Here is a 112484-nt window from a genome sequence, read left to right on the forward strand (position 1 = left end):
AAGCAGGTCTTTTGTTATTTTTATTACCAGGACTTACTACATGGTAAAGGTCCCATACATAAATAAGTGAATAAGGGAATATCTAATCACTATATATTTCAAAGCATACTATCCAAACTTGTAGCCTTCTAGAACCTCACAAATTGTTGTTGTGATTCCAAACTTGCAGTTCATGTAGAAATAGTTAGCTCAAGCTAACATTTTATCTTTGAAATTGCTGTCTTTGTTGTTACCATTCACACCAATGTTGAAAGTTTCTTCTTGCTAATGAGGCAAATTTTCCCTTTGCACAGAAATATTTTTTTAAAGGTTTACTTATTTGAGAGAGAGAGAGTGTGTGTGTGCATACACACATGCATGCATGAGAGGAGGAAGGGGCAGAGGGAGAGAGAGAATCTCCAGCAGACTCCCCATTGAGTGTGGAGCCCAGTGTGGGGCTCAGTCCCAGGACTCTGATGTCATGACCTGAGCCAAAACCAAAAGCTGGACGCTTATCTCTGAGCCACCCGAGCACCCCTGCATAAAAGCTTTTTTACAATTTAGGATAACTTGAGAGCTTTTCTTGGTAAAAATAACATGTTCTCTTGCTTTCTAGTTGTTTTCTAGACTCTAATACATCTGATCATTTCATCTAACAAGCTTTTCTGAGCACCTCTTAGTTTCTAAGTATTTTAATTACTCCAATGAATAAGATTCATCCCTGAAAATGCTCAGTCTTCATGTACCATAGTCACATTCAGAGAGTCTGAAAGTTGAATGTTGACTCCTGCAAATCCCTCACAATAAACTACAACTGCATTGAAGACTTCTGAGTCTACAAATAACTCTTCTGTACTCCCATCAGTTAGATCCTACTCCCAAACTTCCTTACTGTCATGTGGATTTTTTCTATTTTATTCATCCATGTTCCTTTTTAACACCTAGACAACCTATTTCACAACAATCTTTCTTGAAATGTGGAACATATTTCTCTGAGTTTCCTCATCTCTAACAGAAGGATATTGAGAATTTGGGACAATGAATTTGGCATACCAAATAGACAAATAGGCTAACAAGGAGAAATAATCCCTGAGTGAACAAAGGAAAACCCAACACAACTCTGACAATTTTGAGAAAACTACTTGTATTTTCTCCTGCCTACTTGAAGAAATTCTCCCACTTCTCTTATATCCTGCTTGCACTAGATTCTCATGGAAGTACTAAGACAAAACAGACCCACGGAATTTTAGAGTATGGAAAAGTCTTTGCAACTCTCTACTTCAACGTGGATTAACCACAAATATAATGAAGTTTAAGCCTCAGGGTTCATTGTTAGCATTGGCCCTGGAAGAGGTCCAAGCAATGTGTTCACATGTCCATATTTTTAACTAAATATCAAAAGTAAGCTATTTTAATCATTATTGGCTCTGCAGCCCAACATACCTCCTTAAAACTCCCCCTCATGCTAAAGGAACTGGGAAAGCTGTGGGTATTTTTGTTGATCTGGCTAAGGAGTAGTTGAGATGGAGAAACCATTGGCCTGGGTTTACTGAATTATATCCACACATATGTGGATCACAGCCATTTCAGTGTGTGGTTGCTCCTTTGAGTTGTTCCAGTGTAAGGACGGATTCTAGACAGTTCCACTGCCCATTAGGCCCATTTACTGGCATCATGTCACAAAGATGTAGGACTAGAGGCTGTTTCATGATGCATATATGTCTTAAGGCATTTAGCACTGGAAATGTATGGTAGGGAAAAGATAAAACTATCTTTCTATTCTCTCTAGAGAAGATAATATTGCAAAAATAATTGTCATATGAAGAGGAAATGAGCCAAAAAATGTAGGAAAAATGCAATAAAGGGTAGTATCAGATAGTTAATTAATAAACATTTATTTGGATTTTGTGATGTTTATGGTGTTTTTACCCTTTTAAAATTTGTTGTGATTTTGTTACTGATTTTAAGTCAGTGTTCATTTCACAACTAATTTGCATCTATAATTTTATATTCTTTTCTTTAAAACTCATTATATAAGCTTCAGTCTTCCTAAAACATGGATTTGGCCTTGGCCCTACTTAATCACCACTCCACATTTAACAGATGAGGCCCTACCATATCACATGGTTCACAGTAGTACTGAACTAAACTTCAGGTCTCCTGACTTTCTGTCCATTGCCATTTTAACCCACATTATCTTACTTTTGAGAAGTAACCCAATAATTAATGATCTCTACCAAAATCAATCAATCAATCAATCAAATTAAAAAATCCCCTGACCACAGTATATAATAATAGTAAACACATATATAGCATTTCTTACATGCTAAGCATTGTTTGAAAGTGTCTTACATATAGCTCATTTAATCTTCAAAACAACTCTGTCACTAAGCTAATATTAGTATCCTCATTTTCAGAGCAAAAATTTATACATAGATTGGTTAAGTGAATAGAGCAAGGTCATAGTTTGCTGAAAGCATGACATCCTTCGTATTGTGGAGCTAGCAGCAAACATTTTTTATGGCCTTACAAATATTCTAGTGTGCATTATTTCACTCAATCTTTACATTCACCGGCTAAGATATGCAACATTATTACTCCATTTTAGACACGAGAAACAGAAGTGTAGAGAAATTAAGCAACTTGCCCAAGGTCATATGTGTAGTAAGGGGCAAAGTCAGTACTCAAATCCAAGCCTGACTCCAGGGCTAGGGCTCTTAGTCTGTACATGATAATGCCCATCAAAGAAGACATCCTCAATGTCCTTCTATTATTGTCACATTCCCTATAGTCCCCAAAGTTTCAATTAGAATGGGTATGTGGGCCAATTCAATTAAGAAGCGGGGTTAGCAGCATAAAGGACATTGCAGGCCTCTCCCCCCTTAGACAACTATCCTCAGCCTTGTGTAATGCCATTGTACACACACACATACACACAGACACATTTGGATCTTAGTGGAATATTTGTTCTTTGGAAAATGAGCTTTGGTAAGAATTTTCTTGGTGGAGATGAGGGTGTGTGTGTGTCAGGGCATGTAACTATCATGATATTCCGTGCATCTGATGCCTGTCATCAACTTTTGCTGTCCCTTAGAGATGGCAAATTTATTTTTGATTCATATTCTGTGATAAAGAATGACAATCAGCAGCCCAATGATTTAGAAAGTTTATAGAGGTGGCAAATCCCTCCAGATGGCAAGAAGAGAATGTAAAGAAAGTGGCAAAAGTAACCCCTAGGGAGTGACAAAGACCGCCGTAGAGAGTACTTGTCCAGAGCCAGAGAGCAGGTACTGGGCTCCAGCAAAAGGTTGTCATGAAGCAATATGAGCTCGGTGTGACAATTTTTCTGTGATCTGACAATTTTTCAAGATAAACTGGAAATCTGGATTTGGGGTGTAAAATCTCCCAACTTATAAAAATTTTAAAGTGATTCAGTTTTTGTTTGTTTGTTTGTTTGTTTGTTTGTTTTAAAGCACTGTGCTGGCTGACATTGTGTAGGCCAAACAACCAACAAGAACCCCACATCTGTAGGCCTCTCCCTGCAAGTCTGTTTTGTATGGGGTTAAATGCAGGGACCTCTGAAATGGGAAATTACAAGAGATAGCCGAGAGAAATTTGGATCTTGGTGGAATATTTGTTCTTTGAAAAATGAGCTTTGGTAAGAATTTTCTTGGTGGGAGTGGGTGACTCAGGGTGTGGGATGGAAATGGGCACTAAAGCAGTAGTCCTTTTGGATCAGATCCTCTTAATTTCTCCTTTGGAGTAGTATTGGTTTGGGACCTTGGAAAAAAAATAGCAGGAATCTAATTAACAGCTCAAAGGGAGCAATCAATTTACAATTGTGTGAAGTGCAAATTCCTTTGTGCATGAAACAAATTACAGTATTCACAAATTTGTAAATAATGCAGCACTTTCTGCTATCCAAATGCTTTGGGTCCCCCCAGGGAGAAGGAGAAAGAAGTCTGAGAAGGCAAAATGTTAGAAAATGACCTATTGTCTCAAGAAATGGAGTTTAAAAAAACATCTTTAGTAACTGATTTTTTCCAACTGAATCCTTATTTAGGAACTCTAAAGGGGCCCAGTCCTTAGGTCAGTAGAATATCTAGAGAAGTAAACAATTTCAAGTCCAAAAGTCACAGCATGTTATTAACAGGGTACCTTCTTTCAAAATTACTGAACGGGAAAAGTTGCCCCCAATCCTCTCTACACCATGAGTTTGTAGCAATAGCCATAATAACCATTATGTTCAATGTGAGAGAAATAATTGGTGACAGATAAGGACAAGAATCCAGCCGATCTGCTCTGCAGCAAAGGTTTTGGGAACCGCTCAATTCATAAATATTTACTGGGGCCCTTTTATAAGATGTTATCACTGTTATTCAAGATTCAAAAGATGCCCTGGAAGAATGCATGGTGTATTTAGGAAAGTAAGAGTGAAAACTTTTTTTCCCCCCAAGATTTTTAAAGCACTTCTCTTCTGGTTCAGCTAGGAATTAAGAATCCAAAGCAAATGTAAGTTCATCACCACCCTCAAGGTGTTCACAGTCTAATGAGAAAGGAGAATTTAAGCCAATCATTTCAATACTGAGATTGACGCTAAAGAAGAGATAAGAGGGTGACACCATAGACAACTATGACAAGTGCTTGACTCCACCAGGAGATCTTTCAACAGGAGATGAAAATCACCAGGCAGAAGGGAGAGGAAAGCATTGGAGGCAGAGGTGAGTGGACTATTTATGGGCTTGATGTAGGAGAATGACAGTTCAGATTTGTGCTTTCCAAACGATTCTCTCCCCTGTGTTCTCATTCACTGTGGGATGAGTACAAATTGGTTAAGCCTTTCCACAAAATATTTTAGCAAATTGTAACAAGAGCCTTAAAACATATTCACATCCTTTCAGTTAGAAATTCCATATCTAGGAATCAGAGGTGCTGCCAGAAACTTATGTATGAGGAAGCTTATCACAGCATTATTTATAACCATGAAAAACTGGAAACAGTCTCCATGTTCAATAATGGAGTAATGGCTAAATCAGTTATGGAACATCTGAGCCATATGATTTTATGCACTATGTGGAGGGAAAAATCACATTTTAAAAGAATATTTCAAAACAAGCGAAAATTATTTAAAAAACAATGTAAAACAGTTAATAAAGTATCATCCTAATTTTGTAATAAGTTAAAAAGTAATTCTCAATGTTGATTGTAACTTTCACCCATATCTTACTTTTCTGAAGTTCTTTCTTGTTTTATACATACTAGACAACAAAAGGGAGGGAATTTCTCCCTGTCCTGTGTGAAATCAAAAGAACGGCTTTTTGTTTTCTTCTGTCTTGAGTGTGATGCAGGATTCACAAGTCACTTATTCTCTTAGGTCACATTCTCTTTATGATATCCAGGATGAGTAGAAAAGGAAGGGAGGCCAGGATCCAGAAGGTGAATGTTAGAGTACTCAGGAGAGCAGAGAGCAAGGATGATAGGAGTGAAGGTTGTGAGGACCAGAAAAAAGGGTGGTGGTTGTGTGCTGAAAATGAGTTATTGGCTTGAAGATTTCAGGGTTGAAAATATAGACACATATATAAGGGTTCAATATAAGAATGTCACAATGCAGTACATAGTCAAATGTCAAAAAAATAAATGGCCCTCTGGACAAACAATAGAAGTCTGGAGGAGTCTGGTGGAGAGATCCATCCTTTGGTCACATACATGTATCTGACCATATATCAGTGAAGCTATTCCTCTAAAATCTCCATTTAGCAATCTTTGTCAGAGGGGGTAATGGTAGAGATTACACTATCTTGGCCATCCTTTCTGGGGAATTTAGTTACTGAAGAGCTTAAAGAACTTCACTGTGAAAGGATTTTAACTACTAAGAGGAAAGGTTATATGAAGAATATGATAGAAAACAGTCTGACTCTAAAACACTATTTGAGAAAATTCAATCTCTGCACAAAAATTCACTCCATCCTTCAATATCTCCTATCCTTTAAAATGTATTCACATAAAATCTGCTTTACAAGAGAGAACCAGCCAGGAATATAGCCCAAGAAATTTACCACTAAATGGGGACACATATGTGTTTCAGTTCTTAGGAAAACTGTGCCTTGTTAACTTTCTCCCTGGATTTCTTGGTTGTCTACATTGAAGAGCAGGTGGTGATTTCTCTCCTTACCTAATTTTCTCGCTTTTTACAGTTTCTGTTAAGCACTTTCCCCACACTACTATTCTAGGCTATATATGTCTACAACAGCATCAAGTGACCTTTAGCTATCTCTGGCTAAATGGATCAACACATTTACCCAACCACATAGCTCAGACCCTTCAGGGGTTTTCCAGTCAATTTTAATTTATTTAAACCTGACACTGGCAGATTTCCACTTCCTTTGTTCCTTGTGTAGACTGGGTTTATGTGTGTTGGTCTCTAAAAGGGACAGAGGAGGCAGCTGTTGAAAAATGAGATTGACAGTTTTAACCACACAATTTGGTCTAATAGCTTTGATATGCTAAACTTGCTAGCTCCTCCAAGTGTACCTTCCTGATTTTGCATTACAACGCCACACTGAATCCCTAAGGAAACCGGGGAGGTGTGTGTGTGTGTGTGTGTGTGTGTGTGTGTGTGTGTTTTAATTAAAAAAAAAGAAAGAAATGCAAACCAGCGAAACCGTTCTTTTACATTCTCTCCAGATTCATTCTGCGGACTGCAGGCCTTCAGAAACTCCGGTCCGCTAGAGACCTGTATGAAAGGAGAAGCTGAGAATACAGATGGTGTCCTAAAGATCGAAAACAGGTGATGTCATAACGCACAGTCCTGTGCGGTCACCGCCAAGGCCGGTGGGGATGTGGGGCTCCCGCGAGCACGGAGCTCCGCGCCCGAGGGCCAAGCCAGTTATCTCCGCGGCCGGGAGGACACCGGGGGGACCCGGCACCAATCAGGCTCCTGCTCGGCGCCCGCCTTTGTTCTCACCGGGGAGCAGGTTTCCGTTCCGGGTGTCTCGCGTCGGGACCCGCACTGGACCCGCACGCGCGCTGCTGGCTTCCTCGGGAGACCTGCCCTCTCCTGCGCCCCACACTCTGCCAGCCGGAGCTTCCCCCACGTCCATGTGCCCTCTCTCCCTAGAGCGTGCACGCCAAAATCCTGACTCACCATTTTTAGCTTTGAAGGAGGCAAGTCCAGCCCCATAGTTTACAGACGAATTGTTCTCTGAACCCTCCTTCCCGAGCCAGCCTCTGAGCTATCCATGCTTCGGATCAACTGCCTCAGAAAGGACCATGGGGTGGGAGGATCAACCTGTCTCTGTGGCCATCTCCTGCTGGACAAATAAAGGAACTTTACTTGCTGAAAGGACTGCGAGAAGGTGCTTCAGATGGCGGAGGAAACCGCTACACTAGAGAGGTTTCGTGTCCCCCCCCCCCCAACTCGATTAATGGTGTAAATGTATCTCCCAACATCTACCCCTGCCTCCCGCCCGTGTCTCAGGTAACTGGTCTTTTGCAAAACAAGGCTCAAGATAAACGATGCATAAAGTTCTTTGAGATCCCTGGGTGCCAAGGGCTACGTGATTGCAGTCTTCTGTACAGCTAAGCTAAGATTCTGGCCGCGAGGAAGCTTAATCACTGCCCTGACAGTGTGAACGTCCGCAACCCTTCTCAAGAAACCAGGAAATATTCAGCTCAGTTTTAGACTCTCTAGCCAGGCTCTAGCGCCCAGCTTTTTCTCTCTCACTCTCCTTACCATTTTTTTGCAGGGACCTAGGGAAGGGGGCGTGGCTTGCCTCCGGGGCGGGGCGGGGCTTCCGGGGATATTTGCATGCGACACACCCTCTCCGTCCCATTGGCGGGGCCGCACCAACTGTAATCCCTTCCCCCCGACTCCCTAACTAACCCGCCATCTCTCTCCAGTGCCGAGCCTCGGAGACAAACTTAACTTGCCCGGAGATTCAAGGCGTCCTCGGCCTCTGTGATTGGCCGGCGCCGCTCCCCGCGGGCTCTGGCTGCTCATTGGCTGCGGGCGGGCGGCGCGGGGGCGTGGCCGGGGCTGTCCGCCGGCGGGAGGGGGCGGTCCCGGAGCGTGGAGGTGGTGAAGGTGGCGGGGAGGCGGGGGCGGGGCCGCACTGAGGCGCTGCGGCGGCGGCGGAGGCGGCGGCGGCAGCGGTGGCGGCTGCTCGGCCTAGGCTGGCGGGGGCGGGGGTCTGAGGATGGGGGCGGGAGGAACAACGGGCCGGTGAGGAGCAGCCGCCGCCGCGGTGGTCGCCTCGGGCAGCGCCGCGCACGCTCCGGCCGTCGCCTCCCGCAGCCCGCCATCCCGCCCGGGGGAGGCGGAGGCTGAAGCGCGGCGGGCGGCAGGGGGACCGTCCGGACCCGCAGCGGCGCGGGCGGCCGCAGTGAGCCCGGCCCCGGCCCCGGCCCCGGCCCCGGCCCCGGCCCCGCCGTCCGCCTCGGCCCTCGGCGCCCGCAGCCACCATGCACCGGGGCGGCGGCAGCCCGTCGGCCGCCGCCAACTACCTGCTCTGTACCAACTGCCGGAAAGTGCTGCGGAAGGTACGCGCTCGGCCGGGGGTGCAGCCCGCAGCGGCGCTGCCGGCCGGCGGGGCTCGGGCGGCTCGGCCCCCGGGCGCGCGCGGGGCGAGGCTGGAGGGGACCCCGGGCGCCCTGCCCACGCGACACCGGGAAAGGGGGCGTGGGCGGGGGTGGAGGTGGGCACTGCTGCCTTCCTGTCTCCGCGGGGACAGATGCTGGTCCCGAGGGCTTGGGGATTTTTTTTTTTCCGCATTTCTTTTTTGCAGCCAGGAGTCTGTTTCTGGGCTCCCCTCCGCGCCCTGCCACCCCCGGCCTGGCCTCCGCGCGGAGGGAGGGCGGGCGGGCGGCCGGCACCGGCGCGATCCTCCTCCCGGAGCCGCGGATGGAGGTCGGTGTGCAGCCCGAACAGCCTGCGCTGCTCGGATCTGCAGGAGCCTGGCTCCCTCTCGGAGGCGGCCAACCCTCGGCGGGGGCGGGGGGGCGTCATTCGGTCGCCTCTGGCTTCCCTGCGCTCGCCCTGAACGCCCGTTTGCCTTCCTCTGACGGCAGTCCTGTGTCTGTAGTGCAGTCTTGGAAGGAGCTGGGGAAGCAGCTTGAACTTTATGCCCGTGGGAAATGCTGATGGACCTTACATGCTGCTGGGGCTCGGGGTCCTGGAGACTTGAGGTGGTCGAGGGTTATCACTCCTTAGTGCTCCCCCTCCCCCGCCCGTGTAGATCCAGAGAAATCAGAGGTGCAGTCAGCGTACTGCTTCCCAGACTGACGGATGGAAAGTTTACTCCAGGATTCTTTAGCTTACTTGGCTTAATCACTCCGTTAAGGGGTGGGGGAGGGGAAGGAAAAGAGGTCGCTTTAGACAGAGAAAAGCTTTTTCATCAGACTTGAACAGCCTCCGCTTGGTAATGCTATGATCAGTTTTTTTCCCCCCCAAACTCGATTTTTACATTTCATTAAGTGGAAGCAGTCGTTGAGATGCCCCTGTTTGTCCAGTACCAATGAATTAAAATTGCTGAGCTGTGCAAATGCATCGGGACTGAAAGACTGAGATGAATACGGTACCGTTTTTAGTCAATTTCTCTAAATACAGTTCTATTGGAATTGTTCTTTATATATTAAAAGTAGAAAGAAAGCATGTAAGTAAGCAAGCTCAAATATTTGCGCTCTTTGTCCAAAAACTGTTTTTCTTCCTCTGTGGGTCAGGCCAAGTGCCAATCAAAGTTGTTTTTCAAGCCTCTTTTCCCTGCAGTAGGGCTGCTGCTATTCCCCCCCACTATTTTATTTGAGAGCGTGAAGAAAGCAAAGGAATTGCAGATTTGAAGTTAATCGAACAGTTAAATATGCCTTAAATTGTGTTTATTGGACATGTTTCTCTTGAAACCGATTTTTATTAAATGTGCATGTTGAGTATCTGCAGTTATTTTTTTCCATAAACTCGGATCAAATTACAGTTGATACTTGCTCAGCTCATTGTAGGGCAGCTTGTGAGAAATGTAATGGATCAGAAGCACAGATCTGCTTAGTTGAATGTTAACTCTTTCACTTCAGGGTCAGATGTCATCCAAACCGAGCTTTAAATATATATATATATATATATATATATATATATATATATACACATACACACACACACACACACAATAATTATTACTTCCTAACTTCAAACGTGGTAAGTTATGTCTTTAAGATGAAAAAAAGATGTTGCTTGAGACACGTTTGATTAAACTCAAGCCTGGTTAAAATAACAGCTAGGGAGGGTTTTTTTTGGCGGGGGGAGGGGTTGTTTTGGTTTACTGAATAAGAAACAAAAGAACTATTGACTTTGGCTTCTTTTTTTTTAAAGACTCTGTCAATTTGGTAGGCTAATGAAATGTTTGGAGGTGATATTAGGCTTCACAAAATCTAGTTTTTCTTTAAAGAGAATCATGGCTATGGATCCATCACATTTTGCTGGCGTTCTTTGTAGCTTTCTCTTAGCTCTTATGAAACTATTTCTATTTACCTAGAAAGAACATCCTCACTTCTAGTCATTCTTAAAAGAAAAAGGTGTATGGGAAATGGACATTCACCATTTTCATATTTTGTGATTGCTATGTATCTTTGCCAATATACCAGTTTTTAGTGACTCCAAGATGTTTAATATTGATTCATGCAGTAGCATGAAATAACTTTAGATGGAAATGGGATTGTTTGAGCCAGTTCTGACATGACTTGGTCACATTTGTAGCTTTTAAAGGCTGCTCTTCTTAAGTTCTCTTAAAAGATATCAAGTGTTTAGCATTTTAAATTCATCATTCTAAAAAGAGCATGTAAGAATTTATTTCTAATAAAGGTGGTTTATTTTTGATAGAAAGTATATAACTTGGAAATTCATCTCCAACTCTGAAAATGTGATTCTTTGAATTTATCTTATATTTTCCTCTTAATAAAGTGTTCAGTAATAACCAAGTGAGTCATAGCATTTTGAATTTTAGTTCAGTGTAGTTCATAATGAAGAATGAAACTCATGCACACTCAGTGTGAATTACTCTTTGCTGTAACAATCCTCATTAATGATGGGGGAAAGAATCACCTTTTATGCAGTAGGGAACCTTTTTCTTTAAGTAGCTTAATTTGTTGCAGTGTGTTGAATTTGGGGGGAACTTCAAAAGGAACTGGCTTCATCTCCAAATAGAATAGCTTGGTTTAGCCCAATGTCTGAAAATTGAGTTATATATTATATGAGAGTCACATTTATTATTAGAAGGGCCTTTGCAATTTTGATTCAGCGTCTTCTAAAATAGAAAGATTTCTTAAAATATTGAATTTCCCTAGTTTGGTATCCTAGGTTAGAAAAGGAATATATTTCCCATATGGGGAAACAAATGAACCAGCAAACAAAAACTATCCTCACATATGTAACTCCTGGTAGGTCTAACTTATTCTGTTATCAATGAAGTAAGTCAATAAAGTTTTTAATAAAAGAGGAAATGTTTTCACTTACTTTGGAAAAGTGAATGAGTTTTGAATTAAGATACATTTTACTTGAAGAAATTCCAGGGACAACTAGGTAAATTTCAAAGTGGAGTACCAAACTGCATTAAGAAAGGTAGGTAACTGTCAGTGCTCATCTCCTGATGAATAAAAGGGGGCATATTGCAATGTTCTTTGAATATGGAGAAGCCAGTGCTACTGAAGTGAATAAAACTGCACTGTAAGTTAGGACATTTAACACTTAAAAATTCTTAATGTGTTTAGGTAGTTCTAGTGATAGATCTTTGTTGGTTATTGCATCTTTCCACTTTGTTTATATAATCACTTATTTTGGCAACTTTTGATGGGTTTTTAAGTGAAAAGACTGCGAGTATAAAATGGGAAATATTAAATGAGCCTCATTTTTATAATTGAAATTGCCAATTGCAATTTTATAAGTTTCGACCAATGGAAGGTGGTGGCTTTGACTGATATTGTAGCTATATGCTTCGTTAATCAGGTTTCTTATATATATCTTTTTGATTGTCAAAGCCAGTTTTTCACTTATTTAAGTGAACTAGGCAGAGACCAAGCAGTGAATTTATGATAGCAAACCATTATGCAGAGGGAGCCCTAAAATGTTTTAGTGTTCAAAATGCAAGAGTTGGATTGTATTTTTAAGTACATTTAAAGTTGTTCTTAAGTTATAACTTAAAAATACAGCTACCTAAAAATGTTTTGCCAAATTTTAACAAATTGTTTTAAAAGTTATCTTTTATTATAAGATTATGAATAGCACAGGTCTTGAATTAAAAACTTGTTCTGCTACCTTAGTATATGTATTTGAACTTTTTGGTTAATAGGATAATGGTAAGAGAGATAGTCATTGATTTTGATTATGAAGGCTTTGACCTTCAAAAAAAAAAAAATCCTTCCCCCACATATCTACTCAAGTTACATTTCTACTGTTATATTTTTACTTGTTGACAAGCTTATTAACAGAAATTGTTACTTTGTAGCCAAAACACATTAGAAATCATTGTTATGTATATTTATATGTTGCATAGTTTGGGTGCAATTAAAATTTCATTTGTCAAAAAGATTATGCTGTGACTCCCACTTTCCTACCACCAAATAAGTAAACTGCTAAAACGTAACTGCTAATGTAGTGATGCTGGAAGCCACCAGGTGTGCCCATGGTCTCTGATAGGTCTTTTACAGGTCTCTAGTAGGTCTTTTAATTTGGAGCAAATTAGTTACTTTCTTTGAAGCCTAGTTTTCTCTGTAAAATGTAGATAAATTCTATTTGACTTAGAGGTTGCTGCATACATCTAGAGAGGTAATGTGAGTTAAACTCCTTTGTAAACCATAAAGTATAACTACAAATGTAAAGAAAACGTAAACCTGTTTATTTTCCCAGAATACCTTAGTTCTTTGTGAGTTGTAGCAATATATTCCAATACATATTGAGTAATTTGGTTAGTCTTCTGCCCTTTTTAGTTATTGGCTGTAAATGAGAGGTAAAGATATTATGCTTTGGTTAGAATAATCAACATACTGATTTTTGATTTGCATATTTCTACTTATACCTATTCCTCCCCCTCTTACATAGTAATCTAGTACATTGCTTTCATTTTTTCCCAATAATTAAATAAAATGAAACTGTCTTTTTGACACTTTAGCAGATGAAGGAAATTAGTATTTAGTTTGAAAAGACTAAGAGTCAGAATTGATTATACTTAATAGAAGTTGGGCAAAGAATTAATAATTGTAATTTAGGAGAAAAGTTTTAGGAGTAAAAGTGTCTTAATCTTTTCTCCCTATCTCTATCCCATCTATCCTTTTTGAAAGTATTGGGTTATGACTTAAGTTTGTCTAGACTTTTACAATTTTTAGAGTGCCTTCACATTGTCTCAGTTGATTCTTACAAACAAAATTTTAAGCGCCTTGATCTCTGTTATACAACTAGTAAAAAAGTTCATTTAATTCTTAGAATTGCCTTTATAATAAAATGATATTCTAAGAGTCCCCTGCAGTACTGAAGCTGCCAGGGAATAGCCTCACATCCAGCTTTAGATTCCCAAAACTCTCCATCTGACCATTCTTTCTCTTACTAGCAACGATAGTTGTCAGTGGTTCTTCAATTTTCAGGGTTTCTTGTCTCATTTTTTAGCAAACATTTATCAAAATCAGACCTCAATAAAAGATCCATTGAAAGTGCATGCTAGATAATAGATTTTAATATAATAGGGTATAGAAAGTTAAGTTTCCTGATAGGGTTTCAGATTCACATTGTAACTAACCATTAGGAAGCTCTACTTGTGGACTTTTGGTGTGCTATCAAAGAATATTCACAATTAACTCTTTCATTTCCCAACTTCTTATGTGTATGAGGCCAGATTTTCCTTACATAATTCAGTCAAAACATCACAACAGATTGAATACAGAATCAGATATGAAATTCAGCTGTCTTCTGTTAAACAAACACTAAAGAGATTTGCAAAAACCTAAATGTCACTGCTCACTTTTTTTTGTTTTGGAAAATAAAGTTATTTTCATAAAAATATTTGCCTTCTGTTAACATGGAATGGATTTATTATTTTAAGTAATTTAACATTTTCTCAGTTTTAATTCCTAATACAGTAAATATTGAGTTATAGCCCGTATGCAAACAAAAGGTCTTCTGGTTCCTCCATAATTTTAAATTTAAGAGCGTGAGGGAGTTCTAAGACCATTGAAAATAGCTAAGCCAGAGTTCATGTAAATGTACGGTACATGTAAATATAATTCCCAGGAGTCCATGTGGAATATAAAAGGCTAAATACCACTGACAGAAAATGTAGATAAGGCCAAGCCAGACAACTCTATTTTGTGTGAGGATCACACAAAAAAGTAGCCAGGTGAGCCTTTTTTCTTGAAAGCTGAGACATGTGGGAGAAGCAACAGAAGAAGAGGAGACCAGAAAGAATCAGAGAAGTATCAACGTAGACTGCTGATAACAAGCATTGTTAGAATAAAGAAAAGCACCACTGTAGAGAGGAATTAGGATCGCTCTGAATGTGGGAGTCCCTAGATTCTGCAATCCTCAAAGACAGGGTTTTTTATATTTTATGTGGAGGGGATGTAGTTACCCTGTCCATACAAGCTATGACACACAACAACTACCTGCAGTTCCTGAAGGCATGGGGATAAGGATCTATTTATTTGATTAGATCTAGTGAGACCTATAAATGACTACCAGTTTCTAGACTGTCCCTAAGATATTACTGTGGTCAGGGCAGGGATGGGGGAGGAGGTGGGATTCACCATATAAAGGTAAATATATGGCAAAGTCAAAATGTTTAGTGATGCGTCCCACACAGCCTTAAATGTGTAAGTATGTGTGGTATAAACTATTTAAAAGTATATATCCTATACCATCTAAAGTTACAGTAAAAATGTAGAAATCCTATTTGTCTTTGAAAAATCTTCTTCAAGACTTGTGACATCTCAAAAGCATTTCCTAATCTTTAAACTCTTGTCCTTTTTGTCTCCTCAGGACTTCTGTTCTGCCCAAAAATATACTGCAGTTTTCACACTTAGCATGTTAAATTATAATTAACAATTATTTACATCTATCTTTCCCCTACTAGGGGAAATCTAGTTATCCCAAATCTCTTATTTGGGATCTGGTTAATAGTTTATTTTTAGCAAAATTAGAATTCTGATTTAAAAATCTATCACTCATAGATATTGGCAGTATACTTATATTGGGTAGAATGTAATCTGATATAATGAGAACTACTCTCATTTTCCAAAACATGTTTGATATTTGTCTGATATGCCTTTACGGTCATATTTTGTTCTCTAGAACAACCACTTTGAGAAGTTCAGTGGCAAAGATGATTTTTATCATCTTTGTGGCCATGGGAATGTTTCAGTGAAAAATCCTACTTTTTGGAGGAAGTTCTAGTAGGGAGGAAGAATGTCAGTTCACTAAGAGGGTCAAGACACAGGCCTTAGCTATTGGTCCTTCTCTGAAATGCGAAATGGCCACTGCTTTGCTATGGATGCATGTTGTACCTCCTGGAATGTGCTAATGTTCTGTAAGGGATGGCAGTTTGGGAGTACTAAGGACAGACCTTCAAACTTCGAAGATTCTCTGTAGGCCACCTCCTAAAGTTCTTTCACTTATTATTTTGGCTAAGGCTTTCCTTCTTCTACTTCCCCCAAGTCCTTTATTTTGGAAATCTCCCAAGCCAGCTGTGATCCCGGTGGCCAGCAGGCACTCCCTTGGTAACTGAACCAGAGAACTATTCCTGGGCCTAGACTGCCCCTTAGTTAGCTTTTACTTTTTTAGATCCACCCAGAAGTGAGTCACTTAATGGTCCATGGGTTAAGATATTGACTGCCCCCCTGAGGGACACATGAGTATTATGGGATATTTAATGGTGGGTTGGAATAAGTTTGCCTTTTCTTGCTCAAAGCTTCTAATAAGGAGTAACAGGCATTTTGCCTTTCATTTTGTGAAGAATGTACTGAACATAGCATATATGAATAAGTATGACCAAGTATAAAAATGGCTGATTTAGGGCCGTATTATTTCTTGCACCAGAGATTTCTTAAAGTATATACATTGGAGTGAGACTTATTTTTTTCTATTAATTAACAGCTGCTTGTAATGGAGGTACATATTCTCATTTCTAAAACATTTTATTTTTACATCCTCTATTGCAAAGATGAAACTAGTCACTTGAAGAAATGAAATCTCTCTTACCAGTTATAGATTGAATATTGAGAAGGCTGAAATTAACCTCAAGGCTAACTAAAGCTGGATTTCATGGAAGATTATTGTAATTATCTGAGATCGTAACTCTTAGTTTTGAAGTGCATTTTATAACGTCAATAATGATACTAGTTTCTTTTGAATACCACCTCTGTACCATAGACTGCTAAATATTTAAACCCTGCATATGTATCATATTTAATCATCACAATGAACCTATAAAGGATTGTTACTCACATTTTATGGATGAAGCAATTAGAGTTCAGAGAGCTTTAGTTACTTGATTAAGGTCATAGTACCAAGAGGTGGCAGATTCAGGATTTGAAACCAGGTCTAACTCCAAAGCCTGGCTCTTTATACAGATATAAACACTGCATTTTCTTACATTCCGTGTTTTCTATATGAGAACAACTTTTACAAAATATGAAATTAATGAAACTTAATAGGACTTGATTATTCAAGAGATTAATAAGAGATTTCAAATTCAGATATTTTCTACTACTTTATTTTTACATTAGAAATGCAAATTTCTTTAAATGATTAAATCAATTGAGAAACAAATTGAGGTTCTCATTGACAGTTTTGACCTATCTAATTAGCTCTTTTATCTATGTCTGTTGTTAATTATGCGATCATTCTTCCTAATCCTAGGATGTGTTTTTTTTTTTCCTAATTTTCCAGCACTTTATCCTATTTCTTTTTGCCAACCAGTCATTCATTAGTTCAGTAATGTGGATTTATTCAATACTGCCAACATATCTGACAGAAGACATTGTCTGGTAACATTTTGAATTTAAGTGTTTTGTTTCTTGAATAAGGACTTCTAAGAAATGTTCTCAGTTTTTAGTAATATTTTGCAGTAGGAAACAGTTATTCGTGAAGATAAGAAATAACATGAATGCTCATTTCCACCATTCATTTTGGCTCTCTACAGTAAGGTGAAAATGATACTAAAGGGAAACACAAATCCCCTGGGAATGGTGTCCTGCAACTGGCCTCCCCCATCTACATTTTGTATGCACTGTCTACAGAAGGTTTACAGAGGAGTTTCCAGTTTACAAAGGGTTTATGTTGAGGAGAGGAGTTTGTGGGAAGATGTGGTTCACTAAAGGCACCTCAGCCCTAAACCCCAAGTAATATTAAGATTCTTTTATATAAACCTTTTTGTATAATATATTAGTTGAAATTGGTGACTTCCCAGGTAGGGTGCAGAATATCTGTCTGTGTTATAGTTTTATTTTTTAATGGAATATTACCTATATAGTTAATAATCTTGTAAGCTATCGTTTTATATCAGGTAGCTATTAAGATAACCACAAGGCCTAGGTTTTAATATTATTTAGGCAACACACATTGTTGAACACCTGAGATTAGCATGAATTCGTAGGTGTTCATTTATGCAAGAGACCTACTTCGTATTTAGTGCCCTTAAAAATGAGGAAAAATGGGCAACCCGGGTGGCCCAGTGGTTTAGCGCCGCCTTCAGCCCAGGGTGTGATCCTGGAGACCCGGGATCGCGATCGAGTCCCACATCGGGCTTCCTGCATGGAGCCTGCTTCTCCCTCTGCCTGTGTCTCTGCCTCTCTCTCTTTCTCTCATGAATAAGTAAATAAAAATCTTTCAAAAAAATGAGGAAAAATATATGTTTAGACAAACAATGTAGAAACAATTCTCGTTTGCTAAAAATATATACATTGCCATTTTATGCTTATTCTTTATCACAACGTTACTACCCTTTCGTGGTCTTCATACTCTTTTTTTTTTTTTTTTTAAAGATTTTATTTATTTGACAGGGAGAGGGCACAAGCACAAGTAGGCAGAGTAACAGGCAGAGGGAGAAGCAGGCTCCCCACTGAGCAGGAAGCCTGATGTGGGGCTCTATCCCAGGACCCTGAGATCATGACCTGAGCTGAAGGCAGACCCTTACCCAACTGAGCCACCAAGTGCCCCGGCCTTCATACTCTTAAACAGACAAGAAATATAAAGGCTGTTAACATTTGTAAGCCACTCACATACCATATGAATATCTGTCATTCATTCATTTATTCATTCAGGAGACCTCAAATGCTGACCTCCTGATGTAGATGATAGTACAAGGAATTTGGCATCAGAGGCCTAGATTAGGTGATCTTTCTGAATTGTATCTGCTCATTACTAACATAGATAGATAGTAACAGTACCCATTAAAAAATACATTTCTATATCATGCTAACTATACTTTCATTGGTGTACAAAATTAATCAAAAGCCGACTACTAATAATGCATTTGTAAAAACATCTAATTAGAATGACCTATTTAGTCCCTGGATAGATAACATAATTTGGATGGATCTAAAGTAAAACTTTTTAAAAACTCTGTAGATACTAAATATACCTGAAAGCGCATTTGTCAGGTCATTAAACACTTATAAACACAGAGTGCTGTTTTTACTTCTTTTGAAGTAATACCTTGTCACACCTTGTTTGATTTTAGAAACATTATGTATCACATAGCCTTACATTTTAATGACAATTCCATTTTGAGAATTTTGCAAAACCTAATTTATATAAATGGTTTGGATTGATACACCATAATGCAAAACTAGTTACTCAAGAGTCTGAATATTTTGTGTGCTGATCAGAGTCCTTATGTTAGGATTTCAGAGCTCTGTCATTCATATTATCTTTGAGGTCTTGAGTGAGGAGACTATATGATAGTTCTATAGACATTTCATTTGACTACAGATAGGCAATGCAACAAGCATAGTACTTTTTCTATAGTAAATTTTAAAGTGTTGAACTCATTGTCTTATTCTATTAAAGTCCTAACTACTTTCTTCCATTAACATTAACATAGTGACACTCAAGAACTGTGTCATATGGTAAGGAAAACAAACACGTACTCCAGAGCTGACAAGGGTGGTACCCGAATGCGGAAATGTATGAATGTTGGTATGGGCAGTGTGTGTAAGGGGAGGGTAATTCAGTGGAAGCAAACTCCTCCTATGGTGAGCGGAAGTGGTGTCTGTCAATGATTTAAAAATGGAAAATCATTAATTATTCAGGATACTTTTTAAGATGATGAGATTTAAACATTTCACACCAAGTATTTAGTCAGTGAATGTAAAATAGCACCATTTACCATGTTAGCACATCTGTACAAGTATCAGTATAGTGATGTCCTCCATGGTCGAGATCTAATGATATCCAGAGCAATGAATGACACAGCCCATACAAAGTGCAAGATTCAGACCCTATTCATTCAATCAGAATTTACATTGAAGTGAAGACTGACAGCTATGCATTTTAATATCGTGTGCTTCATACTAGATCTGGTAGGGAGTTCTTTTGACCAACTCTTGTTATGATTGCATATTGTTATGATTATATATGGGGGAATTAAATGTACATAACACAAATAATGATATGGATGATTAGGCTTATCTTACTCTTATATTTATGAAGTAAATATAAAATCTGATGCTCTTGGTTTTGTTTTGTTTTTTAAGTATAATCAACATACATTATATTAGTTTCAGGTGTACAGCATAATGATTAGACAGTTCTATACGTTGCAAAACAATAACCACAACAAGTCTAATAACCTGTCATACAAGGTTATGACATTTTTTTCTTGTGATGAGCACTTTTAAGATTTATTTTCTTAGCAACTTTTAATTTTGCTATATTATTCACTATAGTCACCATGCTTTATATTACATCCCCACTAGTTTATTTGAAAGCTGAAAATTTGGACCTCTTGATCCCCTTCACCAGTTTTGCCCACCCTTCCACCTTCTTCCCCTAAGTATCTTCCCTCTCCACCAATCTATCTATTCCTGTATCTATGAGTTTGATTTTGTGTGTTTATTTTTTTAAATTTCCAGAGGTAAGTGAAACCATCCAGTATTTGTTTTTCTCTATCTGATGTATTTCACATAGCGTAATACCCTCAAGGGCTATCCTTGTTGCAAATGACAAGTTTTCATTCTTTTTCATGGCTGAGTGGTATCCTATTGTGTATATATACCACATCTTCTTTGTACATTCATCCATCAATGGGCATTTAGGTTGTGCCCTTCTCTTGGCTGTTGTAAATAATGCTGTAGTGAACATAGAGGTGCATATATCTTTTTATATCAGTCTTTTTGGTCTCTGATGAGAAATACCCAGAAGTGGGATTGCTGGATCATATGGTAGTTCTACTTTTAATTTTTTGAGCAGTCTCCATACTGTCCTCCATAGTAGCTGTATCAATTTACATTCCCACCAGCATATACAAGGGTTCCCTTTTCTTCATATCCTCAATGACACTTGTTATTACTTGTCCTTTTGATATAGCCATTCTGACAGGTGCAAGGTGATATCCGATTGTGGTTTTGATTTGCATTTCCCTGATGATGAGTGATGTTGAGCATCTTTTCATGTGCCATCTTTTCATGGCCATCTGGGTGTCTTTGGGAAAATGTCTATTTAGATCCTTTGCTCATTCTTTTAAATTGGATTATTTAGGGTTTTTGTTATTGTATGAGTTCTTTACATATTTCAATATTAACCCCTTCTCAGATATATGGTTTGCAAATATTTTCTCCCATTCAGAAGGTTGCCTTTTTATTTTGTTGATGGTTTCCTTTGCTGGGCAGAAGCTATTTAGTTTGATTTGGTCCCACTTGTTTATTTTTGTTCTTGTTGCCTTTGCTTTTGGAGTCAGATCAAAACAAAAAACAAAACTCCACCAAGAATGATGTCAAGGAGCTTACCAACCGTTGTTTTCTTCCAGGAGTTTCATGGCTTCTGGTTTTACATTCAAGTCTTTAATCCATTTTGAGTCAATTTTAGTGTATGGGTTAAGATAGTGGTCCAATTTCATCCTTTTGTATATGGCTTTCCAGTTTTCCCAGCACCGATTCATGAAGGGCTTGTTCTTCCCCATTGTATGCTCCTGCCTACTTTGTCATAAATTAGTTGACCATATATTCTTGGGTTTATTTCTGGGCTCTCTATTCTGTTCCATTGATCTATGTATCTGTTTTTATCCCAATACTATATTATTTTGATTACTATAGCTTTATAATATATGAAATCAGGGAGTGTGATCTTTGCTCTTTTCCTCAAGATTGCTTTGGCTGTTCAGGATCTTTTGTGGTTTCACATAAATTTTAGGGTTGATGCACTTGGTTTTAAAAAACAAATCCTATGATGTAAAAGCAGCTATTAATGGAAAATACTTTTAATTGATGGTAAGCTTTCAAAGGTAAGTACATCTATGTGTTTTTCATTTGTTTCATTTACTAATGGTCTTTATTAAGCTATTGAAGAGAACATGTTTGTCAAAATGGCAAATGGAAAGAATTGATCATTAATGAGTACCTTGATGATAACTCCATTTAACTTCAGTTATTTATAGAAACCGTGGAATTTTTAAAAAACTGAGTAAGAAACTCAGAATCCTACTGTCAATGTGCTACCAGGTGTTATGTCTTTTGTTTTAGGGTGTCACTAAAATTTGAACCTGTCATGACTGGGCATTTAGCAATTTAGCTTTTAATAAACCACAGTGTTACCATTTATGCAAGGTATTCCGATGTCATGAGAATGAAGTAGATTGTCCACTGGCACTTCTAACTTGCCCATCACTTTGTCGGTGACAGGTATGCATTTCATGACTATAAAATACAGGAGTATATTGTTATTTTAAAAGGCTGTTTCCTTTTATTCTATCTTTATAGTCATTTTCATGCATTTTAGTGTTTATGGATAATTAACTATTTGACAGAGCTGTAGAGCACTTGAAAACTAAAATGCAGTGTGCTGTCAGCTGTAGATCAATTCAAGATAAAGGATTTCTAAAATGAAAATGTAAGTCAATGGGAAGCTAGATTGGACTCAGAAACTTGATACATACCTTTTCTGGAACATAGGTAATGCATAATTGGTTTATAGTCATTTCTAAGAAAAATTTACATTCAAATACTAAGTTCATCTGCACAAGTTTGTAGTGGATAGTTGCTCTTCAAGGCCAGTTGAATCCACAGGAGACACAGCCATTTTTTCTTGGTGATGGTTTGTTTTCCTGAATGTCAGTGTAACCCAAACAGCTCCCTAACCACTGGATAGCAAGTTTTAGGAATTAACTTGGTTATGATAGAATCAATATCCTTTTCAAATTGCTAAGATTGACTGTCCTCCCCCAGCTCCACCCCTGAGACTGAAGCTATTGTTTTATTTAAAATGGTTCCTTTGGGAAAGATTAAAATGATATACTAAAAGAATAACAATTCTATAAGTTAATAAGTTTGTTTAATGCCTAGGGCAGTGGTTCTTGAAGTGTGATCCTGAAACCAGCAACATTAGCATCGCCTGGGAGTTTGTTAAAAATGCGCTGTTTGGGGCCCCAACCCAGCGCTGCTGAATCAGAAATTTTGGAGGTGAGGCCTGCTCATCTGTATTTTAACAACCCCTCCAGGTGATCCTGATGCACTCCTAAGGATCTAGTACCACAGGTCTACAGTTATTAACCAGATGTTTCTACAAATCAAAATAGTGTGTCCATTTTATTTCCAATATGCATTATCAATTGTTTGAGAAATATAGTAAAAAGAGGAAATTGTTTCAAATTGAATCAATACAAAATCCCTATTTTTTATAGATAATAAAGGTAGTACCAGCTCTAGAATCAGAAATATTTCTTTGCCTGTTTAAAAAGATAGAGATTTGAGACCATCTAGTACAAGATGCTCTCACCTTAAGAAATATAATGTCTTATTTTATTGCTGCTGGATTCTGAACTTCAGCTTAAGGGGAAAAAAAAAGAGTTGGGTTTTATTTCTTTATTTTTATTTTATTTTATTTTATTTATTTATTTTTTTTATGATAGTCACAGAGAGAGAGAGAGAGGCAGAGACATAGGCAGAGGGAGAAGCAGGCTCCATGTGGGGAGCCCTATGTGGGACTCGATCCTAGGACCCTGGGATCACGACCTGAGCCAAAAGCAGATGCTCAACTACTGAGCCACCCAGATGCCCCCTTATGACTGAAATTAAATGAAAATATCTTTGGGAATTGATTGTTTACATAAAAATAGTGTTTCAGCACCAACATTGATAGACTTTGGTGGGCCTCACCATCTTATATTATTTTTATTTCACAGAAGATTGATGTTTTAAGGTTTCAAGGAGAAGATTACCTTGGACATTTTTTTTTCTTAAACAGAAGGAGAAGTGATAATATTTGTCCTAATTACAGGTTTAGGATTGAAAGATTGGGTGTTTTTGTTTTGTTTCCAGTCTCTTAGACAAATTTAAACATGTGTGTAAATTATGGATATTCCCTTTTACCTGTAAACTAGTAGCTTACTCTTCAGGTACAAATGGGATGTCAGAAAGCCAAATCAGGAGGTCTGAAAATTAACACAAAGGAAACTTAAGGGATGTCTGTGATATGTGGGCTCTTTATAAATCCAAAGAATAAAATGGTTGCTCTTTGAAAGACAGATTGTCTCGGCTAGTGGCAGTTCTTCTAGGATAGTAAATAGAAATAATTTTATTTTCTTATTTGGTTGCATATAATTTTGAGGAAAAGGGAATTTTTCTCTTATCGTCTTTAGCTTGGTGGTAAAATCTAATCTGTGTTGATCTTTCTCAGGAAAAATAACGAACTGCATTCAATTGCCCCCACTCCCAAATTCCCATTTATGTGTTTGCTGCTCTAGAAACATATGTAAATTACTTAATTCTAACCCATGGAGAGTGATGCTTTTCTATTGACCACTTTTCTATCCTTCTGTGAGGAAAGGACTAATATAGTACCTTAAATAGAACTGTCTCCATGGCAATGGGCAGTCAGCTTTTGACTTTGAGACTCATAAAAAAGGAAATTTAGAAAGGCATTTTCATGGTCTAAAATAGCAGTGCAGCAAAAGTAAGGTATGAGAATATTTCCTGTCAGTTATTGCATGTCTGATTAAGCTAGCATAACATACTTTTTTTTTTTTTTTACATAGCACTTTTTATCCGAACATTTCACAATGCTACTATACAACAGTTCTTTCCTTTAGTTAATGAGTGATAATTATCATCGTCACATTAATGGAAAACTTGAGCAGCTCAGATGTAAGTTTAGGATTGGGGCCTCTGCCTGAGGAAAAAAAAATGGGTTGCCTGGCTCTAGTTGTAATTTTATTCTCATAAAGAATAAAAATACTAAATTATGGGTCATTCTTGATTATATTTAAATAGAATTCTCTGGGGGAACACTGGAAGCAATGACAAGATTAAAAATAAAAGCAACACTTCATGCCTATTTTTTTCCCCCAACTGCTTCCTATAATTTTGAGTCTACAGATAATTTCTGTTAAAGAGACTCTACTGGCAACCTGCCTGCCTGCCTTGTTCCTCCTTGTATTCACACCCACTGAAGAGCTTCTCAGTGTTGGGCCACCAAGCTATCAGTAAAGGTCAGCGAGAGTGCTGTTGAGCCAGGGCTAAAGAACAAGACCACATTATCATTTGTAATCTTTTGTCTTTTCTATATTTATTTCCTTCTCGACTAAGCCTTGTCTCAGTATAGGGTTTATTTCCAGTTGAATCATCTCTTACCTTAATGTATCATCAGCAAATGGGTAATAGTCTGAGGTTACTCTTAATGAGGGAATTGATTAAACAAATATGTGGCATAAATGCAGTGGCATATTGGACAGCTCTTGGGATTAGATCTATGTAGTGAAGTAAACTCATGTCTATAATAGGTTATTGAGTGGAAAGCCTAGGTTTGTTTGTTTTTTTCCCCCAGAGGATATGAAGTTTTCATTTTCATTTTTAAAAAGGTAAAGAGATATAGAAGGGTGGGCTTCAGGGGCACTTGAGTGGCTCAGTTGGTTGGGTGTCTGACTCTTGATTTCAATTCAGGGCATGATCTCAGGGTCCTAGGTTTGAGCCCCAGGTTGGGCTCTGAACTGAGTGGGGAGTCTTCTTCAGATTCTCTCCCTCTCTCTCTGTCCCTCTTCTCCCCCCATACCTGCATGCTCTCTCTCTCTCTCTCTCTCTCAAATAAATTAATTCATTAAAAAGAAGAAGAAGAAGAAGCATGGACTCCAAAATTAGTAATATCAATTCCTGGGTGATGGGATTACTGGAAATTATTTTTATTATTTACTTTCTTTCATTGTCTGTTGTTTATTTTCACAATAAATGTGTGTTTCATAAAAATTTGAAGAGCTAGTACTGTTTTGAAATAATAAGTAGAACAAATAATTTAAGTGTAGAGAGCAAATCCAAAATGAGATGGTAAATTAAAGGCCCAATTGAGACAAAAACAGAAGGTCATAGATTTAATAGATATCCATAGTAGCTGTGGGTAAATTGCCAAGGGAATAATAATGGGTGTGTAGGTGGTTAATAAGGACTCAAATGTGTAGACATTGATGAATGCAATCTGGAAATGAATGGAGGTATTGTAGCTGTTTGGATAGCAATTTCCTCTCTGTTATCATATCCATCATGCCAGGATTTCTCTTTAGGAACCTGATATACTTGCTAATATTTAAACAGAAAATTAGTTTTTTTCTCTTTGATTTTGAATTCAAAAGATAGCTGCCATTGTATTCTATCTTAATACCACATGGTAGATAGACTTGTATAAATTCCAAGAATTTATCAAATATTTAATTTGAACACTATATATTAATCTAGAATTGTTACTTATTAGGATCTGAAGATAGGGAAAGATGGTTATTTTATGAAATAATTTATTTTTTAAAGATTTATGTATTTATTTGAGAGAGAAAATGTGTGCATGCGTGCCAGCAGGGGCAAGGGCAGAGGGAGAGAGAGACTCTCAAGCACACTCCCTGCTGAGCAGGAGCCCGACTCAGGGCTCCCTCTCAGGACCATGAGATCCTGACCCGAGCTGAAGTCAAGAGCCAGACACTTAACCAACTGAGCCACTCAGGCACCTCTGAAATAATTTAATTTGCAAGTACTTAATATATACATTCCAGCATTTTTGTAAGAATGAATATATACACACATACACACATATAATATGCCCTAGGTTTTAAAGAGCTTACTGTGTGGTTGGAGAGAAATGTATTTTTAAAATAAATGTGAAAGGAGATAAAAATGAAAAACATAATATTTTGGCTTTTTATAGATACTTATCAATTGTTACTTTAACAGTTGTGAAGGCATGAATACAGTGTTGATCATCTAAATACAGTGTGTGGAAAAGACTAAGTATTAAATGCCTTTGTTATTTTCAAGGTAGAATGATGTGGTCTTGGTGACTGTATTTTTAATAATTTTTTCAATCTAAATTTTAATTCTTAAAAATGATCTACTCATTAAAGAGTATCTATAACCAATTACTGTGATGATGAGTGTTTCTCAGTTAAGTGGCTATATTTTCCAATTCTGTTTTCCATTTTTAATTGTCTGGGTCATTTGTTGAGCAAGATATTTAATTAAGGGACCACTGTGAGCCAATTAGTAGCTTTATAAATCCAGTCTACTGTATAAATCTTTCCTTTAACTTGTTAGATAACGTTTAAACATTTTGACTTGTTACATTGTGATCGGTGAACTCACTATTAGCTAATTCTAATAATAGCAGATATGTAGTCGATAATATGGCACTGTTTTATGAAGTTTACAGGTATTTACTCATATAATTATTCTCATTACCTGTTTTAATAGCTTCTTATTTACCCCATGGTGAGGAAGAGATCCCCAACTCTGGGTCATGGGGATGGCCAGACACACAACACCCAGCATTGGACAGATGAGATCAGCAACTTGTTACATATACTCACAGCCCAGGGCAAGAAAACACTGCACACCACTCAGGGCCACATGGAGGTTGCATTCAGGAGTGAGCAACAATGGTTGTGGGAGGGAGGCTTTGTCACATGAAGAGGTTGAGATGCCCTGGGGTGCCTGTGGGAATCTATGATTTGCTTGTTTGAATAATTCCAAGGAATTACTCAGTGTGGAACTGAAACCACCTTCTCGGGGACAAGCAGGAATGTACCTGATACATATGGTAAGGAGGGTTGTTTGGCCTGGGGACCTTATCTACATGAACAATAGGAGGATGGGAATTTGTAGTTAGGCTAATTGAGATCCTCCTTATTTTATCAAATGTCAAGGCAGCCTATAATATGGAGCCTCAATTTTAGGCTTTGCACCATACAACCTTTGATGTAGGTGTTATCCGCATTTCATGGATGAGGTTATCAGATACCCCAGGTAGCGTGCTTAAAACTGTATCAACCATACCCTCAACGATCTTCCTGTATTTACTTTCCCTCATCCTAGATAGAGATTCTCGGTATTCAAAGATAACAGAAAAGCATATAGAAATGAACCAACTCAGTGTTTTTGTTACTAATAGCCAAGTTTTCATCTAAGTGCCCTGATGGCTTTATTTCATTTCCTTTCTAAGTCTGTAAATTCCAGTGTAGTTAAATACATTTGCATTTCTTGACTGAGGTTTGCTAGACGTAGTTCCTACCAAGAAAAGCGATAGTTTTGGTTTTCCTCTTTTAAGAGTCTTTGAAACAGAATAATGGAAACCCTGGATTTTATTCCACCTAGCCTAGAGGGAACGGTCCACTGGTCTTCATTTCTAAAGACTAATGTTTCTGTAAGTTATATATATATATATTTTTTTAATATTTTATTTATCCATTCACAAGAGACACAGAAAGAGAGGTAGAGACACAGGTAAAGGGAGAAGCAGGCTCCATGCAGGGAGCCCGAAGTGGGACTCGATCCCAGGACCCCGGGATCATGCCCTGGGCTGACGGCAGTTGTTCAACCACTGAGCCACCCAGGCGGTCCAAGTAAGTTAATATAGGATGTCTTTTGGCTGACAGAAATTTTGCTGCTTTACTTGATTACAACTTTAAAATTTGCAGGCTTGTCACTACTGTTTCACAAACATACTTTAGAAGTATTACCCAAGAAATTATTATTATCTGAGGTTCAGATCCTATGTTTTTACTCTAATGATAATCAAGGCATCTCAATTTTCTTGATAAAATTATCTTTTTCTATGAATCTGGTTTACAAATAATGCAAATCTAATTACAAATTGCCTAAACTAACTCTGTTTTCTTTTCTTTTTTAAATAGGGCCAAATCTTTGATATGAGAAGACAAGTATTTATGTATAGAGTATTATTTGTAGTAAACTATATGACATAATTAAAAGCAGATTATCCATGTTTAAATTTCTCTCCATCTTGCCTGTGAACTTTGTCAAATTAAAATTTTTTACATAAAACAATTTAACTTGTATGGATTAAAGAATCTTAAGTCTGATATAATGGGGTAATAATGGTAAATGTATTTAGTCTTACTTTCTGTCTTAATAAGAGCTGTGAAGTGATGTAGTATTAGAATGCAACATGCTGTCGGTTCTGCTATAGCACTTAGGCAAATTTGTTCCAATTGTTGTGTAAGGGAATGACTTGAGCATAATGGTGAATTTTGCATTTACTTTGTCCAATTTCATCTGAATTTACAAGGTAAATTCAGAAAAGTGCACCTGTCTGAGCTAAGCTACCTAGGTCATGGGTATGACCTAACATACCCATGTACCTCCAACAGCTGCTGTGTACCTCAGTGTGCCAGTGTTCTAGTTCCATCTCTCCTCACTTGGTGTGAAGCTTTCCATCCAGTTTCACATCATATTTCCACTGCTTTGTAATTCAAAAAGTGGGTGTGGGGGGATATACTAACAATAAATTAATTCATTTCTTCATGAAGGTCTCAGGGAAACATAATCCAGACTGAAGGGAAATTAATAAGTCTTGTCAGAATTTTTTTTAAAGATTTTATTTATTTATTTATGAAGAGACACAGAGAAAGAGTCAGAGACATAGGCAGAGGGAGAAGCAGGCTCCCTCCCAGGACCCTGGGATCACAACCTGAGCCGAAGGCAGATGCTCCACCACTGAGCCACCCAGATGTCCCCTTGTCAGAAATTCTGTCTAAAATTTGAATATAGGACTGCTTTTCATTCTGTGCCCAATATATTCCTGACCCAGTAGTAGGCTTTTTTTCGTACCTTATCTCATTCGATTCTCCTAACAATCTTACAAAGTAGAGATACCATCTCCACTCTATGAAAGAATAAATTGAGGCTTGTAGAGATTAAATTTTACCTGCTGCTTGGATGGCTACAGTATTACTGTTATAATGTATTATTTTCTTTTTCTTTGGGGAAATGTGTATTTTTGAAACACTTGTTTATCTTTTTGTAATAAGAAAAACATAATCATCTTGTTCTCTAAATTAGAAAAAACACTTTCTGGGGAAAAAATTTTGTTAGCTTTTGTGGAGGATACCATAGCCTTATAACATTGTAGAGTATTGCCATTCAAGACTTACGAATCTGTATTCTGTGTTTTGCCACTATAGAAATACGCATTATTTTAGTGCTTATCAGTGCCTCTGTTCCATATAGCATCCTTATTTGAAACTTTGGTTTATTTCTCTAAGAAGTCAAATAATAGCATTAAAAAATACGAAAAAAAATGATTGACGTCTGAAATGCAGACGTCTGCTTGGTATGTTAAAAGTATTTACAAATATTTGCCAACCAAATTCTGCTGCTTAAATAATCACACATCTAGTCAAACTGGTTAAAAATAGCTTTATTTACATGATGGGTAAGAATGACTTAACTTTGCCAAGTTCATTTCTGCTCTTGATCATAATATAAAATCACCATTTGATTAGTCTCTAAATCCTCTAAAACCTGTGACTGGACAAGTTCTGTTGGTTTGGAAATGTGCTTTATCTGTGTGAACTTAGTCTTTAGGTGTTGGTACCACTCCTCATTGTGCCGGAAGAATGGGGTTGTTCCCACTCCAATACACTCATCTTGGAGCAAAGATGGTCTGGGGTGCAACTAAGAAAACTACAAATCTTTGCTTTCAGAAGTAAAATTAGGATTTGAAGAGCTATCAGTAAAAACTCATGGGGAGTATCTGTGGCTTCAACCTTTCCCAGTTGGTTGTGGGGTTTTTTTAGAACCTGGTTGCCATAGTTGGAGGAAGCAAAAGCAGCCCATGTGGATGAGAGGCATGGCACCCCTGCCAGTAGCCAGCGCCAACCAGCCATTTGAGTGAAGCATCCTGAACTAGTAGCCAACCCATAAACTTGGATAGTTGTACATATGTTTGGCATAGTGGTGATCTATGACTTTTCTTTTAGAAGAGAAAAATGTATTTTTTGGAATAGCATTCTAGTGAAGAAATAGCTGTATTTGAAGACCTGTTCAGATTGTATGAACTCCCTAAAAAAATAAATTATGGAAAATGAAGTCTCACAAATATATATAGGCCTACTAATCCTTAATGGTGAAGCTAAAACTCTACAATACTTTTCTTATAGAAATATCTGAGAACAACAAGTCCATACATCATTTTGGGAGGACTTAGAAAAATCATTTACAATAATAGATTATAAAGATTTTTAATCTTATAAAGCGATATGGATCCTTATAAAAAATTGATTTTTTAATTTAAAAAAGTTTTTAGAATTTAGTATGTCTTCTCAACTGGATCATTGATACAGAATATAAAATGTAGAACATTGAAAAAGTTTTCAGATTAATTTAAGATGAATACCATTCTGTTATACAAATATTGTAAATTACATAATATATCTGTAATATGACTTATTTTCTAATGTTGGTTTCATAACATTTTTCCAGAAGTTGAAATGTGATTGTACATCTGTATTTATTTACCTGATGTGTCCTTGAGGTCAGCACTTCTGCTTTGTCTTTGTACTCCCAGTATGTGGCCCAAGACCTTCTAAATAACCTTTTATTTTATTTTATTTTATTTTTAAACGATTTTTGTTTATTTATTTGATACAGAGAGAAAAAGTGCACAAGCAGGGGGAGAGGCAGAGGGAGAGGGAGAAGCAGACTCCCCAACACAGGGCTTGATTTCTGGGCCCTGGGATCATGACCTGAGCTGAAGGCAGACGCTGAACTGACTGTACCACCCAGGTGCCCCAATAACAACCTTTTAAAAAGATAATATCTCTTGAAAGAATTAATAGTTCTTTATAAAAATCAGTGTTTAATTTGAATCTTAGTAAGGTTTAAATATACATGACATGTTTTTCTTCTTTAAATTGTATTAGAAGTTATCAAAACTTTATTTTAATAATTGCCATTTACTAAATGTCTGTTACACATCAGGTGCATTGCTAGGCACCATTAAGAAAATTTTCATAAAAAATACATCAAGCTATATAACAAAAGCGGAAAAAGTAGTACACCAAATCTCTGAAAGCCATCACCAAATTCAATATTGGCAAGATTTTGCCACTTTACTTCATCAATCTGATGTTATTGTTGCTGAGGTAACTTCAGTTAAATCTCAAAGCCATTTTCTCTTACCTCTGCTACATTGGCATGCATTTCTAAAATATATGAATGCATTCTTGTAAAGCTACGATGGGACTATCACACCTAACAAAAGTGGCAATTGCCTGATACCACGTAACATTTCATCTTTTTAGACTTGACTTTTTCTGACTTCGGTCCACCAAAGCTGTCTTTGAAGTCTCTCTTCAGATTAGTCTCTCTTCTTTTGTTGTTCATGTTGTTTTTTCATGCCTTTAGCCAGTTGGGTCAGTTGTCCTATAGAATATTTCATCATCTGGATAGTTTTCTATGTTTTCTCATGTTGTCTTTTAATTTGTGCATCTAAACCTCTGTTTCCTGTTAATTTGAAGTGTGGACTAAAATCTTGATTAGATTTGGGTTCAAGTTATTTTTGACACGTTGATATTTTTCTCATCCTTTTCTATGACTCGATCGATGGTTAGATTATTAGAATTGAGATTGCTGGGTCAAAGGATAAGTGCAAATGTAATTTTTCTAGACATTGTCAAATTCCTGTCCCTGAGAGTTGTTGGATTTTTGCATTCCCACAATTTTGGGGAGTGTCTGTTCCCTTATCGTCTTGTCAGTAAATAATATGTTGCCTAACTTGGCTTTTTGCCAGTCTGATATATGAAATAAAATGTTTGCTTTTCTCTTTTTATGAGTAATTTCTTCTTTTAATGCCTGTTCTTTGTCCTTTTTAAAATTCAGCTTTGTTTTTTTCCTCTTGATTTTTGGGAGCTCCTTAAACAATTAGAGAATTAACTGTTGTTGGTGTTAAATTTCAAGTATTTGTCATCTGATTTTGCTTATGTTTTTGTAACATGTAAAAGGGGTGTGTGTGTGTGGTTTAATTACCAGTTTTTTTGTTTGTTTGTTTCTGGATATTGAGTCATAATTATGAATGTCCCATTGGTTTGTGAATCTGTTCATGTGTCAACAGAACTCTTACTTATAGAAATGTATTTTACTATATGGTAGGGGTAGCACCCCTCCTAAATTATGCTTCTCCTACAGGATTTTCTTGGTCATTTTTTTTTAATTTTTATTTATTTATGATAGGCACACAGTGAGAAAGAGAGAGGCAGAGACACAGGCAGAGGGAGAAGCAGGCTCCATGCACCAGGAGCCCGATGTGGGACTCGATCCCGGGTCTCCAGGACCGCGCCCTGGGCCAAAGGCAGGCGCTAAACCGCTGCGCCACCCAGGGATCCCCTTGGTCATTTTTATGTACTTTATTGACTGAAGATTTATTTATTTTACAAATAAGAAAATGAACACTTCCATGAAAGTTCTGTGACCATGTAGTAATGAGAAAAACAAAACATAATTGTTCTTAAGAGCTTCTTAATACTTGTCTTAATATGTAGGTAAAATGTGGCAATCTTTTTGCAAATGACTGAAACCATTTATAAGGATACACAATTAAAAGAGAGACCAGAGTGTATTGGAAACATTTATGTCAATCAGTGGTTCCCAAAGTGTGGTCTGTGGACCTTTAGGCCTTAGCACAAATCAGAGCAGTGGCATCACACTATAATGGTAACCACTGCTTTCCTCACCACCCTGTATTCACAGTAAAAAAGTCAGTTTCACTGAAGAATATTCTTGATGGGACAGTAGAGATTATATATTTTATTACATCTCAACCATTGAATACTTACTTATCTTTTAAGTCTGTCTTTCAAAATAGAGAATATACACAAAGCTCTTCTGCATGTCAAGGTATATAGTGGTTATATCCAGGCAAAGCAGACATGTCACTGAGTTGTGAGCCAAACTCATCATTTTTTTGCACACATTTTTACGTGAGAGAATGACTGGTGGTTATTCAGACTTGGGCATCTGGCAGACATTTTCACAGAAATTAACCAAATGAGCCTGCCACTTTAAGGAAAACAACTGACAGAACTTATTGCCAATGATAAAATTTGAGCTTTCCTGAGAAAAGAATTTTGGAAAACTGGTATCCTTTATCATGAGCTTGACCACTTCTCAGTACTTACAGATGCCTCTAATGGGATCCGTGGTGGTATTAAATTTTATTTTCAATATTATATTAAGTGTGTCAGTATTTTAAAACCCTGCAAAGCTCAGGAAGCCAATACTTTCTTTTTTTTTTTTTTTTTTTAAGATTTTATTTATTTATTCATGAGAGACACAGAGAGAGAGAGAGAGAGAGAGAGAGGCAGAGGGCGAAGCAGGCTCCGTGCAGGGAGCCTGACATGGGACTCGATCCCGGGTCTCCAGGATCAGACCCCGGGCTGAAGGCAGTGCTAAACCACTGGGCCACTGGGGCTGCCCGGAAGCCAATATTTTTTCTTTCTTTCTTTCTTTCTGGGAGGAGGGAGGGTGAGTGGGGAGGGAGGTGGAGAGTGCGGGGAGGGACGAGGGCGGGAGTAGGGAGGTGAGGAGTGCGGAAGGCTGCGGAGGAATTTACGGCAAGGACAGGCTTTGTACTGAGTGCGGGAGGGAGGACTTTGAGTCGTGTCTGTTGTTTCGCAGGGTCACAGCCCCTCCCTCCCTCCCTCCCTCCCTCCCTCCCTCCCTCCCTCCCTTTCTTTCTTTCTTTCTTTCTTTCTTTCTTTCTTTCTTTCTTTCTTTCTTTCTTCCTTCCTTCCTTCCTTCCTTCCTTCCTTTTCTTTCTTAGATTTTATTTATTTATTCATGAGAGACACGCACAGAGAGAGAGGGGCAAAGACACAGGCAGAGGGAGAAGCAGGCCCCATGCAGTGACCCCAACGTGGGACTTGATCCTGGGATTCCAGGATCATGCCCTGAGCCAAAGGCAGACACTCAACCACTGAGCCACCCAGGCGCCCCTAAGCAGTACTTTCTAAATGACCAGTGATTAACTTTATAAAATCATATGTGGGTAGATGATCAATTCAAAGTAAAAGCTAAGCCAATGGGTTTTAATGTAGCAGAGAAAGAAGTTTATTGATAAGGTTTCAGATTCCACATTGCAACAAACTTTTAAAAGCTACCATCTGTCCAGTTGTAGTACCAAAGAATGTGCAAAATTATGTGAAAAGGCTATTAAAATACACCTTCCTTTTCAATTTTTGAGGCCAATTTTGTTCATTTGTACAATCACCACAACAGCAATAGTTTGAATGCAGAAGCAAATATAAAACTCCAGTTCCTTTTAATTAAGCCAGATATTGTACCAATGTAAAATAACGCTCCCCTTCTCAGTGATTTTTTGCTGCTGTGTATAGTCTCAAAAAATTCATTTGTGTTCACATGTAATGGGTTATTACTTCTGCTTTTACTTTAAAAAAATTACTTATTTATTAGTGAGAAAGGACAAGCATGGGAGAGAGAGAGAAGCAGGCTCCCTGCTGAGCAGGAAGCAGGACCTAGGGCTTGATCCCAGGACCCTGAGATCATGACCTGAGCTGAAGGCAGATGCTTAACCGACTGAGCCACTCAGGTGCCCCTGTTTTTACTTTTAAATGAATAATACTTCAAAATGTTCTTTGGTTTAATTTCTTAAATGATAATTATTGATATTATTTACATAAAAGCTTTTGGGGTCAATAATTTTTGATATAGAGGTCCTGATACCAAAAAGTTTGTAAACCATCCATTTAAATGAGCATAACGGGGACACCTGGGTGGTTCAGTCAGCTGAGCATCTGACTCGGTTTCAGCTCAAGTCCTGATCTCTCAGGGTTAGGGAGTCTGCTTGAGATTCTCCCCTGCCTCTGCCTCCCCCTGCCACCCCACCCAACTAGTGCATGCTCTCTCTCTTTCAAATAAATAAATCTTTAATTAAAAAAATGAACATAACAACTCATGATTTTAATTCTGATTACAATAGATTTTAAATTTACCTGTGTACATTAAAGCACAATTTGGTAGTTCTTCTTTATAGATTTAGAGGTTGACACCATCTAACTTCATAGAAATGAAGTTAATGAGAATTCATTATCAGATTTTTTTTTATTATTTTATTATTCAGATCAGATTTTCTATTCCAGGCAAAAATTAAAACATACCAGTCCTTTTCAAAACTAAACAAAAACTTGTTTTTCTTTTAAATTTCATTACAATTGAAGTTAAATATAATTCAATGTAAAATCAAACACACTTTAATTTGCTCAGCTGTTGTGTTCCTGCAAGACTGTGTGAAAGGCACTTTCTCAACGTAAATTAGCATGAGTTTCTTGTTATTTTTACTACTCAGTGTGTAAAGTGGTTAAAATGCTTACATTTTGTCAATCTCCAGAAATCAATTGTATTTAATGTTTTTTTCCTGATTCCTCTAAGCTAAGCAAGTGATCTGCATTTTGTTAATCATTGTGTTTTGAAAGATCTGGAAACTGTCTTGGCAATCTGTGTTCCATTAGAATAACCTAAAGGCCTTTTGATTTTGTTACAACCTAGGTGGTAGATGCTGAGTATAGAAATTTGAGTTAAAAGTATGTTTCCCTGGGGTGCCTAGTGGCACAGTTGGTTAAGTGTCTGGTTCTTGGTTTTTTGCTAGAATCGTGAACTCAGGGTCTTGAGATCAAGCCTCCCAACAGGCTCAATGTTCAGACTCTTTCCCTCTCCCGCTCTCAGAATTCAGACTCTCCCTCCCTCTCCCTCTTCCTCTGCCCCTTCCCCTTATACTCTTTCTCTAAAATAAGTACATCCTTAAAAAACAAAACCGTGTTTCCCTCATATACAAGGGAACTACATTTATAGCATTTTTTTTTTGTTTCTCCAAAAGACTAGTAGTATCGACCATGTACTATTATGAGAATATTATGTAACTGTAATTGTCTCTAATGGAAGTCTTACTTTCTAAAACTCCCGATTTTAATTTCTTATAATCTACTTAAGACCTAACTTTAATAAAAAACTTTCAAAATCAAGGAGAGTTTTTATTATTACATAATACAAAACTTTAAACACTGTAGAGAAGTAAAGCCCTTCTTAATACTTTTTTGGGGCTTGGGGAGAGATCCTATAATTGGTGGTAGAAGTATATTGTCTATATGTTAATAGAGACGTATTGAGTTTAGGTAGTTATTATGGACTTGCATTATCTCAGATACAAAGAGTAATAGTTCTCTCCTCATCGTCTTGGGCTTGAGCCCAAAATTTTAATAGCATTTTCAGCAAGTGTATTTCTTAGTTCTGCATCTCTAAAAAAGAAGTGCCCAACACTGAAAAGCTTATATAGGAGCCTTTGTTGTTCAGGATTAGTGTTACAGCATGTAATAACATTATTACTAATTTCTAGAAAATATTACAAATTTTAGGAATTTGCAGATATTACTTGTTTTATAAATATAAGAAAATAAATGGGAAAAAGTGTCCCATAGGGAACCAGGGGGTACAAGGAAGGAATGGATTGATATCCAGCACTGTGTTTGTTAGTTTAACTTACTCTTGTTTCTCAATAAGAATACAGAGAATGGCCTCAAGTCAACAGGATGCTTTTGCCCTGTTGAAGGAAGGGAAAAAGGATAGAAGAGCCTGTACCAGACTCTTGTCTCCTTAGTTCAGTTCAACAAGTATATACGAGTACCCTATTATTTTCATGTTGCTGTGCTGTAATACTACAGATATTGTATCAGAAATTGATCCTTCTCTTTAAGGAGCTTCTTATTTGTAAGGAGTGATAAGATAATACCCTATGTTAATAGTTACAAGAAAGAGAAACACAATTGTGAACCTTAAGAACAGGTTTTGGGTTCTTTTGTTTTGTTTTTAAAAATATTTTATTCATTTGAGATAGAGTGAGAGAAAGGATGATCAGGGAGCAGAGGGAGAGGGAAAAGCAGATTTCCCTCTGAGCAGGGAGCCTGACTTGGAGCTCAGTCCAGAACCCTGAGACCATGATCTGAGCTGAAGGTGGATGCTTAACCGACTGAGCCACCTGGGCACCCCTAGAAGAATAGATTTACATTCATAGCAGAACTTGGGAATTGGTAGGAGTGGAGGAAAGACCAAAGGAGATGGTATTTGAGCTGGGTCTTAGAGGAGGAATGGGTAGAATTTCAATAGACACAAAAAAGGGAAGGCAGAGTCAGGAAGTGCTGGTTCAAACATATCTAAATTCCACAGTATATGGAAAAGACCTGTCAAATTAGAACCACTAATTTTTAATATATAGGTGAATCTAACTTGATAGATTTATACTACTCTGTGGCATTAGGAAGAAAGTGAAAAAGAGGGTTGTGTTCTTTGCTGCTTGCCTCTGGATGGCCTTGGACATGAACAGGATTTTAGATTTATTTCCAGTTTAAAGGATTAGCTAGTAGTATGATGCTACTCATGTAGTTTAAAGATCATGTAGTTTAAAGACTAGCCTAGCCCCATCTTTCATTTCATTTCATTTCATTTCATTTCATTTCATTTCATTTCATTTCATTTCATTTCATTTCGAGAGAGATCGTGAGCAAAGAGGGGCAGAGGGAAAGAGAATCCTAACCAGGCTCCATACCCAGTGTGGGGCCCAACATGGGGCTCTCTATCTCAGGATTCTGAGATCATGACCTGATTTGAAATCAAGAGTCGGATTCTTACTGACCAAGACATTCAGGCATTCCTCCCATATTTGTTTTTAATACTTCTACTTATATAAGTTTTGTCACTCTGTGATTGTACAGAGTGCTAGTGGTCCTTTTGTTTTTACAAGTTTGCTATTCATGGTCAGTATGTAAATAGAAAAACTTGCCTTCATTTTGCACAGAATTCATCATGTGTTCTAGTGAATACATTTAAGAGATTTTTGTTACTAATCATGGGAAAGCTCATTTACAAATTTAGCTATACTACGGTGCAAATTTAATTCATTAGCTACCCTTTACTATATAGATATACCTGTTTAATTATTTTATTGATGGGATGAGGCTCATTCATATTCACGTACTTAAGTGCATCTACTATAGCCACTATTATTACTGATATCTGCTAAATGATAGTCATATTCAGTAGGTGAGTTTGTCTGTCTTTAGGCCCACTACTGGTAAAACAAATTTACCGAACAGTTCTACCAAACAGCACACCGAGGCAAATGGCAAACCTCGGCACACTGAGGTTTTTTGTTTATTTAATGAGAGTTACTTAGTCATGGTGTCTCATTTCTTGGAACTCATTTTTTGAAAAATAAACAAAAAAGATATTGTTATTCAAATGATCATTACATAAAACTTTCAGAATTGGACCAGATGTTTGCCTCACAATGTAGACTATATCAAGTTAAGATACTCAAAGGTGAACAAGGCACTATCCAGGCCTACCTGGAGCTGACAGCTTAGCAGGGGAATGAGAAGGTAAAGAAATTACTATAATACACTGGGCAGGAGGTGCCTGGGTGGCTCATTCGGTTAAGTGTCTGCCTTTGGCTCAGGTCGTGATCTCAGGGTCTTAGGATCAAGCCTGCATTGGCCTCCCCACTCAGCAGGGAGTCTGCTTCTCCCTCTCCCTCTACTCCCCCCTCAAATAAAAAAAATAAAATCTTTACAAAAAATACACTGGATAAGTGCTTTGCTTTTGGTGGAAGTGTTCTGAGATTTCAAGGTAGGTAAAATTTTAGTCAATATGTGTTGGTAATGAATCACTGAAATTCCGTTAACAAGGTCTTTGCATTGTTCTTCTAGTGGCTCTAGCCATGGTTGGAGCTGTTGTTGCTGCAAGGATTTGATAGGCTGCATTTCACTTGGTTAGTTAAAAGGAGTCCCCTCCTGGTCTAGGGCGCTGAAAAGGATCTCTCACCTGTGAAGGGGAATTTTGAGTGCCCTGGGGAGCATCAGTGCATTTCTGCCACACCCTGCAGTGCCTGGTTGGGCTCCTGATGCTTAGTGGTTCTTTGCATACCCTAGGTCCAAGTAATAGGAGAGATTTGGGAGTGATTTGATTCTCATCCTTGGTGCGGTTACCATTCTCTGCTACCAGATCTTTTCTCATGAAATGGCCTTAGATCTCAGTTATCCTGCAAGCCAATACATACTTTACCAGTATCCTGCAAGCCAATACATACTTTAATCTAGTGTAGGAGAGGTCACAACTTTGTTAAATTATCTTTTAGGCCATTTGGGGGTGGTGGGACCATAATGTATATTCCATATCATTACAGAAACTTAAATTTGAGTTTACCATAAAATTACCAGTCTATTATAATTAATCTTAAAGCCTGTTCTTTTCTCATGGAGGTAGTGGTAGTTTTTATCTCTGTGTTCCTTTCCATTTGCCCTTTTTCTCTGAAATATGTCATATCACCAATTTCTCTAAACCCAGTTATTATCCCTGAAATTGTCTGTCAAGGAACAAAAAGTTGGCATCACCATTATCTCATAGCATAGAGCCACCTGTCCATCTGTGCCTTTCTGCAGTGGTTTGTGCCAAGTGTGAGACACCTGTGAAGAATAGGAGACTCAACAACTGAAATGCACTATTTGTATTGATCATTGGAGTTGGCTTCCTTATCGTTACACTTAAAAATTTTGTTTGGGGCATGTGTTTCATTATGTAAGATGTTTTGTCACTGTTGTATGTTTAATAAAAACCCATGTCAAAGATATTAAACTACCTTCTTGGATTTATTTGTTTGTTTTGTTTTAAATAGGCTCCACACCCAATATGGGGCTTGAACTCATGACCCTAAGATTAAGAGGCACATGGTCTGCCACCTGAGCCAGCCAGCTGCCCCCTCAGGATATTCTAAAAAGCTAAAGGATCATTGTGCACAGTGGAGTCAAATTTCTGTTTTGCCATAATTTTTATATGTTGAAGATTTTAAAACCTCTAACTATCTCTATGTAAAGTTAATGATACATATTATTTAATATTTTTCTCTCCTAAAGAGAGAAATTCATAAGCAGTTTTTATATCTTAATAAATAGAAGGTGCATGTGTTTTGCTTTCCCATGATACTGGCGAGATAAGGAAAAATGAAATTTAATAATTTAAAAGTATTTAGGAGCAGGAAGTGCAGCACCTAATTCTCCAGGGTAGTCAGCTTTTTAGGGCCAAGTGATTTGTTGATCACCTCTAAAAACTCACAATTTTAAGAATTCCTGACTTCCAAGTATCCTTAACTTGCTAGAGATTAATTTATATAAAGTTATCTGGTAAATTGCTTAGCTGTTACATGTCAAAAGAAGCAGTTTTCTAAAGATAATTAATCTTTATCCTTTCAGTGTTTTGTTTTCTAGCAGATAATGATTTAACAGGCATAATATCCACTGATGAATTTCTTTTTTTTTTTTTTTTAAATTTTTATTATTTATGATAGTTACAGAGAGAAAGAGAGGCAGAGACACAGGCAGAGGGAGAAGCAGGCTCCATGCACCGGGAGCCCGATGTGGGATTCGATCCCGGGTCTCCAGGATCGGGCCCTGGGCCAAAGGCAGGCGCCAAACCGCTGTGCCACCCAGGGATCCCTCCACTGATGAATTTCAAGCATAATTTCTTTCAGCTATAATAACACATCTGAAAAAAGAAACTTTTCTCATGGTAGCATTCTTGACCTTCCAACCCTTGTAAAACAATCTTAGAACACATAACTGACAGAGTCTTAGTTCCTATTTTATAGCTAGTTTCTTTTCTTGATTAAAATCATGGAATTTTATGGAAAAAAATTCAACAAATCCTGTGACTACTGTCTAAGACATTTGAAAACAAAGCCCAATTAAATTTACTATTGTCTAAAGTTTCTTAAGATTGAGGCACCCAGGTGGCTCAGTTGGTTAAGCATCTGCCTTTGGCTCAGGTCATGATCTGAGAATCCTGGGATAGAGCCCCCAATTCACTTTGGGGCCCCCTGCTCAGGAGAGTCTGATTCACCCTCTCCCCCTGCCCCTGCTTGCGTGCTTTCTCAGTCTCTCTTTCTCTCTCATACTCTTGTCTTGAATAAATAAAAACTTAAAAAAAATTGTTTCATAAAATTTTCTATAACCTTTTATTTTTTAACAATAAAGTCAACATTTTAGAAATTTTGTTCTATTTAGATAGTGATTTGAACATTGATACCAAATAAAGATTCCGAAGAATGGTATCTTCCAACATTATTGTCATTATAGTTAACTTGTTGGTTTTCTAGTTTTAATATGCAAATCCATTTTTTTTTATTTTTATAGGTACTTTTTTTTTTGAAGGTTTATTTATTGATTTGAGGTGAGGGCAGAGGGAGACAGAGAGAGAGAATCCTCAAGCAGACTCCCTGCAGAGCATGGAGCCGGACGTGGGGCTTAATTCCAGGACCCTGAGATCATGACCTGAGGCTGAAATCAAAAGTCAGCTGCTTGACCGACTGAGCCACTGAGATGCCCTTAAAGTTACTTTAATGCATGTTTATTATGCGTATGTTCATTTCTGAAATTTTAACCATTTTGTATTTTGCATCATTTCAGTTGCTAAAATCAGGATTAAGTGATGCTGTGGAGCAATGCTGTACCATAGATACTTCGGTGATGACTAGAAATATCCTAGCTTTGCATTGTGCAGCATGACCTCACTAGCCACATGTGACTATTGCACACTTTCAAATGTAACAAGTGCATTAGGGCACTAAATTTTTTATTTTATTTAAGGTTAGCCTAAGTTGAAATAACCACATGTGACTACTGTAATGGACAATGCAGCTAAAAAAAACCCTCAAGGGCTAGTTTTGGGATTTTAGATTTTCTCTAATTTGGTTGTTTTTTTTTTTTTTTTCATTTTTTAAAGTAATCTCTATGCCCAACATGGGCCTTGAACTCACAACCCCAAGATCAAGAGTCATATGCTCCACCAACTGAGCCAGCCAGGCACCCCAGGATTTTAGATTTTCACAGAAGCAGAACAAGGCCATTGTACAAGATTCGCTAGTATGATCAAAGCCATTTGTTTCTGTAGAGTAAGTATCAGCTTTATACTTAAAAACAGGAAAATATGGCAGTATTATTCCTCAAAATTACTGTGGCTACAGGTGACTTTCACTTCTAGAACAACCCTTGAGTTCTCTTTGTTTAGAAAATATAGCTATTCTAGTTTGGGATATTTTGTTTTGTTTTACAGTAGGGACAATTGGCAGAAGAAAAATAAAACTAAGACCTTGGTATGTATTATGCTTTGCATTTTTTTTATGTGTTATCTTCTCAAAGCCTCCCCACCTGTAGGAAAGCTAAGACGTTGAATTGACATTATTCCTAGTTAGGAGGGGAAACTATTTCTCAATTCTTATGGCTGAGGAGGGTGTGTGGAGAGGATGACTTAAAGATTTAGTTGGGAAAAGGCAGTTACAGGATTTGGCAACTGTTGAATGCAGGCTCCTAGGATGAAGAGTCAAAGATAACTTGGCATTAGAGCCAGGGCCACTGGTGCATGCAGTGATTTTACTCAGACAGGAAAGTGAAAAGGGACAGTGGGTTTGATGTGGAAGATTTTTTTTTTAAATATTTTATTTATGAGAGAGAGAGGCACATGAGCAGGGGGAGGGGCAGAGGGAGAGGAAGAAGCAGGACAACCACCCCCCCTCTACCCTCCCACCCCCAACCCACCTGCTGAGCAGGGAACCCCATGCCAGGCCCCATCCCAGGACCCTGAGATCATGACCTGAGCCAAAGGCAGATGCCCCAGAACATTGGTTTTAAACGTGTTGATTTTAAGGTGTAAATATTATAAACAGATGACTTCACAGGCAGCTCAGAATGCCCCAAAGCCAGACCCAAGGGCCAACAAGAGCTCCAAGCTAGATATAAGATTCAGGAGTCAGTTGCCTGCCTTGCTCATTTTCAGTTCACATGTTCTTTTTTTTCCACCACCCCCCCCCTCCCCCCAGTACAGGGACTATCACACAATTCAGCCAATTTGGTTTTGTGGAAAGAAGGTGTAATCCCTGAAAGAGAATACTCACTTGAGAGGATGAATATATATTTTTTAAGATCTTATTTATCTATTCATGAGAGACACAGAGAGAGTCAGAGATAAACAGAGGGAGAAGCCCGTTCCCCACAAGAAGCCCCATGTGGGACTTGATCCCAGGACTCCAGGATCACACCCTGAGCCAAAGGCTGACGCTCAACCACTGAGCCACCAGGTTGCCCTTAGAATGAATATTAATGAAAGAAATTAAGGGGATGTCCAGGAAAAATGTAAAAGTGGTCAAAGACTAAGTAGGATGGGTGGTCCAATGTTATAGAAGCAACCAAGAGTGGACTTGCACAGCAGACAGATCTGCATGGTGAATCGTGCTAGGAGGCAAGAAAGCTGGTGGTTACGTAAGGAGCATCTCAGCTGGGATCTGAAGTGTGCTTACATAAAAAGCACAGAGTAGTGGTTGCCAAGGGCTGGGGGTTGAGGGGAATGCGGAGTTGTTGTTCAATGGGTATAAAGTTTCAGTTATGCAAGATAAAAAAAAGTCCTAGACATCTGTTGTACAATGTACTTACAGTTAGCAATTCTGTACTGTACGCTTGATTTGTTAAGAGGGTAGATCTCATGTTATGGGTTTTTTACCATAAATTTTTCAAAGGAAAAAAAAAGTTTTTATTTTTCGGGAAACTGTTACATGAGCAGACATTGAGACAAGGATTCTTGGAACTGGCTGATTTTGTTGGTTTGTTTTTCCTGAATTGCCCTTATCCGGACTCACTCTTAATTTCGTTGAGAGCATTTCCGCAATGACGCTAAAATGCTTGATTATGGGATTAGTATGTGTGATCATCAAACTGATAATTCTGTGGAGAAATCATTTATCATTTAAAAAAAAACACTAAAATGCCTAAGATGTGATTTTTTTTTTAAATTGAAGAGTCTAGAACAGTGCCATTTGGTAGAACCTTCTGTGTTAGCAAATGGGAAAGTCTCCACTGTCCTTTATAGTAGCCATGGGTACATGTGACTGCTGAGCACAGGAACAGTGACTAGTGTTAAGTTTTTTAGTAACTAGATGGAAATGAGACCGCCAAGGCAAGCGAGGGTCCAAGAACAGATTTTATTGCAGGCACCCTCGGGCGAGGTTCCACGACTCACGGGGGAAAGAGAGTGAGTCGAGGAAGTCGCGCCAAGACAAGGTGGTAGGGGGTTTACATAACGTTGTAAGGCAGAACGGTTTCCTATTGGTTGGCTCATATGCAAAGGAAGGATTGCAATCCAACCAGTCAGAGTGACCCTCACTGTGCAAAGGAAGGATTGCAATTCGACCAGTCAAAGGTGACTTCCTCCTCTGGGGTTTGAAGGGCATTGGGTTCGGTTGGGGAAGTCCAAAGGAGAGGTGTAAGGGTCTGCTCAAGCTGTCGTCCCAAGTGGAGGTGGTGACAGGAACCTCAGCCATTTTGGCGTATCCGCCATCTTGAGGAGTTTCCCTTCCCACCTGGCCCCAACAACTAGTGATTGAGGAACTGTACTTTTAACTTTATTCAATTTTAATTAATTTAAATGTGATCGATAGCTATCGTACAAGGCAACACAGGTCTAGAGATTCAGATTGTTAATCAAGGGTATGAATGAAGTAGGAACTCATTCCTGGACATTTTGGATTTGAAATGAAAGCTGAGGAAAGGTGTTACAGGGTATTACAGGAGAACGGAACTTCAACTTATGGTTTTAAGATGAATCTTTGGGATATGATGCCGTCCTCTTTCTTTTGGGTTTGACCTAAACTTTCAAAACGTACACCAACAACGTAGTTGGGGGAAAAAAAGAACTTAGAAAGATGAATTCATAGTAGAATTTGTGAGCTGCCTTGATCACTTTTTAAATTTTATTTTTCAAATATATTTGTTTATATTCTTATAACTATATGAAGCAGCTGAAACAATAGTAGAATCCTCACCAAAAAGGTGCTCCTTTTACAGAAGCAGGAAGTAGGCTGATTATTTCAGGAGTGGCACCATTTTAAAAACCTAAGCAAAGAAGGGTACATGATGGCAAAACTTAAAAATGATGTTAGTTTTCAGGGTTGGCTCCATTGGTTAAGTGTCTGACTCTTGGTTTCAACTCAGGTCATGATCTCAGGGTCATGAGATCTTCTCCCCCTGCCCCCCCCCACACACACACACTTATGTGCTATCTCTGTCTCTCTCTCAAATACCTTAAAATCTTTAAAAAGCAATGCTGTTAACTTTTCCCTTCCTTTTAGTGTTTAAGCAGCTCTCTTAAGTCAGGCCACATCATCCTCCCCCCAGGCTATTGCAGTTAACTTCCCACCGGAGATGTTTTTGTTGGTTGGTTGGTGTTAGTCTTCGGCCCAGGGGCTACGTCACTCCCAGAATTATATTATTTAAAAAATTGTTTTCTATAAAAAACTGTATTGACTATATGACACATCTCTACATAAGTTTTACCTCAAATATGTATCATGAAAAGTTCCCATCACATTTTTGGATGTTTTTTTTTTTTCACTTTTAAAAGTGAATGGGGGATCCCTGGGTGGCGCAGCGGTTTAGTGCCTGCCTTTGGCCCAGGGCGCGATCCTGGAGACCCGGGATCGAGTCCCACGTCAGGCTCCCGGTGCATGGAGCCTGTTTCTCCCTCTGCCTATGTCTCTGCCTCTCTCTCTCTCTCTTTCTCTGTGTGTGTGTGACTATCATAAATAAATAAAAATTTACAAAAAAAAAAAAATTTTAAAAAAAGTGAATGGGTTGGGGATCCCTGGGTGGCTCAGCGGTTTAGCGCCTGCCTTTGGCCCAGGGCGTGATCCTGGAGTCCCGGGATCGGGATCGAGTCCCACATCAGGCTCCCGGCATGGAGCCTGCTTCTCCCTCCTCCTGTGTCTGCTTCTCTCTCTCTCTCTCTCTCTCTCTCTCATAAATAAAATAAAAAATAAAAAATCTTTAAAAAAAATAAAATAAAAGTGAATGGGTTAAGTGGGCATTTTCTCAGCTGATGAAAATAAAATTGGTAAAACATTTTTGTTAGCACTTTTGCAGCATGCAACAAGAACTCTAAAGATACTTATGACCTAAAAGGATATCCACATCTAGGATTCTTCCTAAAGAATCTATTCTAAATACTGTAAAACCTGTCCTTTGTACAAAATCTCTTTGTACAAAGATACTCAGCATTATTTATAATAATAAAAACTGGACATAACTTTAATGTTCAATGAAAGAGGAATGACTAAGTGGCAATAGTTAAAATGATGTCTTCCCATATCACCTAGTGTATGTATCTGCTCTGAGGTATGTCAGAGGCCGAATGGTTGGTTGGTTGCATGCATTTCTGCCAGGCTAGTCCTTATTTGTATCCAGCATGTTGTAAATACCCCATGAATTATTGCTGACTAAATGACCAAATGAATGTCGACACAAATGAAATTGAGTTTCTGTTGCTTCTTATCAATTGGTCAAAACGAAGAGAGATATTATGTTCTTTGAAGTACAGCAGCACACTGTTCCATTTGTAATGAAGACGTATTTCAGATTTAAACATCTGTTCCAGAAAATATTTTTGTAGGCAAAATAATAATTTCAAGCATGTAAAGATGTATTCAATTGATAAATGTATCAAATAGTGATTTTTATAAACAAATCATATTATTAATGCATCATTCTTTGTCTCCCAAAGGCCCTTCGTACACCTTCAGTTTTTTGCTCCCTGTATTTTCTCTCCATTTCACGTATATTTTTATAAATATAAATAAAAACCTTCACTTATCTTCCTATTGGCATTTTCCTCCTCAAACCTGTGATAGGTCCTCACAATCAGTTTCTCTTAACTATTTTATTCATTCGAAATGATTCATCATCAAGGAAATTGCTTTTCACATATGACTGCATTAGGCTATATCATATAGAGAGTATTTAAAATTTTGTTTTCTATAACTCACAGAGGTAGCAGAGGAAGAAATCTATTATTTTCTTCTAAATTTTTTTTCTGGGTTAAACTAGATTGTGGTTGATGTAGACAGGAAATGCCGATATTAGAAATTCTAAATTACTCCTTTTTACATAGAGTCTTCTAGTATATTTGACCAGTAGGCTAAAGATGTATGTGTCATCCCTTTATAAATACAACCTAAATGCCTAGTTCTTTCTGACACTTGAGCAGGTTTAGATGATCATTATTCAATATATTTATTCTGATAGAATTCTGAAAATTGATGGAGATTATGTGCCATGCTCATGAGGGCAGGGACCCTTTCTGTTTTGCTTGCCCTGTACCCCCTGAGTCTATCAGAGGTGATCAAGTTCTCAAAAAAAAAAAAAAAGAAAAATCATTGAGTGTGCCCTAGCTGCCTGCGTTTGTCAGTTTGTTTTGTAACTGCTGCTTGTTGAAATAAGGGATTGGAATAACTGTTTTGTGTTTGGTAGGCTCTTTGATTTTAAGGAACAACAAGGATTCCGGTTATCTTCTAGAGAGAGGAGTGAAGGTGGAAAAGAGGAAAAGACATAGGAGAGCCCATGATTAGACTTGACTTCCTCTAGGGACTCCCTAGAAACACTGGTGCTTTTGCCCTTAGAAGCAGTTATCTATTGTTGCCTTTTCTAATGCTGCTTTACTGTGTTCTCTGCCTCTGCCTTCTGAGTGCTATGTTGTTGCTCTTCTCTTTATCAGAGTGCATTGGTTTCATACACCTATAGTAACTCTAGAATCTTTTCCTTTTTTAAAGATTTTATTTATTTATTCACAAGAGACATAGAAAGAGAGAGAGGCAGAGAAATAAGCAGAGGGAGAAGTAGGCTCCCTTAGGGGAGCCTGACGCCATACTCGATCCCAGGACCCTGGGATCACAACCTGAGCCAAAGGCAGACGCTCAACTACTGAGCCACCCAGATGTCCCTAACTCTAGAATCTTAAATGGTCCAGTGAATTACCCTCAGTTGTGTTTGGGCAGAATTTTTGCATCAGGGCACCCATAGGTTGCAGATAAGCTTCTGTGCTGGTTGGTCTAGTCTGCTATGGCCGGAAACAAGGTCATGTGAAGTAGATATTGCCCATTTTGGATAAGGAACCATTTTAGAGTCACTTCCTCGCTTTAGAAGTTTCCTGAGGAGGGCTTGGTGACACCTAAAGCTTAACATACTACTTTCCCAATAGACCTCTGTTCTCATGCTCTTCAGTCTTCCAAGCATTCTTTATAATCTTTGTAAACCATGGCATAGTCTCTGTTTTGTTTTTATTGAAGTATAATTGCCATACATTATGTTAGTTTCAGGTGTACAACACAATGATTCAACATTTGTATACATTGCAGAATTATTACCACCGTAAGTCTAGTTACCATCTGTCACTATGTACACTCACACATTGTTTTGGTCTTGTGATGAGAACTTTTAAGATTTACTTTCTTAGCAACTTTGAAATTTGCTATACGATATTATTGACTGTAGTCACCATGCTGTACATCATAATCCTGTGACTTATCTTATAACTGAAAGTTAGTACCTCTTTAATCCCCTTCACTAGCTTGCCCACCTCTCTACCCTTCTGCCTCTAGCAAACACCAGTCTATTTTCACTATCTAGGAGTTTGGTTTGGTTTTGTGTGTTCATTCGTTTTATCATTTGGATTCCACATGTAAGTGAAATCTACAGTCTTTATCTTTTTCTGTCTAACTTAGGTCACTTAGCATAATATCCTCAAGGTCTGTCCGTGTTGTCACAAATGGAAAGATTTCTATCTTTCTTATGGCTAAGAAGTAATCCATTTTATGTATATAGTATACCATGTTTTCTTTAGCCATTCACCTATTCATGAACACTTAGAATCTATTTCCATATCTTGATTATTATAAATAATGCTGCAATAAACATAGTGTATGTATTTTTTCAAAGTAATGTTTTCCTTTTCTTCAGAAAAATACCCAGAAGTAGAATGGTTAGATCATAGAGTAATTCTATTTTTAATTTTTTGCGGACCCTCCATACCGTCTTTCACAGTGTCTACACCAGTTTGCATCCCTCTAACAATGCATGAGAATTCCTTTCTCTCTACATCCTTGTTAACACTTGTTTCTTGTGTTCTTGAGTTTAGCCATTCTGACAGGTGTGAGGTGATACCTCATTGTGGTTTTGATTTGCATTTCCCTGATGATGAGGGTTGTTGAGTATCTTGTCATGTGTCTCTTGGCCATCTGAACATCTTCTCTGAAAAAAAGTCTATTCAGATCCTCTGCCCATTTTTTTTAATTGAGTTTTTTTTTCTTTTGAGTTATATGAGTTCTTTATATATTTTGGATATTAACCCCTTATCAGGTATCTGATTTGCAAATATCTTCTCTACTGATGCGACATTATAGATATTACACTTAAATGGGGATAACCAAAATATTTTTTAATTAAAAAAATTTAACAAAAAAATTAAAAACTTCAAAAAAAAAAATCTAACACTCAAACATGCCATTAGTGATCTACCACTTAAATAGAGTAGCAAGTAGAACAATAAACATTGCTATATTCTCCATTTCTTACATTAAGTTAACCTCTATTTCTCCAGCTTGTACAGTTTTCTTACTTAAAGCTTCAAAACTTTATATTAGATATGTTTATTCCTATTTTGTTCAGGAAAAAACCCCACAGGTCAGGTCATCATTTTAGGGAGTTGTGTGTAATCCTCTGAATTCAACCTTTCCTGGAGCTTTCAGATTGAGCACTGTTAGTGCACTAGTGTACTATTAGATATGATTTTATTATGGAGATCGAAAGTTTTTAGTCTTGTCAAATATGAGCTAAAAATCTCTGGTGCTGTAGAATATGACTGAGGGAAATGAAATTTGGAAGTGCATTGTGTATCCAGCACTGGAGGAGGAGGTTATTACCCCATTATCTTTTTTTTTTTAAGTTTTTATTTTAATTTCAGTTAATGTGCTAACTGGTTATATAGTGTGTACACACACACACACACAAGTGTTATATTAGTTTCAAGCATACAATATAGTGATTCAGAACTTCGTACATCACATGATGTTCATCACAAGTGCACTCCTTATCCATCACCTATGTCACCCATCCCTCTGCCCACCTCCCCACTGGTAGTCATCAGTTTGTTCTCTCTAGTTAAGAGTCTGTTTCTTTATTTCTCTTTCTGTCTCTCCCATTTTTTTTCCTTTGCATGTTTGCTTTGTTTCTTAAATTCGACGTAGAAGTAAAATCGTAGGGTATCTGTCTTCTCTGAGTGACCTAATTTGCTTAGCATTTTACTATCTAGCTCCATCCATGTTATGGCAAATGGCAAGATTTTCATTATTTTTTGTGGCTAATATTCCATTGTATGTACATACCACATTATCTTGATCCACTTATCAATTGATGGACACTTGGGCTGCTTCTGTATCTTGGCTATTGTGAATAATGCTGCTATAAAAATAGGGGTGCATGTACCCCTTTGGATTAGTGTTCTTGTATTCTTTGGGTAAATACCCACTAGTGCAATTGCTGGATCATAAGATAGTTCTGTTTTTAACTTTTTGAGGAACTTGCCCCATTACCTCATTAGCCCTATGGATTTTTGTTATCTGAGACCTGTCCCTTATTTTGATTTTACATAATTCTGTTTATTTAGTTTGTCTTAGTACCTCAGCAATAAATTTGTACCAATTTAACTTTTCTTAGAAAGTCACCATTAACACAAAACCTTTCTTTTAAAAATAGGATAAAAGAATCCGAGTATCTCAACCTTTGACAAGAGGACCAAGTGCCTTTATTCCAGAGAAGGAAGTAAGTTTATCTGTGTTAAAATATATTACGTGTTACACAAAAAAGTGACTTAATTGTATCAAAGAATATCTCCATTTTTAATATGGAAGTAAACCTATGTTTTGCTCTTGTTCCTTATTTATATGTCAGAACATAGAGATATTTTCTTTTGAACTTCACTTAAAAGTTTGTGTGTTTAATAATCTGCCTTCTTATTTTAGAGTTAGTTGTATTATAAGGCTAGAAAAATGTAAATTTTACCATTTTTGATTTCAAACACAACTTTTCTGAACAAAGCTGCTAATAGTAATAAAGTTCTTTTAAATAAAGTTTAATATCAACTTGAAGGTTTTAGGTTTTTAAATGGCCACTGTTTCATGGTGATTTAATATATTAAGAAACTATATTTTGAAATGAAAAAGGGAGTTTCCCAACTAAACCTATTAAGCAAAACATGCCATGACATCGTTAGTAGTTGTTTGTTTGGTTGATTGGTTCTTAGTCTCTTGGGCAGAATGTCAATGCAATCTGTATAATCTGTACCTTTGGTGAGAGTGGGATGTCAAAACAGTAACTGCAAGAAAGAGAGGTCATAAAATACAATGCAAAAGAAATTCTAATCAGTAGAAGAGTTGTGCCCATTTTGTGGGTGTACATCTTTATGAAAGGTGACAGCAATGTGCGGGATTTCCTTGATTCCTCGATGCCTTTCAGGTATATGCTTTGGTTAAGAGAAGCTTAAGAACCACTAAATTGAGTTTTTCTCTGCTAGAAGGAGTTATTAACTTACTGAATACAATGGTATATACTGATTTCACTATTTACTGTGAAGACATTTATCTTAAAGCACCAGCATTATTCCTGTATTGTTCTGAAAGTAGTCAATAAATGTACAGAGCACCTGCCAGGCATTGTCTTAAAAGAAGGGATGAAGAGAATTCAAAGAATACATGCCAGGTTATGGGCAGAGTCAGTAGTTCATCTTTATTTCACTTTATGAGTGACCTTACCATCTGGATGGAAAGGTGGAAGGAAAAGTAACAGTAATGTTTTGGGAACTCAGTATCTCTAGCTGATCTAGGTGGCCACCAGTCATTAGAGACATGGTTGCATTTGTGCCCATTTCTCCCTACAGCATTGGGGCCACTGTTGGCCGAGAGATTACCTCAGATACATAAAGACTTCCTAAAACACAGTCATTTTCACAGTATATATTTGAAGGTAAGCTGGTTTGCAGGAGCCACCACTGTTTTCAGGACCTCTTGCATCCGTTAACAATCTCTGGCATCAGTTAAACAAAAGAAACTCTGCTGGGGAAAACAAAACAAAACCAACAAATATTCTACATTTAATTACATGTGGTTGATCTGTATCTTATTGTTTTTACCATCACTTGGTCCCTGTAGTTGACAAAATGGGGGGAAATGGGCAAGTGAAAGTGTACTTGGCTTTATAACCAGCTGAACTGAAATTGCTTTTTGACGCCATTGTAATTAACATTTCCTCACAGTTCACACTTTCCAAACATTCTATTTCCTTTGGGATTAGATTTTCCTCAGTCAATAGTGCCTTTGTGTAATTTGTACTTATTTTTCAGAAGAGACTGTGAAGCCAGCCTTAAAGAGTAAACAGAGTTTCTAATAGCAGTATGGATCTTTGGAAAGACCATTAGTCTGGACTTTAGAAAATCTGGATTCTGGACCAGGCTCTGCCATCAACTCGGAGCATGAGCTCGAATTTAATTTTGAATCTGAAATAAGGAATGTATTCTTAAGTCCAGAATTCTAATTCTAAACTATCAATAAATAATGAACCAATCCTAGAAATATTCATCTCATGTCCATTAATTCCCACAGAGCCGGGTCCTTTTACAAGGTGCTAATAAGCTCTTAACACCTTCAGAGCCAATTCTTGGTGTGATGCCCAAGCTGTCATTGTGTATAAGGCTATATATAAGAATCTATTTTTGAGGAAGCACTTTTGATTCCCTAAGATGGAGGATGTCCATTTTAATCACTAAACTTGTTTTTAGTAATTAATACAATAGACTAAAAATAGGAATGACAATATTCTAGTGCCCTTATTAATTTTTCAATTAACATTTTCCTACATATTATCATATTTTCTTTTTTTTTGTCCCTCAAAAGACTTCAGGGAGCTTTTCATTTTATGTTGAAATAAAATAAGCAAAAGATCAGGCTGAAAATATCTGTCTTAAAAGAAGGTGATTAAGTATCTTCACAGGCAGTTGAGATACAATCCTAACTATAGGAATCAAATGCCACTGCTTTCGCCGCTGCACAAATTGGTATAATAATAGGCCAGGCAAGTGGGCCCTGAAAATTTTGCCTTATGTGCCTGGCGCAGCAGATGGAAGCTGCTTTTCTCCAATTTCATAGTTGCATGTTTGATGATTTGACATTTGTTGTTTAATAAATTGTGGTCCCAGAGCCAAAAATGAGTGGTGCTTTCTTTTTTATTTCTGGTATGAGCAACTGCCTAATCTCAGTGTCTGTTCGTATCAAAAGAACATTCATTTGCCTCAAGAGTGGCATAATGTATGTAAACAAAAAAGCCATGATTTCTCAATGATCATTTTGTGTGTCTTCGCTTGTAAGGTTGTCCAAGCAAACACAGTGGATGAACGTACTAACTTTCTTGTGGAAGAATACTCTACATCCGGTCGTCTGGACAACATCACCCAGGTCATGAGTCTCCACACTCAGTACCTGGAGTCGTTCCTGCGGAGCCAGTTCTACATGCTGCGCATGGACGGCCCCCTTCCTCTACCACACAGGCACTACATTGCAATAATGGTGCGCCTGCTTCCCGCTTGCCCCACTTCGCTTGACGTCGCCCTTACTCCTCCTTTCTCCTACCAGTCTGTGTGTGTTGGTGTGTGTAGAACGAGGTAGAATTTTCTAGAAGTAAGAACTGATGAAGCCTGTAACCTTTTGGATATCATGGGTCTTGGATACATGGTCCAATGTATCCAAGAACATTGGTCGAATGTTCTAGGCATCTCAATGCACCGAATGTTTCCCCTTGAATTTTCAATTTACTCTCTTACAATTAATGATGTTTGTAATGTCCTAAGGAATATCCCTAGCATCCCACAAGTTTTATTTTTGCTCTTGATACTTTGTTTTGTATAGTTAACATAAAATGGTTTGGCAGTGACATCTGATTTACTCATTTTACACATGAAGAATATCACTAATCTGGCCAGATAAGAGGAAAGTATCCATCAGCACCAATGGAGAAAATTTCTCCAATGAGTTCTAACCCTCCAAAGTATATAGTACTTGGTGCAAACTAGTTAACTAGTTAATGTCTTGGTGGGGGTGGGGAGAGAATTATAAATTGGGATGAAAAAAATAAAATAAAATAAATTGGGATGAGAAGGTTAGAAAGGAGCAGTTTCAGGGGTGGATCATTTCCAGAGAAAAAGAAGGATCTGGCCCAAGTGCCCTGTTGTTGGGAAAGTTTAGGAGAAAAGCTGGACTGGTAGAGCTAGCCTGCAGTTAGCAGATTAGTTTTTCCCAGGTTTAATTTGATGATCTTGTTTATACTCTTTTTTTTTAATTTTTAATTATTATGATAGAGAGAGAGAGAGAGAGAGGCAGAGACACAGGCAGAGGGAGAAGCAGGCTCCATGCACCGGGAGCCCCATGTGGGATTCGATCTGGGGTCTCCAGGATCATGCCCTGGGCCAAAGGCAGGCGCCAAACCACTGCGCCACCCAGGGACCCCTCTTGTTTATACTCTTAACCAAAGTTTTAACAACAACAAGAAAAGGGCAGCACCCTATGTCCTATCAGCCGACAAACATGACCAAGACTGTATTCCAGCTTACAATTTTGACGATAGTAAGGCCGAAGGCAGACTTGCAATGATCGCAAACTAAGAAGATAAGCAAGATACAGAAAACAGAATCAGTAGATGGTATTATTTTCCTGAGAAGCAGTCCTAGGGAAAGGAGCGGTGAAAAGCCTGCTTTGAATGGATTTCCCGAAACCAGCGGTGTTAAGGCTGGTTTTGACTGCACAGGAAGAAAGGTGTCATGGAGCCTGTCCTAGTAGGGCGATGTTTCCAGTAAGACCAAAATCACTGTTATCTTAAAGGGGGTAAGAGGAGCACCCAAATTAGCATGAATTATGAATCAGTAGAATATAAATTAGTGAGATTTTATTGTGTTTTAAATAGAACATAGTTTATATCATTTACCATCATGAAATGGACATGTATGTTCTTGACACAACTTGAAAGTAGATTCTAGGTTAATCCATTCCCTCTTCTGGCTAAGGACGTAACTATCTACATGTGACAGCTGTTCGCTTAATACAACTATCAGCTACAAGTATTGATTCAAGAATCTGTGGCATAGGGACACCTGGGTGGCTCAGCAGTTGAGTGTTTGCCTTTGGCTCAGGGTGCAACCCTGGGATCTGGGATCAAGTCCTGCATCGGGTTCCCTGCATGGAGCCTGCTTCTCCCTCTGACTGGGTCTCTGCACCTCTCTCTCTGTGTCTCTCATGAATAAATAAAGTCTTAAAAAAAAAAAAAAGAATCTGTGACATATTGTGATAGAAGTTTTAGCAGGAGAAGGAATCTGTAAGAAAAGAATTATTGGTTATTAAAACTATTAAACTCCAAATGAATTACTGTTGTTTAGAAATAGTAGAATAACAACCACGATTATTATTATTATTATTATTATTTTAATAATCATGATTATTGTATCAACTGACTCTTCTTGTGTTTTAGGCTGCGGCTAGACATCAGTGTTCCTACCTAATAAACATGCACGTGGATGAATTTTTGAAGACAGGAGGTATTGCTGAGTGGTTGAATGGTTTGGAATATGTACCGCAAAGACTGAAAAATCTTAATGAAATAAACAAGCTGCTAGCACACCGACCCTGGCTGATCACGAAAGAGCACATTCAGGTACTGAGTGCTGTTTTAAAATAAAAAAGAAATTTACTATTGATTCTAGCTAAGAGTTCATTTTTCTTTCTTTTTTCTTTTTTTCTTTTTTTTGCTTAAGACTTAATTTTAAATATTTGCATGTTAGAAACAAAAAATGAGATATCAACATGTAGAAGAGAGAAATATAGAAAGTCTGGGGTTGGGGATCCCTGGGTGGCGCAGCGGTTTGGCGCCTGCCTTTGGCCCAGGGCGCGATCCTGGAGACCCGGGATCGAATCCCACATCGGGCTCCCGGTGCATGGAGCCTGCTTCTCCCTCTGCCCGTGTCTCTGCCCCTCTCTCTCTCTCACTGTGTGTGACTATCATAAATAAATTTTAGAAAAAAAAAAAAGAAAGTCTGGGGTTTAATCTAGGTACAAATAGAATATTCCTCTTCAGGTAATCAATAATTAACTGCTTTCGTGAGAAATGTTGATTTCTGTTTTCAAGCAAGAGGTAGAACAAAGGAAAACTGGCACGATAGGCTACCTGGGTTCTTGCACTTGTGACCTTGAGTGAATTAACTTCTCCCAGCCTCGGGAGATCCACCCTCTATGAAATGAGGGGTCTTGATTAAATGAGTTCCAGGCTCTTTTGTAGTTCTAACATTTCATAATTTTAAGATTTGGAAATTACAATTTTGCAAAAAAAAATGACTTGCCAACTGGAGTGAACACTTAGGTGCCTCTGGAAGCTGGAGCTTAGATGAGAAACAGAGTTGCTGGTGACTAGAACACTTGCAGGTGGAAAGGAGCTTCTTTCCATTCTTTCCAAAAGAAAGAAAAATGAACTCTTCCAACTCAGGAGAAACAGAGTTGCTGGTGACTAGAGCACTTGCAGGTGGAAAGGGTGGGGCCGTTTGTAGGATATCCTTGGCATGGTGCTTGGGCTTGGTAACTACTCAATACATAACAGCTGTCATCTAAATTATTATCAGAGAAGCCTGAGGTATTTAAATTCCCTGCTTCTGATGAGTAGAAATGTCATTGGTTTTGTTGATCCTCTTCTTAGGCTACATTTTTGTTCGTTATTTGCTCAATTAAACCAAACTGAGCTTTTTTAAGTCTTTGTACTCTCAGAGATTGAGTACCTGGGAATCTGTGAAACGTAATGCTGCCCTGAGATTTACATTCTGATTTGACACTGTGTTACTTAGATGGAAGAATTAATCATTATTTTTATGTCGTATGTTAATTACTTCTGTGGTGGGTCTAAAAAGATAGACCCTGCCCTTGAACAGGCTTGGATTCTAGGGGAAGAAAGAAAGAGAGGTAATGACAATAAGCACAGCACAATGGTTGATGGAGATATGGGTAAAAAGAATGGGATAAGGAAGTTGCATGAAAGAGGTAACATCTGAGATAGGTCTTGAAGAGTAAGTGGGAATTTTCAAGTAGAGGGAGGGTATCCCAGACAAATAATAGAGTGTGAAACATTATATGTTGGAAAAGTAGCTAACAGCTTCAGGTTACAGAATGTAGGGAAGGTTATATGAGGTGGGGGTAGGAGATAGGAAGAAGTGGGAGCATACAGAAATAATTCGATTTGGCCTTTTCGGAGGTCCTTTGTGACCTTAGTGAAAGTTGCTTCAGGAGCTTGCTTTAAAAAAGAAAACAAATTACAATGAATTTAAAAAAAAAAAAAACAGAAATGAAGGTAAGATGAGAAATTCGAGATGAGTATCGACTGTCTATTCTTTCAGGTTTAATAAAAAAAAGCCTGACAGAGGCATTGTAAATGCTACCAGTTGTTTTGGAAGGCTTTTTGGCAGTATTATCAAAAGTCTTAAAGTGTAGTTGCCCTAAAAATCCTATTAGGAATTATTCAAAGCTATAGCATGAAGATGCTATTCATAATAGCAAACAAAAAAAACTTTAGAGGCAATTTGAATATCTAACAGTAAAGGAAAGCATGCAGAAGTAGTAACATCCATTGCTATGGAATATACAGTCCATGCTTAATATAAGACAGTGTAGCCTCATGAAAAATGAACATGTCAAAATGTCAGGTTTGAAAAGCAGAGAAAAAATAGATGTGTTACTCTGATGATATAATTATGCTTATAAAATATGTATAAGTTATATGAAGGTGATAGAATATGATTAATTTTTCCTTTTCTTTTTCCTGAGCTTTTGGTGATATATTAAATTTCGTGTGCGTGTGTGTGTGTGTGTGTGTGTGTGTGTGTGGTTAATGGAGAGTAAAGCATAAGAGGTTTATCATGGGGGTTTGGCTGTGAAGTGAGTCAAATTAAAGTGTAGATTTGTGAGGAGCAGCAGGATGTGCACACATGCACATGTACACCAAGCAAGATAGAGAGGACTCTGATGGGAAACAATCTCTGATGGATTCGACAGATGGAATTGGCTCTTGGAGAAAGTGAGGATGCAGACATCACTGTTTTTAATGGCTTCCCTTGTGATTCCATCATTCAGCAGGAGGTTCAAGTAAAATAGCATATAAAAAAGTGCTTTGAAACTTTTGAAGTTCTTAGTATTCTACGGTTTCTATCATCTGCTACAGGCTCTTTCTCCATCAGGAAGCTATCTAAACGTTGACTTACTGAATTGGATTTTTATGTGACTTTTAAGGTAGTCTTTACCTAAAAACCTTAAAATGAGCAGCTTTGCTAGGTAATCTTTAAAGTCTCTTCTAGCTTCTGTGTTCTTTGATATTCTGAAATATCTTATTAAAATAACATATGTAAAAAGTGCTTTGAAAGCAGAAATTTCATTGTACATATAAGAGATTTAGAATCTACAACATAACTATGCTGAGAGGTTTGACAGTTGAATGTAATTATTGTTTGACCAAAGCCGTATCTTTATTATACAAAGCATTTTTAAAAGGGAGTTTTAAGTTTAATTGCTATAAATGGACATAAAAAGTTGGTGGATTTTCCATGCTTTCTAAAATTGCTGTGTAGCATTCTGTGATTTTCATTCTTACTCTGATTTGCTTTCTTGTTTCAGAAACTTGTCAAAACTGGAGAAAATAATTGGTCTCTGCCCGAACTGGTACATGCTGTGGTCCTACTGGCACATTATCATGCTTTGGCAAGCTTTGTTTTTGGTAGTGGCATCAATCCAGAGAGGGATCCAGAAATCTCCAATGGATTCAGGCTAATATCAGTCAACAATTTCTGTGTTTGTGATCTCGCTAATGATAACAATATAGAGAATGCATCCCTTACAGGCAGCAACTTTGGGGTTAGTTTTCTGAACTTTGTTTTTCTTTACTATTTTGCCTTTAAACTTCCCAACATGAAAAATATCTAGAAAGAATTTGTCTGACTAAACAAGATATCATATACTTGAAATATTTCTGCACAACTTTTACTACTATAAAAATTTAACCTGTATATGAAGTTCTGAGTTATCTTAAAGAGGCTTTTAAAGCAAATTGATATTATTACAAATTATAAGGCTGCCTCACTGTTTAAAATAAACTATAGGGGCAGCTCGGCTGCCTCAGCGGTTTAGCAACACCTTTGGCCCAGGGCGTGATCCTGGAGACCCAGGATCGAGTCCCACGTCAGGCCCCCTGCATGGAGCCTGCTTCTCCCTCTGCCTGTGTGTCTCTGCCTCTCTCTCTCTCTCTCTCTCTCTCTCTCTCTTTCTCAAGAGTAAATAAATAAAATCTTTAAAAAAATAAAATAAATTAAAATAAAATAAACTATAATTTAATATACACCAAATGCTAGAATTCTAGGTTAAATATATTTATAACTACAACAAAAAAACTCATACTTCTGAAAACATTTGAATATGTCATATGATTTTCTTTGGAGTTCACAGAAAACCCACCTGGGAACTAAATAACTATGACCACTGTACATAATAAGGTTGCATTGGAAAAGTAGGGACACTTACTAGAATAATTCTTAATATAACTGACACCCAACATTATCTTACCTGACCCTAGATTGTCGATTCTCTAAGTGAGCTAGAGGCCTTAATGGACAGAATGAAGAGGCTTCAGGGAGAGAGAGAAGATGAAGAGGCATCTCAGGAAGAAATGACCACTCGCTTTGAGAAGGAGAAGAAAGAAAGTCTTTTTGTGGTCTCTGGAGACACTTTTCATTCATTTCCTCATTCAGGTGAGCTCCCCTACTCCTCCTGCCACCACTGTCTTTACCTTTGAGTTATTACATCCCTGATTAACCACGATCCATATTTTCCATACAGATCCATAAAAGCAAGTCTACTACCATGTTCCTCCTATTTACTCCTCCTACAGCTCCCCCTAACGCTATTGATGCATCCTTGAATACACTCCAGGTCCATTGGTGAGGGACTTCCAGCTTTGTAGTCCACCCTCATCCTGGGTAAAATGTGATTCAAAGCCAGAACAGTTGCCTACAATGTTAGATAGGGATACCTAGTTCGTTCTACTTTTGTGATGTTTTGAAATGATGAGTAAAATCCTGTTTCAATAGATAAATTAAAAAAAAAACCATATCTCTGCCTTTTTTTGCATGTGGGGAGGATGTGGGAGGATTGTTCTCGCACTGCTACTTTTCCAGATTACTTCTAAAATTACATTGTACTTGCATTTGCATTTCTTTGGAGACATCTTCAGCATTTTATAAAACTGCATTATTTAGGTCATTTTCTTCTGTTGAATTTGGAGGAATTCATTCTGTATTAAAAGCTAGACATCTTTGCTCTTGTCTTAAAATGCACTTTTTCCCCCTGTAATACTCTAAGAGACTTTGAATTAGGCAACTTTGCAGTTATGACTAAAAAAAGATCTCGAACACCACAGAGTAAATTTTATTAAAATAGCATCGGGGCACCTGGGTGGCACTGTCAGTTGAATGGCTAATTCTTGGTTTCGGCTCAAGTCATGATCTCAGGGTCATGAGATCAAGCCCCTCATCGGGCTCTGCACTTAGCAGGGAGTCTGCATGAGATTCTCTCTTCCACTCCCTGTGTGCCTCACTCCTCTGTCTTTCTTTCTCTCAGATAAATCTTTAAAAAAATAGCATTGACTCAATAGAAGGCTGAAACCCTCCAAAATCATCAATCTACATAACATTTTAAAAATAGAGTTTCATTGGTTTAAAAAATGTTTAGTCTTAAGACCAGACAGTCTCATAAATTCCAAGGGTAACTGATTAGGCCATAACTTGTTTGTTAATTTTAAACATAGCATTGACCAGTAGTTCTCAGAAGTTTCACCAGGAAGAACAAAAACCCCTTTTATCATCTTCCCTGTGGTCTTTTTTATGAAAGATTTTATCCACTTCATTGACTATATTAAGTTCTAGTTTCTCAGAGCTTCTAAGCAGCAGGAAATCCCAAATAAAGAAACTTGATGTTTTACTTATTGGCTTAGTATCCATCCTACAAACATTTTATTGAGTACCTTCTATAGTCTCAGCACTGTACGTAGCAGAGTGTGAGCAGTATATGAACCTAGAAGAGGACCCTGAATCAAGTCTGGGTAGAGGAAGAGTGTGCAGAGGAGGGACCATAGAGGAAGACTTCCTCCAGCCATTGGACTCTATGTCTTAGAGACTGGAGTGCAAGGGAGTCGGTCAGTGGCTGCGGGACAGGAGAGTTGATGGTAAACAACCAACAGAGCCATGGCACCATGATAAGGAAACATGATGCTGGACAGAGACACAAGGAGGCATAAACCATGAGGCATGTAATGCCACCACATAAGCTGATTAGGTAAACAGAGAGGCCTTACTGTGATAACCTTCCTAAGCTTAAGGAGCATGCATCCTGCCATATTTTGGACATTTCAAGCTAAGAGGTCTGTAAAACCTCCAGCCTGGAGATGTCTAGTACACTGCTCCTTAAACTTTCATTGCATGTCAGTCACTGGGGAATCTTATCAAAATGCAGATTCCGATTTACTCAGTCTGGTCTAGGACCTGAGAGACCACATTACTGTCATTCCCCCAAGTGATGGCAGTGCTGCCAGGATACAAACCACAGTAGCCAGGGCCCAGCAGATGATCTAAAGGGTCAGGAGAGGCTTTTAAACTCAAGAGGAAAATTTGGAAATGATTGGCATATGATTGGGAGTTAAAATCAGAAGAGACGCTTATAAAAACCATCCAGAGGGAACGCATGGGACAAAGGGAAATCATAAGCCTAGGGTGAACCTTCAAGGTAAACCAAGATTGTAAAATGTAAACATTTTTATTAAGGTTGGTAATATCTATTTGCTTTCAGACATTAATTTTTAAGAGCTTCTCTAACATCACTAGAGCTGGAAGGGTATAAATATTTTTATTTCTCTTAGTCATTTTTTAATACTTAAAAACACGTGTGTGTGTGTGTATTTTTTTCCTTTAATAAAGCTCTTCTGAGAGCTGCTTTTGTTTTGTTTTTTTATTAAGTAGACTCCACACCCAGCATGGAGCCCAATGTGGGGCTTGAACTCACAACCTTGAGATCAAGACCTGAGCTGAGATCAAGAGTCAGACACTTAACTGACTCAACCACCCAGGTGCCCCTTGAAAATATATGTTGGACCCCAGTCTGTACTTTCTTGGGCTCTTAAGCAGGGACTCCTACCTTCTACAGTAGTGGATTTTGACTAGCAAGTCTTAGGTCCTAGCCAAAAATTTATGTTCTAATTTTGACAGAAGAGGCTGTATCATTTGTAAATCAGTCAAGGAAATAAATCGTTTCGTTGTTTACTCTTAACCATTCCCAGTATTTGCCAGTCCCACAAAAGTAACAGAAAAATGACTCCATACAGTAGCTAATTGGGTCCTTTTTATAACCTTACCATGTTTTGAAATGGAAATAGAAATGTATTTTTTTCCCATAATGAATTTCTTGGTTTGACCTGTGTGATAAAGCATTCCAGATTCCATGTAGAGATTCTAAAAATAGCTTTTCAAGCCTTTTGAAGAAAATAAATGTTTAAAATGTTCTACAGAGGTAGTATTCTATAGCTTGGTAACAGAGTTAACCAGGTTTTATTCTTTTTTTGTTTTTGTTTTTGAAGTTAGAAAGCTATTTCTTCACTGTAATAGAGTTGTTTTTTGGTTTTTTTTTCTGTATTATGTTAGGGGCAGCAGAATGCAGCCAATGTGCAAAATACTATTTCCTTGTAGTCTAGACTTTGAAATATTTCTTTAGATATAATTAAAATTGGAATTTTAGATTTGTTGATCAGAGTGCTAATTTTAGCTTCTTAAAATAAATTTGAAAAAAAGTATTTGTAGGGGCACCTGGGTGGCTCAGTCGGTTGGGTGTCTGCCTTCAGCTCTGGTCACAATCCTGGTGTCCTGGGATCGAGCCCCACGTCAGGCTCAGCAGGGAGCCTGCTTCTCCTTCTCCCTCTGCCCCTACCCCTGCTTGTGCTCTCTGGCCCTCTCTCTCTGTCAAATGGATAAATAAAATTTTAAAAAATATTTGTACTTTGAGAGACTTTTGTACATTTCTTTAAGTGAACAAAATTGCCTAGAAGACAGGTCTTGATTGACTCCTAATTTTAAAATGAATAAATGGTTATTATTCATGGGATAAATTGTCTCATTTGGTTAGTTACTCATTATTATTTATTTTTAAATGTTTAAAAGTCATATGACAACTTGAAAATGTTTATGGACAAATCAAAAACTAACATCAAAATCAAATGAACTAGCTGGGTAATCGTCAACCCCAGAGTCTGTGTTTGCTCAGTATAACCAAACTGGTTGTGCAGTGTGGGCAGTGAGAACACATCAGGGGAGAAACTTTTGCAGACTTCAGTTATCACTCACTGTTCTTGGTTTGATTTTACTTCACAGCCCACAAAACTCCTAGTTTTCCTAGCAGCCTCAGTGAGCACTAACTACATTTTCAATTTTTTTCCTTCATTTCTGTCGATGAGTATGTGATGGATTGAATTAAGGAAAGCATAACCTCGTTCATAAATATGAAGAGACAAAGCATTGAAAATGCCATTTTCAAAGTGTTTCCATTTACTCAAAAGGACTTCTGCAGCCTGAGGAGACACGTGGTAGTTGTGGGTTAGCTAGAGATAGGCCCAAGATTTCCCTTTAGAAAACAGTCACTTAAAAGCTTCAGATCAAATTAAGTAGTTCAGTGTTTACATGTTTTCCACACCATCCTAACCTGATCCACATTGTATTTCTTACTGACACTCAGGACTGACAGGGTATTAGTAATTTAGTTCTTAAGAAGATATTTCTTTTTGCATTACTGAAACAAAAAATAGATATTAAGTACAAAACATAGTAACTGGTATATAGTAAGTACCCAGCAAATGTCAGTCTCTTCTCATTATGGATAGTAAAGAAGTTAGGTAAGAATTTTAATATTTCCAAAGTTTAGGTATCCTGGATGCTTGACCTTTCCTGCCATTATCAAGCACTCTATTATAGTCCATGGCAGTGATCTAAAGCAAGGCTAACCCCTTGTGAAGAGAATAATTATTGCTAGGATTTTCATGAAATAGCAAAGATTAAAGAGAATGAAGGCAAATTAATTTACTGTGCCTTTTGGATGAATTACTATAATTGCATTGTTTTTTTAAGCCTCTCAACACTGTCCATTTAAGAATTAGTTTTTTATGCCATCATGTTGCTTAACTGGGTCACCTGGGTGGCTCAGTGGGTTAAGCATCTGCTTTCGGCTCAGGTCATGATCTCAGAGTCATGGGATGGAGCCCTGCTCAGAAAGCAATCTGCTTCTATCTCTCCCTCTGCCCCACCCCCGCTCCTGCTCGCACTCTCTCTTTCAAATAAATAAAATCTTTTAAAAATTTGTTTTAGAAACTATTTAATATTTCTTTATTAGTTATTTATTAAGTCGCATTTATTTGATATTGATTAAAATACTTAAGAAAATACTGTTCTTTGCATGGAAGGAGCTTTTTTTTTTATTTTGAAAACGTATGTTCATTTTCTAGGTAGCAAGTAGTAAATAAAGGTTGTTCATTCCCTTTCAGTAGTTGAAATCAGAGAAAAGTAATTATAAAGTCAGACTATCCTAAAAAAAAAAGTGAGTTCGAATAATCTTTAAACAATTTAACATACATTGGGCACTTAACATTGTTCAGTGGTAAATTTTTAATATTATCAAGTATACAGAATTCAGCTGTCTTAAAAGATTGTTGTAGTCTTCCTGTCTTCCTGAATGTCACTTTTATAATAGTCTAATCACAATCTCAACACATTGTTTACCTCATACATTGTATGCCCTTTTTATTTCCATGTCTACAGAAAAGCACACATACGTTAGGTGTAAAACTCAATGAATTTTCTCAAACTGACTCTTTCTATTGTAGCGCCCAAGTCAACTCAGAATAATGGTGGTACCAGAAGGCCACTTTCTTCCCTGTCCCAGTTCCCTTCCCAGGCCTTCTCCCTCAATGCCTCTTCATGAGCTAAAAAATGAACTAAATTGAAAAAAAAAAAAAAAAAAAACTAAATTGCACTAGTTTTCACCATGAACATATCCAGATGAAACACCATTGAATTTTAACAAAAATCTGTCTTAATGTTAGACTTCAGATGGTCTTTCACCTTCATCTCTTCTCTTTCCCTGCAGCCCACTTCATCCCACAAGAGTTTAAAAAAAGTTTAAGCTTTATATGTATAAATATATATACATAGAAATACATATTCAAAGCTCTGTGCTATCTTCATTTTCTAAATAAGTAAAGCTAGTGTATTGATTTTTTGCTATTACTGATTAGATATTTCAATGTAGTCATGTTTTTGCCCAGACAACTACTGGTAAATGTTACGATTGTCAGTATTTGGTAATGAAATTAAATTAGAAACTTAAGCCATGAAGTCAATATTGTCACTTCAGAAATCCATGGAAAAGCTAAAAAGTGGAGGGCAATGGAGCAGTTTCATTGTTCTCTGCACAATTTCCTTTATTCTGGATTGTTCATTATTGTCCTTAGATTTTGAAGATGACATGATTATAACATCTGATGTCTCTCGATATATCGAAGACCCTGGTTTTGGGTATGAGGACTTTGCCAGACGAGGAGAAGAACATTTGCCAACATTCCGAGCTCAGGTATAAGATGCCTTTAATTCAGAGAAACTAGAGAATAAATACTGTCATTTTAACTGTGAAATGTTGAAATGTAAGTACATTGACTTCTAAAGAAATTAATGGTCATTTTGATAGTCTGTGAATCTTTTGATGTAACCTAGTTTTTGGCCTAGTCTAATTTGATCTCCCAGGAGATGAATTTTTATTTCAATGTTTCCTCTCTAAGAAGGCAAAAGGAAATGTCTTACTCAGTTACTTGCATTATTACATGTATAAAATTGTATACCAATTTTGTATAAAATTCATACCAATTTTTTTTTTAGAGGAGCAGGGAGGAAATCAAGTGATAAAGTTACATTTATAATAAAATGGCATTTTGTAATAAAACCATAGACCAGTAGTTATGGGCTTAAGTGCTACCACCCCCACCCCTAGAAAACAGAACGACAGTAGTGATGTGGCTCCTAAAGAAAGTAGAAGTTTGAATTAAGACAGACTCCTTTGCACTTGTTTCATATGATCTGCTGTGTCACTGAGTAGGTTTGGTCACATAAGAATATTCTCAGGTCTTCTGGGGTTCTTCCAGATAAGGGTATAGTTTGCATAGTACACAACAACAGGAGGTGGCCAGAGTTCATCACCAGCATGTCAAACTATGGACCCCACTGAGGGAACTTACATGGCATTTTGATCTATGAACTGATGTGAAGGGTTTCTAGTAAAGCTATCAGCTTAGAATTAAATATGAAATATCTTCATGTACTTGCTTCAGTAGTTACATTTACTACAAACATGGAATTTAACTGGAAAATGCCCATTTTGTAACTGGATACAATTTATTCTTTTAGGACTATACCTGGGAAAATCATGGGTTCTCCCTGGTGAACAGACTTTATTCTGACATTGGACATCTTCTTGATGAGAAGTTTCGCATGGTCTACAATCTCACCTATAACACTATGGCCGCCCATGAGGATGTTGACACAACCACGCTGCGCAGAGCTTTATTTAACTATGTTCACTGTATGTTTGGAATCAGGTATGTTCATTGCTGAGACAGTTTTAAACATTTCTAAATGAAAATTCTGACATGAGTCCTATTTAGTGCTATATAGTACTAGGGAGAAAATATTACATGTGGACTTCTGATTTGGAAAAATGACTTCCATTTTATAGAAAAACCTTTTTTCTTTGTTTGACTGTTGGGAATCTTAGCAGGCACCTAGAAATACAGTACTAAGACTTTACTGAGGGAAAAAAAATCAGTAATCATTGAGGGATAGGATAGCATCAGACTCAATTTAAGAATCCTTCCTGGAAGAATTAGGCAGCTAAAAACCTTTCATTGTGCCCCATTAGTTCACTGTAATAAATGCTGGTTTGTTTGTTTATTTTTAAAGGAATGGTAATTAGGATATAAATGAAACTAAGTTAGATTGTGTCCTCATAAAGCTCACATAAGAATATTGAAATGAAACTCTCAGTCAATATAAATTAATGGCCTCTAAATTTAGAAAATTGGCATTGAGAGGACAGTGAGTAAATGAGTGAATGAGATAGATTGGTCTAATCAGGAAAGCTTTTTGGGGAGAATGTGCCTTTTTGAGCTCGGTTTTGAAGGCAGTTATGGAAAAAGAATAAATTCCCAGTTAAGAATACATTCAGTTTGACTCTACTATGTTCTTTCTAATAGAGTATCAGAAAGCCTTTATGGAATGGAATTAGAATTTACTTTGTTAAGCAAAGTATTTTCTATAATTTTCATTTAAAAATTTTTCCTGAAATATCAACTAATAGTCAAGCATTCTACCTAGAAGATACTGTTAAAATGGTAGTTAACTATGCTATTTGCTCACTTACCATTCCAGACAGTAAGTTAACATACAATCATCACATTTTTTTTTTTAAATTTATGATAGTCACAGAGAGAGAGAGAGAGAGAGGCAGAGACATAGGCAGAGGGAGAAGCAGGCTCCATACACCGGGAGCCTGATGTGGGATTCGATCCAGGGTCTCCAGGATCGCGCCCTGGGCCAAAGGCAGGCGCCAAACCGCTGCGCCACCTAGGGATCCCCTAATCATCACATTTTAAAACACATTTATTATACCTACCTAATCTAGGAAGAATAAATACTAACAATATAATTCAATTGTGATAAATTATGTTCAAGACAATAAAGGACAAATGTTATGGGTGATTATCTGTTAGATGCCACCAAATAAAACTCGTATAAAATCTTTGAATACTTATTTTTAACTAAGCATATGTTTCGGTTAAAAATTAACTGAAAATACAGAAGAGAAATCCCATGAGCTCCCAGTAGTCTCTGTGCCCATTGACTCTACCCTGTCTCCTCTTTTATTATGGATAAACTCTGTAGCCCTGTGTACCTGTATACAAACTCCCATCTCCTTCCATTTAAAGATCCCTATTCTAGAATAAAGATGATGTGGTGTGTGTATATATATGTGTAGCATATTGTATATATGCATATATATATATTGCATATATGTATGTGTGTATACACATGCACACACACAATGGAATATTACTCAGCCATTAAAAAGAATGAGATCTTGGCATTTGTGACAACATGGATGGACTTAGAGAGTATAATGCTAAGTGAAATAAACCAGAGAATGACAAATACCTTATAATTTCACTCATGTGGAATCTAAAACACAAAACAAAGAAACAAGCAGACTGATACAGAGAACAAACTGAGGGCTCTTGGGAGAGGGGGAGGGGAAGGGCATCAAGAGGTAGTGTTCCAGTTATAAAAGAGATAAGTCACGGTGATGTAATGTTCACCCCAGGAATCTAGTCAATAAGATTATAGTAAATTTGTATGGTGACAGATGGTAACTACATTTATGGTGAGCATTTTGTGAAGTATATTAATGTTGAATCACTGTATCATGCACCTATAACTAATATCATATTGTATGCCAACTATAATTAAAAATTAAAATTCCAGGATGCCTGGGTGGCTCAGCGGTTTAGCGCCTGCTTTTAGCCCAGGGCGTGATCCTGGAGTCCTAGGATCAAGTCCTGCATCAGGCTCCCTGCATGGAGCCTGCTTCTCCCTCTGCCTCTCTTTCTGTGTGTCTCTTATGAATAAATAAATAAATCTTTTAAAAAATTAATTAAATAAATAAAAATTCCTGCTTCTGGGGGTGCCTGGGCAGCTCAGTCTATTAAGCATCCAACTCTTGATCTCAACTCTAGTCTCAATCTCAGGGTTGTGAGTTCAGGCCCTTAAGAAAATAAAACAATAAAACAAAATTCTTCCTTCTCCTGCAGAATCAACTTTACCTCTTTACTTTCTCATCAGTATATACACAATGCTGTGAATTCTCTCATCTTAAAAAAAAAATCCTTTCTTCATCCTTCTTTTCATTCTGGCCCTTGCCTCATTTTTCTGCTCCCATGCACAGCACATCTCTTTGAAGAAGCGTTGTATATACTTACTGTCACCATTTTATCCTCCATTTGCTCTTGAACGCACTAGGGTACCAGACCACTCCCAGTGAGGTTGCCTTTGGCCCCTGTATGGCTGCTTCCAGGGCTCAGTTCCCATCACATTTGATTGGTCAGTAGCATGGGCCACAGTCCATCACTCCCTCTGCCTCCATACACATTGAGTCCAGCCTCTGGGCTCCTGCTAGTACTTCTCCTGGCATAGGCTCAAATGGCAGCCTCACCCCCCTCCCTAAAACTACAGTTCCTCTTCTCACAGCCTCATTTCCCTTTCCCTCCACAGCAGTAAACACCCCCTGACACCTCACATGCTAGATTTTTTGTGGTTTTTTCCTTTCTTCTCCAGTAGGATTGAAATTCCATGAGACCAGGGATTTTTGTTTATTCTGTTCATCCATGTATCACCAGTGCCTAGAAAGGTACATGGAAAGTACATGGCATATGATAGGCATTCAGTAAATATTTGTTACAACATTTAGTTAATGAGTTTTTTGCATTTAATTGCTATACAATAAACATCTCTTGATATAAATCAGAAATTTGGGGGGCACCTGGGTGGCTCAGTCGATTAAGCGTCTGCCTTCAGCTCTGGTCATAATTCTGGGGTCCTGGGATCGAGCCCTGCGTTGGACTTCCTGCTCAGAAGGGAGTCTGCTTCTCCCTCTCCCTCTGCCCCTTCCCCCTGCTTGTGCTCTCTCTTTCTTTCTCAAATAAGATTTAAAAAATCAGAAATTTTGACTTTGTCATTTTAAAACTATTGTCATTTTGCTTATAGGTATGATGACTATGATTACGGAGAAGTTAATCAATTACTTGAACGAAGCCTGAAGGTTTACATTAAGACAGTGACCTGCTATCCTGAAAGAACCACCAAGCGCATGTATGATAGTTACTGGCGTCAGTTCAAGCACTCAGAAAAGGTGTGTTTCATGATGATGTTACAGACACCTTAGGTACATTCCAATGTAATTAGTAACGATCCTGCAAATTACACAGGAAATACTAATAAATGAGTGCCATTAAAGAAAAGGAAGTGGTATCATCTGGCCATCTTTTAAAAAGATGTTAAAATTCCAGTCTATTGAGTATTAACTATAAATTTTGGTTATATGTTTGGCCAACGTGGTGTGTATAGTAAATATGTAGCATCAGCCTTTGAAAGGCTGGATCTGGATATTGATATTTTTAAAGTACCTTTAGGAAAATGTCTAATGTTCTAATGATAAAAATCAAACCTACCAAGATGTATTAGGTGTGATTGTTCCAGGCCTAGAAGGTATCTCCATTTAGGGAGTAACTAGCCATTAGAGTTAACCTACTAGAACAGTTTCTCATTCCAATTTGGTAATTGACTATTTTGACAATACAATGCGTGATATTTGAGCCAAGTGTGTATGTACCATTATAAAAGAATATTTCTTTAGACGAAATATATAGGAATCATTTAAGACCTAATAAATGTTAAGGATCTTTACCAACATTATAACGTAAGAACTACCCATAAATCCTAGGTCTTTTTGACAAGTAAGTCCAAGAATCTTCCATTTTTTACCACTTTACAAGCTTTTGAGAGTAAAAAAAAATCTCTTTAGGGTCCTAATAATCACGAATTAATTCTATGACCTTGGCAGAGAATGTTATGGCCTAAACCTAACAGATTTCTTGAAGTCTTAGCGCCAGTCACACATCAGATAACCCATTTTACTGCCAGCATCTCTTCTCAGTGGATCTTTATGCCCTGTTTATATGTTTGCATTAGACTTTCTTCCTTTAATGGGTTGTATCTAGAAATTTTCTTTACTCATCTAGGGAATATATCTAACAGTATATCTAACCTGTAGAATGTTTTCAAAATACATATAATTTCAAAATACATTTCTTTGTAGTGAATTTCAAAAATATGTAGGTATTAATTATAACCCATCAGCTGGGGTGTATCTCCCTCAAAACTCAGAAGCTTGTTCAGTTACTTCTGAAAGATTCCAGGGAAGCTGTGCAGAAATAATAAGGACCAGACACTGATTACAGACTGCTTTCAGCTTCAGGTTTTCACCTGAGTATCTTTCAAGTCCACAGTAAGAAACGTTTTTAAAAGCTTCCCAAGGAATGAACATAGACACTAAGAAATGTCGAGCTGATTTTTAGCCATATAAGATTTTACAACTGGAAGCAAGTATAACTTGCAGGCAAGTTGTCATTTATAAAAATATTTTAAAACAGTTATATCATAATCCAGAAGCTTGATTACATAATGTACATCTTGACATAATGGTTGGTATCTCACAAGGCTTTTGGAGGTCATTTTTCCTGCTCATGAGAGACATTTCTTGTTTACAAACAGTTTTGCAAATGAGCCCTTACATCATTTACCTGCATCAATATGCCTAGGGATGTCTGTGCAGACATGTCCATGTCTGTACTTGTGTCTGTATAAACCTGATGAACCTGTGTGAGTGTCCCATATGTAAAAAAAAAAAAAAAAAAAAAGTTTTGGCAGCTGTTTACAGTGGTCACTAAGGAGATGAACATTTTTGTTTCTAGGTTCACGTAAATCTACTTTTAATGGAAGCACGGATGCAAGCTGAACTCCTTTATGCCCTTCGTGCCATAACTCGGCATTTGACCTGAAGCATCGTCAGCCAACGAAAATGTCATATGTGTGTAAAGCCTTTTTTCACACAAGATATACATCAGAAGCTGTTTGTGATGTAGCATCAAAAATTATTCAATTCTCTAATGTCAAAGTTTAGCCGTTCTTTTCGGCGGCTGTCATGTGCAATGATGTGTTTTCTTTTTCTTGATGCTTAACATTACTAACAATAGCAAAAATAATACTGAGGAGCACTACTTTGCATTGTTTTATAGTTGGAATTTGGGATACTGATCATAAATCATGAACCTGGTTTATTAATGCTTAACTTCAGCGCTTTTGGGTTTGTATGTATGTTGTATTCTTTCCTTTTTTTTTTTTTTTAATAAGGAAAAGCGCTTACAATCTGCTCAAGCAATTGTTTTTCAGATATTGGAATTCAGCACAGAATGGCCTCCTCTGGCCATTCTAAACTTCTAATGTTGTGTCCTAAATCTGGTGGAGGAAAAGCATGCGCTTTTGAACTAAGCTGCTCACAGGACACATTATCTGTGTCCCCAGGAGATAATTTGTCAGGCACTGTTTGTGGTTTTTCTTGTTTGTTTGTTTTTGTTTTTGTTTTTAACTGCTATTGGCGATAACGTGAAATGTGATACAGCCATTGTCCATAATTTAATGTGAAATTAATCATGATGAATTCTATAGCATGCTACTGAAATGCCAAATTCAGCTGTTTTCTTTCTCTTCTGAAAAAGGAAGTTTCCGTTTTCCATATCAGATGTATATATTAAAAGTGGAATTATGCACAATCCTTTCTATCACTGACAGCCATCCTCAGTCACCGAAATAATCAGTGCTCACAGAGCTGCTCACAATTCATTCAGTTGGCACATACAAACTTGTCCCCACACAAGATTGACCAAAAAGTTTCTTTGCACATTTTTCTTTTCTCATAGTGTTTTCTATATTGCAGTAAGCAGAGGAAGGTTAATAGACTTGTATTTTTTCCTGATAGGCTTTTAGAACTTCTTTCCTGTGGTTTTTCTTACAATAGGTTGAACAGTTGAATACTCAAAGGTAAAAAATTGTGTTTCTATGCATTAATGTGATCGAACAGCAACAACAACAAAAAAAGTGCAATATGTTGGGAAAAAATACTCTGCTGAACTTTCCCCCCATTATGTCATTGCAGAAGTGTCCTTTTGAACAGAGCCATAAAGAAATTTGGTTCCAATTTCTTTATCGCACTCAAGGCTTTTGCCTTACTGGGGTTGAACAATATTATTTTCCTAATGCCAAAGCACCCCCTTCCCCAGGGAAAAAAAAAATCTCTTTGGACAACTGGTTTAAAAAGATATCAAGTCTTAGGGGAGGAATAAGCATCCAAAAAGTCACATTTTCGCATTGGTTTATGTTGCTTGATTAGACTATCTTCACAGAGCACAACATTATGTGTTTATAGCTTTAATTTGTATTGTGTTAATGAACCAGTGAAGTGCCTAAGAGATGCTTACAGCTATCCAGTAGGACACGACTGCACTGCTTAAACACTTTTTTGGTTAATTAAGGGTGACTTGTACACAAACATGCTAATTTTTTAAAAACCGCTCCATTTTTTTCATAGTAAATAATATCATCAAAATTCTCCATTAGAGTTCCCACAAAGATTTCATCTTAGACTTACTTCCTTACTTGTTATATAGGAATTTTCTCCCATGAAAGAATCGTGGATGAATGTTTTGTTAGATCATTTTGCCCTTGCATTCATCATTCTTTTCTGGTACAATATGTTAGGTTGCTTTCTTTTAGATTTGATTTCAGATAAGAAAACAGAAAGATGACTGTAAACCTACTAACATGAGGTGGTTCTGCATTTTTAGAGACCAGAATCTTGTTTGAAATCTTCCATGTGAGGAAAAAATTACTAATATTTTTTAAGAAAGGGTGGTTTATTTAAAGATACTATTCAGAGAATTCTTGCCAGATCTCTTCTGTTTAATTGTATATACCATATGTTGATTTTTATTTGGCATCCCATTATATGGATGGTATTAACTGCAAGGAAAGTAGGAAAATGACAAAACATGGATGATAGCATAAATGTTAATTTGACTTCCCTAACCTTAGAACTTTCAAGTTGAGGTTATCTTTTATTCTTGATATTTGGGGGTGGGGGGGCATGTTATTTCCTACAACCCTTTCAGTTACTAGCCCTATATTGTTGTGCAGGTGACCTGTATTACAGGATTAAAAATGAATGGAATCTTTATAAATGGAACAGGAGGAGAAATTCTCATAGAACACCATATGAGCTTTAGACCAAAAGGGGAAACAAGGTGTAAGTAACTAAAATGGCCACTTAGTTTTTGTCTTTTATTTTTTTTACCCCAGAAATGTAAGTAGTTTGAGTTTGGGTTTTGGAAATATTAGTGCCTTTCCTAGATCTCTTTTCTATCAAAGTTTCTTTTTAGCTCAGCATTGATCTATCTCATCAGTAATCAGGAACATAAGTCGACTTGGAACTTTAAACAAAGACAAAACAATATATTTATGAACCTCAGTGAACCAGCTAAGAAAAATTGACTTGCGGAGGTGCTAGAGCACCTGAGCTACAGCATGCACAGCATTCCAGGGTGTGAATATCATTTTGCAGCAAGTTTGCTGGGAACGTTCTCTAATGCAAACTTGAAATTCTGATGTGGTTTTCCAGGGTGGTATTTTTTCAGAGTATTGAATTTACTATGTAGTAATTTATAGTATAGCTTTTTATATTAAAATGTGATATTTTTAAAAGAGATATCTGGTTCAATTGGTGTAACGACATGATTATACAATATGCTGACCTACACCTTGGAGCTCACATTGTGCCAAACTTTAAATGTGCAAGTGTACTTGGGAAAAAAAGCACATGTGAATGTGAATTCTCTAACTTCATTGCTTATCATATTAAAATTAATAACCCACTGATGTATATGCTTGATTGATATCTGTTTACTTACCAGCTTTGGTTGTAATTCATAATTTCCCAGATCACCTTAGGAAATACCTGAATACTCTCCTATCAGAAAGTGAATCTGTTCTGTAAGCTGATCGCTTGACTGTGGGAGTGGCCCAGCAGCTGCCCCATTCAGCCCTTCAAATTAGACCTCCTCAGATGGGCTTGTGATAGCAGAAAAGAGGCTGAGATGAGACCACTCATTACTTTCTTTACTTTTTTGAACCAAGCATGTTGTCTCAGTCTCTGGAAGAATCTTCATCCCATCTGGGGTACTTTTACAATAAAAGATGGCTAATGTGGAATCTGGGCCACGGCCTTGGCCTTTAATTATGGCAGAGCAACACAGGGCTGTTTTAGAACAGAAAACTCAGTGGAAGCTTTATATTAAAACCATATTTGAACCAGAGCCCCTATTTTAATTGTGTTATAAAGTCTCCTAAAGTTCTTAAATTCTTCTGAAGATTAAATAACATTATTCCAGAGCAGCTTTTTTCCTTTTTCCACCTTATAGAGTTTTTTAATCCAAAATATAAGATTTTTATGCCCATGCAAAATAAAATGATCAGCAAACAATTACAGATCTATACTTAAAAATAGCTCACCACTTTAGTGCAGAGTGCATACATAGATAACAGTAAGATTCTTTTAAACTCTTAAAGACAGTTCATCAGGGGGAAAAAATAAATTTCAGTGCATGTTCTAAAAATGATTTGTACTGTGACAGTAAAATGAGGTTTTTGTTTTGTGTTGTGTTTTGAAGACAATTCAAAACCATTCCTCTGGAAAGCAAGACCTTAAACTCTTCTCTTTATCTAACAGACTTTTTCTTCTTTTATGCAAATAGGCGGTCTTGCATGGAGTAAAAAGTATGCAACAGTAATGTTATATGAACAGTATCTGAAATTTTCTGGGTAGTATAATTCCACAGCACCCTGAAAGACAGGTGGCCCCTCAGTTCAGATCAAGTGCAAAGTTACTTAATTTGTCCTCACCAGAATCTATTCTTGGTGGCCATCATCTTCATCTGTGTTTCCCTACTGTATCCCTCTGGAGACTGAGAATTAAATTACGGAGTCTTTCCTCAGAACAGTACTGTAACATGAATGTATTCCTCTCAGTCAACAGAACTTAAATCCCCCCATGTGTGGAGCTTCTTTCCATGCTAATTGGGCTCAGTTAGCAGTGTCCGCTCAGGTGAGACCTAGAACAAAAACAGCTGGGGTTAAATGGATCCTAGAGGCAGAGGCAGAGCCCTGTGAAAAGTTTTTCAAAGAACACGTGGAACATCACACTGAGTGTGGCAGTCCTCAGCATCGTACACCTGTTGTAAAGGAACATTCCCCTCTGGGAATTCCTACCTGCATTCAATCCACCCTCTCCTGCCTGCTTTCTTTCCCCCAAGTGCCTCAACCTTCTACATGCTCACTGTCCCCCACTTCCCTCAGCCTGTCTTGGTCTGCAGGCCTTTTCACAATCCAAACCAAACATCACCAGCCACCTGCTGAGTGTCACCAGCATTCTCTTTTCTGAGTTACTTTTCCTCCACTCATTAAGAATATGACTTCATCCCAGCCCCGCCTAAGTCCCTCAACCATCCAGCTACATTTTGGCTAACCTTTGCCCTGGACACCCTACCAGATACTATGCGGCACTGAGCATAAGCCTGTCCATCCCATACCGTTCTACTCTTTCCTGGCTGCCAAAATATCATGCTGTCCTCTACCTCATCCCCAAAGAGCCTATAAATTCAGAGTATCCAACCTTTTCATGGATTTACTCTCTGTTGTCCAATAATGCTACTTCCATATTTTAATAAATCGTAGGAGATTTTTGCCTTCTATCAGAGTAGAAGTCTTTATATTTATACATGATACAGAAATGGAACTATTTCTACCATGCAGAACTTAGCATTTAGTGGGACTTTAACATGATTGAGTTTACCATCCTAACCTGGATCTATATTAGGAAATAAATACTGGTGTTAGTCCAAGTTATCTGAATGTAAATTTAAGATTCTCTAGCAATCCAGAGTGATCTGTAACCCTTCAGTGGATCAGGACATTTCTGGCGTGTAAATGGGTGGTGTTTCATTGTTATTGCTTGGGCCTTGAAACACATTTCTAATAGGAGATAGTATAAAGGATGTTGCTGTGGTCCCATCAGATCACACGAGCCCACTCAATACAGAACATAGATAAAGTACCACACAATTGGGCACATGAGAGTTTGGACAAGTTTTCCTGGGTCAGATTAAGCTTCTACCCCCCATTCCTACTGTGTTCTCAGGCGGGGAGAAAAGTATTTATGGGATGGAAAGGGAATGCATTGACTTTGTAGTCTTGTCTTCCCCTGGCTGCATTCCAGGCATATCCAGACTGCGTCATTAAGGAACACGTGCCTAAAGGAGGAAACCACTGTAGTCCCTCTACTCTGGCCAATGTGCACTCTCTGTGGTTCAGGGATGACAGCCCTAGTCAGATTTCTAACATGGGGCATGTTGCTCTACCGATGGCTGTCCCACCTGATGATGAACCACTCTGTGTGGAAGTACAGATTATGACAACCTGTGATGGTATCTGAACGCTTCACGTTCTGTTCATGAACAACCCAACCTGACAGCAGAGTCTAGTCAAATGGCTTCAGGGGCCCAGGAATGAATCGATGTCTCATTTAAGAAATGAGACTTCATAAAAGATGTTGAAGGGATGGTTTTTATTAAATCGTATGTCCCAAAGTGTTCGTTCTAGCTTTAAATTCATTCTGACTTATCACTATGAAGCAGAGAATTGAAAAAGGAAAAATAAGGGGGTGGGGTGGGGAGAAGGAATATCTGATTTTTTTCCAATGCTTGTGGAAATCTTTGAGATAATGAAAGGCATACTATAAAATAGCCTTTAGAACAAATACCCCGTTTGACTTATAGCTGATAGGACCACATCAAACATTAGTAAGTATAATAAATATAATTTTTGGTATATAAATTTTGCTAAAACAGTCTATTTTTCTTGTACCCCTCAGTTGAACCTCTTAAAAATGAATGTATCATTTCCACAGAAAGATTATCAAAGGGAGAGAGAAACTCTGGTCTTTAATGCTAAAGTGTTGTTCATGAATTCTGATTAGCTGAGTGTGTGCATTATGACACTTAGCAAATGAAAGTGGCTATCCATCTCTTTCTTAAATTAATCCATCTTTACAGATTTTCCACGGACTTCCAAATCTCATAAGTAAGGATCAAAAGGAGGGATAAAGGAAACCTATTGGTTGGGTAGGAAGATGTTTCCTTTGTGATGTTGAGAGACTGCTTTCTCCTTTCTGAATTTCACTAGTTCTCTAAAATAAAAAGCAGGAGTTCAGTGGTACCCTTGCTCATCAAGGAAAGTGATCCAAACTCTCTATCTAGTATGCATTGTCTTTGCATCCACAGATCTTCTCTGAAAGAAAATATGATTTTTCCCTTCCTCTTTCTCTTCATATCTACTCTTTTCAACTCAAGGTAGACACAGGAAGCAAACCAAGCCCATTTGGCATCTTCTCCATGCTAATAGAATAGTCACATCCACACGCACAATCTGAGTGAGGTAAAAAAGAACCCCATCAGGTCAACTCGGAACATGGCCTTGCTCCTTGGATTAGCTCCTTCAAACCTGAAAACTTTCCTGGTCATGGAAGAACTGGATGTATCCTTTAGCTTATGAAATAGGATTTGAACTTGAAATCTCTTTTTAAAAAAAAAAAAAATCCTGATTTTGCAGGGCAGCTACATAATGAATGTATATATTAAGACTTTGTAGCTGAATTGCACATGAAATCAGATTGCCAACTTCTTACTTTCAATTTTAGACATCATTTTATCCTTCAGTTGTGAGCGATATATGTAGCATGCTGTGAAATGTCTATTATAGTTCTTTAATTCATCAGTATTAATACAGATTTATCTTTTGCGTTCCTTGGTACTTTTTATTCAATGTAATCAGAAGCTGTGATGTTTTGCCTTTGTAGTCCTGTGTTTTGTTACTGTAATTTTTTTTTACGAAGCACGTGACTTTGGACTAATGTGAGGCAGATGACATGATCTTTAAGACTGCTATATATATCAGTCTCTTACTATATAAGGTTTTCAATTAGAATAAGCTTTTATCAAATAGATCATTGATGCAATTTAGGATTCACACAGTTTTCGGCGTCAAATGGCAGTCCTATATTTATAGTTTCAATTCTGAAAATAGCAGACTTGATAAACAGCCACTTTAAACTTGTGCTGGCAAACCGGACCCTGCTCTAGATGTAGTAGTCTAAGGTAGTTAACCATATAAGCCTTTTCAACTATTATGCCCTCCACGGGAGTCAGCAGTTAAGGAGATTATAGAACCCATGAAAGCTTTTTTGTATGTATAAGTAGGTTTTATTTTTTTCTTATGTTGCCGATTTTACAATTCTGACTAAAGCTGACCTGAATGGATCAGTTTATGTGTAATATTCTAGTGCTTTAATGGCTTTTTTTTTTTTTTTTTGGAGGGATGGGTAATATTATTTGAAGAGATGCAGAAGGAACTGTTAGTGGGTCAAGACAAACACATTTGAAATAAAGGAACTGTGTATTAAACATGTTAACAATTCATAACTGCACTTTTTATGACATTTTGAAAATCTATTTATAGGTACAGAACAATGGGTTTTGTTAAACTGTATCACATTTATACTTGCAGAAATTTATTTCGTTGTTATTAGTAGGAATTTTATTGGTTCAATAAAATTGGCAAAACTGAACCCTGATTATTTGCTTTTATATGTGTGTATATTTATGTTGGAGTAGCATTCTTGCCTAAGTTCGTTTCTGCACCATGATTGAGATGTGCTTTCGGAAAGACATCAGAATTGTCTTTTTTTTTCCCCCTTTATTCCCGACCCACGGTTTTTTGGTGACATTTCTCACAATCACTTGATAACCGCATTAGTGGAATATTGCAATAATGTAAGTGGTGCCAAATATATAATTATTGTTACCTTTTTTAAATGGCCATCGTGATCGCCGCAAGAGGCATGTGCCTTACACGATTGTCTCTTGTTAGCCAAGGCAGGGAACGGGAAAGGGGCATTGACCCTGGGGTCGGAGCCCAGCTTCAAAAACTTGGAAGTAACTTCATCTCTGTGAACCTTGGTTTCCGCCCCACAATCGGAGGAGCAGAATACCTTCTTAACATGTCTGTTTGAGAATGAGGTGAAATGTAATCATGTTACATTTGAAATATACAGAAAAGTGGCGGATTCGAATGGCTGAATGAGAAAGCCCAACAACAGCATTGTTGCTAATTGAAATAAAGAGGTGGGAAGGAGAACAGATGGGGAAGGGCAGGATACACACCTGGAATGGGCAGTGATAGTAAGGTGCGAGTAGATACATCAGAGCGGCTTCTGGAAAGCTGCAGAGGATGTGTAAAGCCTCTCATGCAAGGTTTTCCAAGGGAAGTCTTCATTTCGGTTCATGCTGGTGACCTAAAAATGCATATCAAAGGCAAGAGCCTGGGGAATCCCTGGGTGGCTCAGCGGTTTAGCACCTGCCTTTGGCCCAGGGCATGATCCTGGAGTCCCAGGATCAAGTCCCACATCAGGCTCCCTGCATGGAGCCTGCTTCTCCCTTTGCCTGTGTCTCTGCCTCTCTCTCTCTCTCTTTCTCTGTCTCTCATGAACAAATAAATTTTTAAAATCTTAAAAAAAAAAAAAAAAAGGCAAGAGCCTCTCCCTTCATGCTTCATGTCCAGCTGTCCCACAGGGTGGGCAGAAACCAGCTCCTTCCTGATTAGAGTCTGACTCGATAATGTGCAATGTCTGGGGGAGAAAAAGGAGACACATCCTGCCAATTCAGCAGCCTGGCCCTTCCTCAAGACGTTCCCCAATTCAGAATCCTCCTTTTTGATGCTGGTTCCCTGGGAATTCATTAACGATGTTGAACCATTTTTAAAAGGGAAATAAAAGGCCATGTTTATGTGTCTGCTTGGTCCTTCCACATGCATGATCTCATGTACTCCTCAGGATAACTTTGGAAAGAATCGTTACCCCATTTTACAGATGAGTAAGTTGAGTCTCAAGAGAGCTTTCCTTGCCCAAGTGTTGGCACCTGGAATCGGCACAGTGAGGGTTTGAACTCCAGTCTGTCTAATACCACTTCCTCTACTGAACTTCCCTACCTTTATTCAGCCTGTCTCTTGAGTGATGATGTAAATGCTATCAACATGACATTTTACTTAAAAAAGTGAAAGGACAGTCCCTGCTCCAAACAAGAGGTTAGATAACCTTCCTCTCTGGCTAACTTGCAACTTTTTTAATTTTAAAAAATCGAGTTGTTTTTTTTTTCCCTCCAGTCAGGAAGAGGTGCTTTGATTTAAAAGATGGTCCTGGAGGGGAAGGTTCCCAGACAATTATATCCAACCAGTACCTGTAAATGTAAAGGCTAAGAATTTCTCTCAAGAGAACAAACCTGATTATAAAGACGACTCCGGAAAGCTTAAAACTGTATTGCATTTCTGTTTTTAGCACCATTCTATTCTATGGTGGTAGTTACCAATTCAAAGTCATAGTTCCTTTCTTTTTGCTTTTGTTTGTTTGTTCAAAGTCATAGTTTCTAATGCACATAAATAACTCTCTCACTCTGGGTTGAGTACAGCTAGTGCCAGAGAATGTCTCTTCTCCCCAATCTCACATCCTTAACATGTTTCAAAGCACAAGTGAGCCAAACTTTTCCATAGAACTCTGAAAGACAGCTGAGAGAAGACTTCATATCCCCTCTTGCACCAGCCTGCTCCTCAAATGAATGTTAACACATGCTTCGTCTTCATATCAAGGTGAAATTTAGGAAGAGGAGCCTGGTCACAGAACTTTCCACCACCCGCTGACTCGCTTGTTTGCTTGCTCAGAGGCAGTAGTGAACCCCTCTTCTACACCACTGCACAATCACGGTAGCCCCCTGCTGACTCCCTCCTGCCCTGCTGCTGCAGCCAGTTTCATGCAGGCACTGGCCAGGTTCCCCGGGGAAGCACATCTGGTGGCCCTAGACTGCTGACATCTGGCCTCCAGCCCCGGGGCCGCTCCGAGTGCTTGTAGTAAGGATGCCAGAGGGACTTGCCCTGCCCTTGCACTGGGCATGTGCAGTGCTGCAAGTTGTCAGCCAACCCATGGCCAGTGACTAACGACAGGATGGATGCTTCCTTCTTTCAGTCTGCCAGGCCATGGCCTGGAGACTCAGAGACCCCAGAATCAAGTACTAGTCCAACTTTATCGCCTTTCCCTCTTTTCCTTCTCCCTCCCCGTCCTCCACTTTCTCCAGATCTCCTAAACCAGGGTCTCTGGCTCTGCTTCCAGGATACCCCAGGCCAAGATAAGACAGTATAAGATAGGAATTTCGAAAACCCATCCTGGAATAAATTCAAATCTCAACGCCAGCATTGCCAGCCATCTGTCCTTGAACAAGTTACCTAATCCTGTGGTTTCTCTGATTCCTCATCTGGAAAATGCAGATAACAGGATGAAGGCGGACAGAGCCCCCTGTCCTTAAGAAAGGGGAAGTATGGGTGGAAGAGGGTAGCGGTGGCACATCAGGCAACAGAGACAAAAATAAAGGGATGGTTTGATAGTTTTATGGAGTCATAAAACTGGCCATTATTTATCAAGAATCTTCTAAATGTTGGGAACTTTGAAAACATCATTTTATTATAGTCACCCTACAAATGGGGATGGCCCTCTGTTTAAAGAGTTAAAAAAAAAAAAAGTAGGTGGAACAAAATTAAGTAACTTGTCTAAGGCCAAACAAGTGGCTGGTAGATCGGTTCTCAGGCCAGTCTAACTTTAGTTGCTATTCTGTTTCTTCTATGCCAAGTAAAGAGGTATTTCATTGTGTTTGGTGTTCTCCGTGAAGGTTTGGGCACTCCTGGAGTTGCTAAGATTTGGATTTGCAGAGGTTGAAGAACAACACATTCAGGCAGAGAGGACAGAGGAAGCAAAAATGCAGCGTGAAATCTCCAGGCCATGAGTGGAGGGCTGTGTGTTAGAAGATGAATTTGGAAAGGGTCATTTGCTCAGACCACACAGGGTCGTCGAGGTTAGACTAAAATACTTGCATTTATTTATTTGGAAAGGGAGCTGAAAGCCATTTTCAATAGGTCTTGAGCACAGGCATGGATGTGCCCTACTTTGAAACCACGGCATCTCCTTGACAACCAGAACCTGATTAGAATTTCAGGACCTCGTGGAAACAGGATGTGCAAAGTAAGGGGAATGCCATCTTTGGGGGGGGGGGGGGGTTCTCTGCCTATCTGGAATAATCTCCAGAGTACTTTGGCACATCCCCACTGGGGGTGTACACCAGGCTTTCGTGGGTAAAGTATAAGATCCTGGGAGTGCACCGTGGCCATGCGAGGCCTTCCCTTCCCATGCAAGGCTCTGCTGATACCCAGGCCCAATCTGACAGCTGTTAGAACTTTATGCCTTCTAGCTAGGCAGTCTAGACTTGTTTGCAGAGTCTATTTCTCTTGAATCTGGGTTCATCTGGTGGCTTGACTTAGCCAATTGTGGCAGAAGTGACATGGTACAAACTGCAGACCTGGGTTCTAAGAGATCTTGCTTGCCTCTGCTCTGTCTCAGGGTCCTGCCATGTTTGGGCCCAGCCTGGCAGAGAATGAGAGGCCTGCAGCAAGCCGAGTTGTTTCAATCGCTCTGGCCAAGGCCCTGGGTGGAGAAACCCACCCAAGATCAGTAAGTCATTAGCTTACCTACAGCTGACTGTTGACTCACTGAGCCCAGTTTAGATCAGAAGACTCTCCCAGACAACCCAGATGCACGAGCAAAACTCATTCATTCCTTTTTTTTTTTAATTAAAAAAAAAATTATTGGGGGGGGGGGTGTGCATGAGCAGGGGAAGGGGAAGGGGAAGGGGGAGAGGGATAAGCAGACTCCTCGCTGAGTATGAAGTCCCACACAGGGCTTGATCCCAGGACCCCAAGATCATGATCCAAGCCGAAGTCAGATGTTTGACCAACCAAGCCACCTGGGTGCCCCAAAACTCATGATCTCTTATTGAGCACTATAGAGATTCTGTGGCTGTGTGTTATACAGCATGATTGTGGCAATAGGTGACTGATAAGACGTAAATGCTGGGGGTGGTCAGTACTGCATCCCAGAAAGATCCTGGGTTGGGAATTTCTTTCTCCTGTCTCTGTTTATTAAGTATGGCCTCAGGAATACAAGGATTTTCATTTACATCTTTAGAGTGAATATAGTTAGCTACTTAATAATCAGCCCTCTGTTCATCCCTGTCCTCAGAACGTCCATCTTTCTGGGGTTAAAATGTATCACATTTCCTATTAATCTTTCTTAGGTCTTCATCCTCAATATCTGGGACCTTAAACATGACTGTACCCATAATTGGACTGGTGAGTTCGGGGCAGAAATATCCAAACTTCAGAGCATAAGAATTCCTGAGGAACCTGTTAAAGATCTAGATTCATAGAATCACCCCCCAACAGTTCTGATTTAGTGCGTATGGGCCAGAGGCCAGGGACCTCCATTTTTAAAAAGCTCCCAGGTAACTGGTGGCCACTGGTCAGACCTTGAAGGAGAATGGCTGGGGCATAAGAACTTTCCAGTTCTGAATGCATTAAAAACACAAGTGCATGCCACAGGGTAATATTTGAAGTCTGTGAAAAGAAAAAAGAAAAAAAGCAAAGTAAACCGCAGAAAGACAAGTGGATACAGAAAGTAATCATAAAATCACTAATGGGGGCAGGATACAAGGAAAAGGAGTATTTTCTGCTGGCTTGTCAGTGAAGGTTTCTGCTATGCTTTACTCCCCCGGGTGGAGTAAATTGATAGTTCTCCACCCCGACGCACCCAGAATCACCTGGAGACTTTAAAAACCCCGATATCTGAGAACCAATCGCCCACCCTGAGATTCTGATGGAATTAGTACGAGTTGCACCCAGGACATTTGATCTTGATCTCTCCTGGGGATTCCAACATCCAGCGCACTTTGAGAACCAGTAGGCAAGAATTCGAAACCCGTCCCACTGAGCGGACACCCTGCTAACCGTGGAGACCACGGCAGCCCTGACTGACCGCGCTGACCCGCAGGCCGACTGGGGAGAAGACACGCGGCAGAGATGCAAAGGAACCCCCGCTGCTCCTTGCAGTGGGATCTCAGAAGTGCTGGGAAGGTGAACGCGGAAACACACACCTGTTTCTTGGGACCCGGAGGAACAGGAGGCAAGTGTCCATTCTTGCCTGTGAACGGAACACTTTGGCAGATTGAAGTTATTGTCGATTTCTCTATGCTTTTATATCTGTATTTCTATGGACCTGAATGTCTGTATGTGCAAAGGTCCACGAGCTACGTGTGCCTTTGTCATTGTTCTTCTCCTTATAACTCTGTGGTAAGCATGAAATATATCCATGAAGATAAGACATGGGGGAATCTTTAAAAATTAAATGGACCATGCTAGATTTCAGTCTAAACTGAGGTTCTCAGACCCTCTTTCTGAGCATCAGAATCTATAGGGAAGCGTCTTCATTTTTTTTAAGGATTTAATTTATTTATTCATGAGAGACAGAGAGAGAGGCAGAGACACAGGCAGAGGGAGAAGCAGGCTCCCTGTGGGGAGCCTGATGCAGGACTCGATCCCAAGACCCGGGGTCACGACCTGAGCCAAAGGCAGATGCTCAACCACTGGGTCACCCACGTGCCTCAGGGAAATGCCTTTAAAATAAGTATTCCCAGAAATACCCAGACTTACTGGATTAGATTGAAAGGTAAGGGCTCATATGGTTTCCCTATTGATAAGCTCCACACATACACTTTTTTTTTAATGTACTCGGCATCATACTTCAAAAGTCTCCTTTTTGAGAACCAGGTATGTTTTGGGAGCATGGGAGCATGGTATGTTTGGGAGTGCCCTTGGAAAACATTATCCACAGTTACATGGCCTCAAATCCACTCAAATGGTTTCGTGGCCTCAAGTCCAAATTGACTACCTACACCCTCTCTGTGTTCAGTATACGACTTGGACACCAGATGGCGTCCAAGGGCTTACTGAGACACCAGGAGGTGAGCAGGGGAGGGGATAGTTGAGGGTTTCAAAGACCCTGCCCCATGACTCCAGGCACCAGGGGTGGTGGTGATGGAGGCAAGTTAGCTCCTACAGCCCTCTCTGCTTCCTGTACTCTGATGGGGCCTCTGGCTACTCAGGGCTGTATCCACCTGACTTTTCCAAAAGCAACAAGTCCCTTCTCACCCCATGACAGTAGATTCTAACCAACTCTTTCCACTGAGCACTTTTTATGTAACAGGATTCTGTAACTAGAACTCTTTCGACTCAATTCCACCTGTGAACCCCAAAACGATTCAGGAGAAGGTAAAGTGCCCCCATATTCCAAAATGAAAGGACTGGCCACAGAGCTGACCCCAATCCTCTTTGTGAGCCTTCCTCCAGCCCCACTCTTGGCTACAGAAGAGCCCAGAGAGGGGAGGCAGGAAGAGAAGATTTCTTTAGAAAGAACCAGGCTTGAGTCCAGCTCCCTTTGCAGAGACCACTCTGAGGAATTTATACATAGCTTGTAGAGTTTGGGGAAGCTTGCAGACTGCTATGCAGCTCCAATCTAAAAGAAAGCCCACAGCTAAACGGCGGCCCGAGCTTCCCTTGGGCAAGCACAACTGCCCCTCCAGCATCTGACATGGCAAGCAGGTCTGATCTCCTTGCAGGCCCAGAGAAGACTTTGATGGGTAACCAGGCCGAAGCATCTGGAAGGTACACTAAGAGGGAGACCTGCCAGAGTGAGGTGTCCCATCCCGCCAGCACAAAGGCCAGACTGGGGTGCCCGCAAGAGACCACTCACAGAATATATCTTCTGAGTCCACCTGCTGTGGTCTGGGCTGTTGGCTTTTATTGTAAGAGCAACAAAAGTGACAGCAGAGTTTTAAATTGTGTATATGGAGGAGGGAGGAATGATAGTAACCTGATCAGATCTCCATCTCAAGAATATTCTGAAGGGAGCATGGAGAATGGAGGGGACCAGAATAGAAGTGTGAAGACTGGCTCAGAAGGCATCGGAGGAGTAAGAGGAGCAGGGAGCACGGACTTGGGAGTGGGGGTGGTGCAGCAGAGGTGGTAAGAAGGAGATGGATTCGGGGACATGCAAGAAGCAGCAGTGATCAGACAAGGTTGGGGCAGACAAGAAGGAGGAGTCAGGATGACCCCCAGCTCCCCACCTGCCCCAGGTTGCTGCCTGCTGGAGCCCCTTACTCGAAGAACACTAGGAAGGGGCCAGGTCATAGGGAAGAGGCCATGTGTCTGTGCCTTGGTCACTGGGAATTTGGGGTGCCTTTAAGACATACAAAGATGTCATGTGGGTGACCTGAAGCTTTGGACACAGGTGCGATGGCTTAGGAATAAGAGTGAGGGATGAAGATGACCGAGCCAGCCTCGAAGGACCCAACATGAAGGCCAGGGCAGGAGAAGGCACTTGGCCAGGGAAGGAGCTAGCAAAGGAACGCCCAGAGATGCAGGCAGAGAGGCCACGTGCCCCTTAAGTCCTCAGGGCTCTGGCTACCCAATAGGAATAAAGAGACATGCGCCTGGCCCACATGGAGTTTTCAGTCCACAAAATGACTGAACCACAAATTGGAGGAAGTGTTATAAAGGGAAAGGCAGGGAATAAGGGCGATGGGGGGTGGGGGGGTGGGTAGTCAGGGAAGGGTTGTCAGAGGAGGCAACATTTCTGCAGATTGGCAACTCTGCACTGGGATGCTAATGAGAGGCAGCTGTTCCAAGGCCACAGGGTCCAAGACAATCTCTTAACTCCTGGATCAAAGATGCCAGTGCAGGGTGAACAGAGAAGTGCTCAGAGAGCCGTGCTCCCTGGTGCCCACTGTCTGCTTCCCCACCGGAGCCCATCTTCCTTCCCCAGCCACTTACCCGGAGGTGCTGAGGACCCCTGGGGCCTCACTGACTAAGTGTCTTTGGCCAGTGAATGTCTCCCACAAGAAAGGGAGAGGACTGGGACCCAAATCCCTGGCTGGCAGCGAATGGGCGGAGAAGGTACCGCAGGCCCTGGTCTGATCAGGTATCAGGGCTCTGGGCCACAGCCTGAGGACAGGTCCAGCCCGCCTGCACTCACTCACCCCCAAGGGTGTCAAGCCCTTGTTCAAAGTGAAGGGGCCCAGAAGGCGTCAGGTCCCACTCAACGCTGCCAGCTGCCAAGCTGTCTGCAAAGAAATGCTAACTGGGATTGTCATGGTGATTCCTGTGGTCAGGGCACCAGGGAGTCAGGTGGTCCTGGGGGTACAGCCCAAGAGCTACCCCGTCCAGGCTGCCTGAAATACACCCCGGACTAAAAGTAAGCTTTTCCACCCCAGGTCCCCATCAGATGGCTTTATTGGATGCCTTTAATTTCATCCTTTTCGGCGTCAGCAGCATGGTTATGATTCATGTGTAACCCCATTTAACAAGGCAAACGGGAAGCACTGTGTGAAGGCAGCAGCCTCAAACACTGGGAGAAAGCACCGAGTCATGGCCAAGAAAGCACTTAGGCTCTGGACTCAGATCCAGATTCAAAGTCCAGCTGTGCCATCTCCGGGGGCCACCCCTACTGATCCAGTGCCCTCGTGCAAATCACACAAGGTCCACCTTCCTTCTTGTCTTCCAGAACGGCATACTAGAACTTACTTGCCGGGGATGCTCTGAGAATTCAGTGACATCGTGCCTGCAAAGCACTCGAAGTTAATAGTCACAATCATGACACTAGAACTGACTGATCATTTCCAGTACCCCACGTACAAAGTGGCCGACACAAGTGAATGAATGACCTAGGACGCAGAACTCAAGGCCTTTCCGGCCCCACCTCTCCACACCCCCTCCCTACACCCTTACTACCTCCCCAGGCCAGACTTGAGTCCTTGACTCCAGCCACACTGGCCTCTGCTCCTTCTTCACAGACCCTGCCTTCTCTCCTGCCTCCCACCCACACGCTCCAACTGGGCTCCAACTGGGTCGGTTCCCTCCCATCACCTCTGTCTACCCAACCCCACTCACCTCTCAGGTGCAAATCAAATATCCCGGGCTCTTTGAAGCTCCCCTGCTGCCCGCAGGCCCTCAGCTGCGCACTCCTCTGCCCTCTCGCACGCTTCCTACGTGCCTGGATAAGAGCAGTAAGCACAAGTGTCAAGCACTGTGCCGAAGTACCTTCATCAAATCACCACAGGAACCCCATAAGGCAGGTTTTGTATTTAACTCTGCTGATACACAATGTGAGGCACAGAGAAGACAAGTAACTTGCCCGATGCCACACAGCCCACAAGCAGCAGAGCCAGAGCACAAACCCTGGCCTTCTGACTGCAGAGCTGGTGCCATAGACACCACATTGCACCCCTTCTCCCAGATGCAGGGTGTCCAAGCCCAGTTCCTCCGTGTCAGGTGGGGAGAGCCAGGGGGACTGTGTTTCATTCACTTTTGTGTCCACCTGGCCCCCCACACTGTACCTGGCATACAGCACATGCAAGCTCCTTCCCCCAAGACACTAAATAGATTATTAAAGGAAAACCACTAATCCAGGAAAATTCACCCATGGGTCCTGGTCTCCTTTTTCTGCCCCTGATTTCTGATTGGGAAATTCTGCTCTGAGTCCTGTCCAAGGGGCCAAGTACAGTCTCTTTGAAGTTGATGTATAATAAAGAACTTCTAGTTCAGCCAGTTTTTTTTTTAAGCCAGTTTTCTCCACCACCACCACCACCCCCCCTGCCCCCCACCTTGGAGAAGCCTGGAGCCTAATTCTAAACAGAGACATAGCATTTGTTGTGACACCTTTTCCTGCTGAGAGGGAGGGGTCCTGTTTTTGAAGAAAAGAGTAACAGCAGAATTCAAAAGGCAATGGGATTTCCAGAAGGGTCCCTCCTTGGCCAGGCAGCTCCAGGAGGCAACTGTGGAAGGAGAGGAAGTCAGCCAGAGGGAGCTGTGTGAGGGCGAGCTGGCTTCAGAGCAGCCCTGGCGAGGGCAGAGCCCCTGGCTCACACCTCTCAGCCTGAAAGGAGCTGGGGATCCAAGCAATCCTGAGCCACGGAGGGTACTGGAAAAGTCTTTGGAGTTAGCAGGACAGAAATGTTGCCTGGCTGGCGCTTGCCACTTCCTTTGCCCCCCTGTTTAGCACCTAATTCGGTTATTTCCGGGATTCTTTCCTTTCCTATCAGAGGTGGATCAGGTCTGGGGCCAACTGGTCCTTGACCCAAGTCCTCCCTGTTCCTCACCACCCCCTGCTCCCCGCCCCCCAACACACACACTTAGAAACAAAAGCTACGGCTTTGCCAAGATTCGATGGCATTCCTTTCAAAACCCCAAATCTGGTTCAGCTCAACATGCGCAAGAGGAGGCCTTTGAAGGTGCTATGGTTAATTTTCTAATAAAGCAGAACTATCCGGCAGATCGGAAGCCAAAAAAAGACAGACATCTTTCAAATTCAGGTCCTAAATCAGCTCTGCCGAAAGTGGATTTTTGAGCCCGAAGCTCAAACTCACACGGAAGCCTCAGATTTGAAAAACTGTTTGCAGCGAGAATGGGGAGGGGACCTGGGAGGTGGTAAGGAAATGTCGGGCAGGGGGGGCCCTGGGGGAGGCTGGGGCTCCCAGTCCGCAGTGACCCTTGGCCCTGTTGGGAAGTGGATACTGAGCACGGCTTCACACTAAAACTCAGGCTGGAATTTGAGGGTGTCCAGCATCAGGTGCCACCCTTTGAGTGGTTCATCACCTCGCCGAAGAGGGGGAGCCAAAAATAAGCAAATGTCTATAGACAAAGGACTTGGCACATGGTAGGGCCCTCTCAGAGTCACGGCCTGTCTTCTCTTCGGGCTGTTGGAGAGGAAGCGATGTGACCACTCTCGGTGTCCGTGGGCAGAGGAGTGCCCTGACCCTGGAGTGCGAAGAATCACTGGGAGCCTGAGCGGCCAGCAGGTGCCAGACGGCCAGGGGTGTGGTGGCCATGGTGAGCGGGCACTGGCTGGTGGACGAGGGGGCCAGGGCGAGGAGGGCAGCATGCTCACGCAGCGGCGCCCAACGCCAGGCCAGGGGGTCCAGCTTCACCCAGGTTCCAGCTGCGGATGCGTGTATTTGTTTGCTTTATGCTTCAACGGGGATGTAGGACATATTTTCAACATCTGAATTTGAATGTCTGGGTTGGCAGTCACTCTTCATTTTGCATTCAGCTCCAGGCCCAATTTCTCCTGTTGATCACCTCATCCGTACATTGATGTTAGCTGCCCAGGGCCCCGTCAGGAATTGAGTTGGTGGTTATGGGTAGGTCACAGGAAAACCGAACACTGTCAGAATGATGGAGATGCCGTGCCAGAACTCACACTTACAGGTATGCTTGGCATATCAAATCCAGATGCCTGATGAGGTTGGGCTTTCAGGTAAAAAACAAATACGTACATACATATATATATTTAAGATTTATGTGTTTATTCATGAGAGACACACAGAGAGAGGCAGAGACACAGGCAGAGGGAGAAGCAGCTCCCTGCGGGGAGCCTGACGTGGGACTCGATCCCGGGACCCCAGGATCATGCCCTGAGCTGAAGGCAGACCCTCAACCACTGAGCCACCCAGGGACGCCCCTCTGCCCTTTTCTACTCCTGTGACTTGTGACAGACCATGTGGCTTTTCCATCCAGAGGTAAAGTTTAATTTTGCCTTTGGATGTCCTTTTTATTTTAATTGCTTTTTTCTTTCTTCATGTCAATTTTAGGATTCAAAATAATTTCTTTCTGAGTTACAAACGATGGAGGATGGAAGCGAAAGATGCTCTCCCTTGCCTGGATTTCTTCAAATCACCTTGCTTTGCTTTGGTGGGGGGAGGGCTCAGCCTTCCTCACACCCCCAGAGATCTGGGCTCCCTCCAGGATGAGGCACGTTTCCTGGGCCTCTGTTGCCATCTGCAGGATCATTTGGGGGTGAGTTCAGTGACCCTGCGTGGGCCCTGGAAAAAGAAGGTAGCAGCGGTGTGAAGTCCTTGGGCTTCCCCAGCTGTCAGAGACCTCATGAGGCACAGCCTAACCTCATCATCTCTCTGGAGCTCAGTCTCTAGGATTTAATGAGCTGGATGACTCTGGGCAAGTCACTTTTTCCAGCCTATTTCCTCATCTCTAAAACAGTATTTGACACCTATAAAATTGCTTTGATAGTGATTACTGATGGGCCATTCATCCATTTATCTAGCCATGAAGCAAAGAACATGGAGTGAAAAAAAAAAAAAAGAAAAAAAAAAAGCTTTCCCAGAGGAAATCTTCATCTTACAGTGGCATCAATCAAACCCACAGGAAACTGTCCATTTACTGTGACACTTACAACAACAGAGGCATGAACAAAGTGTCATGTCAATTAGGGAGCAACTAACTCTGTTTGGTGGGAACAGGAAAGGCCCACAGTGGAAGGGACATAGGAGTTGGGTTTGGAAAAACACATAGGAATCTACCAGAATTTGGAAGAATATATAGGAGTTGTTCACAATATAGAGAATGAGAGAAAGGCCATTCCATAGAGAGGGAGTAAAGAACCAAACTACTTTGACCTCACTTGTTCTAGGAAGTTCCCAGGGAGTGACTGAACTTTCAGATCCTGCAGCCGGCTTAGTAGGAGAGAAGTGAAAGGAGGGAGACTTTTGCTACCTTCAAAGAAAGGAGGTAGCCGCTCACTTTGCCTATGGTTGGGCCCAGCCCTGGGGGGAGCCTAGCATGTGGAGGAGGAAGAGGAGTCGCAAGGTTGGGAACAGAACATTCAGGGCAGGATCAGGAGGTGGTCTGATCCACAGAGTGACCTTGGCTAAGTTAACCTTCCTTTCTGTGCTCAGAGTGTTGTTGCAAGATAGAAGCAAAAGTGTTAACACGGTGCCCAACACAGACGTGCTCCAATATCTTAGCGGCTGGTATTACTATGAGATGTTGGCCGCAGGAAGTTCTTTTACGTCGTCACCCAGTGGACTTTCCTCATGTAGGTGAGAATAACAGTGTTTGCCCTCATGCATCGGGAATTAATTGTGAAAATACCACAAAGTCATACAGGCAAAAAAAAAGCCTCATGCCGCCTCTCTGTATCCTGACAGCTCCACATTTCTTTTTTTTTAATATTTTATTTATTCATGAGAGACGGAGGCAGAGACACAGGCAGAGGGAGGAGCAGGCTCCACTCAGGGAGCCCCAGGTGGGACTCGATCCTGGGTCTCCAGGAGCACGCCTGGGCCGAAGGCAGCGCTAAACCTCTGAGCCACTCGCAGCCCCGCATTTCTATCTCCACCCCAGCCCTCCCTAGACAACCTCACCAGGTCTTGTGTGAGACACCTCAGACTTAGTACATCCCAACTCAGCTTTTCTGTGCCTTTGCCACAGTCTTCCGGTCTCGGCCAACGGCAGCTCTGTCCTTCCAGCTTGGAGCCACCATCCATCTCTATCTATAACACCCCACAAGCAGACAGGAATCTTTTTCATTCTAGTTTGAAATGCATACCCGCTGCGTGACCACTCCTCTCCGCCTCCAGCCCCCTCCGCTGGCCTGAAGCGACACCCTTCTCATCTAGATCACTACTGTGGCCCCCATTTGGCTCAATGACCTCCTACTGTCTGTTCTCACCACAGCAACCCACGTGATCCTTGTGAAAAGCTAATGTCCATCCCTGCTTCAAACCCACCAGTGGCTCCCGATTCCTTCCACATGAGAGCCAAAGTCCATTAAAGTGGCTGCTAAGGGGCACTGGGTGGCTCACTGGTTGAGTGTCTGCCTTTGTGATCCCCGATCGAGTCCCACATGGGGCTCCCCGCAGGGAGCCTGCTCCTCCCTCTGCCTGTGTCTCTGCCTCTCTCATGAATAAAGAAGCAAAATCTTTTTAAAGAATGGCTGCAAGCCCTGTATAATTGGCCCCCTTCTAGCAGGTGGGATTTCATTTTCATACGGGTCACCTGCTGTCTGACGACACACTCAGCGAGGGGCACACGGTGAGCGCTCTATAAATATGTGGTGAATGGATGAAATGACCATGCAAGTGTCGAATCGCAGAGTGCTAAGTGCTAGAAAGAAGCTGTACTATAATCCGAGGAATTCATAGGGAGAGAGCCAGAGTTCCCGCTGGATTGGAGAGCTCCAGGCCCAGAGCCTCCCGGGCCAAGGCAGGGCGCAGTGGCTGCCTGGCACGGAGCGGGCGCTTTCAAGGGCTACCTGAATTGGAATCAGGTGATTCCTGGAAACAGGGAAGGTCTTCCCTCAGCCCGTCCCAGGTGGGCAGCTGGGGACACACCGGCCTTCCCTGGCCGACTTCCTTGCTGTGTGGAGACTTTGTGGCTCCTTGGGATGTAAACAGCTCTCAAGGGGAGGAGTGACAGGGCAGCTCCGCAGCAGGCCAGAGGCGCTCGGCCCCTCCCCAGCTCCCCAGCTTCGGGCAGGTGAGGGCCTCCGGGAGCGGAGCCCAGGCCGGGAGAGAACTTGGAACAAGGTTGCCCTCTGCCGGCGGGCCTGCGAAACGGGCGCTCGCGGAGGAGGGCGGGGACCCGCGCCACAGCAACAGCGCCCCCGCGGCAGCGCCCCCCCAGCAGCAGCGCCCCCCGGCAGCAGCGCCCCCGCAGCAGCAGCGCCCCCCCGGCAGCAGCGCCCCCCCAGCAGCAGCGCCCCCCGGCAGCAGCGCCCCCCCGGCAGCAGCAGCGCCCCCCCGGCAGCAGCGCCCCCCGGCAGCAGCGCCCCCCCAGCAGCAGCGCCCCCCGGCAGCAGCGCCCCCCCAGCAGCAGCGCCCCCCGGCAGCAGCGCCCCCCGGCAGCAGCGCCCCCCGGCAGCAGCGCCCCCCCGGCAGCAGCAGCGCCCCCCCGGCAGCAGCGCCCCCCCGGCAGCAGCGCCCCCCGGCAGCAGCGCCCCCCCAGCAGCAGCGCCCCCCGGCAGCAGCGCCCCCCCGGCAGCAGCAGCGCCCCCCCGGCAGCAGCGCCCCCCCGGCAGCAGCGCCCCCCGGCAGCAGCGCCCCCGCAGCAGCAGCGCCCCCCCGGCAGCAGCGCCCCCCCAGCAGCAGCGCCCCCCCAGCAGCAGCGCCCCCCGGCAGCAGCGCCCCCGCAGCAGCAGCGCCCCCCCGGCAGCAGCGCCCCCCCGGCAGCAGCGCCCCCCGGCAGCAGCGCCCCCCCGGCAGCAGCGCCCCCCGGCAGCAGCGCCCCCCCGGCAGCAGCGCCCCCCCGGCAGCAGCGCCCCCCGGCAGCAGCGCCCCCGCAGCAGCAGCGCCCCCCCGGCAGCAGCGCCCCCCCGGCAGCAGCGCCCCCCCGGCAGCAGCGCCCCCTGCAGCAGCGCCCCCCGCCCGCCCTAACTTCTCCGCCTGCGGCGCCGCACAAGTAGCGGGACAGACCCCGCGGGTCCCACCGGGCCGGGTAACAGGCCGTCCGGGCCGGTGCGACCGTACCTTGAGGCACCGAACTCCCGGCTTAGACTTCGCCGACTTCCAGCGACGCGGCCGCTCGGGCCTCGCGGGGGCCGGGCTCCGGGGAGCGGACGCCGGCCACGGGCGGATCCCAGGTGGGGCCCGGGCAGCGCTGTCTGGGTGTCGGGGCGTCAGCGACCGGCCGCCCCCGGCACCGCCCGACCCGTACCGTCGGGCCACCCGGCCAGGGGGGCCGCGTCGGAGCAGCGGGGGAGGCGGGGGGCGAGCCGGGGTCCCCGCCCCGGAGCCGGGCGCTGGCCCCGGTGCTGCTGCGGGAGCAGCCCCCTCGGGTCTTGGGCGAGCACAGGGAGGCGCGGGGGACCGGGCGGAATTGGGGGGTGAGACGGCCGGTTCCGGGGTCGAGGCCTCTGGGACGCACAGCCCCCCCGCCAGGCCGAGGCCGAGGCCGGGAAGACCCGCGTGCGGAGGGGAACGGAGGGGGACGGCGGGGGACGGAGGGGGACGGCGGGGGACGGAGGGGGACGGAGGGGGTCGGAGGGGACGGAGGGGGACGGCGGGGGACGGAGGGGGACGGCGGGGGACGGAGGGGGTACGGCGGGGGGACGGAGGGGGACGGAGGGGGACGGCGGGGGACGGAGGGGGACGGAGGGGGCGGCGGGGGACGGAGGGGGACGGCGGGGGACGGAGGGGGACGGCGGGGGACGGCGGGGGACGGAGGGGGGACGGAGGGGGACGGACGGGGGACGGAGGGGGACGGAGGGGGACGGAGGGGGACGGCGGGGACGGCGGGGTCGGAGGGGGACGGAGGGGACGGAGGGGGACGGCGGGGGACGGAGGGGGACGGAGGGGGACGGCGGGGGACGGAGGGGGACGGCGGGGGACGGAGGGGGACGGAGGGGGACGGCGGGGGACGGAGGGGGACGGCGGGGGACGGAGGGGGACGGAGGGGGACGGCGGGGGACGGAGGGGGACGGAGGGGGACGGCGGGGGACGGAGGGGGACGGAGGGGGACGGAGGGGGACGGCGGGGGACGGAGGGGGACGGAGGGGGACGGCGGGGGACGGCGGGGGACGGAGGGGGACGGCGGGGGACGGAGGGGGACGGAGGGGGACGGAGGGGGACGGCGGGGGACGGAGGGGGACGGAGGGGGACGGCGGGGGACGGCGGGGGGACGGAGGGGACGGAGGGGGACGGAGGGGGACGGCGGGGGACGGAGGGGGACGGCGGGGGACGGCGGGGGACGGCGGGGGACGGAGGGGGACGGCGGGGGACGGAGGGGGACGGAGGGGGACGGAGGGGGACGGGGGGACGGAGGGGGACGGAGGGGGACGGAGGGGGACGGCGGGGGACGGCGGGGGACGGAGGGGGACGGCGGGGGACGGCGGGGGACGGAGGGGGACGGCGGGGGACGGAGGGGGACGGCGGGGGACGGAGGGGGACGGAGGGGGACGGAGGGGGACGGCGGGGGACGGAGGGGGACGGAGGGGGACGGCGGGGGACGGCGGGGGACGGAGGGGGACGGCGGGGGACGGCGGGGGACGGAGGGGGACGGCGGGGGACGGAGGGGGACGGAGGGGGACGGAGGGGGACGGCGGGGGACGGAGGGGGACGGAGGGGGACGGAGGGGGACGGCGGGGACGGAGGGGGACGGCGGGGGACGGAGGCCCCGCCCGCCGGGGGCCCAGGCCGTCGGCCCGTCGCAGGCCGTGGGCTCGGCTCAGCCTCCGCGGCGGCGAGGGGGGAGCCGGCGGGGGCGGGCGCACCGCTGTCCCCTTGCGGCCGCCGGGCTGCCCCGGGTGGGCCCCGAGACACGGGCTGGGCCGCCCGGGAGGACCCGCCGGCGCCCCGCGGACGGACTCGTCGCTCGCCCGCCGCGCCCCGGACTTCGCACCTGCGGGGCCGCCGCTCGCGGTGGCGGGTCGGGCGGGAGGGGCAGACCCGGGGCAGCCCAAGACGCGGATCCGCCCGTCGGGAAAATGAGCGGCCTCGGGCTTTGTCCGGCGCTCCCGGGTCTGCTCGGAGCCGCTGTTGGAGACGCCGCGGGCCGGGAGGGAGGACCTGAGCCCCCCGCGCCCCCCCCCCGCGCCCCCCGCGCCCCCGCCCTGCCGCGGCCGGAAGGGCCCGCTGTAGCCGCCCACGCCCCGAGCCCCGGGCCGGGCCCCTCGGTCCTGACCCGCCCCCGCCCCGCCCCGCCCCGCCGGGGAGGAGCCCAGCGACCCGCGGCCCGGCCTTTCCCGCGCTGTGTGGGCCCGCAGCGGCCCCTCCCGCCCCCGACGGCCGCCGGGGAGTTGCTCCTCAGGATCCCGCCCCGCACTGGGGTGGAGAAATTATGGCAAAAGGTGCGCACGTATACATCCGTGAACCCACTCACACGTAAATTCATACATCTGTGAATTTATCCTTGTCCATTTTTGCCTTTCCACCACCCAGGGTTGAGAGCTGTTGTCTCTCCTCTCCACCCAGAGCCTCCAGGACTGTGGCTGGCATTTGCTCCCCACCGTTTCTTCCACATGCCCCCATCAACACACCCTCCTACTCCCTCCTTCCACCAACTCCCTTTTATCTGCCCCATCTCCTTGGCTGCTTGGTAGCACTTAGGGTCGCAGTGTCGCTGTTTTGGGGGTCCCGTCTCAGGGGCCCCCTGCCTCCTCATTTAGATCTGAGAGGCAGGGCCGGCTACTTGGGTGTGCCTCCAGAATGGTCCCCTCCCTTCAGGCTCCGGTTTGCCAGCCACCCCTCGGTACTCCTGCCAGTGGCTCACTACACTGCCAAGACCTGGGAGGACCCGGTCCCTCCCATCCGCTCTGCAAAAGGGCAGAGCCTCAGGGGTGCTGTGAATAATGGTTACCCCCTCCACCTTGGGGAACTGTTGGCAGCATCCACAGGCATTCATGTAAGCTAGAGCCAGTCCCAGACCAAGGATGAGTGCCAAAGCACAGGACAGTGGATGCTGGCTGTGGGGTCGCTAAGGAACCACAGACCAGAAGTATAGACTGGGTGACTCCTTGGAAGAATATTCACATAGGGGAGTTATTTTGCGGGAGGCAAGAATGAGGTGCTCGAACTCACAGCTCCATACATTACCAAAGTCTCTTCCTACCCCTCCCTTTCTCCACCTGCACTCCTCTGCTTGCATTGGCTCTGGATCACTTCTTCTTGCCAAATGGCTCAGTATAGGGGGAAGTTTCGCTTCCTTGAAAGAGGCCTGTATACTCTACAGGTACCAAGAGCCACAAAATAAATAAATAAATAAATAACCTCCAAAGACTGAATTAAATAAATAAAATGCTCAGTACTTGGGAACTTGTCCCTCTGAAATTTGCAATCCTTGATGGATGCTGAATATTTGCATCAGCCAAACGCAAGACCAGGATAATCCATGTGGAGCTCATGGACCTCAGTAATTTTGAGGCAGGAAAATTAAGGGAGAAGTGTGCAGGCCCCAACCTGGCTTAGAATCCTGGTTCTGACACTCGCTGTGTAATCTTGGACCAGTTATTCAACCTCTCTGAGCTTCAAATTCCTCAACCTCAAAAAAAGAATGAATAATTTTCTCAGCAGGATTGTTGTGAAGAGTAAATGAAATAACATATTTGAAAGTTTTTAATGTACAGTAAGCACTCAGTGTTCATTACACTGTTGGAAGGGTAGCTCCGGGAAATGGGTGGTTCATTTATATCATTCCACCCTGTTTGAATGATGACTGTCATAGTGATTGGCTGTTAATACCTTATCACCTAACAAGCGCCTACCACCAGCATCTGGGAGTAAGCAGCTCCTGAATTACTTATTTATAGGAACTTTTCATTGGGTGTGTGGTCACAGCGTGGAATCCTAGGGTAAATAAATTCTGTACTGTTAGTTGATTCAATCTGGGGCCGTGCCTAAACTCAACAGCATTAAAAATGTACCTGCCTGTGCTGAGGACTTCTGGGCAGGTTAGATAAAGGGACTTGCAGTGTTCGTTTTAGTGCTTTGTTTGGGCTTAGAGCACTGGCTTCTCCTTTTGAGGAAGTTAGGGCCTGAAGTTAGGGCCTGAATGTTGTAGTGTCCTAACAGCAAAGACTGTCCCGGTCCAGGGCTAGGGTTTGGCTCTCCTGACACATCGGCAGTCCCTCTGCTCCGTGATGCTGCTTCCCATTAGAGTTCAATCTGGATCGATCGCTTGATGCATTGGTTTATTCAGCAACCATCTATTTACTGGGATGCCAGGACAGGAGGTGGTAAGGATGGGGTGGTAATAAAGCCCAGGCGCCTTGCTCAGGACAACCCCAAAGGGCTATCCTGGCTTCAGAGCATCCCAAGGGCCTGTTGAGTCCCTTGCTGTGCCTGCAACAGTCCACCTTTTCCTTTGCTTGACCCTGTGTCCTTACAACCTCTTTCAGGTGATGTCGCTGAGCTCACAGAGTGACCTTCCTTTCTGCCGATCTCATTTCAGAGTCTGATTCCTGGGAGCCCAACCTGCAATGTGGAGCTGCCTGGAAGGTGAACTGGGACAGACCTGGGTTTAAATCCTGGCTCTCTCACTTAAAGTGGCTACGTGACTTTGGGCAAGTTATTTAACCTCTCAAAATGTCATTCTTCATCTGCGGATAAAGGATTATCATAAAGATTAAATGAGTTCATACAGAGCATGAAGTATCTGGATCACTGAAGCAGCTCAATTAAAGAAAGCAGTTCTTTCTTTAATACTATGTCTCATACAGGACATGCCAAATCCTACTAGAACTTACATTTCAAGTTTATACCTTTTTCCAGAACTTATGTTTTTATGTTCTTGAAAATAAAACTGCATCTTTGAAAGGGGTGACTCTGTCACTATCAACGTTTTGGAATACTGTCTTAAGTGAAGCGCAGCTGTTGAGAAATCAGAGGGAGTGTGCATTTGATTGCCATCATATGAGCAAGCTAACTGTATGATCTAGCGAATCACTGCAAAATGCCCTCCCCCGGAGAATGGGATATTAACAGTATATACTTAGGACAGATGGTATTTTCCTTGAATGCATATAATAATATCTCTCATCCCAGCTGCTCTTCCAATATGACCTTGCCATTCCTCCATCAACAGATGACCTCCGGTGATTCTTGTGACTGTTGAATGTTGCAGAAACAATGTTCTGGACCTCCGAGGCTACATTACATGAGACCAGGTCATTTTCTCTGGATTTCTTGTACATCCTTGCTGGAACCCAGCCGCCATGCTGTGAGAAGCCCAAGCACCTGAAGAAGTTGTGGTGTAGGTTTCTGCTTAACAGCCACAGCCGAGAGCCAGCATCAACTGCCAGCCAAGATAGTAAGCCTTCCTGAATGTCCCACTCCACTGGGCCTTCAGATGCCCACAAGCCCCAGCTAACAGCTGACTGTCACCGCATCAGGCCCCAAAAGAGATGGCCTCATGAGCCCAATCAAGCAGCAAACCATGATAGGTAATTATAAAGTATTGTTTTAAACCATTAAGTTACAGGCTGGTTTGCTCTACAGCAGTAGAAACCCAAACTCTACCCTCCTAGGGCTCTTGGAGGAGAGACAATTGAGACATGCATGAGACAATGCAGAAAAATTGATGCTCGTCGTGCTTGGTCAATGATTAATACACTTGGGGAAAAGGGTAAGCTGATTTATATGGAGAGATAGAAGCTGGAGGACACATAAGCTCAATACTAAGCAGGCATCAGGGCACTGGGTAGCTCAGTGGTTGAGCGTCTGTCTTCAGCTCAGGTCTTGATTCCAGGGTCCTGGGATGGAGTCTTGCATTGACTCCCTACGGGGAGCGAGCCTGCTTCTCTCTCTGCCTATATCTCTGCCTCTCTCTCTGTCTCTCATAAATAAATAAAACCTCAAAAAAATACTAAGCAGACATCGTCTGATTCAAGATTTAGTGAGCACCTGTCGCATGCCAGCCTCTGTATAATCATAAAACCTCTGAGTAGAAAGGAATCTCAGAACTCTTCTGGGGAGCCTCCCCAGGGAGGATGCTTCTTCATGAATGTTTGCTTTAATCCAACAGTTACTTATTAACCCCTCCTCTGTGCAATGGTGGTGATGCGAAGCAGAATTATGAAGATGACTAAGACCAAGGCCAGAGCCAAGGGCAAGCATGGGGGCAATGGTGGCCCAGTCTCATATCCGTACTTCCCCAGCATGGAATGTGTGAGCCGTCTCATTGTCGTGCAGCTCTGGTTGCACACCTTCCCTGCGCTCTGGCTCCTGCTGCTATATTTTTCTGTGTACCAATTGTATTTTGAGTGGCAGTTCCCGGGCTCTTTGTCTTCTTGCTCCGTATCCTGAAGTCGACTGTTTATCCATCCACTTACCCCTCTCAGCCCATTATCACCCTTATCAAGGAAGGTAGCTGGCCTAGCACTTGAAAGCAGCTTCTTTGAAGCCAGACCTGGGTCTGTTCACCACTGGGGCTCCAGCTCCTAGAGCAAACAAAACCCCAAATGAACAAAAACCAAACAAGAAAAAATGAAAAGAAGAGAAAAAAGAAAAGAGAAATTAAATGTGTCCCATTATGTTTGGGTCCCGAAAAACAGGAGATTTCCTTCATTCACGTTCATTTCAGTTACATGTGCTACCAAAGGGAGCGCCATCCATGTTCATTTCAAACGACAAGTGTGAGCTGCTTTCTCAAGCTTCAAAGTTTTCAATAGGCTGGCTTTTTAAGAGACAGGTGAAACCAGTTTTGTTTTGTTTTTTAAATCCCGGAAGGGTTCACTTTGCATTCATTACAGCCAAGTAGTTAAAAGCTGCTACGATTTATGAGTCCTCACTGTTTCCCACACACAGCCGTTTTATGGCTTCTTAAAATCATCTATAAAAACGTTTCACACACCATGAGCTTCACACAAATATTAGAATTTTTAAAATTTTTTAAAAGGTTTTATGTATTTATTTGAGAGAGAGCAAGAGAGCATGAGCAAGGGAAGGGACAGAGGGGGAATCAGACCCCCAAACCCCAGCTGAGCAGGGAGCCTGATGTGGGACTCGATTCCAGGACCCTGGGATCGTGACCTGAGCTGAAGGCAGATGCTTGACCGACTGACCCACCCAGGCGCCCAGAATTTTTATTTTGAATGATAACCATAAGTTCTGTGTCACAGCTGGGAAAGCCCTTGTCTTCTCTTGAGAAACAGAGACACAAGAGACTCCACCAGAGCAGAGCTCACAGCTCTCGGAAGCCTACCTTCCTCCTCACTTGACTCACCTGCTGAGAGCACTGCCCCCACCTCACAGGTATTGGGACAGAGCAATTTCACCCCCTTCATCATCAATCAGATCCCTTCTCCTCATCATCCTCTTCCTCCTCCTTTGAAAATACTATCGCTTGTTTGTTTGTGCTAATGTTTCTCTGCACATCTGTAAAGGTAGTTTATATACAACACAACATAGGGATCCCTTATTTAGCGATTTACTCTATTTTTTGTTGCTACAATGTATTCACACCCTGGTGGTGAATTTCTGGTGCCAGGATTGGACCTGGAGAGCTGCAGAAGGGACAGAGGTGGCTCTGAGGGGGTGGGACCACCTGTGAGTGTGGGGGGAAAATATAGGGCAGTGACGGCCAAGGGGGGAGTTATTTATCAGTAGGAGTGGAGCCCTCACTCCAGGAGGCCCGGTGGTGGCTTCTCCCTCTTAAAACAGAAGTGGAGGGAAAACGGCTCCAGCGTGTCCAATACTTGCCTGGTCAACCTCTCTGTTTGATACCTGATGGTCTTAGAGAACTCGGTGGCTGTCAGTTGGGACTTTGAGCACCTGTCTAGGAGTTCAATCCTCTGTTCCTATGCAGAAATGAGCCAATGGCAGGGCCTGGTGCTCTTGACAATCTCTAGATAATCTATTTTTTAAGGTTTTTTTAATTTATTCATGAGAGACACACAGAGAGAGGCAGAGACATAGGCAGAGGGAGAAGCAGGCTCCCTGCGGGGAGCCCGATATGGGACTCCATCCTGGGACTCCGGGATCACACCCTGGGCCGAAGGCAGATGCTCAACCGCTGAGCCACCCAGGGGCCCCTAGATAATTGATCTAGAAGAGAAGGCAGGTTTGCAGCCCACTGCTTAATTCTCTGCTTGATATATTACAGCCCAAAGTGCTGGCTCTCATCAACGTCTTCATCTCCACCTTGACCCTCTTCATCCCTGGCTGGCCTACAGACTGGGAAAAGAGCTTTTTAAGTCATGCTACTTCTTATTTCCAGAATAGAATTTTTGCTTGCTTCCCCACCTCCCCTCATGTATTTATATTTGCTCTCCTTTGGGAATAACTGATATGGGGTCCTTAACCCTTCCAATGTGGAGAAGACTTGCTAGAGGACTTTTAAGGCATCTTATGGCTTTGGGCTCTGGGCAGGAAGTGATGGACCTTAAAAGCCAATACTAGGGCATCATGATAGGCCCTCCTGGGTTGCAAGGAAGTATCTAGGGAGTCAAGAGCCTCCTGGATTGAGATTTGTCTTCACAGTTATTGTAGGTCCTCCTGAGTAGGAGACAGATCTGGGAAGCTGTGATTAGCACTCCTAGGAAGAGGTGCTCCTGGAAAATGCTGATAAGTTCTCCTAGTTTGCGTGGACAGTCAAGAGCTGTCCTGGATTGAGATGTGTCTAGAAGGTCATGTTGGACCCTCCTCTGGGGTGATGGTTCTGAGGTGTTCTGCTGAGCTGTGTCCTAGGATGAGAAGGAAATAATGACATCTCTCCTAGAGAGAGATGATTCTGTGGAGTCATAATGAGAATGCCTTTGGAAAGACAAACCTTCATTCTTGCTTCCATTCAGCAATGGTCCCAAAGGCCTGCATCTGCTTTCCCATCTGTGCCACACCCCACAAGCAAATCTCCACCATCTTCCACTTCCTCTTTTCCTGCTCAGGGGTGAAGATAGCTCACATTCTGGTCCACAGCCTCCATCTTCCTGAAACTGGCCCTGGCAGACTACAGCTGCTTTTTGCAACACTTGCTACTGAATCTGAAGCTCACAAGGTCACCAGTGGCAAGTGACACATCACACACATGACCGCTGAGAGAGGGAGGGCCACTGCCAGGGGAGCAGCAGCATGCCAGGCTTCTGCGCTTTAAAGGGCAGGGAGAAGAAACCACAGCAGAGGGTGCCACCCAGGTTCTCAGGTCCCAGGGCCAGATGGTGCCATTAGAGAGTCTGAGGGGAATGCAGCCCCCAGTTGGGGCTTCATGGCTTCAGGAAATTCTTCATTCAGTCCATTGGTTTAAGCAATGCAGTAACAGGATTAAGTTTAGCTCTGACCAGAGTGTTTACCTGCAGCCCGCTAAGCCTGCCTAGATATTAGGACCTCATCCAAGGGATTGATTAGGATATTCATTCAAAGGAAAGAATATTTGTGTGCTGAACCTTGGGAACAAAATACTTCTCAGCAATACCATCTGCTTACATTTTTCAGTAATTAAAAAAAGAAAACTAAATAGATCTCCAGTTTCTCTTCTGATCAGTTGCATTTTCATTCTATTCAAAACACGATCTCCCTCAGTGGGAACAGACTCCGTTTCTCATTAGCGAACAGTTCATTTCTTCTTTGCTCTTTTTCACCGACTCAGTCTCAGCCAACGCACTAAAATGGTCTTCGCTTTGCCTTGTCAAGAAAGAAACGTCATGTCCCTGCGCAATGTTAACATTTGGAGAAATGCCTGCACAGTCCCTAATTCCCCGAAATGAGCAACTCTAAGCCTCAACCCCCATATGAGCACACTGAAGAGACAAGTGTGTTCATGATCGGATCGCCGTCCTTTTCTTTCTCCCACCCGGCAGCTTGGAGCCGCAGACCTGCTGGCGCAGCGTGAAATGCTTCTCCAGGGAAGAGCGCGGCTCCGAGGACAAGTCGCCCGGGGGCACTGGTGACGGAGGCAGGAATCTGCCCCTGGACTTCACGCCCTGCCTCAACGGGCTGCCAGAGGAGTCGGAAGGAGGGCGCACTGCTCGCCCACGGCGGACAGACAGGAGCTAGCTAGGAAGCGCTTTCCTTGTGCCCAGCAAGGGCCTAAGTCCATCTTCTTGCTCTCAGCAGTGATACCAGCTGGTAACGAATGGATAATTCTCCAGGTCATGTTGTTCTGGGAACGTGTAAGCAAACAAGCTAGCAGGCCAGGACCCCTGACGAACTGCTAATCGGAGGGTCAACTCGACCGAGACACTGAAACCCTCACCGGCAGCTTCTGGGCAGTGGTTACACAGACCTCAAGGCCGAAGCGAGCAAGATGCAGCTCAGGCTGCCAGCGGAGCCAGAGTCCTGGGTCCTTCCCAAAGGAAGATTGGATTTTCTCAGAGATGAGTCTGAGCAAGGAACAATACAAGTGTTCCATCTGGACCGTTTTTGCTGTCAACCAGCCAGGGCCATGAGACTCTGCAAGATGACCCGAGCTCATTCTTTCTCTGATGGAGCCCGGCTCCCCACATTTTCAGGGACCACACAGTGTTTAGAATCAATGCTGCTCATTCATTTTTCTGGAGATAAGTCTTCCAGTGCTTTGAAATTAAATGACCCAAAGTAGGCTGGAAATATAGCAGGAAGCCAGGAGTTAAGCACCTGTCCACAATGATGGGGGTTTCTCCTTAGGGGGTTTGGCAGGTAGACCCCTGTTTCACAACCTCATCTCTAGTCAGAGTGGCTGAGTATATTTGTAAATCTGAGTCCCTTCTTAGTTAAGTTTTTTTTTTTTTTTTTTTTTTTGGTAATGAGTTTGCAATTTCCCTTCTCAAAATGGAGACTTATTTTGAAACCCTTTGCCCATTTAAAATTGTTTTGACAGTAAAAAACATAAAATGTCATGTGGGAAAGATTGCATTCATGATCCTTTCAAAAACATAAACTCTGACTTGATATGACAACAACAACAATTGGTGAGAATGTCCTTCTTAGGCACTCTCGTGAGACCTGTACATATTCAGGATGTGTGCTGTCCATCGGCGTTTCTCCCCCTCTCTCCAGCCATAGTCTGTAAGGTGTACAGTACAAGCACACAACTGTATTTTTGGTCTACTCTTTGTGCGTAATGAACATGAAACATCCAACAAATGAATATTAAGTAGAAACTCTAAGGGCAGATCATCTCACATTCTGCAGCCTAATAACTCTAATCTTATCTCAATAGGTTTATTTTATCTCAATTTTCAGAAGCTAAGGAAAAATATTTGGGTTGGAAGCCCAATCATAAACACGTGCCCTCATTTTCAGGTAGCACAAAAAATTCTAGAACAAAGATTCATGTTCCCTGATTCTTAACAAAGCACTACCTGCTTTGGGATTGACAGGGAATGTTTCTCTACAAAGAGCACTTATTTATTTATTAAAGTCATTTATTAAGATTTTGAGCTGAGATAGTCCTGTGTAGGAGAAAGCTCAGCTGGTTATAACTATGTTCTTGGGAGCTGGACGGTGCATATCAAGACCCAAGTCCACTTGCTGACTGTGTGATCTTGGACAAGTTGTTAGCCTCCCTAACTAACAACTAAGCCGTCGGTGCCTTCCTTTGTAAAATATAGATGCACTTTAGTAGAGTGTTGAGAATGTAAGTGCTCAATAAAATCTAGCTGTTATTATTATAATGATGATTATGACACCCCCCAAGTCGTGTAAATGGCAAGTTGAGTTTCAGAGGCTGTGTAATGATGGTATTCCTCAGGCTCATCCAGTTTCCTACCAATTAAGTCTACTCTTTTGCTTCTCCTTTCTATAAAACACTGGGATAATCATGGTAAATAAAATGCCTTTGTGTTTCTAAAGCCTAATCATGCTCATTTTCTCATTTGATCTTCAAAATTACTCTGTCAAAGCAATTGAGAAAGACCTCATTATCTCCATTTTATAGGTTAGGGACTGAAGGCAAAGAGAGGTCAGGTGCCTTGCCCAAACTGATAAAAAGTAGAACAGGACTCAAAGCAATATATTTCTCACTGTTTGGGATGAGTGGAAGGGGTCTTGGCATGAAGGGTCATCCCCCTAGTTCTAGCTCCTGGTCACCATGTTCCCTGGGCTAGGTCAGTGGCCAAGTTGTGCTCCCATCACTGGGAGTATCGGGATAGGGAGTATCTCTCCTCCACTTCCTGGCATTCTGGATTCCCAGTCTACTGCCTTAGCTCTGACACTTGAGCATCTGGTATCAGCCTCTTAGCATGTCCAGGGTTGCAGCAGCAGGTGTTACTAGGGGCATCTGGATGGGGCAAGTCACACTGTTTCTACACACACAAACCCTCCTAAATAACATCTTTTTTTATCTACTCTAAATATCAACTAGCTCACCAAAGCCGGCTTTGAAAAAAAAAAGTCACAAGAAGGCATCAGGCTAGAATAGATGAATAAATATTGGAGGGAGAAGAGTGCTTCCATTCGGTGAAAGGCTACAATAGCTCCAGCTTCCAGGCAGCCAAGCAGGACCCTGGGCACTCAGGTGATGGAATTAAGTACTTTGCATCCTTTTGCATGAGCTGTTGTGAGACCATCCTCTTTTGCTCTAGTCCACAAAATGGGGAGGGCTCTCCCAAAATACCTGGCCTGTGCAACTGAAATGACCTAAAATTATAGAACCAACCTTGCCTGTACAACAGAATCATATATGATTTTTTATAAGATTTTATTTATTTACGAAAGAGAGAGAGCATGCATGCAAGCAGGGGGAGGAGCTAAGGGAAAGAATCCCAGGCAGACTCCTCTGAGTGTGGAGCCCCACAGGGGCTTAATCCCACAACCCTGAGACCATGACCTGAGCCAACACCAAGAGTCAGACTCCCAACTGACTGAGCCACCCAGGCGCCCTATAGATGAAATTTTTAAATCAGAATCTTTGAGCCTGAGATCCAAGCATCAATTTTTTAATATAGCTGTAATGGTATGCATTGTATTATATACACTATATAATTAAGATACAATAAACAGCACATAGTTAAACAGTTTGATAAGTTGTGACATAAATACATATTCTGATCCATCACTGCAATTAAGATGATGAACATAGACATCACGTCCTAAGGTTTCTTCACACCTTTTGTAATCCTTCCCTACCTTCTCCATCCCCACAAACATTGATCTGCTTTCTGTTGCTGTAGATAAATTTATATTTTCTAGAATTGTATATAAATGGAATCATATAGTGCATACATTTTCTTTCATCTGGCTTCATTAACTCAAAATTCTTTTGAGATTTCCCTATGTGATTATGTGACAATTCCACTGTGGGATATCCCACAACTTGTTGATCTCTTCACCTGTCACCAAACATTTGAGTTGTTTCCAGTTTGGGACCATTACAAAGAAAGCTACTCTGAACACATATGTGTAGATTTTTGTCTAGATCTATGCTTTCTTTTTTCATGGATAAACAGCTCACAGTGGGATGACTGAATCAAGTGGCAGCTCAATTTTAAGAAGGTACCAAACAGTTTTGCAAAGTGGTTGCACCATTTTACATTTTCACCAACAGTACAGGAGCGTTCCAGTGGTTCCACATCCTCTCCAATCTTGCGGACAGTGGGTGTGCAATACATCTCACCATACATTTAACTTGCATTTCCCTAATGACTGATGGTATTGAGCATCTTTTCTTTTCATGCGCATTGCCCCCCACCCTTCTTTGACATTATGTATATCTCTTTTGGTGAAGTTTCAGTCCAGATCTTTAGGGATGAGACATAAGCATCAATTAAAAATAAAAATAAAATCTCCCTGGTGATTCTAAATGTTTAGCCAGGATTAAGCACTACTGTCATACTGGAAAACTTAGTGCAAACCTCTCCTTTAATCATGTGGAACCTGAAATCTAGAAAGAGATTGGGTTGCTTGTAGAGCAAAACAATGAAATCACCCTTAAAATGATTGTGGCCACTAGGGAGCAATTCTTCACCTAACTACCTTGATTCCATCAGTGGGACAATGTGTCTATCTGTGGTAAGACTTACTGTGTTCAGACTTACTGGTCTATGTTTCAACCTGATCATTCACCATTTCTCTTACTTATCTGAGTATTTGTTCTATAATACACATTTGAAGGAAATGACTAATTTTGAATTTGCAACAGTATTATAACTATGGTGACGTGGAAGGGAAAATGGTCTCAGGATTTCACGTATAGTGTGGACTATACAACTCTAGGGGGCTCCATTCACATGTACTATGATGTGAAAGGCATTCCTAGAGTTGCGCAGTGCACAATCTATGCAACCCTATTTAGTTACCCGAAACAACCTGAAACTCTAATATTTGGGTCTCACCTTCTAACTGTGAAATCATAGGAAGGTCAGGAAGGTCAGTTGAATCTCTGAATTTTGGTTTAAAATCTATAAAATTGGGATAATTAATGCTCACAGGATAGATATGGATGAAATGAGGTCATGTGTGGATGGAACTGGAGGGTATTATGCTGAGTGAAATAAGTCAATCGGAGAAGGACAAACATTATATGGTCTCATTCATTGGGGAATATAAAAAAATAGTGAAGGGAATAAAGGGGAAAGGAGAAAAAATGAGTGGGAAATATCAGAAAGGGAGACAGAACATGAGAGACTTCTAACTCTGGGAAACGAACTAGGGGTGGTAGAAGGGGAGGTGGGTGGGGGGTGGGGGTGACTGGGTGACGGGCACTGAGGGGGACACTTGATGGGCTGAGCACTGGGTGTTATTCTGTATGTTAGCAAATTGAACACCAATAAAAAAATAAATTTAATAAAAAAGAAAAAAGAAATGTCATGTTAGGGATTAGCAAACCCAAGTGCCTATGGGAGCTAAGCAGTAACTTAAATGAGTGAAGTAGGTCAGGTCAGAGAGGTGATAAAGAAATGATGGGGCTCATGACAAATTGTCTACTCAGCTCTAGCTGATTATAGCCTATAAAAAGGCTGGAATACAGTGACCAGAGCTTCTGTTTTTTTAAAGAAGTCAAAAAACAAAATATTTGTGGTCAACATAGTCCACTGATGAATGTGAAAAGGCTTTATGAATTAGAAGTCACCTTATGTATTTATAGGGCATCATTATATAGCTTAACTCAAGCTGTGGGCCAGTCCGTGAGCAAGTAGGGTAGATATTTATCTTGCCCCCTCCTCTTGCCATGGAGGCAAGCCAACCTAGGAAGCCAGGTCATGATTCAAAGGTTGTATGGTCCGAATGGGATTGAAAAAGAGGTGTTAGGTAAGTTGAGGCTTAATGGCATTATGCTAAAATAACCTGATGCATTCACTTCACAGGGCAGGTGATTGATTTGGACTTGGAACTATTCAAAGTTCAAGTTGCTATGACTTCCTCTCCTGTGGATAATACTCATATGGGCATAGTCGGTGTCTGTCATAGTGACCTTTCTTTCTCTACCATGCCATGGCTGATCAACTCCCTGTCTGCTGGAAACACCTTTTCTCTATATGTCTTAATGCACCCAACTGGGTTATAAAGTTGTGGGTGGTGGAGTGGCTCCCAGTGACTTGCACCAGCTCAGGAGTGCTGATCATGTGCATCTCTTCCCCGTTCTGCATTCAGTGATGTCATACTGGAACCTTGAAATTAGCCACGGTCCAAGTATTTATACTAGAGAAATTGGCAAACATTACAAATGGAGTTTATCCCTCTCACCCGCAGAAAACTGGTTGCTGAACACTAAGTAGCACACCGCTGGTCATGCGTGTTATAGAGTTTGTAGCCTTGTTACCTCTTCCACGTGTGTATTTCTAATTTGACCTATTATGGGCCGATCTTCTACTTGACATGTAGAGAGCAATGTGCTGACATTATTTCTAAGATCTTAGAGGGTATCTTGTGTTGTCCCCAGGGTATCTTTCTGGCCCCATGGAAAGCTGGTCTAAGGCTCCTCCTGACCCTCAGCAGAATGCTTCCCATCACACCCCTCACCTAGCAAAATAATTCATGTGGAGGCTTTGTTCCAGCTAGTGGGATTTCATGAGATCATTTATTCTAACTAGCTAGTATTGACACAGTGTGTAACTCTCCTTAGACTCTTTGTATTTTTATAGGCAACAGAGACAGCCCAAGGGAAGAGAACCAAGGGGCGAGATCCCTGGCAGCATTCCAGGCTGCTGGGGAGTTACTTGTGATCGAGGATCTTTATGACAGTTCTTAAATGCTCTCAGGTTGGCTATAACCTAAGAGTAACCCCACTAATTAATTTTGTGAGTCTGGGAAGAAGAAATAATAATAAAATAATAATAATAATAATAATAATAATAGCAATGATGATGAGATGATGCTTCATTATCCTTCCCAGTAATGTCCCAGGGAATTTCTCTGACTTTTGGTAATCGTCAAATAGAAGTGATAAACTTATAAAACTTGATTGGGATCTCTGTGACTCAGTGACAGAAAATTCCCTGTTGAAAAGCAAAGATTTATCCCCCACAATTTGGCAAGGCCCTAAGGATGGGCCTGTCCATCCCTTCTCGTTTTGCAATGACATCCGGAAAAAGTACAGTAACTCAGAGGAAGTAAATTCAGGTTTCCTGTGTCCCAGGAGCACCCTCCCATTGACTAGCTTGCTTCTTCCTCATTTCTAGAACTTCCACTTCCCTGAACATTCTTCTGGATGCAGTGAACAGGCTACACCTGGATATGCCTAATCAACAAATATCTTAGGGAAATACACACTTGAGAGAACCTCCAAACACACAATCCTAGAAGCTGCTGTCTGGTGTTCTTGGGGATAGATGACTCAGTGGCAGGCCCAGGCTGGCCCTCAGTTCGTAGGCTGGTCTGGGCAGCTTCTGTCAGTTTTCAGAGGCTCTCCTATGGCTTTTCACTCTCTGGCATGCTTCTTGTTCAGCTCTATGGTTATATGACTCATATAGTGTCTTCTTTTCAAGACCTAATATTCCAGGGACTCAGCTGACTCATACATGAGGGATAGGCATGAGG

General features: G+C 41.5%; 1 protein-coding gene and 2 long non-coding RNA genes across 4 annotated transcripts; 2 read left to right on the forward strand and 1 right to left on the reverse strand.

Annotated features, from left to right (window-relative positions):
* Window positions 1-3356: 3356 nt before the first annotated feature.
* Window positions 3357-7495, forward strand: LOC111091481. The gene is made up of 3 exons (XR_005375471.1): window positions 3357-3637; window positions 4466-4700; window positions 6664-7495. It is a non-coding gene; the product is annotated as an uncharacterized LOC111091481 (long non-coding RNA).
* Window positions 7496-8399: 904 nt separating this feature from the next.
* Window positions 8400-79960, forward strand: SESN3 (sestrin 3). 2 transcript variants are annotated; one of them, XM_038568266.1, is made up of 10 exons: window positions 8400-8517; window positions 51111-51176; window positions 53774-53971; window positions 55923-56105; window positions 59099-59335; window positions 60051-60225; window positions 66018-66136; window positions 66964-67154; window positions 70372-70516; window positions 72138-79960. In XM_038568266.1, exons 1-10 carry the CDS (start codon window positions 8440-8442, stop codon window positions 72222-72224), a joined length of 1479 nt encoding a protein of 492 aa, XP_038424194.1. In that variant the 5' UTR covers window positions 8400-8439; the 3' UTR covers window positions 72225-79960. The 2 variants fall into 2 exon arrangements, with proteins under 2 accessions (XP_038424194.1, XP_038424195.1); XM_038568267.1 differs by lacking the exon at window positions 8400-8517 and adding an exon at window positions 22600-22617.
* On the reverse strand, window positions 75672-95756 carry LOC111091480. Its single transcript, XR_005375472.1, has 4 exons — window positions 95631-95756; window positions 89260-89362; window positions 80550-80680; window positions 75672-76385 (listed from the first exon to the last, which is right to left on the reverse strand). It is a non-coding gene; the product is annotated as an uncharacterized LOC111091480 (long non-coding RNA).
* Between the last annotated feature and the right edge of the window lie 16728 nt (window positions 95757-112484).

This window comes from Canis lupus, chromosome 21 (genome assembly GCF_011100685.1).
Source record: "Canis lupus familiaris isolate Mischka breed German Shepherd chromosome 21, alternate assembly UU_Cfam_GSD_1.0, whole genome shotgun sequence".
Lineage (NCBI taxonomy): Eukaryota > Metazoa > Chordata > Mammalia > Carnivora > Canidae > Canis > Canis lupus.

Excerpts from the sequence above, each read along its gene's own strand:
- SESN3 (XM_038568266.1), top strand. The coding sequence starts at position 8,440 with ATGCACCGGGGCGGCGGCAGCCCGTCGGCCGCCGCCAACTACCTGCTC. Across the intron at positions 66,137-66,963 it reads TGCCAACATTCCGAGCTCAG|GACTATACCTGGGAAAATCA; the intron begins GTATAAGATGCC and ends TTATTCTTTTAG. Across the intron at positions 67,155-70,371 it reads CACTGTATGTTTGGAATCAG|GTATGATGACTATGATTACG; the intron begins GTATGTTCATTG and ends TTTTGCTTATAG.